At 40.1% G+C, this 132413-nt stretch overlaps 1 protein-coding gene across 3 annotated transcripts; it reads right to left on the bottom strand.

The window, feature by feature from the left end:
• Positions 1–29512: 29512 nt before the first annotated feature.
• Positions 29513–116527, bottom strand: Acvr1c (activin A receptor type 1C). 3 transcript variants are annotated; one of them, XM_075985170.1, is made up of 9 exons: positions 115676–115761; positions 81797–82027; positions 57340–57579; positions 50087–50317; positions 46499–46666; positions 44821–44977; positions 42377–42501; positions 40981–41111; positions 29513–36856 (listed from the first exon to the last, which is right to left on the bottom strand). In XM_075985170.1, exons 2-9 carry the CDS (start codon positions 81948–81950, stop codon positions 36731–36733), a joined length of 1332 nt encoding a protein of 443 aa, XP_075841285.1. In that variant the 5' UTR covers positions 81951–82027; positions 115676–115761; the 3' UTR covers positions 29513–36730. The 3 variants fall into 3 exon arrangements, with proteins under 3 accessions (XP_075841285.1, XP_075841286.1, XP_075841284.1); XM_075985171.1 differs by lacking the exon at positions 115676–115761 and adding an exon at positions 116255–116527 and having other exon boundaries at positions 33037–36856; XM_075985169.1 differs by lacking the exon at positions 115676–115761 and adding an exon at positions 116255–116449 and having other exon boundaries at positions 33037–36856; positions 57340–57501.
• Between the last annotated feature and the right edge of the window lie 15886 nt (positions 116528–132413).

Below are 132413 nucleotides of genomic sequence, written 5' to 3'. Positions count from 1 at the left end.
TAAATCTCATTACAACTATAGAAACTGAGAAATACAAATTCGGAATGCTTCCTCTCAAGAAGGCATAAACAGAGGTTTAGAATGGATAGTCTTTGTTTCTTTCAATGCCTGTAGGATTGCTATAGGAGACAAGAATTAAGGTCGTGGTTGCTATGCTGAGCTGTGGACATAAATAATCGACATTTCTGTTGAACCAGGTGAGCCTACACTATTGGTGAAAGCCCAGCCTTTGTCCTCGGGACTCTCCCTGCTGTTTTGTCATGAAATAGCAATCGAGGTATAGAAAATGACTGACACCATTTCTAAATCATCCTGAGACAATGAACTGCACAAAAAGTAAATGGCTATGTGGGATGAGTAGGACAAGGGGCTGGTGTTCCTTTTTAGATTACATGACCTTCTATTGAATAAAAAGTGATTCTCCCCGATGTCTTACACTGATCAATACAAGGCTAGGATTCTCTTGCATTAAGGGAGTCAACAGCACAGCTCAATTATCAGCAAACAAAGAGATTGCTGTGGGTCTCTGATAGAAACTTAGATGTATTTTAAAAGTCAAAAGACAGTGTAATACCATTGACAAGTGCTCTTTTCTTTCTGATAAGTACTTGCCTGACTAGATAACATACCAAGAAAGTAAAATATTGATCCGTCATTTAAGATCACACACGTACACACACACACACACACTCACACACACACATTGTTGACATAGAAACTACCATTCTTAAAGTGCAATTGAAGTTCAATTGACAACCAAAAAGGCATTGAAAACAAAAGCTGGTCAAGAATAGGAGAGAGGGAGCAGGGTGGTGGTGGCACACGCCTTTAATCCCAGCACTCGGGAGGCAGAGGCAGGAGGATCTCTGGGAGTTCGAGGCCAGGCTGGTCTACAAGAGCTAGTTCCGGGACAGGCACCAAAAGCTACAGAGAAACCCTGTCTCGAAAATCAAAAAAATAAAAAAATTAAAAAAAATTTTAAAAAAAGAGGAGAGAGGGGAACTCTTCCACAATGTTAGAGGGAATGTAAATTTGTAGAGCTATTGTGGAAAATGCTATGGAACTTCCTCAGAAAAGCCTGAAATAGAACTCTTGCATGACCCAGCAATCCCACTACTGGGTATATATCCAAAGAAAATAAGGAAATGAAATCAGCATGCCAAGGAGCCAAGAAACAGAATCAGCCACGGTTGCCACCAACAGATGAATGAATAAAGAAACTGCGGTGTGTACACACAATGAACTGTTATTCAACAGCCACAAAAAGAACAAAGCTCTGCCATTTGCAAAGACACCGATGAAACCAGGGGACATTATATTCAGGGAAATAAGCCAGAGATAGGTGATAAGTATAGTATATTCTTATTTATATAGTCAAATGAATCTGGAAAAAAAAGTATCAGTGGGTAATAAGGCCTGGAAATTAAAGTGAGCCTGGGAGAAGCAGGAGCTGAATGGGTGTGGGGTTCAGTTGTTTAAGGGGAGTAATTTCTCACGTTTGATAACAGAGCAGGAATACTGGTCGATCTCATCTGATTGCATCACTTAAAACACTTAATGGAAAGGATTTGGAATGTTACCAACCCAGAAAAATAATAAATGAATAGATAAATATGTCAGTCATTCCAATCAGATCATGACACATTGCAAAGATATATTATAATCCTACATTATGTCTCATAAATATATGCTCTGCATAAACATGTATTAGAATTGGTAAATGATAGCACTCAGAAAAAAAATATCATAAGACACCTTCTACTTATTGTTTAAGGAGGCCTCTTGTTGGTTCCCAGCTGCTCAGCCCCAAAATTATCACACAGAAAATGTATTATTTAAAACACTGCTTGGCCAATGACTCTAGCTTATTTCTGGCTAACTCATATCCTAAACTAACCCATCTCCATTAATCTGTGTATTGCCACGTGGCTGTGGATTACTGGGTAAAGTTCTGTCCAGCATCTGTCTCTGACGGGACTACATGGTTTCTCTCTGACTCTGCCCTTCTTTCTCCCAGCATTCAGTTTAGTTTCCCTACCTAGCTAAGTTCTGCCTTGCTTGTCCAAAACAGTTTCTTTATTCATTAATGGTAACCATCACAGCATACATAGGGGAATCCCACCTCAGCTTATTTCCTCCCTAATTCTCTTATCAACAGCCTATTGTATATTTATTTATAGAAGATACCTATCTGGGGACTCCATATTTCATGTGTTGAGTGTATCATTTCTCTGTCTTCAACAACTACTGTAAAAACTACGTTGAACTTGGACTCTCTAGAACACGCCAATATAGCACTTGCTGAGACTGGCAAGTTGGTCAGCTGTACGTACTTACCCTTCAGTTGGGCAGTCAGGTGCGGTTCTAAGAAAGCTTTTATTAAGCAGAACTGCCAATGAAGACAACAACATCAGCCAAACAAATCAAGTTACAAACAGATCTGTTGCTTTTTATCAAAGAATGACTGGATTAATCTCACCACCGCCAGTTGCTCACCACCCTAAGGTGACCAGCAGCTCTCGAGCTAGGCAACCTGCTGTCTATTCTTGTTATAGCGACAGCACTGAAGAAAACACACTGGTGGGGCTGGTGCTGGAAAATAAGGAACAGCTAAGTGCTCCATGGCACTGGGAGTGCCAACTGAAGCCACTTCTTTCTGGGTTTAAAGTCAAAAAGAGAGCAGAAAGAAAGCCCAAGGAGGACTGAGAAGGGGGAAAGGACAGTCTTGGAAGAGATTGGCTGCTATAAAAGATGATTCTTTGAGCTGATTTCCCCGATTTTAAATAAAAGTGAGAAGTAGAGATGTGTGTATGGACTGTATAGGACAACACGGTCAGCGGTGGCTGATCGATACCAAGTGCCGTGTTAGGATGAGTCATTTTAGTCTCTAAGACTTTTATTAGCATCTGAATCTGTTTTGCCCAAGCTGAATTTCAGGATATCACCAGTTCCACGTGTTGTTATCATGGAGCCCTCAGCTCCCTGTGTGAACTGTGCGGCGTAGGCGCAGGTGTGCTGCAATTAAGCACCACACTTGTTTTGAGCATACAAAAATGCTAAGGTGTTTGGGGGCTCCCCACGGCAGCCTTTTATCGCAGTTCCACCTCTTATTCCAGACAGGTTGAGCCCAAGAGAGCTTTAGCACCTCGGGGAATTAGTTCATCAACCCGGGCTCTCCTGGGGTTTTTCCTGCCATATCACAACACTATGTGACTACTTTAAAAACCATTAGAGATTCAGTTTTGATTGTTTACATATCTTTGGGAATGATGGCATAGGGTGTTTATCATGCAGGGCCGAATGCATTTGATGCACATAGATATTTGTCTTGACTACCTGGAAATCCTCTGAGAACGCAGACATCACATAAGGAAAGCATCCCCTGATTAATTAAAACCTCATCAGCATGCAAGCAAATATTTATTTTCAGATAAACCTAAATGCTTCCAGCCTTAATTAATTCTTTATAAGGCAAAGCAGACTCATTTTTCTAGCCAGATCCAGCAGAGGGCAGGATGCTCCCACCAAGGGCCAGCTGGCTGTAGCCTCTAGTCAGAACACTGTAACTCTCTAGCAGAGAGAGTTTTTTCCTGGTATCAGGGCAGCCCTCGCTTTCCTACAGGAATCTGAGTAAGTCTGTCATCAACAGGAAAACCATAGTTGTAGGCCATGGACTTGGGGATGGGAGGAAGTTTGCGTTAGAGCATGCTTACGTTGTGTTTGGAAATCTGAATTTTAAGAAACTTGGAAAGGTAGCCAGTTCCTGTTTTGTTAAAGAAGGTACTTAGAGACTCTGACTGAATGTTGTCTGGGGCTCAGTTGAGTTACAATAGTCACATATCCTGCCTAGATCCTACCACTCACGCTGGAATCACTCTCCCTCTGCCCTTGGAAACCTAAACAGCTTCCCACTCCATGGCTTCCTGTCTGCTGTCCCTGCACGACCACCTTGGATAGGACGTGAGCTCTATTAGCACAGCTCAGGTGTGAGGACATGTGTAGATCTCCTGCCCCATGTTTGTGATGGAAGGCACTAGGTAGAGGTTTTGTGCCTGGCCGTGAGTCTCACGAGGTAGTTACCATGTCGTCTAGGCTAGGAATATCCAAAACACAAGACAACAAAGATGCCAAGATGTGAACTAGAAGTAGGTACTGCAAAAGCTTCCTGGGTAGGGTGATGACTGGGGAGGACTAGGTAGGCAAATAGGATTTGCATCCTCCCAAGCCATCCCCTTCTACCTCCCCAGCCAGATGGAGCAAATGTATTTTCACCAGTACTATTTATGTATACTTTCTGGTAGTGAGAACTTCCTTTAATGAAAGAAAAAGACATGCAAAAAATAAGCATTCTAGCCGTTAAAAGTCACAATGTCAACAAGAAAATATTTAAATGTAAGTGGAAAACCTTGGCCTAAAATGTGTCTTTGAGAAAAATCAGAGAAACCAGCTCTCCCAAGGGTATTTTAAAATGGGGGGAGGGGGATCAGTGGTTAAAAGCACTGCCTGCTCTTCTAAAGGTCCTGAGTTCAATTTCCAGCAACCACATGACAGCTCCCAACCGTTTGGAATGGTTGGTGCCCTCTTGAGGAAGAAGCCTGGTCAGTCGTCCTTATCAACTTCGACTATGAAACCCAAAATGGACAAGTTCAATAGAAGTGCCATATTGCCATATACAGGTTGCACCATCCCACTCCACAAGGGTATAACACGGAGTAAACATCTATTCAGTTCTGCTAAGAATCTTTCTATTATTGTTGGGACTTTATTATTAACTATATTAAATGCTCATTCTTTCTTTAAATAAGCTGAAATGTTGGGGGTCAGACTTTTGTGTGCCCTCTTGACAATTGTCATACCCTAGCCTTTGTACCTAGCCACTTTGAGCAGGGAGAGAGTAATTGAGCATCCTCTCTGATCACTGCCCTTCAGACTGCTTTGAAGACTTCTTGAATGCCATGAGGAAGTCACCCCAACTATAATCACAGCTGCTGCCCTAACCACCCACCTCTGTGACAGAAGGTCTTAATGCAACCCAAACACTGCAGCCAGCACCAAGCCTCACCAATCTATTGACGGTATTTCTAGCTGCTGGTGTTCTAGAAGGCCCTGGTTGCTCCAGACTGTCATACTCCTCGACTAGGTCAGGAAGAGGAAGGGTTCTTCCTCTTAGAGGCTCAGCAGCATACTCGTGACTGTTAGAAGACTTCACGGCTATAGGGCTTACGATTGGTCCTGATGTAGGTATTATATTGGTGGAAGTGGATGCTCTACTATGATTGGTGAAATTGCAATCCACATACCAGCCTGCCTCTTCTAGTTGTGTGGACAACCTATTGCCCTTTCCTGGAGGTTATACATCTATGTACTATTCCCACTATTGTACCTTCAAGACCTAATAAAGGCTTCTGTCTGATGGTAGTTTGCCTATTTGTGGAACTTACAGGAAGGGCAGGCTGAATAGATTACAAAGGTCAGACTTGCGGCTTTATGCTTGGACAGTGGCAGCAAGGATAAGACAGAAGAGTGTCTCCATTCCCACTACAGACCATTGTGATCACAATTCCAAATGAGAGCAGAAACCGAAAAAGGAGCTGAGCCTGTGGAAGAAGAGGCTGTGACAAGGCAGAGATCACAGTCAAGGTGACAAGGACTGCAAGCTTTTGTCACTGGGAGAGTTCATAAAAGCTGTGAGGGCTTCAGAAGTCATGGGTCCTGAAACTCAGAAGCCATACATTGTGCCACTGGGCAGAACATCATGCCTCTGAAAAGACAAGGTCTCTTGATGGCCAGACCTGGGAAAGGAAGGACAACAAAACGGTAACAATATTGGGTTATAACTCAAAAAAGATAAATATATGGCTTTATACTGAAATTAACAAATGATTGGATCAATAAGTAGATGCACTGGAATTCTGGATCAATAAGCCTCTAGCTCTGAAAGTTCAGACCAATAAGCCTTTACCTCTCAAAGCTTAGAACCACAGGCATCTAGAACTCAGGGGAACCAAAGGTAAGAACACCACCACCCTGGCTATCTTTAAAATCCACCTGAATAAAGCAAAAGATCCCCTCAGTTAGTCGTACTTACCATCTCTACCATGTAGGACATCAAGCCTCAAGAGGAGAGAGTACAAGTCCAGAATACAGACTTGCAGGGAAGGAAGTGGACTTCGGGTCCTAGTTAGCATTTAAACCCTAAAGAATGGCATTAATAGATTGACATTATGTGCAGTTTAGAGGAGAGCGACACATTGAACAAAGAGATGAACAGAGCAGCCCAACAGCATAGTTGTTCAGAGCAAAGAAAAAGCATAATGCTGCTCCCACAGGTTTGGGCAGAGTTAGGTTAAGGTTCTTCCTCTCAAGCATGCTTACTGAATACTAGTGTCTACAAGGCAATGTACTGAGCACTTTCACGGTGTTGTAAACAAGATAGATGTGATCCTTACCTGTGTCCATAGGGTTTACATATGAGGAAAAACAGATATAAATTATGTCTTGACAAATGTCATGTCAAATAAATCGAGTACCAGGGAGAGGCACCTAAGTTCTGTGGTCAATAAAGCAGATTACTCACCAGCTCGTGTTCAATTAACAGCTCCATCTGTTGCTCCAAAACCAGAGTAAAGCCTTGCTCTTTAGGCCCTCACCTGTCCTCCACACTGCCTTCAATTATCTGGTCTCCACAGTCTGCTGAAATACTGGACAGTGCCTCAGGCACCCCTGGTCTTTAATGACCTTGACAATTTGGAAGAACATAGTAGGTTGTTGTGTTGAATACTTTTTGAGTTCATCCGGCAGTCTATCATGGTTAGATGACAGCGGCATACTTGTGGAAAGAACATCATGGAAATGAGACCACAGTTTCTTGGTAGGTCGCATCAGGAAATATAGAATGTCAGTGCGCACACTCTTCACAATGCTAGATGGAATCATACCGGTGTCTGTCGAGTTTCTCCACATACTACTTGCCCTGAGATTACACAACACCGTGTTTTGAATTGCATTATTGCACAGTAGTTTTTGCATCCATCAAGTCTTCCCTAAAACAGTTTTTCTCTGGCATCATCAAATGGCAATGCTGTATGTCTGTCACCCCTTCCACACTTAGGTTTGCAATTCTACTGTAACTCCAAAACTATACTGTCCTTTTGTCCACATTTTCTCATTTGTTTAGTTATCTGTCTGTGTCAGTAGGAACACACGCATATCTATCTCTATGAGTTATTGTTGTAGAATATTTTATTAAGATGTGCTAAATTGTTTATACTGTGGAACATTTGTTTAATGATTCAAAGATGTGTTGCATTCTTTTGTTGCATTTTTTTAACTCTGTGAAGCTGTGTTATTTGGCCTTGTCTAAAATGCCTGGTTGGTCTAATAAGAAGCTGAATGATAATTTTCAAGGCACGAGAAAAAATAGACAGGACTGGCAGACAGAGAGAATAAATGGAAGGAGAAAGGGGAGATTAAGAAGCAAGAAAAGAAGAAGAGGAGGATGTCAGAGGCCAGCCACCCAGCTACAGAGCCAGTTATGGAGTAAAAAGTAAAGAAAAATATATGAAATATAGAAAGATAAAAGACCAGAAGCAAAAGGTATATGGGATAATTTAAATTAAGAAAAGCTGTCTAGAAATAAGCCAGCCTAGGGCTAGACATTCATAAACAAGAAAGAGTAAGTCTCCATGCATATTTATTTGGGAACTGGGTGACAGGCCCCTCCAAGAGTAAAGAGTAAAAACAAGTTATAGTTCACTTTCTTAGTTTTCCTCATTTCCCTGGTTTGGCCATCAAGAGGTCCTTCTGGAACCTCTTGTCTTGAACTTCTAGTCTTTTCTATATGTCGACATCATTTTTAGGTACCTTTTCTAGGTTGATCTTGAGGGGTTTTGTGTGTGTGTGTGTGTGTGCGTGTGTGTGTGTGTGTGTGCGTGCATGTGCGTATAAACCATGCACTTCATCAGGCCTGGTTTCAAACATTTATGGGAAATTGGTAGATAGAGTCCAAATGGAGATAGAGTCCAAATGTTTCCATCTGCTCTGTCTTTCAAAATGACAGGCTAGGAAATACACGCACGAGTGCATACTCATGCTTCTATGCCTATTTTTCTATTGACTGGTGCACACAAGTGGATCTAGAACCAGTGTATACTGAATTACAGTGATGCTTCGATTCTAGTCCCTGGGACTCAGTGTAGTTTTCTGCATTCAGCCTTGGTTACTCTGCTCTCAGATAGTGAAAACCTGCCTTCACTATCTACAGTTTACTTGCTTGCACAGTCTTAGGGAACATATGAAGCAGGGTCAGGATTCTTAGCATACACCCTTGTGAAAAACGTATTTGCCCAAAAAAGTGTGCGCAATACAGTTCTTTGGTTTGGGTCTTAAATGGCATGTTAAAGGTAACCCTTGTGTCCAGCATGGAGGCTAATTAATACTGTTTTCACCTTTATCCATTGTTCTTCCAAAGTGCAAACCACTTCAGTAAAAAGTTACTCATCACAAAATTGGTATGCTGTCTTCCACTGATTTTTGTATTTCTTCTTTTCTTTCCCTTTTGGCCCATTTGCCATGGTTGAGGTTTTCATTTTTAGTGCAGCCAGATCATTGGATATTGTTTGTATTCTGTTTGGGTTTCTGCTGCATACTAGTTAATATTATTTTGTAAGAACTGAAACACTTGCAATTATAAATACACACAAGGCATCCGATAATTGTCCCTGCTCATCCTGGCTGCCCATTTTCAGTTCCCCATTCTTTCCCCCTTATTCCCTCCATCCTTGTTTGTAAGCAGTCATCAACTCACAATTTAATCACAGCCATAGTTCTTCTTTCACAGATAAACAAAAATGGGTATATTTCCTTATATCCCATTTCTTACCTAACAGTAACACATGTACCATACTATAGATAACTTTGTTTTTTTTTCACTTAAAGATATAATCTGGAGAAAGAGAGAGGCAGACAGAAAGAGAGAGGACAGATATGATAGATAAAGATAAAGATGATAAGATAATAGATAGATAGATAGATAGATAGATAGATAGATAGATAGATAGATAGATAGATAGACAGGCACATAGGCCTGGGGACCTGGATATAGCTCTCACCCATTTATTTGCTTACCTATTCTTGAGCTATTTGTTCTTGTTTTTGTCTTTGCTGCTGCTGCCACAGCCTGTGGACATCAGACTGCTACATCTTTGGCTCTGACCTTAACTTATACTAGCATCTCTCCAGGGGGTTTCTGAGTGTTTATCCTTTGCTGCTCTATTATCATTGAATCCTCTTTTTCTGAGTTGTCTAGCTTCATAGACAAAGCAGATCCTAATGTTTTTGTCGCATCAGTCTGTAGATGGTCATTATGGGACTATCCAGCCTCTGCATGTGTAAGCCAATCTAACAAAGTCCTTCATATATTTTCAGGTGTACACATGCACATATTATCTATGCATGGGTGTGTATGGATACATGTGTACAGATAAACTTAATCTGGGAAGTGTTGAACCTGGTTTCCTTATGCTGGTGATTTTTGAACGAAGTTTTCACTGAAGACAATCAGTTAAACTGAAGGAAGCAGGCTATTGGAGAACAGGATATTCCAGGGAAGGCACACCACAGAAAATGACCCTACAGAATGAGTGAGAAGACTCTGGGTTTGGAGTATTGTTGTGAGGGTAGGACTTGCTGTTAGAGGGGACTGAAAATGGTAGACCTGAGGTCAGATGAGCTGAATCCTCCTAAGGCTGTGGAAGGTTGGTAAACGGTGTCTTTGGAGGTGAGTGGGCTCAGGAGATGTGATGAAATTTACTGAGGGAGGTTCAGCAGCAGCAAAGAAGATTCTAGACTGACAAGAATAGATACTGTGAGACCAATTAGAAAACTAATGTTCTAAAGCAGGGAGAAATTAATTAAAAAAAAAACCTGTTGGCAATTAAAGGGGAACTATTGTTGAGGAGAGGAATAGATTGACAGGACTCAGTGACTCCTGACTCCTGGGGCCAAGGGAGATAAAAGCTTCAAGGATGGCTCCCACTAAGAGCAGGCTATAATATCTACTCCTCTTTGCAGGTACCTTAAAGCTTTCTCCAGAACTCCAGCCCCATTGTTCTGCGGATTTCAGAATCCAGCTCTGTCTCTCGTTTTCTTCATCAAGCCATAATTCCTGTTTATTTTTCTTGTTGTATATGTGCATACTTATGTGTGTGCATGTGTGAGTGAGAATGTGTGTGTGTGTATGGATGTGCATGCATACATATGCATATACCAGAGGTCAACTTTATGTATCACCTCCAAGTGGGAAAAAACGTCGATTTTTGAAACAAAGCCTTTCTCTCTCTCTGGTACCTGGTGCTTACCAGCTGGGCTAGGCTGACTGGCCAGATTGTCCCAGGAATGTGCACCTCACTCTTTCCATCACTCATTCATTTATGCCCCCAAAATGCTTAAACATGAATGAGCAGCCCGTTTATGGCAGTTCTCCAGTTGTTCCTATCCTGGGCAGTTCTAGATGCCTGTTCCATAGTCTTACTTTATGCCATCTATCCAGCGTTTTGGGGGGCCTTCTTCTTCACCTTATCCTGTGCACTTTTCTAAGCAGTGCTATCTTCAGGTATGTGCCCCCATTCACTTTCATAACATGGCCCACGTATCTCAAGTGCCCTTGCTGTATCCAGCAGTTTGCTTCCTTCTGTAGATGAAGATGGTGTTTAGTGTCATCGTTGTGCATCCTATCTCTTCGTGTGATGCCTAGAATGCTCCTGAGACACGCCATCTCAAACACATGCAGCCGCTGTTCTGAGGAGCGTTTCATTGTCCAGATTTGGGAATTTTAAAGATGGTAGCTCAAGACAAGAGTCTTATATACCTGTAATTTTGTTGTTTTTGTTATGTCTCTTGCTGCCCAAACCTTTTCCTAGTACCTAGATTGCAGCCCTCGCTATCCCTATCTCACTATTACCCCAGTGCTGCAATTGCAAGCAAAGCAAACACTCCTGGCTTTTTACGTGGGTGTTGGGAACCAAATACAGGTCATCATATTTTCATGGCATTCACGTTTACTACTGGACTGTCATCATATTTCTCTTTGGACCGTTGTTGACTTTGTAGTATAGGGGATTGAACACAGGGTTGCACATGCTAGGTCAACACTCCACCAGAGACGTACATCCTCAGCCCCTCCCATAAATTATTACTTATCATAATGCATCAGATAGATTATGTAGTTTATATAATATATTATATAGTAATGTGATGTATATATACATACACACACATGCAGGCAGATGTATTCTTCAGTCATCCTAGTTTTTCAGTTCCTTGAGTTTGTCTTCTTTGATCATTTTGTACATCACGTCTTCTTAGCATTTATTCCCCTGGATATGCCTTTGACATTTTGCTGTCATTAATTGAAAGCCCTCTGTAATCTAGCAGCAAAACACCTTTTCTAATGGCGACTCGAGCAATCCTTTGATTCTTCCAGGCCTGATGTTTGACTGAGTCAACCAAAATTGCACCATCTTTCATGCTATCATATTCTCATTTGCGGCCATGCAGCACAAATTATTTTCAGTAATTATATTCATTTCCTTTGCTATGTCCTCAACTCACTTAGGTCACTCTCAGTGTGGAGACTCTTTTAGCCAAGCCACCATTATTATAATTATAGCTAAAATGATACTTTGGTGAGTTAGATACAAAAAAGCAAAGTTCTAGGGAATGAGTCAGGGCTTGGATGCTTGTCTAGGAAGTACAAGGCTCTGAGTCTACTCTTGAACACTGAAAAAAATTAGTATATGCTAAAAGAAGAATTGAGTTCACTGGTTTTGTCCCCATAATTTCATTAAGAGTTGTTATCTTTGCTAGCTAAGTGTGATGGCGCACACCTTTAATACCAGCACTTGAGGAATCAACAGTGGGCAGTTCTATAGGAGTTTGTGGACAACCCGATCTACAAAGAAAATTCCAGGACCCTGTCTCCAGTAACAAGCAAAAAAAAAGAATTGTCTTTGGGAGGCTGAATAGATGGCTCAGTAGTTAGGACCTGTTGCTGTTGCAGACCCAGGTTCATTCTCATCGTCTGCACGCAGCTAACAATTCTAGAACTACAAGCAAGAAACAGAAAGGGTGAGCTCAAACTGGCAAGAGTCTTTAAACCCTCAAAGCCCACCCCCGGTGACTTATTTCCCCTAGAAGTCTATGCCTCCTAAGCCTTCCCATACAGTACCACTAACCAGAGACCAAGCATTCGAATGCCAGAATCTTTGAGGGGCATTCTCATTCAAACCACCTCACTGAGTGAAGATACAGGGAGAGGGTAACTGACTGGAAAGTGTAGAACACAGGCCTGGGTATTTAAGCCATGATCTGGTCTCAGATCTCACAGCCTGAAAGAATGAGGCCATGTGCCTCCCTCCAGCTCTGTTTAGGACAGAGTGTCAGGAAGCTGTCTGTGCCATGAATCAGCAGCCCTTAATTTATAGTCCCTTGCTCTTCCATGCTTTTTGTCACGTAGGCTATATTGGAGCAAGTCATGTGGTATATGAAATTTCCAGCTACCACCTCAAAAAGGTTATAAAAAGTTAAATTTCCCTTGTTCTCAGGTCTGGTCCAAAGACTCCTCGGGGAGGTCTGCTCAGGGAGGTTTGCTGAGGGCTGCTCTTTGAAGAGACTCCTCTGACTTCTCTGCTAACAGCATCCTGTCACAGCAGTTAGATAATCTCTGACATGATTGCCCTTATCCTGTTCTTAATGAATCTTCTCTCCAAGTTTCAAAGGAGAGCCTCCCCTTCCCCCTAAGGCTCTATTGCGTTTTGTTCCCCATACTTCTCTCTGCAATTCTTCTTTGCACCTCGAGGTCTAATCATGATCTCAATGCCTTTACTTCTAAAAAAAGAAAACCTGCTTATTCAGAGGTGTCACAAGTCAACTTTTTTTTTTCTATGCTGACCTCTGCTGCTAGCCTTTTGTCATATTTAATATAAGACAGGAAAGCGATTCAAAGCAGAGAATGCATCTCCTGGTAACCTCTTCTAAGGATCCTCAGCCTCTGGAACTATGAGAAGTAAATGCTCGTTGTTAGATCTGTACAGTCTAGGTTGCTTTACTACAACACTCTGGAACAAAATAGAAAGGTTTGTTAGCCTGTCTATGTTGGTGTGAGCTAAGTTATACTGGTAAAGTCCTCAGTGGTCAGTGTTGACATTGCTAGATTCTAGACTACAGATAACGGGCTACAATTTCAAGGACAATGGTGATACATTAATAATTACTTAACACTGGGACAACATATATGATGCAGAAATTTAGAAATTTAGATTAATTGGACCAAAACATTCTTGGGTGAGTGATTTGACACCAATTAATATATACTTTGGAAACCCTGGAGAATAAACTTTTATAATTGGAGAGTATTCCTGAGCATGCAAAAAAAAGGGAAGCTAGGAAAAGTATTCTGTGCCGCAGCTCAGAACGGGTCGTTAAAATTTGTAACTTTCCACAGTTCTCCAGAAATATCTGGTACACAACCAAACATGGGAAATTTAATAGTGAAATCGTGCTGACACCAGAAGGTGGCATAATAAAGACCTGACCTTTGGACAGAGATTGGAGGTGAAGGGGAAGGAGATGGAAGACAGAAAACATGGGAAGATGTTTACCATAAGATGGGACACTTGACTTAAAGGAAGGTCCTACTAATTATCTGCCTTCTATTTGAAGAAGCAGCTTCATTGCAGGTGGTGCCACACCCAAACACAAAGAGCTTCTCTGTGATGGCCCATGGCAGATCACGAGGTGGACACATTGCTCCCAAAAGGATGACATGAATCAGACAACTGTAGGTTGCCTACCAATCTAGCCAGAAAATTCGGGTGAAGGCTATTCAATATTGTTTTGCACAAAACATGTTTATAGTTTTATTAAATTGCAATGTATTTTACATTTTATTTCATATATTTTGGGAACAATATTAATGAATAAAAATGTGTGATACAACACAAGCTGTATCCACTCCTGTTCCCTTTCTTCCTCTCCCTGATAATTCTGAGCTGTGAAAATCGCCCATGCATGTTTCTCAACAAGTGCACCAAACGGCTTTCCCACAGACCTTCCAATTTTATGCTTCATTCTGTGCACTTTCTACTTCAAGATCTTTCCTGGACCAACACAGAGCAATGCTTTGTATGTGAGTGCGAAACCACCTGCTGTGACGTCACATTTTCCTATAGAAGTAAAATAATCCCCTACAGTGAACACACATTTTAAAAAATTTCGTAATGTGTACGTGTAAACATACATGTGTTTGTGTGTGTGTGTGTGTGTGTGTGTGTGTGTGTGTGTGTGTGTGTGTACGCAGGTGCCACTCCATGCTTGTGGAGGTCAGAAGAAAACTTTCGGGGGCCATTTCTTGCCCTCTGCCATGTAAATCCAGAGGGTTGAATGCAGGTAATCAGCCTACTGGCAAGCACCTTTAACCGCAAGGCCATCTCACAAGCTTAATGAAAACACATTTTTTAAAAAGATACAAATCATGTCTCTCTTGTTTTCAAGAGAGCCATCCACCCTGGCAAGATGTAAACCTTGTCCCATTCTAGTGGGTTCAGTTTCCTCAAGCTAAAGCTTAATGGACTTTCTAGTTCAATTCAGTGTCTTTCTGGTCATCCTATGCCCTAATAAAAGAGTAACTTGAGCAGTGGAAGAATCGTAAATCTCAATATACACTGTGATCTAAGCTCAGCTTTGCCTCTGATAGATCATATGACTGCCAGGCCTCTTCTGAAGACAGACATTACAAAGAAATCCCACACTAGCTCAGAACTGAGTACAATAACGGGTTATTTATTTAGGGGTAGACTCACAGATCACAGTCCTCTGCACGGATAGGGAAACAGGAAACAAATTCAGCAGCCAGAAGAGAGAGGGAGTGAGCACTTTACATTGGCATTTATAGATAAGAGGCCATGCCCAAGTGGGCTGGTAACTTAAAGGCTACTGGCTGAAGGAGTTCCTATAGCACCCATGGGGGAGAAATCATGTAGGCTCAGGGATCTCTTTGGGAAAAAAGAGGGAAATTGGATGGGATAATAGATTAGTGTGAGTTTACGATAATACTTATAATAATAGTGAGTAATAGAGTAAATACTTATGAGCTATTATTTATAGGCAATTTACATTTTGCTATAGATTCTTGACTATTGATACAAATTCAAATTATATTGAATATATTCCTATTTTTGAATACAATATTTGCACATTTAGGCAAAGTTATTTCGTCATATTGTATGCATGCAAGATATTTTAAGATATTTTGTATATTGTTACAATTTTAGGGCATATTTACAATATTGCCCTATACATTTCTACCTTTGATCAAGATACTTATACTTTTTTTACATTTTGAGGTCATTGTCCTCATTTGTTGCACAGTTGTTTGAAGATTATTTAATATTATAATATGAAGTCTCAGTCTTTAAACTATATAGGTATTAAGAATTATAGGTCAATTGTCATCCATGTTTGTCATATTCATAGAGACTGTATTCTGCATAAATAGTTAATCTTCAACTACCTCAAAGAGCTGTAGAATATGGTATTTAAGTAACTTAGGGTTCTGTTGATATGAGACATGATTGCTCCTGGCAGCACCAATCTATTTCTGAGAGAATATTGAACACTGAAGACACTCTGCTTGGAGCTTGTTTTCTTCTTGGCAAAACTGACCTTTGGGCAACGAACTGCCCATGCATCAACCACTGACAAAATGCATGATGTCTGAACAGGACAATCAGGATACAAGAAAAAAGATTATTGAATGTTGCCAAGACAGGGTAAGACAGTTTTGGAAAATTATCCTGCCTCTGAAAATGGTCTGTCAGTTACTGTAGGCCTTATTCAAAGTTGATTGCTCCAAAGTTGTAAATGATACTTTGGGTGATTACCAAGGTAGCCAGTTGTCTCTGTCATTTGTTGGAAGTTGCTTGATTACACTTCCTGCTTACTCAAGGAATATTATTTCCCTTCTCAAGTCTTTGATGGGGTTGAAGACTAGATAATCATAGTTACTGTTGTCTCATGACTTGGCCAAGAGAAGGGAAGAGTAGGAATGGTGTGGGCTTTTAAAATCTCAAAGCCCACCCCCAGTGACACAACTCCTCTAAAAATGCCATCCTTTCTAATCTTCCCCAAAATAATCCCACCAGCTAGGGATCATGCTTTCAAACACATGAGCCTATGGGGTCATTCTCATTCAAACCACCACACCTGGAATCTGATAAGTGTCTATATTAGTGGCTTTCCTAGCACTGTGATAAAACACTGTGAGGAAGGCAACATTCAGATGAAAGAGTTTCTTTAGGTTTACAGTTCTACAGCGATAAAATTTACAGTGGTGGAGTAGAGGCAAGTGGAACCTGAGGGCTCCTGTTTTGAACTGAAGGCACAAAGCAGAAAGAGTGAGCTCAAACTCTCAAAGTCTGCTTCTGGTCACATGCTTTTTCCAACAAGGACACACCCAGGAATCCTTCCCAAAACAGTTTTACTACCTAGGGAGCAAGTATTAAAGTGCCTGAAGCAGCAAGGGACATTTGCCCCTCAAGCCACCAAAGACATCTTAGGGACAATTCAGCTCTGCTCTACTGAAAGACTCTGAGCAGGCTTGTATACCACTCAGAGATGCAGGCAATGGATTCCAGTTCTTGTTTGAATTGCTAGCTGGTGCCCTCAAACAAAACATCTCCACCTGACCTCTTGAGCTTCCTCATACTACAGATCCTGAATTCCAGATGCAAGCATTCCAAGGATAGAGCAGAGGGTCTGCTTCTCTCTAAGATCTAGCCTCAAGAGCCACACAATCTCATTTTGGCAGGATGTTACTCTTTCAGTAATTGTGAAAGCTAATCCTGTTTTATGGAATGGGCAAGGGTTTGTAGTACAGACGAGTCAAGGCTCAAGCCCAGCATTCAACACAAAAGTACTATGGAATCAATTGTGAGGAACCAAAAATCTGACACGATCCCACTTTCAGGGCACAGTCCCCATCTTTCCACAAGTAAACACAAAATGCCTCTACACTGACCACCTCTTAACATCATCAAGGCTTATGGTCTAGCGCCTTAGTCTCCAAATCCTAAAGTCCTTAGAGCATGGTCCCCCGAGGTTTCCACCCCATTAATCTGAAGTTATGGGAAGCAAACTCCACACATGCCTGATGTGTAATGATGTGGTAGATGAGGGAGCATGAAGTGTGCTCATCTGAAAACGAGCCACCAGGTAAAAGAAAGCAGTCTCTGGTCCATAATCACTATATAATATAGCCACGTACATGTTGCCAGTTCCTTGATTATGGCTCAGACCAACTACCAAGGAATCATTCACAGCCCTTTACTCTCTGTTTGGATTCCATCACTCATTAATACATCCTTCCTGTGCCAAAAGATGTAGGTCATCCTTGTAGTTGAATCAGTCTCACACTCCGCTTCCCTCTTCCAGAGATACCGTCTCCATTCTTGTCAGTACCAGGTGGTACAACTCCTTTACACATTGGTGGATTCCTTATGAATCAATTTATAATCTATCCAATTAGATAAAAACCACATGCCTAAATCTTATTGAAATAAACTTCTTAAAAAAAAACCAAACAAAATATGGGCTCTCTTTAAAAACACTACTAAGGGTCACGGAAGCCTTATTATTGCACAGAAGGAATCTGGGAGAAACACCACAAAACTGTCACATGGGGTCTTTGTCTGTTTAAAATGACCTACGGCACACTAACTCGCAGCTCTATGAAGCCTTAACAAAAGGTATTTCTCTGCCGTTCATGTTTTCTTGACAGCACCCTGGATTTGATCTCTGCTCAGAAGCCATGTCTTAATTTAGCATCATTTGCCATCTGGTGAGGCTGGGAATGAGATACAGTTTTCCCTTCCAACCCAGCAAGTCCTGGAGACTTTATATATAACATTTCTTTCTTTAGCTCATCTCTCTTCCTTGCATTTTACTACAGGCAGTTAGAAACAGACGGTAGGCAAACCACTTTCAAGGCCCTTTCTGCAATACTCCTTAGCTGGGAAAATAGGTACACTTCCTATTTCCACCCCACTGCAGGAGATATTGTTGCTAAACTTTGTGCCAGTGTGTACGAGTGTTCCTTCCCTCCTCCTTCCTCACTCATTTCTATCAGCAGCAGCAGGCTTCTCGAGGTCCCTTAGATTGCCTCTAAAGTCTCTCTGCATTTCGTTGGGCTTTTGTTAACTAATTTTCTCTGTGCTTTTGTAAAGATGCTGCCCATTTTCTCGGTCCTCAATCCTAGATCTACTACCACATAGATGAATCTGGTTGGGGCTGCATTTCCCTCCTGGAAACAAAATGTGTTCCAGCTATCTACTGCTGCCCATAAAGGCACCTGAAACCAATGCCTTAAAGATTGGCATTGCTCTTCCTTCAAAATAGGCAATTTCAGGACTATTCTGTGAGAACTGCTTCAACTCGGCCTTAACAGAAGAAACTCAAAAACTAAGACTACATTCACATTTATTATTTACTCCATGATTTTTCAGATACCAGCTGATTGATTAGGTTTATAGATAATTTATTGGCTAGGGTTTACAATCCTCCAAAAGTTTGCTTTCTTAGACTCATGTCTAATGCTTGATTCTGGATGTTTTGGGAGAATGTTGTGTGGGACTATAGAATACCAACATTATAATATTTCCTTGTGTCCTGGGTTTCCTTACAATGTAGTAGCAGGGTCCTAAGAGCAATCCAGTGAGCCAGCAAGACACAATATCTCCCATGACTTACCCTCAGAAATCATTTGGGTCTCTTTTGCCTTGTGATTTTCAAGTGATTTGAAAGTTGTACAAATCCCTAAGTCCAAGTTCAGAGAAATGGATTCCATGGGTTACCAAGTGGCACAGATTTAGAGAACAATGAGATCAAAACTACTATTGACACCATTTGGGAAAATATATTTGATTGACAAAGGTAAACAAAAATAACTTACACATCAAAGTAGTTGCACAGTAGACATCTGCCCCCCCCTTTGCATTTTTTCTCCCCAAATATTTCTTTAATGTGAAATCTATATGTGGTCCTTAAAGACCGTTGGATTGACTGAAAATGCTAATGAGTGGGTATGCATATTTAATTTATTTTGTGATGTTAAGAGGACTCATTTGATTCCCTTTTCCCATAAAAAAATAAATAAAATAAAAAGCTCTAGCTTTTTATTGGCTAACTCTTTTTTGTCATTTTTAATTGATTTTTATTGAGCTCTACATTTTTCTCTACTCCCCTCCCAGCCTCTCTCCTCTCCGCTTCTCCTCCAAGGTCCCCATGCTCCCAATTTCTTGTCATTTTCTGCTTTCTACTTCCCATGTAGATTAGATCTATGTCAGTCTCTCTTAGTGTTCTCATAGTTGTCTAAGTTCTCTGGGATTGTGGTTTGCAGGCTGGTTTTTATTTCTATATGTTTAAAAACCACCTATGAGTGAGAACATGTGATAATTGTCTTTCTGAATCTGAGTTACCTCACTCAAAATAATGTTTTCTAGCTCTATCCATTTTCCTGCAAATTTTAAGATATCATTATTTTTTCTTCTGTGTAGTACTTCATTGTGTAGATTCATTTGATTCTTAAGATATCAGTAACTAGGGGGAAATAGTTATTACTAGTATCTATATCTTTGAGAACAAAAATTCTTAAAAATATGTCTTTCGAGAAAGCACCTAGTTTTTGTGATGCTGAAGATCAACTTTAAAGATGTTCGTATCAGAGAATTCAGCAGGAGGCTGAGTGATTGATATCATAAATGTTAACACTTAACCAATTGTTATATAAACACAGCCAATACCTATTGATTGTACATATACCAGCAAGCACATAGTCCCTGTACACTCCATCTTGCCTTTAGATGCATCAATGGAAACCGAAGTCAATTTGCAGTAGTTCAGAGGACATTGAACTATGCACCATAACAACACATTCTGATAGAACTGAAATCTGCTGGACAGTCAAACCGTCCCTAAAGCTGTCTTCCTCTGCTTTCTAGAAACAAACTGACGTGTCTGAGACTAGCCTCAAGGGACTTTGTATCAGGTTTTATATGGCTAATGATTCAGAGGTGGGTAAGCCATGGGAAGAAGGAAGCAACATATATTATACATATATATGTATATATATATTATATGGTATATAGATAATGAAATTCTATTCCTATTTAAACTGATCCTGACTACTATAACCCTTCTTCTACTATAAGGTTTCTAGAGCTAGAAAGACCAGGAAAGGAAGACTGTACCACATTAGAAAGAAAAGGAGTAGGAGTAACAGAGAGGATGTCAGATGTCACTTGGAAGGCATGCCAGGCACCTGCCACTCCAGCCCCCAGCCTTGTAGAGAGGGAAGGAGTGGCTGTCAGAAATAAGATAGACGTGTCGAACGTATATATAATTACCGACATTCTTTTCTAATAATAATCAATGGTTTTGTTCTGGAGGGCTATAACTGGAAATTTCATTGGGAATTAATGCTTAAAGAGCCAGGTAACATAGGCACAGCACAAAATATTAACCTTCCAGCAATGCCTACAACAATGCTGAACATGACAAGGATAATTTTGATGGTGCTTACACTGCTTTTATGAGGTCCATTCTCAAAAATGGCCATTCCTTGTCTCCTGCTATCTGTTTGTCCCAGCCCTTCAACATGAAGAAATGCTTTTGAATCCCTTGTGGTCCTTTCATTTAATTTTAATATTACCCCTATTTATTTTCTTTCTTTATAAGATAAACACACTTTAATGATTTGAATGTGTTCACATTGTACTTTAGTTACCTATATGAACTTTTGAAAATAGAATAGGGTGTAATAGCATTTAGGTGAACAAAATAAATACAACGTGCTAAGAACTGTTAAAGTCAAACTAGGGACTTCTGCTTCTACCCTAGTAGACTATCTGGCATTGTGATCTAAATGTATGTCACACATGTAAAATGTAACAGTGAAAGATATGTAAATATGAGTGTGTGTGTGCATGTGTGGTATTGTGATGTTTGTGTGAATGAGTGAGTGTGTGCGTGTGTGTGTGTGTAGATAGATACATGGATCTAAAACTTCTTCATGTACCAACAACAGTTGGCAGTACAGGGTTATAGTCCCTAAAATAAAGGCACCATGAAGCACTGTCAGCTTGCTAAAACAAGAGAAGAAGTATGTTGACCTTGGCTGTCTTGCTGAATTAAAAGGACAGATATTGAGAAGATGGAGACGCCTCTTATTTAAAGAACAAGGGAATGGCTCACAGAAAACAGCTCTTGAAGTCTGCACGCAGTCCCCTTCAGTCTTTTCCTAAATGCCGCACAGTACAAACTTAGGTTACTATTCACACAGTGGCAAATGACAATTACTGTGAAGGTATAGACATGTTAACTTTTGGAGTCTGCACTGCCCTGAGGAGGTGTTGTCCTGGCAGATAGAGCATCTTTTATGTTAATTGGTCATCCTGTTAAAATCAAGATGGCCACAGTTCTACAGCTCTACTAAGTTGGTCTGGAGTCATGGTTGCATGACACCTTCCCCAACAAGGCATGAAAAATAAGACTTGAAAGGAACAAACTATTCTCCCTGCCCCTTAAAATGCTTACAAATCATACTTTAATACTTTGGGAAGGCCATCAAGGAAAGCTGTGCACACAATGCTGCAGATTTTACATTGTCAGAATCAAGCATAATAATAATAATAGATATATAAAGAATCAATTTATCCATGGGAGAAGAAAGAAGAGTTATGAAGAACAGACACAGAGAAAGACCAAGACTGGATGATAGCACTATGGATATGTTCAAGCATAAAAATAAAAGAGAAAACAAGTGGACAGCATTAAAAAGCAAGAAACCAAATGGTGCTTCTATAAATATGTTTATTCCAGGATGTTCACATCTGGAAGACAATTTTGTTAAAAGGACATATTAGAATAGTGAACACACAAAGAAAGGTCAGCCACATGGATGAATGGGAAAGGGCTTTATGTAGCTACGTCTGACGGCTTGAGTTCAGTACCCAGATCCCATAATGTGGCGAGAATCAGCTCCTTAAAGTTACCCTCCCTGACACAGAGTAAAGCATGGTGGCACATGTTCATGCACATACACAATACCCCAACAAAATATAAATAAATGCTTTTTAAAAAATAAAACTCAAAATAAAGCAACAGTGAATGTGGCGACATAAACAGAAGAACTGGAACAGCGTGGCACATGGTAAGGAAGACCAGAAACAGTGAATAGAGATTCAGGAGCTTCTAGAACAATAGCAAAGTTGAGTGACTTACATGCATTTCAAAGGCCTCCAGAGAGACCAGATTGTCAAAGACCAGAAACTATAATGGCTCCAAGTCCAAATGCCTGGACGATAAAAGGAGCTTGAACAGCTGAAGTCTGTTCAAGCTTGGATGGTTTGCTGCTTTTCTTACTGGTGTGCCTTGACTCTGAGTGGTGGAAGTCACCTGGGGTTGGTTGCAGGGCCCACCAGTGGGACTGGGATCGAGCTGGGACTGGTGGGTGTGGGCTGCCGGAAGGGTGCTGGGGAACAGAATCCAGGGAGGGGAGCAGTTCTGTTGCACCAACCCAACTCATCCCCAATCCCACTGCTGGGCCCTGCAATGAACCCCAGGTGATTTCCACCACTCGGAGGCAAGGCATGCCAGTCAGAACAAGGGGAAATCATCCAAGCTTGAACAGCCTTCAGCTTCTCAGGTGCAAACCCCACCAATCAGAAAAACAGAGACCCTCTGCTGCAGCAAAGGCCAAGCTAACCGCCAGAAGACCAACTCCCAACTTGATTCCTACTAGATCAGAGGTTACATTAGCATCTAGAAATCCAGGCCATGAAGGCCAGGAAACCAAAGAGAAATATAACACTAATTCTAACTATTCCTAATAATAAAAACCCAGAATCAGATATAGGGGTTAATGCTGAAAGATCAGAGAAGCAGAAGAGCCAACCACTAAAGTGTTCTTACCTCAACCGATGCTCAGATTTAGGAGGCAATCCTATCTCTATGAAACCTCAGACTGCATCTGTCTCCATAAAACCTTAGACTGTGTGCTCAGACTGAATCCTCAGACTGCATCTATCTCTATGTAGCCTCAGACTGCATCTGAGCTCTTTTCTCCCCCTGCCTTATATTCCTCTCTCTACCCGGCTATATCACTCATGTCTCTACCTCCCTAGTGCTGGGTTTAAAGGTGTGTGATCCCAAGTGTTGGTATTACCTTTATGTGAGCTCTCTTTCTCTTTTAGACAGATTCAATCTCATGTAGCCCAGGGTGGACTTGAACTCACAGAGATCCGACTGCCTTTTCCTCCTGAGTGCTGGTATTAAAGATGTGTGCCACCACTGCCTGGTCTCTATGGCTAACTACCGGTTTAGCTCTGCACTCTGATCTTCAGGCAAGTTTTATTTATTAAATTACAAACAAAAAAAATTAGATTACTACACAGAAACCAAGAAACAAAACAAAATGAAAAAAACTCACATCCAACAAAAACAAACTTAGAAATCAGGGACTAGAACGAATCATTCCAAACCCAGATGCCTCAATGCCAGTGTAAAAATATAATCAACAATAGCCAGGGCAATATGGTAGAACCAGAGCCCAGCTATCTCGCCTCAGTAAGAATGTTCCAACACAGCCAACACACGAGAAAATGACCTTTATGAAGATGCTAGTGGTCCTTAAAGAAGAAAGTAAAAACTCTGTTAAAGAAATTGAGGAAAAGACAACCAAAAAAATTAGAGGAAATCAACAAACCCCTCAAAGAAGGACAAAAGGGCCAAGAAGAACACAAACAGGTGAAGGAAAAGACTAAAGACATGGAAATCGAGTTAGAAGCAATAAAGAAAACACAAACTGAGGAAATTTAGCAATGTAAAATCTGGGTAAGAAAACGAGAACTACAGATGCAAGCAAGCATCACCAACAGCGTACAAGAGGTGGAAGAGAGAATCTCAGGTGCTAAAGATACAATAGAAGACATAGATTCATCAGTCAAATAAAATGTTAAATCAAAAATACTTTTAACAGCCTCACTGTGGTGGTGCATGCCTTTAATCCCAGCACTCGGGAGGCAGAGACAGGAGGATTTCTGTGAGTTCAAGGCCAGCCTGCTGGTTTACAAGAGCTAGTCCCAGGGCAGGCAACAAAGCAACACAGAGAAATCCTGTCTCAAAAAACCAAAAAAAAAAAAAACTTAAAAAATTTTCCTAACCTTAAAAAGGCTGAGTCTGTAAAGGTACAGGAAGCTTACTGAACACCAAATAGATTGGATCAGAATATAAAATCCCCAAGTCATACAATAATCAAAACATTAAACATACAAGACAAAGAACAAATATTAAAAGCTACAAGGGTAAAAAGCTAAGTAACATATAAAGACAGAACTATATAAGACTTACACTAGACTTCTCAATGAAGATTCTAAAAGCCAGAAGGCCTGTATAGATGTCTTCCAGATTGTAAGAGACCATGATGCTGGCCCAGAATAATATACCTAGCAAAATTCTCAGTCACTATAGATAGAGAAAACAAGATATTTCATGAAGAAGTCAAATTTCAACAATATATTCTCAAATCCAACTCTACAGAAGGTACTAGAATGATAACTCCAACCCTAGCAAATTATCTACATCCAGGAAAACACAGAAAGTAAATAATCTAGTGAACATAGAGAAAGATTTCACACTAGTGAGCAAGAATTCCATGATGCCAGAGGGTGGGGCAAAGGGTTGACAGAGTGGGAGAGAAAATGCATCCGGCTCCCATAAAACCCTACTCCGCTAAAGTCCTACAGAAAAGGAAGGACATGATGTGTGCTTTGCTGAACATCACCTTCCTTCCTGGATATAAACTTTCAGTGTGTAAGTGCCCCCAGGCAGCAGGCTTCTCAGGGGATGTTTATGGTATCACCCATGTATTCTGGCAAAAATTGAGCTATGAAATGCGCATTTCACGAACTAGCTCATGAATTTTGTGAAAGCGAAGATCTAGGCTGCTGCATAAGGTTGAAATGAATTTTTGTGAGGCCTTGTTTCTGCTGTCTAGCAAACCTAGGCTGTATTTCCCTGTTCTAGTTCACTGTCTTATATGATTATGTCGCTCTGTGTTTCTCCATTTAAAATGAGGTAAACTCAGCAATTCCCTTTTTCTTAAACTGCTTCAGTAACCAGCACTTAGCCATATTAAAAGCTTTAGCTAGAAGACTATAAGAATAGTCTAATAGTCCCTAGCAGGTAACTACATTGGAGCCAATTCTCCTTTCAGGGATGTATAGCAAGGTCAAATGAAATGACCATGGAAGGACAGGCTGTGAGAGTGAGGGGAAAGGCAACTGACATTCAAAGGGCAACAGTGCATTGTGTGGAAAACATTTTGTGTAAATGTTAAATAGGGCCTGCATTTAACCACCTGCTTCTTGTTTAGAAGGGTTCAAATGAACAATTTCAAGCACAATTGAATTACACTCAAAAGAAAATCAAGTGTAATTTCCTAAGTTGCTGAAGCAAGGGTTCTTCTATGGAATAGCCATTAGTAGTTCTAAATTCGATTTGGTTATACTTGAAATTTAATGCACACAGTTCAGTGGCACCTGGAAATTTCTCCATGCAGAGAGAGAATGACAAGGTAGACCTTTTTCAGTGGAGGGGAGAGTGTGTGCTTTTAAAAATTGCCTGGGTCATATTTATTATGCTAAGTGAGTAGAGAAGAAATGTTTCAGTCCTTTTTCTCCTCCCCCCCCCCACAGTGATACTATGTTGCATTGCTTCAGAGACACAGCAGGCCATCTTGAAATCCTTGGCCTATATAACAACATCTACAACCATTTTCCAAGGAGGGAGATAGGGCACTGAGGAGTCTTCACATTACTTTGACAAGACTATTAAGTCAATGCTTCCATCTGCTTTTACTAAATGCTGGCTCCATGCAAGGAGTGTGCCTTCAAATCTTTAGAAGCTCCCTTAAGGACAGCATCTAGCAAGAAGAGCGGGTCCTTATACATTGCCTCCGTTCTTTCTGCAGGTTACTCAGGGCCATGAATGGCATTCCTGCCTGCCTGGGGATTTCTTACCAGAGAGTTTTTTCTCACATTGGACTCAGACATATATTTCCTGTCCTGGAAGCTTCAGCTTGTCAACTTCCTTGATCCTCCATCTGAATTGACACATAGGTCCTATGTCTTTGCTGACTTTTAATATTTGTGCCCACAGCAAGTATGTTTATGATTCTGTTTGTTTAGAATAGCTCTATTTCTCCCCTCTAAAGGGAGATTGTTTCTATGCTCCTGCCTTGTCTCCTTCTGAAATGCAGTCTTGTTTTCTTGTCATTAAATATTTATTACTACTTCAAGAATTTAGGAGTTATTTAATTTACTCTGAAAGTTTTTGAAAACCATTCTCTTTAAGCAAATGTTTGCTCAGTATCCCTTGTGGTGTTATATCATTTTCAGATTACATAATACACAGAGCAATATACACTTTCCTGGCTTGGCTTTCTAAATGGTATGTACTTAATTCATAAGTCAGAATGAAATATCGCTGACAAGGACTCTTAGGTCAGTGTGTATTTAGGATTAATATCTGATAAAGATTTATTGACTGAGAGATGAAAGAAAAATAATAATAAAATGTGTTAATTATGGAAGTGATCATAATTATAATGTTGTTAGATACAGTACTAACAACCAACCATGGGGGGTATGAAAAATCTCTCAGATGAAATCGTTATAACTTAAACAGACTTTAAGAAAGCTACCCAATGCAAGCTTTAATAATTTTCAGAATACTTACTGCCTCTAGAATTCAAGAAGCCTTATGGAAAATCTTACTTGCTGTCTAATTTTAGGGTTTCCCAATGTCTAGAAATATATCCTAATGGGAAAATGCATGTATCCAATTTCAAGTATATGCTCTAGATAAAGTATTTCATTAGCATGAGTTTCTACAAATGTTTGTTTAAAGCATAAGACGCTGAAATTGGAAAAATGATGGCCTGAGGAAGAAAAAGCCACCACTAGACACCAGAAACCAACTCACTTAAATTATTTCACATTTACTGAAGTCAATAACTTGCCTGTCTCTAAACCACAAGATACAGCTGGGGCTGAAACCAGTTCAGAATTGACTTAGCTTTTGTTAATCAATGCTATTTACCTAGCATGATGGACCATATCTGTTATCCCAGCACTTGGAGGGCTAAAGACTGCTGTCACTTTGGAGGCAACACAGCGAACTCAAGGCCAGCTAAGATATATAGTAAAACTATGTATCAAAAGCAATGTTTTTATTTCATTTTATTCTTATTTTTTGAGGAGAGTAAGTGAGTAAAAAGTATATTTACTGGTGAAATATTGGAGGCCAGACCTGACAGGGACTTTCCCTGAGGCCCTGATGTATAGAGAAGGAATTAGCTTGGCAAGGCTAGTAATGACCAGTGGTCAGGCCCTTGAGCGAGCTGCAGTTTGGGATCCCAGGAACTCATCTCCCCTCCCTGCATTGAAGGGCTGTGGCTATCAGTCTCAAGGCCACGAGGGAGGATCATTCTGTGGAGCACTAGAAATGTCCATTGTTCCCTCTGAGTGGAATTACTTGGACAGTTTCCTGCTGACTTTGTCCCACTGTGTGACAGGGTTCTGCTGACTCTGTTCCTTTCTCCCCCTGGGAGTTGTACATAGACGCTATACTTCTTAATATACTATAGACGTAAGACATAGCTGGTGCAGGACCTCCTGCCCACAGCTTTCCTATCTCCATTTTTCCTCATCTCCTAGTCCTCCCTCTCAGGAACACATCGCAGAAAACCCACATGCTGGACCAGGTCGGTGAAAGCATGTATCTACCAAGAAGATCCACAGCTATGGATTGACCACTCTAACTATTCAGAAGCTCATTGAACTGCACAGACTTTGTATCTTCCTCATTTTAGTAAGAGATCGTGTTTGGTTTGGTTGGCTTTTGTTTTTTAATAGGCAAGTTCTTTTTAATAGATAAGCAAATAAAAATAAAATTGTTCTAAAATAACAATTGCTTATGCAACTGTTTAGAACCAAGTTAATACAAGATCACTGATGTGCTTATTAATGAAGCTATTCCCCTCAAATGAAAATTAAAAAGAAGTAAAAGAACTTCAGAGCTTTTACCAAAAGTGAAATCAACATAGTATCCTGCCTCATTTGCTAAGTCCCCAAAGCATCAAAATTGTGATATTGTTCCCAAATAATCATCATTAGTTAAGGCAAAATGTTCTCCAAGTTATGGCAGACATTTGGAGATAGTGAGATCTCATTGGGCAAATAATTTACTGCATTTAAGGTTTTAAAACTGTATCTTTGACAGGTATGGTGGCACACACCTTTAATCCCAATGCTCAAAAACCAGAGGCAGGCAGATCTCCGATTTCAAGGAAAGCCTGGTCTACAAAGCAAGTTCCAAGTCAGCCAAGGCTTCACAGAAAAACCATGTCTTGAAAACACACACACAAGAAAGAAAGAAAAAAGAACACTTCAAATACCTGAATCCAGTACTTAGGGATTTAAAGCCTGTGACTCTCTATCCATCTGCAGGTTGGAAAACAAAGCCAACTCATGCTAAATGAACTAAAAAGCAATGGGGAGGAAGCTCACGGTAGATGGTGACAGAAGTACAGGAAAGGCCACGTCCTGCCAGACACCGGTGATGCAAACATATGGAGGGAAAGGACATTCCAGGCAACAACCTAGGACAGATGTATGTTTGAAAAGCCCAAGAAACAGCAAGAAGCCAGAGTCTAAGGATGAAAGCGGGGATACCAGAATGAAGACAGAATGTATTTTGTGCGTGGGAGAGGCCTGTGAGTGAGTGGAGTGGTTATGAGTTTTAACATTGATAGAAGCTCGTTTAGACTTGAGACCAGGTCAAGCTGGCAGCTCTTCAATAAATTACATTTAAAATGCAAAATGGGCCAGGGTGGTGGAGAGTGACTCGGCAGTAAAGAGCTCTGGCTGCTTTTCCAGAGGACCCGAGTTCAATTCCCAGCACCCACATGGCGACTTACAACCATCTGAAATGCCAGTTCCAGGGGATGCAACACCCTTCTCCGGCCTCTGTGAACACTGCGTGTGCTTTGTGCACCTATACACCTGTAGGCAACACACACACACACACACACACACACGCACACACACACACCAAATTAAAAACTGGGAAAAATTAATGCAAAATATTGAAAAGATAAAACCCTTAAGAACATATTGTCCTCAATATCATTCAGAAAAACAGCTTTAAATAAGTGTGTCTTCTGGCTTTGAAATTCTCAATAACTTGGTGGGAAAGAAGGAAAGAAAGGAGGAAGGAAGGGGGTAAGGGAGACATTCCAGCACCACCAGACCCTAGTACTCATCCCCGGTACCCTATCTGCACGCTGCATACAAATATAAACACAGTTGTGAAATCGAATATGAGCACATGGACACCAGCATATGACACATTTTCTTTTATTTAAAATAGAGTTCTTTATGCTTTACAGAAACAAGTGCAAGGAGTGCTTAATTTATTGTCTTTGCCACTTTACAAAACAATATGCTTTCCGAAAATGCATACATAAAAATATAACATTTAGGCAGAGAAGTATGTACACCTGGAGGCAGCAGGAAGTTATGCAATAATATTAAACAAGCTTTAAAATAAATACTTTTATGACTTGCTGTTGGCAAAGTTAAACGTTTTGGTATGGAGGCTATCGCTGAGCATGTACTAAGTTCTAAAATATGATTATTTCTAAACAATATAAGTATATATTACTATAAAATGCATATGTTCACAGATTCAAAATTCATGAAACATCTGAACATTTCTGGGAAGTTTCTGAATGACTCTGGAACTCTGCTCAACCTTCAACAAGGAAAACCCAGCTACACACTACAATTCCCATCTGCACATTTTGGATACAACTTATCACCCAGTTCTTATTTTAAAACCCAACTTATTTTTTTCACAGTCTCTATATACATTCATTTGAGCCTGTCTGTGGGAAGCAGCAGCTTTTTCCGTACTTAAGATTATCAGCTAGCTTACCAAGAAGGTCTTTACAACAGTGGCTCTGTTCACAGTAGTTCAAGAGTTCAAGGCATGTTTTTGCAATGTCAAAATGCAATGGTTTTGACATGTGTAATATGTTCTTAGGTATAAGAGGAGTCACACTACCCAAAGAAAAGTATAATTAGTATTAGTGCTTTGAAAATCAATCCAAAATCCTTTTAAAAAAATCTGAATTTAATTTTCTCTTTTTAGACCATTTTAAAACCTGAAACACCAGTCAAGTGTGGATGACCTTATCCAGCCTAGGGTCAGGAGAGTACATGACTTATGTCATTCTGGAGAGGAACTAGAGTCTAATATTCTATAGATACCCTCATCTGATAAAGAGAGCAGAAAACGGCTGGATCTTTAGAAATACTATTTCACCAACGAAAAACTGAGTGTATTGATAAATCTCTGTCTGTGCTTGACTTTCTTAGAGCCTGACACACAAGCCGCCCTTTACAGGAGAAGCAAATGAACAGTTTCAACCGTGGAATAAAAACTCAATGAATGGCTAGAAATCAAGGTCTCTGTGCCTTGCTGCAGATGATTTGGGGTAGGAGGGAAAAAAATCTCTCAACAGGATAAACATCCTGTCTCGTTCACTTGTGGGAACACTGAGTCAAAGTACTTATTCTTCTAAATTATGTGTTCAGTTTGCATATGTCAAGAACCATTTTTAAATTTAGCTCCCATTTCTGAATGATGGATAACCCAGGCACATCTAGCACATATATGTGTATGTGTGTGCATACATACATATGTATATGATATAGAAATGCTTCGTGTCCTTTTCTGTGAGTTACAGAATTGTGTCAGGGGGGAAGAGCCCATTGCAATGCTCACCTCAGTCCTCAGCTGACCTGGGCTATGCATTCCCTGTGGAGAATGTGGGATACTGGAAAGAGGTGAATCTCCTACACACTCAGGTGGACATGTTAATAGGCAGATTCCTAAAACCGGGGATAGAAGTGCTCCAGTGATAAGTGTTGGGTCCAGGAAGTCACTTCTTATGGTATAACATAGACCAACAAGGAGGAAATGTATTTCTGGCATTATTAAAATGAGGATGAGATGGAATTCATTTTCTCATAAATGTTATGTTCATTTACAACTAACTGGAGAAGAATTTTGGCAGTTATCAATATCAAAATTTAAAGCGGAGATTGTCACCCAATTCCAGTCTATTCTACATTCTAAAAAGCCTGGCACAAGGCTTAATCTAAAATCATGGCAGAAGCAGGGCTGGAGGGATGGCTTAGCAGTTAAGAACACTGATTTCAGAGAACCAAGGTTTGCTTCCCAGCATCCACATGGCAGCTCACAACTACCTGCAATTAAAAGTAGTTCCAGGGCATCTGACTCTTTCTTCTGGCCTCTCCAAGCCCTTAGGCATGCACATGGTACATAGACACACATCGATCCACCCATAACACACAAAAATAAATAAATAAAAATTCTAAAAGGATGGCAGAAGTACAACAATCCAGTGGCATTGATTGCCACTAGATAACTCAAGCACTCACCTTATGGGACATGTATTTCACAGTCTTTGTTCAAGTCGCTGCTCAAGCCGAATTCAGCATTAAACCAGAGCAGGCTTTCTTTACTCCTTAGCTAAAAGCTAGAATATAACTAGACAGTCTGACTAAAGTTTAAGAGAAAGTCATAGCAGCCATTAGCCAAGCCCTCTTCCCAGTGCCAGGAGAATAATCACCAGTGAACTGATGAGGCGAAACCTCTTACACATGGTGGGGAAATTCAAACCTTGTTAAGGAGTTCAGTGGGTAACAGTCTGGACAGTGCTCAAATACGCAAAAGGACAGAGCTATGGCGTGATTTGGGTTTAGGAAATCTGCCACTGGGTTGGAGAGGAAGCAATGTTGAAGACAAAGGTAATGAGAGAAAGAGAAGACTGATGACATTAAACACAGCCCTCAATTCATGTACCAAGTCATCTTTCTCTTACTCCAACAGAAGGGAGATGGCCAATATATGTAGGAAGGAAGCAGGGGGAAGAGTCTGGAAGCTTCTCTTATCGTTACTCACACTAAATATTTTCTTTTCTCACTTCCTCTTCCTTCTTTTTCTCTCTTCCTCTTTTCAGTGCTGGGGACTCAACTCAGGTCCCTGCACCTGCTAAGAGAGCCCCCTGCTGATGAGCCTCATCTCCAGCCTGCACCAAGAACCTCACCCTCGAATTCGTCCATGGCATTTTCAGTTTTATCAGCACTCCAGGGCTTGTCCACCTAGCTCGATGACTATTTTAAAACCCTTGTTTTTGCCCATTTTCACTTCTCCTACTGATCGGGGAGATTACTTGAGTGGAAATACGGAAAGAAGTAGCATTTGACCATCAGCACTGATGATATGTTACGATAATAAACTACCCAGCAGGCTAAGATGCATGCTGATTAGCTTTTTAATTTGTAAAAGTTGGCGAGGCTGCAGAAGTAGGCGTCACCGTTGCGTTTTATCACAATTAGCAGCCATCCTATGTCTGATCTTCTTCATCTACAAAATATTGGAATCAAGTTGCAAGGCTCAGAGTCGCTTTAGCTTTTACAATTCTTATTTTCATTTTGCACTGTGGCACATATGAAATAATTTAGATCATTAAGAGATTTTTTTTCCATCACAAATCTGAAATTCTACGATGGTTAAGTTAAATAATAGCTATGCTTAAAAATAATTAAGAAGTAGCTATAATTTTGGAAGATGGTGAAAGAACTTTAAACTTAAAAGTAGGTGAAAATAAGGAAACAAAGAAAAGTTAGAGGACAAAAAGAAAGCCAAGCACCTCAAAGTTTGCATTAGAATTCTTGGGGGAAAATATTGTGTACAGCGTAGAAATTCTGATTAACTTTAGATTTTTAGCGAATGTTTTACATTCTAGTTTGTTTTTTTTTTTGGTTTTGTTTTAAAAAAAAATCTGAAAAAAAACTAAAAGCCCTTAAAACTATGACCGTCTTCTCCAAGATAGTGAACAAAATCCAAGTGATTTTCACAAATAAAAAGAAAATAGCTTCATAAACTACAATGACATCATTGAAGGACACTAAACATCAACATTTCTAAGTAGCTGGTAAATGTTGGTTTTAAAGTCATATAAAGGAGATGAGTATTGAATGCCTCAGCTACCAATTTTGATACATTTACTCTTGTTCCTTAGCTGCTTGATAGGAAATCAAAGTTTCCACGTTTTAAATGAATTTATTTAGTCATCTAAAATTTTGTGTTTACTTTTAATCAATCAAAAACTATTCTCTCTCAAGTAATTTTAAGTTGTTCTCTTGATCCCTGTGTGACGGCAGATGCCTGCTTCCTGCCTTCAGGAAATGCATTAAGTGGTCCCCTGGGTCTTTTGCTTAGACTTCCAGATTGCCCTGAGTTTGCTCTGCCCCAATAAGTCACATGGTGGCAAAATTCCAGGACAGTAGACTTCTCTTTTGTTTAATCATTCTGCAATAGTTGAAGCATTCAAAATGATAAGATATTGTGGAACTTATGATCTAATGAATGTATTGTCGATATTTCATTTTAAAATAAAAGCGGATTTTAAATTCTTCAGACATTGCAATCAGGTTACTATTTTCATACAATTATGGAAATTTAAAATGCAAAGTTAATTGAAAGTATAAAGATGAAAAGCAAGTGCTATGCTTAAAATAGAGTACGACAGTCATGTTTCACTTAACTCTCAAGGCAGAACATAAATTAGGAATTCTAGATGTGACATGCCAAATATTTTAGACATGGAAGAATGCATACAACAGAATTGGTACTGATTACAAACTTAAACGCACGACTTATAAGGCAACAAATTCATGCTCAAATGTTGACAACAAATAATGCTTCTCATATTTCAAGAAGGGATGCTGTGTAGAAACCCCATCATTTCTGCACACAGTACTAAAATTCATAACAGCATTCCTAAGCTCTATGCTATACCCAGAGCCAAAATATCCATAAGGAGCAAAACAATGATGTCACTGTGCACCTAGCCTAAGAAGGTATTTTTACTCATAACAATATTTAAAAGAAACAAGTATCACATGACATTCTATTAAAAACACATAGTCTAAAATTGAACCGCATAGATATGTAGGTATGTACAGTAAATCTGACTTATTCTTTAAATGCTCCTCTATTTTTTAATAAGTGAGCAGTGTCTATGTATAATTGTGTGTTGAGAGGTAAGGAAAAACTGTAACTTCTACTGTTTTCCCTTACACTTTTGTTTCTCTCTCCTTTAAGATCATCACAATTCAACAGTAGAAGAACAAGCAAAATGTCTCAAAAACATACTAATGTGTGGATTTCTCCACAGTGAAATCTGAATCAATAAAATATAAGTTACATTTGTATACTCTCAAATAAATTATAAAACCTAAAGACAAAGAAGATGCTAAAAACACCCTCTCTTTAAAAACCTAGTAAATATATCCACAGAACAGTGGTAAATAGAACAGAATATATTAGGTTTATCTTGAAGATTTGAATACAATCGCCTAAGTAATTTCATTTCCTTCATGCAGAAACTGTGTGCAATAAGGGAATAAGCGCAAGCCAGATCACCCCTTTCACACAGTTCTTTTCAATACCCATTCACACAGGCACACCTTTTCGATACTGATAATATAATTAGACTGTAATATCTAAATAAAGATCTTTTCTAAATGTGTTGCAAATTGGAAGTGATTTTTCAGACCTATTCTCGAAAGCATTGTCACGCAGAACTCAAGACATCCCACTGCATATTTTATCTGTCAATTTACTTTCTCCCCTCATACTCATATGCCTTTTCCCACTCCCAAATTAGACTTTAAAATCCCTGAGGGCAGGACCTATCTATCTTTTTATTCCCTCTTGTACCCAATATTGTGGCAAGTGAGTTACGGGGTGCTCTGTGCCTATAAATGGAGGAATGTATGACTGGGAATGGAAATACAGGCAAGCTCCAAAGTCATCAAGGCATTTGTGTCTCTTATCTCAACTTAAACCAAATGAGATGGATCCGCTAGCATATTGGCACACCGAAATGTACACACCAAGTTGGATTTTTGTGGAAAACTTAGGTGTATCCTTTGGAACGTTACTCCCTGTGTTACACTTTGTAGAACATCTAATCGCTGGATAGTAAAACTTTGCCCTACCTATAATAAGAGGATTGCACTGTCCTTGGTCAAACGTTTGGCCTTGGAGACATCCAGGTCAGGTGTGTTTACTGCCAGAAGCATCAAAGAACGGTCTGGCTCCTGACGATGCTGTCAGAGAACACTTCCGTTCTGAGAACATCGAGGCCTGTTCTGAGGAATGGGCCTTGGGAACACCGAAAGGCATCATGCTAAATCCCTCCACTAAAGCAGGACAGCACATTTGAATGAAATATCCGGTGTTCCGTTAAATATTTCCAACCTCAAAAAAGGAGGCTGGGGCAGAGCCTGCAAAACTCTCCACACAGGGTTCCTCTTAAAAGGCCAGGAATGTCTTCTCATAGCCAGTGCAGTCCTCTCTGTACTGGTCAGTGGTTAAATTCTTCTGAAAGAATTCTCTTAATTTTTCTCAAAATCTTTCCTGGTTTACCTTTCTGTCATTTTTCTTCCTAAATACGCACCCTTAAGTTAACTATGTCTTAAGACATGCATCTCTAGACTATGTATGTTTATAATTGGTCAATCTTTGGCAATGTTCAGAAAATATTTTCTCGTTAATGAATGGGATAACGATGACATTTTATAAGGAAATGCTAGTAGATTGATTCTGAGATTCTAGCAAATCCATTATGTTCTTACAAAACACTCAGTACGCTCTCTACATGACTAAATTAAGACTATCATACCTGAAGATGTCCCCTCTTAGGAAGAAAAGGACTATGGGAAATCGAGGGAACATAGCGGGCCAGCTGACTTCACAGTGTTCATTATCACAGGGTTTGCTGTCATCTCTGGCATGAGCTCTGTGACTCTGAAACATTTCACAGTGTTCAAGACATTGGAGACTTCCTTTAGACATCAGAAGCAATGGCTCGGGTGGCTTTCTAACTCCTTAGGGGCTGTTGTAGAGGTGAAGACGGGAGTGGCAAGCAGGGAAAGAGAGAGCAAGTACGGAGAGCAAGACTTTGTTCTCATAACCTGCTGATGGCTTCCACCGTTCGGGCTTTAGATACCAAAATTCTGAGCAATAGTAACTTTTCAAGGGTCCAGATAATTTCTAAAGTTCTATTTCACTATAATGTGCCTTCGTTTACATTTTTAATATATTTTCATCTCATTTGTGCATGCTCTTGGTTGAAGTAAAACAAAAGTTTTATTTTTACTATTCTCTGTAGCTTATTTTATACTCATAACATCTTCCTCCTTAAATAACAAAATGAGTGTGTCACCTTTAAAAATAAAACCAATGGCAACATGAAGATTGGTGAAGTCGAGACCTGCCCAAGCTTAACTCTAGACTTGTCTTTTGATGCCGCCTTTGGGACACTTAAACACTGTCGTGAGTCATCATTGAGGTAGAACTGAAACACAACACGGCAAAAAAAGAAGCAAGAATGTTCACACAAAGCCTGAGACACAAACAGAAGCTGCAACCAGTGTCCTTTTGCCTGGACGTGCTGTCAAGCTTTGCAGTCTTCCTTGACACACAGCTGAGAAATGGTCTTCTTCACGCGTAGGGCTGTCAGGCGGGCCGCCCCATTGGCATACCAGCACTCCCGCATGATTCTCCCCATGACCCGGAGTGCCTTCGGGAGAGAAAGACCACAGGGTTAAAGGTGCACACAACAGAGGATAAACAACCTAGGTCAGCATCTGGAAAATCTTCTTAAAAGATTCAAACATGAACCTTGTAGATTAACCAAGTTGATCAAAATCGTTGATTCTGAGACATAATGATGGCTATTTTCAAACTCCTCTAAGAAAGGCAAGGATAGTTGAGCACCGTGTTGCAAGTCCGTGGTCCCAGTACTTGTAGGTGGAGACACAAGCAGTAGGAGTTCAAGGTCAAGCCAGCTACGTGAGCCTCAAACCAAACAGCTAAAACGTGGTATGAGCCATGGAGGAACATGGCAATGGTATGATTTCCCAGTTACAGTTCTTCAGATGTGCAAACGCATGAAAAAAATTCATCAAACTGAAAACTAAAATTTATACTTTAATTTTTCATAACTGCATGTTGCAAATGATGATCTGAGAATAAATATAAACAGTCAGTATGAAGAATAGTCAAAGCAAGAAGGCAGATACTGTGGTGATTTGAATAGAAATACCCCCATAGACTCATGCATTTGAATGCTTAGCCTATAGCAAATGGCACTATTAGGAGGTGTTGCTTTGTTGGAGTAGATGTGGCTTTGTTGGAAGAAGTGTGTCACTGTAAGGGCGGGTTTTGAGGCTTCATATATGCTCAAGCTACTCCTAGTGTGGAAGACAGTTCTCTTCCTGTTGCCTCAAGAGCTGAGCTCCTTCTCCAGCATTGTGTCTGCACTCTGCCATGTCCCACCATGATGATAGTGGACTAAACCTCTGAAACTGTAAGCTAGCTCCAATGATTTTCCTTTTTAAGAATTGCCCTGGTCATCATGTCTCTTTCCAACAACAGAAACCCTAATAAGGCAGTACGTAGAGGAGAAACCAGTGTAAAAGCATTAAACATGAGTGACCCAGGGATTCACTGGAGCTGGGAGAGCTCCCTTGGTGTATGCTCATCTTCTGTTCTAGAAAATCAGAGATGAAGACCCCATGCAAAAGGCAGGAAAGTCAGCCTAAAGCAAAGAGAAGGTTTAACGATGCTTTTCAAAGGACCCGAATGTGAACATGGACCTTAAACTGTCAAGATGGTTCAGCAGGTAAATGCACTTTCCACTGAGCCTGGCAACCCACGTTTGATCTTGAGACCCACATGGTGGAAAGAGAAAACAGATTCCTACAGGTTGTCCTTTGGCTTCCAGTGAGTACACACAAGTATCCTGGTACACACATGTATTCGAACTTACATATAAGAAGATAAATGTAATAAGAATAAATGATTGTGGATGAATCTTCCCACAATAGGAAATTTGTAAGGAAAAACCACTTACTTTGACTTTGGGTGAATAAAAAAAAAATCTACCCAAGTTTTTCAGTAAATCTGAACTCATAAGGGAATTCTACACTCAGAGAGTGGGAGGGGTACCGATAAGCAAGAATCAATCTAAACAAAACCCAGCAGAATCAGATCCATAAAACATCAGCTATTAAAAATTCACAGATAAGAAATCTGCATTAAAAGAGAAGTAAAACCTGAACAACCTGTGGGGGTAAAAACAGTACTTTCAGAACCAGTAAAAAGTTCTTGGTATGAAAATAAAGAATCCAATGGATAAGTTAGATGGCAGATTAGCCACATCAGAGGCAGAAGTGCAGAAGCAGAAAAAAAATCTAGAGGATCTACAGGCGCCAGTGTAGGAAATACCCAGGAAGCAAAATAGAATTAGAAAGGTTTAATAGCAGCCAATGAGATTTCCAAAAATAGAAAGGGAGACAGAAAGAGAGGAATTATCAGAAGATATATTATCACAGAATTTTCTAGAAGAGAGGAATGGCACAAAACCTTAGAATTAGAACAGTCTTTTTTTTTCCAAACAAGTTTAACTACAAAACTGGGTTTGGGGGCCCATGCTATGATGCCAGCAGTGGGAGGCTAAGGCAGGAAGTTTCCTACAAGTTTGGGCAACATAGTGAGAGCTTTCTTCATAAAACCTTAGGTACCTACAAACAAAAAGGCTGGCCATGGAGAAATTACAGAGTACTAAAGACAGAGAAGTTCTTAAAAGCAGTTAGAGGGACTAGAGAGAAGGTGCAGCTGTCCAGTGCACTTTTCTCTTGCACAGGACCTGAGCTTAATTCCGAGCACCTACATGGTAACTTACAGCCATCCACGGCTCCAGTTCCAAGAACCCAAAGCCCTCTTCTGATGTCCCTGGCCACCAGCCACGCACATGGTATGCATACAGACATACAGGCCAAATATTCATTTGCATAAAAATAAAACAAATTTAAAGTAAGTAGACAAGGCATTAAGAGGCAAATGTTTATCAAAATCAAAGTCCATCTTTATTTAATCTTTAAAAATGTGTGTAATAGTTGTCACACTAAATAGTGAAAAACAAGCTTTAAAGAGCAAAAAGTTGCCCCCCACCAATTCCAGGTAACCTTATACCAGAGATCCCAGAACCACAGTAGGAAAGAATGAGCAGACAGCTTGCCTGGCTAAGTGGATACCTTAAAAGAATTAATAGGTGTATACCTTCCAAAATTTTTGAAAATATATGTTTATATATTATGGTAGATAACTCTCTTTTTGGATTTTTAAGTGTGTGTGTGTCTGTCTGTCTGTCATAAAAAAGCATCAGATCTCCCTGAGCAGGCATTACAGACAATTGTGAGCCACTACATAGTTGCGGAGAACTGAATTCTGGTTCTATATGGAAACAGCAAGTGGTCTAACCACTGAGCAATCTTTCCAGTCCCTGCAATGGACAGTTCATCAATTGGATGATTTTTGCCATATATTTGTGCATTTCTTGAAAAAAATCTAAATAAAGTCAGGGAACAATAACAAATCATTAATATCAATATTAACCACTCAGCAAGGCAGAAAGTTCCTCAAAGATTTCAAAAATGTTCCACTTTTCAAATTGTATAGTCACAGGTTTTAATTTGATTATTTAAAACATTTTAAATATTTTAAGGTATTTTAAACTTTACCAAGTCATATACCTATGTAGTTAAAACCAGTAATAGCCAGGTCCGCTGATGCATGCCTTTAACGCATTCTTTCAGTTATGTTATACAAGACTCAAAGCCTGATCCTCAAATAAACAGAGTTGAAATAACTACACAATGATAAAAGAAGTAAAACTTGCCTTAAACAAAAGAGCTAAAATCATGGGGGAAGGAAACAGTTGGGGTAAAAAGGTGACTACATAAAACAATCCTATAACAAAATAAATAGTAATAGTGTCACATAAAATGGTCTTATTTATTACCCAAATAAAGCCATAAATACACAGTAGTGATTGGAAGGGGAAATTGAACCACATAATTGGGGGAGAAGGCTGCCTTTCCTCTCTTTGTCAGAGCTTATGGGAGGCAGGATAACCGCTGTGTATTGTGTGTCTGCCATGCTTGGTTTACAGTCCTGGATGGCTTGTGCTGACAAGACAGATAACAGCTGGATCTATGGTAAGGGCTCTTTTCTGATGAGGAAGGCTAAACTTCAGGCAGCTCGAGATTAGGCATAAATTATCGATTACGATATTAATGAGCCATTGATTTTGCCCGTGTCCTTCAATTCCTTGCCCCTAGCAGTGTGGTGGGACCATGTGACTGGAAACTGTGTATCCCTTGTGACACGCACTGAAAAGTCAGGGTGTGCACCCCTGTTTCCTCTCTCTCTGAAAAACACAGAGACCTGGAAACAGCACGGGGATGGCAGCAGCAAGAAGCCGTGCAAATGAATGACTACTGAGCCACCGGATGTCGCAGACTATGTCACTTAAGCCACAGAGGACTTCAGAGAATCGCTGTTGTCTTAGAAGCCATCAGGGCTTCAGAGGCTCATGTCAAGGATGCATACTACTTAAGGGGACAAAACCTCTAAAGACATTAAAAATAAAAAGGACATCCCTCCATACATGGAATGAACTATGTACCCTGAAAATCCTCACGGATATTAATCTGAAGAGTAAAACAGAAGGGAATCAGAAGAACTCAGCATGTGTTGATCTCCAGTGGATGAAGAGGAGGGCAGCGAGAAGGAAGAAGCTGGGGAGGGAAGAAGCAGAGGGAGGAGGAGGATGCAGGAGGGGGAACATAAGAGCCTTACTTCACAGCTTTGCCACTGGTTTGGGATATTTGGTCGGAACTTCTGGTCACAGACAACCTTCCTCATGTCTTCTATCGAAGGATCCGAAGGCACCATGTCATAATAAGGCAACTGGTACTCCTCCACCATTCCTGTAAGAAATTCGCAGGGTAAATTCTTCTACATACGCAATCAATAATGATGTGTATTTCAAACTAGTATGCTTAGTTCTGCCAGGCAGGCATGATATCCTAGAAAAGTGTAATCTCACCTCTGTTAAATTAATATATCACTATTAGACAGGATTCGGTTCAAATCACTCAGTTAAATACTTATGCAAAGTTACAACATTTTATAATATAAAAATAAATATAATAAAACGTAAAATTGATATGGTTATCATATGTAATACATAAAACCCTGAATAAATGTATATAATTTTATAGCCATACAAAATAAAGCAAATATGCCTTCAGTAAAAACAAAGTAACTTTTATTTTCATATATTATCATTTTGATATATATATATATATATATATATATATATATATATATATATATATGGTTCAAAAATAATCCTGATTGCCATGTTTATAGAATAGCATCATTGTACTGTAAATAAATATATTTATCTATCAAAGCAGTATTGGGGGGGGTTGGGTTTGAAATTTTTAGGTAGCTGGTTTAGCAGGTGAGGCACTGCTTCCAAGTCTGACACAGTAATGCAATCTCCAGATCCCACAGGGCAGAAGGAGAAAATCCAGTCTCACGAGCTTCATGACCTGCACATGAGCTCTGTGCCATAGCACACAGGAACACACACGTGCACACGCACACACACACTGCTAAACCAAGGCTCGTCCTAAGTGTGTTTCACAAGAGACTACTCAGTAAGCTGCTTTCTATGAGCATTTAACTTTTCTATTGATGCAGCAATGTCATTAGACTGCATTAGCAGGGGTTCCCATACCAACTTCTAAGCTGCAGGAGCAGTAGAGGGCAGGAGATGATGTCACTCACTTCCTTACTGCACTTTATCCGTCCCTGCATTGACATCACAGGAGAGAAAAGAGGAAAAGCCTGTGGACGGCTGGCCATCCTCCGCCTTGGCAAGCCACTTAGCTTTGGGACAAGAGTAGGGATACCAGCTGTTGCAAACTCCAATCAGATCATTTTATAGATTGATTCGAAATGATCATTACAGGCATCAGAATGAATAGCATTGTCGCCCATATCTAAACAAAAGCCAAAAGATAAACCCACCACTCTCCACAGGGTGCCCCACTTTTGCCCCTGCAAAGAAATCACTGAAAAGATTTCTCCTCACTATTCAGCAACTATTGGGAAAATACAGAAAATCACATCTTGTCTCTGTGTCAAGGAAAGGGGATCAAAAGAATATTTTCCAAAATCTTACCTCCAATCGAACACCTTCGAGCTATTTCCCAATAAACCAGCCCCACGGAATAGATGTCAGCTCGTTTGAAGGACTCAAAGATGCTCACGTTCATTGTATCATCAAGCATTTCAGGAGCCATATACCTTCAAAAATGTGCACACTGAGATTCGGTCCAGTAAACCACAATCTTAATGCATCACAATACAAACATAAATTAAGGTCGCTCACATCAATTTCAAAGGTACATCTCAGATACCAAAATAGGGGGAAATTAAAAAACACAGTGATTCATCATCACTTTAAAACATTTTAACTGAAACTAAAGGTCATACAACTTTATATTATAGCAGGATCACCAGTAAGTGGCCTAATACTTGGAAAGAATGAACTAGGAAGGTCAACGAGCAAAGCGCACCACAACAGAAACAGAGCTCAACATCCCAAGAATTTATCATTACAGAAAGTTCCTGCCTGACAAGGATGGGATTCACTCACCAGAGGGGGTTCAACCTCCAACACAAGGAAAGCTAGATGGTATTCCACATATAGCTTCTCAGAATGAAGAATTTTACTATATACCTTGCCAAGAATAGTATAGCCTTGTTTGAACAAATCTTAATGGTAGAAGTCCTGAAGTCACAAGACCTGACTGAGTCTAATGGACCCATACAGAGTTGGGCGTTTCCCCGGAATATATGCTCTTGAGTTCTTTTCAAAGTGTTCTCCCCCTCCCCCCGTCTGAAAGGAAACCAGCATCCAAGCCGTCCCTGAGAGCCCCCTATTCAGCAATGGTAAGGTGGGGTCCTGAGAAAAGAAGAGGGATCGGTTAAGACCACCCATTCTCAACATGCCTCCCTGGAACGTCTGTGACATCAGTAATGTCAACCAGCAGACAGTAGACAGCTTGCGGGCACTGTCCTGAAATCTCAGCTGGCTGGGAGGCCAGCGCTACCTCCTTAGAAATTTGCTAGTCTAGAGCACTTTAACAAGTTCAGGAAAATGCTTTGACTTTCGTGATTTCCAGGTCAAGAGCTCTAAAATTATGAAAAAGTAGCTTGAAGTGTGGAACCCAGGTAAAGGAGCTGGAAGAAGACTAGCTAAGGAGCCACCTGCTGGACAAAACAATGAACGCAGAAGTTTAACAACTGACAAGCCTGTGGCAGCCACAGCTGTGTGTGCTCTGCTGCCTTAGTGCTTCCTCCTAGCTTTGTTTAATTGTGTTCCTTGAAAATGGACACTGTGTTCAAATGCATATTATCTCAAAGTACATCATTCTGGGACACTAAAGGCAATTCCAGCTATAGGTAAGATATAAACTGATACACTGTATCTTTGCTTGTTAAGGGAATTGGCTGTCATACACTGATACATTGTATCTTTGCATGTTAAGGGAATAGACCGACACCCACTGATACATGGTATCTTTGCTTATTAAGGGAATAGGCTGGCACACACTGATACACTGTATCTTTGCATATTAAGGGAATAGACTGACACACACTGATACACTGTAACTTTGCATGTCACACACATGGTTTTATTATCCTAGTGTCCCTAACCCATCTCCTCCAATGCCCTGGTTTTGCATGTGGTCTTTAAAACCGGAGCCTGTACAGCAAGCCCTGACTTGTAGTTCCCTGGCCAGGCATAAAGGGGCTGGAGTTCCTGCGAGGATCAGTATCAGCTCAGGGCCCCCAAGACCGAGTTCTTAGCACAAAGGAGGTTTATTTGTCCGGGAGGTTAAAAGGGCAGGGAATAGTATTCAAAGACAGGAGATAGAGAACAAGGGAGAAGGAGAAGAGGACAAGGGAGAAGGGGCAGGCATAATTGTCCTGGGGGACAACAGATATAGTTAATAGAAAAAAAATATGGTTTCTAATGGTAAAGGAGAAAACCTCGTGTTAGGAGAAGGTGCTTAGTTTTAACTGGGTGTGTTGGGTGAGCAAAGGGGCTGATGACTGCTGGACTCCAGTACTTTGATAGCTGGATCTTGGTAGTCAGCTTCAGGAGGAGAAAGCAGCCAAATAAGGGAACAGACCTTGATGACAAGCTTTAGGGATGTAATCTGGGTTAGTAAGGCAGAGGGAAAGGGGGAGAAGTTCAAGGCCTGCCAGAGCCATTTGCCATGCTTGAGCTGGCTAGCGTCCATTCAGTTCCTATATACTACTGAGGTAGTTTCTCTTCTGCAGGAAAGACATCTGGAAAATTTGTCACATAAACATGGCATGCCAACGTCTTCTCCACCACTGCCCACTCTAGACTCTGCACTCAAATGGCTGCTTCGTCAGGACAAGGAGTCAACCCTCCAACTTTGGGGTCATTTTGGCTTCTCAGTGTCTTCGAAAAGACTTATTGCTTTTGCTAGGTCTCACGTTTTTCACATATGGACACGCATCATGGGCCGTCCCCATATTTGATCAATCATAGAAACTTTAGTGAGTGACCAACAAAAGTCATCTTACCTCTTGGTTCCCACTTTGGGATTCTGCGGTATGTCTATAGTGTTCATGATGGAGTCGTGCTTCACAGCCAGCCCTAAGTCAGCGATGGCACACGTGTCACATTTTTTCACCAAGATATTCTTTGACTTTATATCTCGGTGAGCAATGGCAGGCTTACCTAGAAAGTGTGAGAAGATTGTACGCATTTGTTCCCCTACTGAAGACAGAGTCTCTTGAAGCAAATCACTTAGAAGACTTAACTCGAATATCTTCTCCCCAGACACATTTTCGCTGACCGTACCCCAAACCCAGCAGTGCGACAGAGGCTTTGGAGAGACATTCAGTCTCCTAGCCAAACTCCAGGCTAAGCAAGGGCCATCTCTTGCTTTATACTCAAGAGGTGTACGGAGCACAAGGTGACAGTTGTGGACATTAATAATCAGGTTTTCAATAAATGAGTTTAGATTGCTACTACTTGTGATCCACAATATGGCAAATGTTTTTTTAATAAAACAAATCTCAAAATTTTACTACTCTAGACTAGCAATTCCCCAAACAAGAACAGAGGATTCATGAGGGTCCTTAAAACAACTATATACCTACCTGCCTGACTCATTCCACTGTTTCTCCACTGACTTGAACTAAACTATATAATGGACAAGTAGAATAAAGAGCATGTGCGAAATCAGCTAGTTATTAAAATTATTTTTAAAATTGTAGACCAAAACCACTATTTTCACTATATTGCATTATTTTAAAAGTTGTAAAACACTTGGAAGCTATTAGTCATGTTAATATTTAATTGGCTAATTACAGTTCTTGAAATAAACAATATTTTAATTTATCAATAAGGTTTTAGTATGAAATATATTAATAAATCTAACTGACATTTACTAAAACTTTGGGGAGCTCAATAATTTTTAATAATATAAAGGGAAGCTGGAGAGATGGCTCAGTGGTTAAGAGCACTGCTTGTTCTTCCAAAGGTCCTGAGTTCAATTCCTAGCAACCACATGGTGGCTCACAACCATCTGTAATAAGATTTTGTGCCCTCTTCTGGCCTGCAGGAATACATGCAGAATACTAAGAATACTGTATACATAATAAATAAATAAATAAATAAACAAATCCTTTAAAAAAAAAGGATATAAATGGGTCACAAATCTAGTGCCCTACTCAGACTAATCATTTTTGAGGGTCAGTTTCCTACAGGCTTAGTAAGTTGACAAAGCAAAGGATATTCTTTGGCTTTCAAGTATGATATTCAAATACTCTTTTTTATCTTTTCGAAACAGTTCCAGACTAGTATGGAACTCACATGTTACCCAGGACTGCCTCAAACTCATGAGCATCCTTCTGCCTCAGCTTCCCATACCCACCTTCGCATATTCTTTCATGGTTATGTTATTATTCCCAATCACATTTTAATTATCAAAAACAAGCACTTATATCATCTGCAGTACATGACTATGTAGCCTTTGCCACCAAAATAAGACCTCTACTGGCATGGGAGGAGCCACTGGGGATAGAAATAAATCATGAATAGCATGTGTGTGGTGCCAAGAATGAGAAAGTTGTTTGCTGCATGACAAGAACCTCACTTGCATGACGTACCTCCATTGTTCCTCTGTGTTTGATGATTGCGAAGCACTGAAATACAATCAATACAAAGACCAGCTTTCTGAAAGGAGATGCCTACCTTGGGTACCAACGATCTCCATATGTAGGTGAGCCAGACCACTGGCTATCGAAAGGGCCAGCTTGATCATTCCAGCCACGGTCACTATGTTTCTATTCAAATAGTCATATAAGGAGCCCTGTTCGTGATACTCTGATACAAGCCAAAGTTGAGTCCAAGTTCCATTATCTAATGAGAAAACATTGTTTACAGTGGTAAATGTTGAGAAAGCATGCGAGCACTTTTAACAACAATGGTCATCTGTGCCATTTATGAAGCAAAGTTAATTCTTCCAGCCAGGAAGCTGTGATTAGGGAAGTATCAAGTTCTCAATGAGTTAGCGAAGATGTAGGATATGGAAAAAGCTTCCATAGAAACAGAAATATGTGGAAAGTCGTTCTAACAAGGGAGCAACTCTTTGCCTGCTTGCTTTCATCAATAGTTGCTGGTACAGCTACCATCATGTATGGGAAACTTTGAAAGATGCATTGTGGGAGATACTTCTGAGAGGCACATCTGGCCTCTGCCTTATCCTTTACTCTTAAGCTTTTAAGAAAGACTAAATCAATAAAAAAGAAATATAACCGCTATTATAACCACCACTATTATTATTGCTGATAGTCTAACAATGTTCATGATTTTTTCCTTTAAATATAGGAAATCTGTACTTCAAACAGTTGTATAAAGATCTGCATGCTATGATACCATTGCTAGATATTCTCAGACAGCACCCCTATTTAAACAAAAACAAAAATCAACCTAGCATTTTTTAAAGACTTTTAACAGGTGAGAAATTAACCCGATGCTTCTCTATGCAGCAGAACTTCAACAGCTACATGTAGCTTTCTTTTTTTCTTTTTTCTTTTTTTTTCTTTTATTTTTTTATTTATTTATTGATGTGGGAGTGTCTGCTAGGCCCATTGGATAGGCCCACCCTTAGGTGGGTGGAGTAAACAGAACAGAATGCCGGGAGGAAGAGGAAGTGAGCTCAGATTCCACAGCTCTTCTCTCGGGAGCAGACGCAGGAGAGACGCCATGCTACCTGCTCCAGGGAAGACACACACCATGCCCCAGCTCCGACCCAGGATGGACTTAGGCTAGAATCTTCCCGGTAAGACCGGTGCTCACAGATTGTTAGAGATGGGTTGATTGGGATATCAGAATTAGCCAGTAAGGGCCAGAGCTAAAGGGCCAAAGCAGTGTTTAAAAGAATACAGTGTCCCTGTAATTATTTCGGGGCATAAGCTAGCCGGGCAGGCGGCTGGGGGGTTGAGGACGCAGCCCCGCCACCGCCCATATTACTACAATTTATTTATTTATTTATTTATTTATTTATTTATTTATTTATTTTTTGGTTTTTCAAGGCAGGGTTTCTCTGTAGTTTTTTGGAACCTGTCCTGAAACTAGCTCTTGTAGACCAGGCTGGCCTCGTACTCACAGAGATCTGCCTGCCTCTGCCTCCCAAGTGCTGGGATTAAAGGCGTGCACCACCACCGCCCGGCTACTTGTAGATTTCTAAACAAAGTGTCTCCAATGGTATAGACAGCCCTGGCCAGTTCTGAGACTCAGATGGTCTCTACCGTGAGCATTTTGCTTAGAGGTTTTCTTCCCCGGTGCTGCATGTTTAGGAACTGAATGGTATTGATCGATTTCATTTCCACAATCAGGCAGTAAGAAAGCTTCATGACATACAAAAGGCATTCTACTATAAAGTTCACTAAGAACCCACCATCCACCAACCTCACCCTCAGACTCTCCCTGCTAACACCCGCACCTAACTATGCTCTCCCACAACACGGTCTTTGTTAGTTAGGTGCTCCGCTACAATGTAGTGTAAACATTACATGAATAAGGAATGTGTGAAGATGAAAGTGATATTAGAGATCATCTGGTATCTAAACAAAGTGACTGATAAGGAAGGATATGATTGAGAGAAGTCAGGTAAACAGAAGGAAACAGGGGCTGGAGAGATGGCTCAGCCATTAAGAGCTCTGGATGCTCTTTCAGAAGACCCAGGTCCAATCCCCAGCACCCACAAGGCAGCTCACAACTGTCTGTAGCTGACACCATCACACAGACACACATGCAGGCAAAACACCAAAGCACATAAAATAAAATTGTATTAAAAAACAGAAGGAAACAAAGATGAAAGATCACCTCTTTGGGGCAGATTTGTCTGTTATCCAGTAAGCACTATGATTAAAGTAGTTCATCAATACTACTGTGCTGGTTAACCTTACAAGGAAATAACTCAGCAGGGGAGAAGCAGTGACTTGGAACGGTGACTCTACTTTCAAAACTCAGGACATAATGTATATGTCCTTAAGAACTTGGAAACAGAAATTGGAGAAATGGCTTAGCAGTTAAGAACACTGACTGCTCATCCAGAGAAACCAAGTTCAATTCCCAGCCTCCACTTGGTGCTCACAATAATCTGTAATTCCAGTTCCAGGGGATCTTCATCTGACTTTGCTGGGCACTACCCCAACAGATTAAATAATAATAATAATAAGTAGTAGTAGTAGTGGTGGTGGTGGTGGTGGTGGTGGTAGCATCTCAATTTTACTCTCCTTCCTTACAATTCTGGTCAAAATGTGCAATGAATGCTGAACCTCTCTTTCGACATCTAGTTATTCATAAATAAAATCATGATCATGCTTCTATTAGACAAAACTGTTTTTTTTAATTTTCCAGGCAATAGTAGATAAGTAAAATGTAAAATTTATAGATAATTTAGTTTAACCTTTTTTTGTTTGTTTGTTTGTTGATGAGATTGTAACTGTGGCTCCATCAAAGTTCTTCAAAGATACTGAGACTGATTGAAGGTCTAATTTCTAACCTGACTGGTTGTGTTTTCTCGCTCCTATTTTCAAAGCCGGAATTCTGTCGGAAGAAGCAAGCGAAGGAAAAAGTCCACTAACTACATCGCTTCCCTGCAGCACATGGACGACATTTTAAGAGTCCTGACTTTAAATGCCAGATAGATGATCTTTTTTGTTCCAGGACACGAAAATAATCAACAACAAATGAGTCACCTGTCAGTGTTAAACTTCAAATTCTGAGACATGCTCAAGTTAACAATGATAGAAAACTCCGCTAATAAATAAACTCTTGTCTCATTCACACAGTCTAGAGGGGACATGGCTGAGAACTGTTCTCTTGCGCACAAATGCTGGGATATAGATTCCATCCCATTTAATAATAGCAGGCACTCAAAATTCCGAAATTGTCCCACTGCCTGTATGCTCGATGTCCCCCAGCTCCCCTTCAGTCCGAAATGCCCCTAGATGTTTCCATAACCCAGGGTGACTCAAGACAGGAAAACAAGGTTAATGGATTTTCCAAGAACTGGCCCCAGAGGCAGATGGCTGATTCCTGCCTGGTATTAGTTATCTAATATCTTAAACACCAGCTTCACTGCATAATCACGACTCCACACTAGCTATTCGCTGCTGAGTTATGGGCATTTACTTGTGGGAAAGAAAAAAAGAATTTTCTTAATAAAGAAGCTAGAACATCATGCGTCTTCTTGAGACAAAGTGATGAGTCCCATCTGTCTTACAGGCAATCTCACGTATTTCGTGCCGACCACGGTGACAGTGACCTTACCTTTGTTGTCAGCGGCAATGAAGCCAAGGATGTTCTCGTGCCTCAACATCACCGTCTGATAAATTTCTGCCTCGCGAAACCAAGATCGTTCATCTCTGGAGGAGAATATTTTCACGGCCACGTCTTCCCCACACCATCTTCCGTGCCACACTTCCCCAAATCGGCCTTTTCCTACGATTTCTTGAAGGACAATCGTCCTTGCAATTGTTCTTTGAACCAAAAGAGGCAGACCTGGTCAAAGGAGAGGCAAACAGAGCCTTCAAAACAGCAGCCACAGCCACGATGCTGTTGCATGAAAAGCGAACACTTAAGCACGTTAGTAACTTTACCAAGATTGAAGAAATATGCACCATTCCAACAAGCTGCAAGGCCAAGGCATGACCTAGAAAATGTCCTAAATTATTCATTTCTCTTCTCTTATGCACAAACAATGCTTTCTGAACACAGCCTGATGCTGCAGATATCTGATTCCTAAGAACTGTGGCAAATCCCCTGGATTTCTCGTAAAGCCATTCTGATTCCTAAGGACTCAAAGGGAAACATGCATGGCTAACATGTAAAATAAAATGTAGAGCTCCTAGGTACCACTGTGAAAGGAAAAAAATTAATTCTTCGTGGATTTCCTGCAAAACAAAATTAAAATGTGCGTGTCGGGAATCAAATTCAATGACTGATAAGATAAGCGTGTTACACTAAGAATACGTTGTCTGTGAAATAGGAAAACATGCTCTGTGGATCTGTAGACTGTTCATAATTTTTTGTTGTGGTTGTTTTAAGACAGGGTCTTGCTATGCATCCCTGGCTGTCCTGGAACTCACTACAGAGACAAAGCTAGCTTCAAACTCACAGAGCCCTGCCTGCCTCTGCCTCTCAAGTGCTGGGACTAAAGATGCATACCACCAAGCCCAGACTGGTTGTACTCTTTAAAACAGTAACTATACTTCTAAAATTCTATCCTATAGAACTAAGTCAAAACGTTGAAAATCTATCTATCTACATAAAGATATTGAATACATTGTTGTTAGTAATAGTAAACAAAAATGAACCCTTTCAAGTAAGAAGGCAATTGTGAGATATGATGTAGATACACAAGCACAGATCAGTAAAGGCCTGGGTTCCGATTTCAGCTACAGCATCTAGTCAACATGGTCAGATTGTTTATCTTCTGTGAACTTTTGCATGCTCCTCTGCGAAACCGGACAGTGTGTGAGTTAATAAGCAGGTTAAGCTGCTAACACTGTACCTGGCCTAATGCATGATCAATAATGGTTACCCTCGATCTTACAGCAGCATCTACATGAATCATCCAAGACTGACCCTAATGGTGCTGCTAATAAATCTTATTCCAGTGACACTGGAGTCTACTCTGCGACAATGTCAAATGAAAACGGTATAGTAAATTTTATCTCTATGAGTTTGCAGCCTTTCAAACTGTGCATAGAAGAAAGACTGAACTGCATGGTGGAATCTCAGTGAGCTACAATATTTTTCCTTCTCATTTGCTGTATTTTCAGCGTAAGCTCCAGGAGACGGTTTTATTATTCCTGTAATTGTGTTGTTAGAAAGCAAATCGTTGAAGTGGCTACAAAATGAGTATATTCTAGAAAGTCGGTTTGGTTACTGTCACTGTTCTCAGGCAGCCAGAGAAAGCAATGCCCATGTGGCTCCTTGGGGGACACTGTCCTCTGATCCAAGAATGAGCCAGTGTTTACACAGATGTTCTCATCTCACGAGAACCACCCACGATGGTAAATAGGCACAGACTATAAATTCACTGGTACGAGCCTCAACAATTAGTCAGCAAGCCCCATGGTCCGAAAGTTCTTTTGGAACCATCTGGTTCAACCTCATCATTTATCGATGAGAAAATTGGAGCCTGACAAGTAATTAGATTTGAAGAGAGTCTGCTGCTGCGGGAGGCTGACCCAGAGTGCTTTGCATCCCATAGAAGGACAGACCTGTGTTCCTCTCTGTGAGAAGGAAGACATTCAGCAACAAATAGCCAGGGTTATTTTTGTAGGCTTCACTCAATGTTTTTGGCCCAAAGTGACACTAACAATTATTAAGTCAAATCTCAGCATATCTCCCTCCCCACATCATCACCGACCGACCGACAGAAAAAGAAAGAATCCAATAAGACAGTGTTTCTACACTGCAGTTGATACAACATCCAATTGGTGAACAAAGAACATCACATCCTGTAAGGGGACCAGCGGGGTGAGCTGGGTGAGACGCTGCTTTGGCTGCCTCAAAACCTGCCAAAGCGAATAATGAGATGAGCCTGAGTAGTTTTTGTTCTACATAGCTTCAGACTGCATTTGAACAGAAACTTTGCCTCTTGCCATGAGTTCATTTTAATCTTTTCACCAGGGATTATAGAAGCTGATGTCTGGCTTGTGTCACCATCTGTCAGAACGTTATACCGGAAGACAAAGAAGCTGGCTTCCTACTTCCGTAAAAGCCGCCTGAGACAAAGCCAAAGCCCACGCTCAAGCACAGTCCAATAAAACACCATTTATTTCCACTTTGTAGTCTCTCTAACTCTTTGAAATTTGTCCCTGACCTGGTCAGGGATAAGCTTCGTAATCAGGGTTTTTCAATATCTGACAAAGCTGCCTCAGATTCAAGGTCACCAACCAATTGAGAAAGGCAGAAAGGAAGCAGGCTGGTCCAGTGTCCTCCCCACCGGCAAGCTATTGTGGGGGAAGCGTTGCCGAAGGTAAACCTGTTCTCTGATGATTAAAGGCATGTGCTTTTAGCTAGAGGTCACCGCCAAGCAAGCTGGCTTTGAAGAGACAAAATGCCTAAAGTGTGTTCAAATTTGTGCTTAAGGAAATGTATTTATGAACAGAGTCTGGTGGTGCAGGTCTGTATTCTCAACTATTTGGGATGCTGCAGAAGGGCTAGCCTGGGAAAGTTCCTTGTCATCATCCCTCTTCACACACACACAAAGACACACACACACACACACACAGCCTAGGAATGTAGCTCAGAGTAAGAACACTTGCCCAGCATGTGATGTGTGAGACCTCGGTTCAATCCACACTGCAAAAACAAAAGGAAATTATCCGGGCTGGGGCAAGTTTTCTTCTTCCTTCCACAAGATGTCTTAGTATAATCTCAAAAAGAACAGTCCAGAAGCCGACAAATTCATATGCATGCTTGAAGATACATGTTTGAAGCCATTAAAACATCTAACAGGAATTTTTCTTTAGTTTTTATTGTTCAGTGAATAATACATATAAATATATAAATATAACCTGATTTGGTGTTTGTTTAATCATGGGGCCCCATGAGATTTTGGACTCCATGAGATTTATGCTTCCATGTCAGCATATTTACTGGTATTGTCCTTATTCGGATCCTACTCAGGCAGTCATATTGTTGAGGTATCATAGAGGCAGTTTCTCTGCCCTTTCTAGGAGACACAATCTCACAGAAGAGCTCCTGGTCCTCTGGCTCTTACAATCTTTCCATCCTGTCTTCTGTGATGTTCCCTGAGCCTCAAGTGTAGGAGTTGTTTTGTAGATGCATGCCTTGGGGTTGAGCACAATGGGATCAGTTGTTCTAGAAATTTGGGACAGTTGTGGCTCTTTATGGTCTTAATGGTCTTCATCTGCCTAAAACAATGCTTCCTTGATGAGGAATGAGAGCTATACTAATCTGGGTCTGTGCCAACTATCAAAATTTTGGCTTTAGTGTTATATATTTAAAAAATTTAACAGAATTTCTATATTTGTGTATGGGGAGAACTTCATAGGGTGTGTGTGGTCAAAAAACAACCTTATAGGTTGTTGGCTCTCTCCTTCTACCACATGGGTCCTTGGAAATGAACTCAGAGCTTCAGGATTGGTGGCAAGCACCTTTCCCCAGTGAGCCATCTTGCCAGCTCATCACTCCTTTCTTAAATTAGATATCTAGTCTCCTACATATTAATTTGTTTATTTTTACATGGAAGAAAAATCCTTGGTCAGATTCAGTACACTTAAAGAATAGAAAAATAAAGACCAAAGTTTCTGTATAGTCCGGTCCTGCAGACATTCAGTCCCAAAAAAACACACAGAGGTTTATATTATTTATAAACTGTTTGACCTATTGCTCAGGCTTATTACTAACTAGCTCTTATGACTTAAATTCACCCATAATTCTTATTTATGTTAGGTCATATGGCTTGGTACCTTTCTTAGGAAAGCATTCTCATCTCACTTCATCTGTTTCTGGATGATGACTGGGTCTCTTGTCTTCCCTCCTCCCAGAATTCTCCTAGTCTGGTTGCCCCACCTATACTTCCTGCCTGGCTACTGGCCAATCAATGTTTTATTAAACCAATATAAGTGACATTATCCCACAGCAAATTGTGGCTATATCTTCTGGCAATTAGATATTTGGTAATCACTGCCCACATTTCCCCAAAATGGATTATGGATGTTTGTCTTTGTTTAGTGTGTTGGTTACTCATATTATTATGAATAATAATCAGGGGAAAAAACTAAACAAAGGTGGATTCAGGGTTCCTGTTTTGAAAAGAAAAGAAAGGGAAATGTTGTGGGATAATGCTCTTATAAAGATCTGTCACTTATATTCATTTAATAAACATTGATTGGCCAGTAGCCAGGAAGGAAGTATAGGTGGGGCAACCAGACTAGGAAAACCCTGGGAAGAGGAAAGACAGAGAGACACAGTCATCATCCAAAAGCAGAGGAAGAGAGATGAGAATGCCTTACTGAGAAAAAATACCAAGCCACACAGCTAAACACAAGCAAGAATTATGATTGAATTTAAATCATAAGAGCTAGTTAGCAATAAACCTGAGCATTAGAATAATCAGCTTATAATTAATGTAAGCCTCTGTGTATTTATTTGGGACCGAATGGCTTCAGGACTGGGCTGGACAGAAACTTCTGCCTACAGGAAAATATATAAACACCATGACCAAAAGCACCATGGTTGAGGAAAGGGTTTGTTTGGTTTACACTCGCAGAGTACAAGTCATCATTGAAGGACGTGAGGGCAGAAACTCAAGGCAGGAACTGTGGAGAAACATGGCTTGCTGGGTAGCACCCTGGGCTATTCTCATGTAGCTTTTCTTGTACAGCCCAAGACAAGATGCCCAGAGATGATACCACCTACAGTGGGTTGTGCTTTCCTGTATCAATTAGCAATCATTTCTCCTATAAACTTGCTCACAAGCTAACCTGATCCAGGCAATTGTTCAGCTGAGGCTTCTCCTTTCAGAAGACGCTCGGTTGTGTCAAGTTGATAATAAAAAACTAATCAGAACACGACCTAACATCATCAAGTAAATAAAAATGTTTCTGTGGGTAATAAGTAGAAGGTTGTTCAATCCTTTGAAAATGATCAAGAAATGTATTTCTAGAAATTAAACATATATCAGAGTTCTTTGTACCCAGAATATTGGCAGTAAACAAAATTTTGGGGTATAGTAGGTCTCAACATATAATATCCAAAGAAATGGAGTTTAAATACTGAGGAATATTGTTTTTAAGATAAAAATGTAAGCCTTCTATACAATGACATAATTTGGATTCCAAATTTATATGTTTTGCAATTGCAGGATTTTTTTTCTCTCTTGGTTTTCTTTGAAGAAAAAAAAAAATCTTCCTTGATGTTACAGTGACAGCCTGGACCATTAGACTCTTCTAGTCAGCAAATGTCCCTTTCCAGTGCATTCACAGTGTCCCCTGTTACATATGGGTGCCCATATGAATGTGTTGGTGTTTCCCCACCTGCCCCTCTTAACTGTGTCTGCCTGGATGCTACTCATACCCACGTGTTACACAAAGCTCTGTGTTGCTTTTCTTTTATTTCACTATTTTCAAGGCAAAATTTTGCTACATAGCCCAGGTTGGACTCTCGTCTTGGGAGGCTCCTATGACAGCAGCCCTAATACAGAGAATATAGACAGAGACCAGCATCCATTCCTGGCTGGAACTGTGACTCTAATGATCCTTCTAAAGCCACGAGAGATGTAGGCACTTCTGAAGTGGCTGTCTGGGTGTGCTCTTGGTCATGTTTCTGTAAAGTCAAGGGCCAAGGCTTTCTAGAAATTCAGAATGGAAAAGAAGTCCTTGCAACTGCAGGGAAATTCCGCCCTGCCCCGACTCCCTGACTTCAACGTTTTGTGCTATGAAAGGGATTCTTTGATTCTGTGATGCAGTCTGGCCCCTGGAATTCTCCATCGGCTGTCTAAATTGATTAAAGGAGAAAACAGAGCACTCTGTGCTGCGATAGCAGTGAATGGATAACCTTGAGCCACAGGAGCCAGTTAGGAATGCCCTGAGTTTCCTTCATCATCTCTGGGCTTCCAGAGCACCATTGTGAGTTAATTCCAGGACAGCTCCTTGTTAGCTTTGAAAGCACACCCTGAGGGAATGCCTACAGATTCAGAAGGCCTTGGGTGACCACAAATATCCACAAGGAACACTGCTTTGTTATCTAACACATTTCCCCATATCTTGTGGACTTAAACCCAACACCCCAACTGCCCTGTTTCTATGACACAGCAGAAGAAAGCAGCAGTGATGGTTTTGACCATCATGGGAGGAGGTAGACGACAAGAGGAAAGGCAAAACAAATAAGCAAAGAATCAAATCCCAAGGCATAAAAAAGAAAAAAGCTTCACCAGACATCTGAGAGGACTCTATTGTAACAATTTTCTAATTTTTAAGTAGGAATTTTTTAAATTATTCGTATATCATAGCATGATATTTTGATCACGTTTGTCCTCCCCCAACTACTCCATGTTCGTTCTCTCTCTCTCTGTGTGTGTGTGTCTGTCTGTCTGTCTGTCTGTCTGTCTCTCTCTCTCTCTCTCAATCTCTCTCTGTGTCTGTATCTCTTTGTGTGTGTGTTTAGGGGGGGGGGGAGGTCTATATCCCTGTTTCTCTGTCTCTCTCTTTAAAAAGAAAAGAGGATGGTGGAATGGAATGCAGTGCTATGAAGAGATAAAGGAAAAATTAAAATAATATTAAATGGGAGGAGGAGCAGGGTAAAGGAGAGAATGTGAGAGGTACAACTAATCCTAAAGGCCCTTTGCAACACTATATGGAAGCCTGCTACTGTAGACAATTCGCATGTAATCCTTAAAGACATTTCTATTCATAAGCTTATTTATTATGTACCTAATTGATCTCTAGCTGATGAGTTCACATTGGACACTTTTATCAAAAAGAAAAAAAAAGGTGTTCGTTTATTTTTAAACAAGAGTTTGCTTGCTGAAAACAGACACGTACCAGAGCCTGAACCTGAGGCGGTGGCATCATAAATCAGGTCTTTGAGTGTTTTCCCCGGGTTTACCAGGCTGTACTCTGCCAGAGGCTCCTCAACGTTGTGTCTCTTGGTCTTTCTATATGTGCACTGGCGGTCCTGGCATGCCCATATTGTCAGCATGGCAGCTATGGACAGGAGGCAAACAGGCACAGTAATGACAATGGTCAGCTCCGTGGGGCCAAGTCTGGGAGCATTTGGCGATACTGCAGTTTAAAAAGAAAGAAATGGAAGAAAGAAAGAGAGAGAGAGAGAAAGTTATAAATCAATTCGTGTAAGATATTTTAGCATTTTTTAAAATTATTTTTTCTGTATAGGTATTGTTAGAATTTGTTGGCAAGGAATAATTTAGACTTTTGTAATAATTCTAAGACCACACATTATTTTATTTTGGGAAAGCGTCTCAAGTAGTCCCGGTTAGCCTGAAACTATGTAGCCAAAGATGACCCAGAGCTGTTGATCCTCCTGCTTCCACCTCACCAGTACTGGAAATATAGGCATGTATCACGGGCACAATGACGTATCTGTATTCAAAGATACAAATCTGTAGTACACACTAAGCCATTCATGACTTTGTATGTAAGTTGAAAAAAATAGTTTAAAAGCACTAACTTTAAAAAATATTTTGGAAATTTCAAGTACAATCACTAAAATTCCTCAGCTAGATTGTGCAACCGTAAAAGCAGAGATTTAAGTTCACTGGCAAAGACCAGAGTGCAAGCAAAAATAAAGGGAAAAGTGAGAGGTGACGGCACCTATGACAATGGCAGTGGGAGGCAGGGGTAGAGAAAAAGCATTGACTTGGAAGATTTAAAAAAAAAACACACACAAAATATTTGATGCTCTTAATTTTACTGTTTTCTCCTTGTTCTTCAGCAGTCCCGTCCTTACAGCAAATCTATCCATCTGTTCATTCATTCCCCAAATACTCATCAGGGATGTGAGGGCGATCTGCCTGCGACATCTGTCACCCCATTGATGGCCAGGGTTGATTCTGCTGATCTGGCTGGCTAGGCGGGTGTTCCCTTCTTCCTTCACCGCTCCATGTGTGTCCCTCAGGAAGTTGCGCGCTCCGTTGAAGAAGACGACCTTCCCCGAATGGAGGAGGACCAGTCTCCAGTCAAGGGTATCCAAGTAGCTGCGCTCCCCTGCTGGAACCTCCAAATACTCATCAGGTTCTTGGAATATGTTGCTATTATTCCAGGTGCCGGAAATAAAATGGCGAGTTAAAGAGCCCAATCCTCGCTCTCTGCGCTCATGAACTCTCGTAGATACAGACAACCGAACAGAGGGCTGCGGAGCGGGAGCGGGAGAGGGGATAAATGCTATGAGGTTGAATCAGCAGAGAGGACATCGTGATAGCACCATGTCACTGTAGACTGGGTGGCCCTAGAAGGCCTCTCTGCAGAAGTGTCATGGAGACAGGGAAACAAAGCAAGAATGAATGGCAAGCAGGGGTGCACCGTCCCAGAGGGGGGGTGGGGGGGGAGGAGTGCGAGGGACCCAGAGGTGGACACCTATTTGGTCAGTTTGGCAAAACATCCTAGACTTGTACAGAGAAAAGACAAGGAAGTGGGATCAAGGAATTAACGAGAAATCTTGTGTGGTCTATTGCAGGCTAAGGGAAGGAGTAGGGGTTTCATTTTCTTCGGAAGCTGTTGTGAGGTTTGCAGATAGGGTCAAACTTTTATTCCGAGTGGCCACTGTGTCAATAGACACTTGGAACAAGAAGAATGAAAACGGAGACCAGTCAGAAACCCAGGTCAACAAGCCTGGTAGAAGACAGTGGTCTCAGCTGACAACCCTACCAGAAAACACTTTCATGAAGCTGGGCCCAGAGCAACAAACATGCACTCCCAGACACAGAGGGACAAACTCAAGGCCAGTCTTGGTGACATAATTTAATCATCTCAAATTTAAAAAAAAATGAAAGTAAAGTTTTAAAGATTTGAAAAGAATTTCTTCCAGTCTCCACTCACTCTCTGGAACCTTCTTATGTTCCTGTTGGGGCTAATATCACCACATGGCCATCAGGTCATTTGCTCCTTCATCTATTATCTGACCTGATTGTCTCTGAGGAAAAGGAGGAAGCTGCCTGCGGTCTTCCTAGCTGAATCCCCAGTGCTTACAACAGTGCCTGACACATAGTCAATCCTCAGTAAGGAGGCCATAACCAGCTGTCAGGGCCCCTGAATATTTGACTAGTTTTATCCCTGGTAAGTAAAAGGCCTCTCTCTCAAAATCATCAGTGTGATCACTGAAACCAAATACTAGACAGACTTAATCAGGCCGGGGAAAATGGCTTAGCAGGTCAAGTACTCTCTGCACAAGTGTAAGGAACAGAGCTCCCATCCCCAGAATCCATGTAGAAACTGAGAGAGCATAGGGACCTGCCTCCCTGTAACCCCAGCATTAAGGGACAGAGGCAGGATCCTCCTCAGAGCAGACTGCCTAAGGAGACCAGCCAAATGACCAAGGTCTAGATGCAGTGAGAGACCCTGCCTTAATATATAAAATGGAGATCAACCAAATTAGACACCTGATACGAACCTCTGGACTTCAGACACACACACACACACACACACACACACACACACACACACACATTTGAACAAGCATCCACACAGATACAAATTAGGAAAAAACATATTCTTTATAGCTATCTTTTAAATAGAAAGTTCATCTTGCACTTCAGATTTTTCTTTTACATTTCCAAAAACAGTGACACACAGAAAGTTCATGAAGACAAACACTTCCTGTCATTAAGCAGTTAACTCCCCCGTGCCCCTTGAAACCTGTGTGCTGTTTGCTTCCTTTTGGCTCACTGAAGATTGCCTCTTGAATTTTATAGTCATGTCTTCTCTCCAGCAGTGCTGATCTTTAGTGTTTGTTTTGCTTTTTAAAACTTTTATTTATGTATGTTTGTGTGTATTCAGGTGCCTGTGGAGGTCAGAAAAGGGTGTTTGTAGGAACAGGTTATAGACTGACTGTGGGTGCTGGGATCTGAACCCAGATCCTCTATAAAAACAGTATATATTCTTAACCATTGAACATCCTCTCCATTTTTTGTTTTTAATAAGCCTTGGGATACATTGACAGATTGTTGCAACAGAATTTAGGAGATTTGAGTTCTCAAACATCAAGAAGATGGTCCTAAACTTCTGGCAAAAGAGCAGTTCTTCTTGGTTAAGGCTTGCCTCCCTCTCAAGCTGAACCTTGGGATAACTGCAGCCTACACGCACAGAGTAGGCTCCATCCTGCTTAGGAAAGGTCCAGCGACCATCCGCTGAGGGCATAGCACCTGTAATTAAGAGTCCAAACACACGGCTGACAATGGACTTTGGGAGTTATGCTCAAATGTCTTCATTTTTATTGTCATAACTGGAGATCTCAGTGCATTGATGATACTTGCATTTCCTTCATGAGATAGCAAAAAATACATGAGAAATCATTGAAAATAATTAGTTTTGAGAGAAAAGCTATCCGGCCCCTCTCCAGTGTCTTCCTAGGGGTTTCTATGCAGCTGACAGTCAGCTCTCAGAGGGGAAAGGGCTCTGAAGCACAGACCAGGCTCTCCTGCTTACACAGTAAGCTTTAACTGGCCACCACATACCTCCTGTGTTATTTCCAGACTCCTCTGGGATCACTAGTGGTCGCACAGGTAGATGGAGAGCTCGGCCTGTAGCATTCTTCAATGGGTGTTAAAAGTGTTCTCTGACAGCTTGGTTTCAGAAATCCTTACCCAAATCCTTGTGACTTTTGAAGTCTGCCATTGCTAAAGAACATTACCATCCCTTCTACAACATCATTCTATTTCTCTGTATCCTCATAAAGGACCCTAGGTGTCCTTAAAAGCTGCTGAGTGTATTCATCTTCTGAATTAGGTCTTTTTTTTTAATATCCGTTTTTACATGCTAACATCTCTTAACTTCAATTCCATCATTGGAGGCATTCATATAACAACATTTAACGTTGATATCTCCTATCAAAAGCCACCAACATAAACACTGGCCTTAAAAGGCTATTGCTTGTCTTCATTTTGGTAAAGCTCTACTAAGCAGAGCTCAGCTCATCACTATGGCAACTAATAGAGACAAAAGGTCAACAAACCTGAAATCAGGGTCACCTGCCATGGCGCCAGCAACCACTCTGAGGTATGTTTATTGTAGATGGCCAATGTTTCTCCCCCTTGTGAGCAGATCTACTGATACAAGTTAGTAAGGGGCAAAAAGAGATTGCTCAGCTGCAAACAAGCGAGCTGCACCATCCAGCAAGGACTCCTTAAACACTGAACAATTCGTAAAACCTTGCCTTGAGCCAAATGTTTTTTATAATCCTAATAGGAAAGAAATAAAGAAAAAGTGTGCCTACAGCCAATGAGTTGGGATAGAAAACAACTATAGTAACTAGGAAAGCATATTAATAAAAGATAGCCTTGATACAAATACCACTTTTGGAGCAAGTCCTGTATTCTTGAACGCAGGAGAACTTACTATTGACGATTTCTAGTAAGAGTGGGTTTTTTGGTGCCTGTGGGGGTACAATGACCACGAAAAGGGTAGCTGCAGCAGAGGCCATGCGACAGCTCACTGCTGAGGTCTGGCAAGTGCTGCATGGCTAATTCAAAGCATTTCCTTCCCAAGGCAATTAAAGAAAGAGAATGCAAAAGACAAAGGTACTAGCCCAGCTGTGTGAGAATCCTGCTCACGAACATCTATCTCCACAGAGATCTGGGAAGATAAATACGACTGTCCTTTATGTATTCCTGGGGACTCATTTAAAATTCACACTCAAGTCCCTTATATAAAATGGAATAGCACTTTTACATAACCCACACACCACTCCTCCACAGGCTTTAATTTGTCTCTAGATTACTTCCAAAAACTAATACAATGTAAATGCTATGTCATGGTCACATGGTGTAAGGAATCATGATAAAGGAACCGTCCATAGCGGGGTATATAAACACATTTTTTTTCCTAAATACTTGCAGTATGCAGTTGACTGACTCTGTGGAGGCAGAACTCGTAGATTTGGAGGGCTGGATGTCTTAATAAAGTGAAGAGAGGGGGAAATGGAAGGGAAAGCTGAGGGAAGAAGGGAGAGAGAAAAGGAGGGAGGGAAGGAAGGAAGGAAGGAAGGAAGGAAGGAAGGAAGGAAGGAAGGAAGGAAGGGAGGGAGGGAGGGAGGGAGGAAGGAAGGAAAGAAGGAAGGAAGAAATTTAACTTGTGAATTTTGCAACTTTTCCTCAATGTCTTGTTGGAGTTGGTGGTGATAGTCACCAGCACCCTGTGCAGAGAGTTCAGATTTGTCATCCTCACCCGAGACCATTCTCCAAGTCTACTACCTCGCCACCACTTCCCATTTCTTGCTTTGGGAAGAAAAAAAAAGGGAGGGTAACAGCAAGGACATGGTTCCATGCTATCTCATCCCCCATTAATCTCTTATTCGTTATCAAAGAGAGAAAAAGTTATTGATGTTCATTAGCTCAACATGGCCCCCAGTTTAATAAACTTACATTTTCTTGATATGTATTGGTTGGTTAGTGAATATTTGATGTAGTATTCCCCTCTGTATGCTGCGAATACTATTGGTTAATAAAGAAACTGTATTGAGCCAGTGATAGGGTAGAGTAGAGCTAGGTGGAGAAAACTAAACTGAATGCTGGAAGAAAGGAGGCAGAGTCAAGGAGAAGCCATGGTACCACTGTCAGAGACGGACATGGTGAAACCTTGCTGGTAGGCCACGAGCCTCATGGTAAAATATAAAATAATGGAGATTGGTTAATTCTAGATGTAAGAGCTAGCTAGCGGTACACTTAAGTAATTGGCCAAGCAGTGATTTAATTAATACGGTTTCTGTGTATTATTTTGGGAGTCTGGGAAGCCAGGAACACACTAGCAGCCTCTTACTACAAATACTGCTGCAAGAGATAGGGTGAAGTGGAATTCTTGTTAAGTTAGTATGTTAAATGTATTTAATCAAGTATTTAAAAAATCCATATTACTATTACATTGAAAACCTTCAGTCCAAATCTACATTTGGTTTATTACAAACTTATTTCTCTCCCACCTTGAAATGGAATTTGCCTGACTGAAATGAAGATATACAATGAAGCAATATAGAGAAATGCTTTGAGACTAGAGAGAGAATGGAGGTATGTACTAGCTAACCATCTCTTTTAATCTAATTCAGTAGACAAACAAGAGCAAACCAGAGAGCTTCCATGAAGGGCAATTTTTTACAAAACTTATCAAGGTTTGTGCTTCCTTGCCAAACAATATGTTAACAAGTAGTTACTGAAAATTAAAAGAGCCCCAAATACCCTTAAAGGAACCCTGGTTAATCAACCCTTATTAAAGGTCTCCTTTCATTATGTGTAGCTACATTTAGGCTGGAATGTGGAGTGGAAGGACCTGGGGGCCTAGTTCACAGTATGGGGCTCCTCCATGTGACCTCACTGGGACCGTGTACTCTTTGACTGCAGGCAGATAGATACCACATCCTCACTCTCCATCTCCTCCTTGTCATAGCCCACTACTTCTTCACAGCATGGCCGTGGCAAGATCCAGGAGGAATAAGCCAGGCGCAAGCTCAGTTAGCCAGATCCCTCCATAATGTTTCACTATGCACAGTAGCTTAATTCTGCGCACACTGCTAGTCGTGTGGAAAAAAGCAATGTGATCAAAAGGCCCTTTGTTTACTGAACCATGAATCTAGACATTCTACCAAGCCTGGCCAGGGACAAGAGGCTGTGGAATATTAGTTGAAGATGTGTTACATTGGTTTATGCTGTGGGATGTTTGTTTAATGATGCAAAGATGTGCTGCATTCTTTTATGCTGAATGAGTTTAACTCTGTGAAGCTGTTTTCTGTGCCTGCCTAAAACACCTGGTTGGCCTAATAAAGAGCTGAACGGCCAACAGCTAGGTAGGAGAAGGATAGGCAGGGCTGGCAGGCAGAAAGAATAGGAAAAATCTGGGGGGGGGGGAGAGAGAGAGAGAAAGAGAGAGAGAGAGAGAGAGAGAGAGAGAGAGAGAGAGAGAGAGAGAGAGAGAGAGAGATTTAGGAGTAAGAGAAGGAGGAGGACTCCAGGGGCCAGCCACCCAGCTACACAGCAAGCCACGGAGTAAGAGGAAAGAGAGGTGTATAGAATCGAGGAAGGCAAAAGCCCAGAGGCAAAAGTAGACAGAAAAAATTTAAGAAAAGCTGGCTAGAAGCAAGGCAAACTAAGGTTGGGCATTCACGGGTTAGATTAAGTCTCTATGTATTTGCTTGGGAACTGGGTGGCAGAGCAAAGAATTTTAAAAAAAAAGAAACTACAACAAGACTAACAGTAACTATTTCTGCCTTTGAGTTGGAATTGCGTGTTATTGACACACGTTTCATTGCTCAGTGCCCTTTATAGAAAAAGGCCTTTGTATTCACTGTTGTCATCTGGCCAAATTACGTGACTTTTTTTAGCAGGAAGGTGGCGTCACATGTACAAACACTTCCTGGAAAGCTCCACCTAGTTCCTCTGTCTTTTGAGGAGCGTGTAGAGAGGACCAAAAGACAGCAAACTTTTTACCATTAGCATTTGAATTTAAAAATACAAAGGTTTTTTATGTTTATTTTTTAAAAAGTAGGAGCATTGGGCTGAAGAATATAATTATTGATCTAACAGCAATGAAAAACAAAAGCAAACAACAAACCCTTCAAGAGTGTGAGGTTAACCTGGAATGTTGAAAGAGGGAAAGGGAGATGGCTCAGTTAACTCAAAGTACTTCTTGCTGTTCCAGAGAACCAGCCTGCATGAGGAGATGCAGGGGTGAAGCAGATGCACAGCTCACAACACCTAGGTCTCCAGCTCAGGGAATCCGATATCTTCTTCTGGCCGCTAGGGGTACTAACTCACATATGCCATATACTCATATAGATACACACATAACACACAGAAAGCTTTAATTATTAAAAATACGAAGCATTAGAAGAAAACCCAAGTGGGTTCCACAATCTCCTTTTCTTAATTTTAGGCAGCAAAGGGCAATGGTCTCTTATGTCTGCCATCAAGATACATATCTCAATGGTGCATGTTTATCAGAAAATTAGAGGCCAGTTATTTGAAATGAAGTCTAGGCTTTGTTCCACTAAAAGAAATCCTTTCTATGGGAAAAATGAAAGTTTCCCTCACTCACATCAGAAAGCCTTGCTCAGTGAAAAGTACTTAAGATGTTGATGATGTGAGAAAAGCCACACATCTTTGTCCCAAACTCTTTAGTGGTATAAGGTCTAATGTTTCCACAAAGCAGCTTACTTGCTTGTAAAAGATGGATAAGCACATTTGACCTCATCCAAGGTCCCATCACAGCCATCAAAATAGATCCGAGTGAGCCCTATGGGTGTTTACACGCACAGAGCCTTGCATAATATAAAATGCTCAATTTAAAAATGGCTATAAATTTTGTTCAATCTCCCATTACATCCTTATTTGAAGAGAATTTTCTAATTAAAACCAGTATACTTGTTTCTGGAGACTAGGGATGCTTCGTCTATTAAACTTTCAAATCACGAGTTTGATTTCTTTGAATGTTCAAGTTAATTGAACTTACAAAAAAAGGTGTAAAAATATAGCACCTTGGACTTTCTGGGGTGAGGTGGGGAATCCTGTCCGGGGCCTGTCAGGTGTGCACTGCCTCTGTCGGGAGAGCGGTGAATGGATTTGTTTCTGTGATGGAGGAGCAATCCCACAAGGGGCCAGGAGAGCGTTTCCGCATGCGCCTGTCACCTCATGCCGACTATAGCAATGAATTTGTGTCTCGAACCCAAAGCCAAAACCAAAAGACAATGATGGATGCTTTAAAAGAAATGAAGACCTTTTCTCTCCCCATCTCCCCTAACCCCCATCCCACCCCACCCCCAAGATCCCACTTTTCCCCCCGGCAATTTTGTCTACTTCCCTTATCCAAGAGGATAACTATATGTTTTTCCTTGGGTTCACCTTCTTACTTAGCTTCTTTAGATTCGCCTATTGTAGACTCCGTGGACCCTATTTATGGCTAGAAACCAATTATGAGTGAGTACATCCCATGTTCGTCTTTTTGGGCCTGGGATACCTCACTCAGGATAGTGTTTTCTATTTCCATCCATTTGCATGCAAACTTGGGGAAACAGGAGGATCGGGATAAAGGAAGGTTGGATAGGGGAGCACGGAACCACAATTCTTACTTAAGGGACCCACTTTAGGGTGGGCAGGAGACTTGACCCTAGAGGGGCTCCCAGGTGCCCAAGCTGAGGTCCCCAGTTAGTTCCCTGGGCAGCTGAGGATAGGGAACCTGAAATGACCCTACCCTAGAGCAATACTGACGAATATATGGCATATCATCCTAGAACTTGCATCTGGCGATGGATGGAGATAGAGACAGAGACCCACACTGGAGCACTGGACTGAGCTCCCAAGGTCCCAATGAGGAGCAGAAGGAGTGAGAACATGAGCAAAGATGTCGGGACCACGAGGAGTGCACCCACCCACTGAGACAGTGGAGATGATCTACTGGGAGCTCACCAAGGCCAGCTGGACTGTTACCAGAAAAAGCATGGGATAAAACTGGACTCTCGGAACATGGCGAACAATGAGGGCTGATGAGACGCCAAGGACAATGGCACGCGGTTTTGATCCTATGCAATGTGCTGGCTTGGTGGGAGCCTAGCCAGTCTGGATGTTCACCTTCCTAGATATGGATGGAGGGGGGAGGACCTAGGACGTACCACAGGGCAGGGAACCCTGACAGCTCTTTGGACTGAAAAGGGAGGGGGAGAGGAGTGGGGGGAAGGGGAGAGGGGTGGGAGGAGGGGGAGAAGAGTGAGAGGAGGGGGAGAAGAGTGGGAGGAGGGGGAGGGAAATGGGAGGCTGGTGGGAGGAGGTGGAAATTTGTTTTTTTTTTCTTTTCTTTATCCTCCTTTTATCAATAAAAAAATTAAAAAAAAAAAAAAAAAAAAAAAAAAAAAAAAAGAAATGAAGAAAACAAGACTTAATCTCCACAATGAATACACTCTTTATTGGAGTCATTCATTTTCAGAAATCATAGTATATTTTCAAATTATTGGTATTTGATAAATTTGATCCTTGGGGCAGTTTCTCTTTCTTCAGATGAAAGCCGTTCATTTGATGGAAAGTCTTATTTATTCATTTAATATAATGCCCTTATGAGTGGGCATTGCACACCTCACCCAACCGATACAAATAAATGGCTTTCCCTTTTTCTCTTCGCACAATTGAGAACAGAAGAAAAAAGAAGCATTGTGTAGAAGTTAGCAAAACCCGCCTTTTAATGTTGTGCCTGATTTTTTTTATTTAAAATGACTATATAAATTAGTGAAAAATATAATAGTTGTTTGAAAGTAAAGTGTTGCCATCTAGAAGGGGGAAATGGGAAATTACAGCTCCACTTGCCCTTCTCCTGCCCTGTACATTTTGGCAGCAGAATAGAAACAAAGATTGTGTAGCTTGAAGGTTGTTGTTGAATAGTCTATTTCCATATGAAGAGCTGTAATTAGTGTAAGCATGCACCAACCAGCAGTTCTGCTCATGATTAACCCTATAAATGACCGGCTCCTCTAACCAAAACTTCCTTGCTCTGTGCTATATAAATTTTCATGGATTTTGATACTGCTTGGTAGCTTAGCAGTTTCTCTAGGTGTGCCCCGATGTCATCAATGAGAGTCACCAGAAATTATTCCTGTTAGACACCAAAATGTAGGCTAGCCATAAAAGAACAGAGTACATGTGTTCCCATTGAAAAAAAGATTTTATTTAATAGTAAGGGGGAAAGGAAGATAAATAAAATTGCACTAAACTGAACAACTCAACTATATTAAACTAAAATATACTATACTAACCTGTTGATTTAGGTAGCTTACAAACAACATAAACTATTTCTCATAGTTCAGGTGGCTAGAAAGTCTTAAAGCCAAGGTGCTAGTCGATCCTGTGTTTGGTGACTGCCTGTGTTCTGGCTCATGCAGGCACCGTCTTTTGATTTCATATGGTCAAAGAAGCTACATTACATGTCTTTTATAAGGACATTGATCCACTCCTGAGGACTCCACAGAAGGTCCCATATCCTGATACCATCACCCTCAGATTAGGCTCTTAAAACAAGCATAATGGGAGTTATGGGACATGTCCTATGTGTCTGAGTTATGGGATATATCCTACATTTCTTATGTGTCTGAGACTTGAGGAGTCTAGGCAGGAGCTGCTTGGTCTTGGAAGTGTGGCAGGATATTTGGGTGGATCCTCTAGGGCCTTGAAGCATTCTTTAAAGGAATGTCTTAAGACTGATGACTCAAGTTCTTTACTATCACTGGACAATTTTCATTGGTAAGCTACGATTTTATAGAAAATTATCTGAGTGTTGCCAGGGTGTATTAATTAATATTAATTAATTGAGTAAAGTTATATTAATTGATTGATTATTCTGTGGTAATTTAATTGAAATCTCCCTCTGAGATTGTGGACCTATCTTGCTTTTCCTTATGCTTGGTACATGAGACAAAGAATGAGAAATAGGGAAAGAGAGACAGGGAGAGAGAAATCACGTTCTCAAGTGTATCCTTTTACACATGTGCATGTGTGCATGTGCAAAGCGCATACTCTTCCACAGAGCTACACCCTTTGACCAGACCATGTTTAACTCCAGCAACTGTTCTGCATTAAAGTTGATTCTGTCTGCCATTATCAAATGTAATTTATCACCTATGTTTAAAGTATATGGCTTTTCCATTAGACTAATTTTAATGTTTCTATAAGCATTTTTATAAATGTCTCTCTTTTTTTTTTTTGTTAGGAGGCAGAGAGATGGCTCAATTAAGTCACATGGAACATCTGATGTAGTGAGTTCCAACCCTGGAATTTATATGATGGAGGAAGAGACTCCCAAAAATGATCCTTGACCACCACATCCACATTGTAGTATACATTCCCCAACACACATACATATGCGCATACACATAAATAAATACATACACGTAAAAAATTTTATTAACTAAGTTGGGCCAGATAAAATGATTTATGGTGGAAAGAGAGAACTGATTCCTACAAGTTGTCCTCTCGCCTCTTGGCTCCAGAGTGTTGTGGTACAAGGATGGGCACACACACACACACACCACACACATGCACACACCCACACACATGCACACACCACACACATGCACACACCACACACATGCACACACCACACACATGCACACACCCACACACCACACACATGCATGCACACACACACATGCACACACCCACACACCACACACATGCACACACACATATACACACACATGCACACACACACATGCACACACACATCACACACATGCACACTCACACACACACCACACATGCACACACACACATGCACACACATGCACACACACACACATGCACACACACACATGCACACACACACATGCACACACATGCACACACACACCACACATGCACACACACACATGCACATGCACACACACACATGCACACACACACACGCACACACACGCACACACACACATGCACACACACATGCACACACACACCCACACACCACACACATGCACACACACACCACACATGCACACACACACATGCACACACATGCACACACACACATGCACACACACACCCACACACCACACACATGCACACACACACATGCACACACATGCACACACACATGCACACACACACCCACACACCACACACATGCACACACACACACACACACCACACACATGCACACACACACACACCACACACACACACACACCACACACATGCACACACACACACACCACACACATGCACACACACACATGCACACACACACACACACCACACATGCACACACACACACCACACACATGCACACACACACCACACACATGCACACCCACACACCACACACATGCACACACATGCACACACACCCACACACCACACACATGCACACCCACACCCACACACATGCACACATGCACACACACACACACCACACACATGCACACACACACACACCACACACATGCACACACACACACCACACACACACCCACACACCACACACATGCACACACACACACACCACACACATGCACACACACACACCACACACATGCACACACACACACACACACACCACACACATGCACACACACACACACAAATAAATAAAATCATTAAATAATTAAAATTTTTATTTGTTTGCTATTGTTTGCATTTTACTTTTTTAATTATTGTTTGTGTGTTTGATGGTGGAGGCTGGAGCATGCACGTGCCACCATGTCAGAGGCAATTTTTCTGAAATCAGCTCTCCTTTTATTTTTATGGGGGTTCTAGGAATACAAACTCAGGTCAGTAGACTTCGGGAGCAAGCACCCTCTCACACATCTTACCAGCCCCACAGATAAATATTTCCAAAGATTTAATTGAATTATATTTTCTCTAATGTGGTAATCTTTTATTGTAACTAGAATACTTACCTACATTTAATTGTTTGCTTTTGAAATACTGACTTCCTGTTTGTTTCCATTGTCATTGTCACCTGTTACATTCTTTCTTACCTTGACATCTGCCACGTTGTTTTTCATATTCTATTTTTCATTTTCACATATAAAAAATATTTCCTTTCTATTCTTTTACATGTGTGGGGAGGTGGCAGCAATCCTATGAAAACATATTTGAGCAATGCTTACTAGTAGCTTTATACTGTCTAGGTGTAACAAATTCTTCAGCAAACTAACTGCAAGCATTCTTCTCCTGACGTATATAGCATGCTTCCTTTATGCATAATGATGCATTTATATTATTCTTAAGAACCTACTGGCATTACTTCTTTTGATGATCAATAGCATCTCTAATCAATTACATACCTCTCATCTTTCTTTCCTACAAGTGTGTCAGAGCTGTCGTTTTGTTCTTTCTATACTGCAGTGAGTCCTCTGGAATGTCCTGGGTCAGGATTCTCTTATGACAAACTCATTCTACGTCCATTGCTGTCAAACTTTCTGATCCCTTAAGCCATGCTTCAAAGGTTATTTTTCTGAATATGTTGCTGGTCTTTTTCTCAGAATACTGGTGGCGTAATTCAAGTCCCTTTCTCTTTCCTCTTCACTATCAAGAGGCCAAAGTACATCTTGTCTACATCTTCTCTGAGTTTAGTTTATCTTTTCTTCTTTGCCAAACTTAAAGCTTTTCCTTTGAATTGGTGTCCAACAGTTAGTTATACGTTATGTCAGGTCTTTCTTCCCACTTGTCCTGGTGATACTTATTGAAGTGCTGAGACTTGTGGGCTCATGTCTTTCATCAGTTCTGAGCTGCTAGCTGTGTAGACATTTTGTTTTGTTTTTCTCTCTGCTCCTTTATACCATTTTTGTAAGACCTCAGGCTAATCCTTTTACTAGTTGTCTTTGTCACTTCTCTTTGAATTTTCCATCATGTATTCCTTGCACAATTCACAGAAAACATTTCTTTTTGGCCTGGAATTCAGGTTTATAATTTCTCTTCAGTTGCTACAGTTATTCCTTCAGGTTTTTTTATTTCACTTGTTTATTGTTATTCAGCTTTTTGTTCTGTTACTGCTCACATCTACTAGATCACTTATTCTCTATGAATATTTTCTGTGGAGTCCCAAAAATATGAACCTATTCCACCTTGTCTGAAGGTCAAAGAGTTTTAGCTTGCTTAAAACTGTTGACAACAACTGTGGCTACTCACCCTGACCTAGGGTGTGGTTACTTGGTGTTTTGGACATTAAGATAGCCCACTCAGGTAGGTCCACTTCATCCCGACCAAAGGTCAGAGAATTCAAGCATACTTGTACTCCTTCTTTTGAAATAGGAGGTTTGACCTAAGAAGTGGCTGCCTTCAGGATACCTGGTCTAGGGTAGGTTCACTGAATAAACAACAGAATGCTTTTCTTGTGAATTAATGGCTTGATATCTCAAAGTATTGAAGCAAGTAAATGTTCTAGTTGGCCTTTGTATCACGTTAAAGCAGTCTCTTGCCTTCTTCCCTCTTTTGGTATTGTGGTATAAAAGTGTATGGAAAAGTAAACACAGGTGAACTCAGAACGCAGAATTAAAGAATTCAGCATTCAATAGTCTCTGAGTTGCCCTCCCAATACTCTCCTATGTCTCAGTGATTCTTTCTCATCTCTGTATCTCCTAGCTAACATTTCTAATCCTCACACCCCTATGAACCCACCCAGCCAGGATGACAGCAGAAGTCATCCCAAAAAGGTGGCTCCTGACATATGTCATCCCAACATGGTGCAGCTTATGACAATTTTCAAATTTACCGTTGTTTGTTTTGGTTTTTGGTTTTTTGCTTGTTTTTGTATTTTGAGACAGCGTTTCTCTGTAGCTTTGTCTCCTGTCCCAGAACTTGCTCTGTAGACCAGGTTGACCTTGAACTCATAGGGATCCACCTGCCTCTGCCTATTGGAATTAAGACCTGTGCCACCACCATCCAGCTTACCTTTGTTTTCTTAACTGAACGAGAGCACTGAGTGTATAATTTCTTCCTGGTAATTCCTTACATGTGTGTTCCTTTATACTGGCTCCTATGCTTTTAAGATTTATTTAATTTTTAGTGTATACAAATATTTTTCTACAAGTAACAGAATACACCAGGCGGACGGTGATTGAGTGTGAAGTTTTATTAAATGGGAGTGTAGAGGTAGGAATAGAGAGAGAGAAGAAGAAGAAGAGGGGGGGGGAGGTGGGAGGAGAGAGACAGAGAACTGCCTCTAAAGAAGAATAGTGGGGAGAGAGAAAGGAAAGAGAGCAGTTTGCCTCAGCTGGAAGGGAGAGACTGGGAGTGGGCAGAGCTTGTCCCTTAAAGGGACATGGTACTGATAGGGAAGGCCAGCACAATCTTCACAAGCATGTATTGTGTCACTTGCTACCTAGTGCTCATGAGGCCCAAAAGAGGACTAAGATCATCTGAAACTGGAGTTATAGACAGTTTTGAGTCACTACATGGGTGCTGAGAACTGAACCCCAGTTCTCTGCGAGAGCAGAAGATATCTTAACTGCCGAACCATCCATCTCTGCAGCCCCCTGTTCCTGCTCGTTCTTTCTTCCGTTCCCCTGACTTGGTTATTCTGCACTAGGTATTGATCATGTGCTTCTCTGTCTCCTCCAGAACTGATATGAAAATGTCTTCGTCCTGAGCTCATGTATGTATATTCCTTTCCAGGGGCGCAGTTGGCATGACTGATGTTTTCTGAAATGTAAGGAAGCTTTTATCTGGACAGTTCTATGTCACTCTGGCATAGTAAGCAGGTCCTGAAGACTGCCACATAGCCAGCCCCTGCTTACAGGGTGTCAGGAATGTTAGTGTTTCTGTTTCCTGCCCTGTGTAAGACTAAGCTAAAGCTCTTGCCTGGGGTCAGACGGAGGTGAGAGTATACAATTGGTTTAGACTTACAATAAAGAAAGAGACTGGCTATTTCATTTGAACATACTCAGCTTCTATTGGCTTACTAAACTTGGCAAACTAAGCTTCTTGGCATTTATGCTCTTGAAACCAAACACTCTAATAACAAAGCACAGCATTCGCTTCATGAACAAAGGCAGATCCACGTGAGTCAGGAAAGAAGAGACACAACCATGAGAAGGGTGAGTGAGAACGTCCTCACTGGTTACAGTGCTCACGGGGCAGTGATGTCATTTAGTCCCTCTCCTCAGAAACCACGCACCCATATTACATCCCAGTTCTTGTCATTTTTGTCAGCACACTCTTTCATCACGAAGACATTATTATCTCATTTCCTGACGACTCTTAGTTGAAAACATCCCTGACTAATCTAATGGGTGGAAAATTGCCTGTGACCACATTAATGTGTGTCTCTTCAGCTATTAGTGGGGTTGAACACCATTTCAATACTTGATCACTCTGGAATTTCTCTGCCACTCTGCAGTAAAAAAATGCTAGTTCTTTCCCCTGCTCTTTACTTGGGTTTTCAATAGAACTGTTCTCTCTCCCTCCTTTTCCCTAGTCAGTCAGTCAGTCACACAAACACACACACACACACACACACTGTATCTTCTAAATATGTCATTTTTTTCTCAGTCATGTATGCTGCAAATAGTTGTACCCAATATTTAATTTATATTTTAGTTTTATTTATGTTCTTTTCTCATTCATTTTTATTTTAGTTTTCATGTACTCAATTATATTTGTCTTTTCCTTTTATAGATCTGAGTTTCCTATCTTATTTAGGAACAGTTTCCATACTATAAAGTCACACAATCTTTTTTTTTCTAAATTTGCCTCTGACATTTAGATTGTTCTATATGTCACAATTAGATATTTAATCAAGCTGTAATTTATTTTTGTGTATGGTGTGACTCTGTGATACAACCCTGTTTTCTTCCAGATGGAAAGATATTTATGCCAGTATCATTTCAAAAATAAGCTGCCCTAGAGTTGCCATTTTTGCCAAGTTCCTCTTTAGATGGCCACAGACACCCTTCCTGGTACAGTATACATGGAAATGCTAAATAAAAGAGAAGGGATTTTCTTTCTGTTCTATGATTAGAGTGGGGGAAAAAAATAAATGAATTGCTCACAGCCAAAATCACAGTAAAAACCCAGACCGTGCTTGGGTACTGTAGTATTTGCCAATGTAGCCTAGGTATTTGCCAGGTCGTTGGTGGCCAGGTGCTTAGAACACAGAGACAGGGACATAACATGGTCCTGAAACAATGAGAAGTCAGATGAGAGAGGCCCGTGTAAAGCTGGCAGCTAGCTGTGTATGACACTGCCTCTAAAACAAAACAAACGAAAGCATCCAACAGAGGAAGCCAGGGTGTACAGACTGCTGTCTCCACCATGGCTTTCCGTAGAGCAGAAAGAAAGGGAAGGGACGGAGGGGGAAAGAGAAGGAAGGGGAAGGGGAAGGAAAAGGAGAACTGGAAGAAAGGAAGGGGGAGGAGAAGGGAAAGGGGAGAAGGAAGGAAAGGGAAGGGGAAGAAAAGCAGGCTTAGAAGTCTCTATGTTTACTCAAAATATGGAATGCATTTGGGTGGACTGTATCCCCCAGATATTTGATAAAAATTAATGTCGGTCTTTGGGGAATCAAATTAGAGGTTTCCAGCACTTCTCCACATAAGGATCCCCAAAACAAACTCACATTAAAAAATCGATAACAAGGCCTTAAGCCAGGAAGGATGCGTCAACAAAACCGAAAATAACAGAAATCAACCCACAAAAGCTGAAGACGTTGAAATGGTTAAAGGTCACAAATTAGAAAAAAAAAATGGAGTGGCAAGGAGTTTATAAAATCCAATTTATACCAAAAGTGAAGGAGAATTCCTGGAAAATCAATGACATAAAGAAGTTTGGAAAGTTGCAGCTCCAGAGTCTAAAACCAGTTTACCTTGGACTGTCTTTCAAGCCAGTCTTTATCCAGCTCAGTATGGGACCTAATTACATCTGTAACCAGTAAAGAAAGATGAATTGAACATCCTGATAAACAGATAAAACAAACAAACAAAATCACAACCCTTTGGAAAGTTTTCCCCACCAAGCAAAGAACCAGAAATGCTACCACACAGCATCCAAAGCCTACAGCAGAGATGCTGAGATTTTTCCACTGTACGCTAACCCCCTACTTAAAATGTTTCTCCACACTGTATTTGAGAGGTTTCTTGATTTATGACTTTTCTTTGTTTAATTACTAAAAACAACTTTATGAAACTTTTTCCATTTTGGAAAATGAAATTTGGGATATCTTAAAGCTGTGTTTGTGAGCCATAGTCACTAAAATTTGGCTTCAGGACAAACTACTCCTTATTCACTTTGAGGTGAGAGCTGTGTTTTTGCAGTAACATTTGTTTATGGAAAATGTGAGAAACATTGGAGGGAATGGACTATGGGACTCACAGAAGCCACTGTTTGGACAAATATACTCTAGAGTATAAAAAATTTACTTATTTGTTTGTTCTATATAGATGTTGGTTCTATACAGATGTTGGCTCTATATAGATGTTTGCTTTTTACACATACTGGCTCTATACAAATATTGGCTCTATACAGATGCTTGCTCTGTGCACATGTTGGACCTATATAGATGTTTGCTCTTTACGGATATTGGCTCTATACAGATGTTGGTTATATACAGATGTTTCCCCCAGCACATCCTACCTAACATGCAAATCAGTATATTCCTTTTGAAAAAGAAAAATCCTTGAAGGGCTAGGAATACTACTTCTAAAAATGAAATATTCCAACAAAAATATCTTCACTTCTTATCTCAGAGGAAGTGGAGAATGCACAACAGTCAAATCTCAGTACTGTAAGAAAGACTAGGTCAAAGGACACAGGGCCAAAATGAGAAGCACACCTCCAGAGAAAGGCAGGTACTAAGAACAAGTAGGAAGAAGAGATTAGAGTGAACTAGAAAACATGTTTCTCTTGTTTCATTAATTTGCACAATATAAATGAAATTCAAACATGATACCACATTTGTTTTGTGGGACTAACATGTTTGCTGTTTGTAAAGATACAAATTTAAGTACTAGTCAAATAAATAACTATTCTTTGAAATGATTTTACTTTCCAGATTTTAAGGAGGGGGGCTTATAAGTATGTTCATATTGAACTTGGACAATTATCTATGTTTTTCAGTGATTACAACCATATCTGTTTTTTTTAACCATATCTGTTTTAATAACCTTAAGGGAAGAGAGAAAGCTTTCTAATGTTGTATTTCTACCAAAATATAAGCTTATTTCTATTAAGTAAAACTACTAACTCCTTAAAAGTATACCCATGTGTAAAATTAAACCAGAAGGTACATTTTAAGAGAAAATGATTCAATTTAAATATAATCTAAATTAAATTTCAGTCTCAGTAATGTGAATTAATTTGTCTTAAATCTAATCAATTTTAGGCCATTTAAAAGGAAAATGTGCGAAATTAAAATAGTAACTAACATTTTGAATAGTTTTTATACTAGTGAATTAAAATAATAAATGCCCTTGATCCATTTACAAATTCTACCCTTTAAATATCAGTTAAAATAGTGTTTCTTAAACTATGACTAAGCCTCAGCGGGATCCAACCAGTGCTTTTTTTTTTTACAAAGGAAATAGCAACGATTGAAGTACCTTACACATTTTAAAGATATGTTTTGTAAAATTCTTGTTCTGTGTCTATGTGAGGTAAAATAAATTATACAAAATGAGTTTCTTTCTGTGTCACAATAGGAACCCGAATGAAAGCCACTAAGCTGTTAGAAATCAGCCTCAAACATTTTTAAGCTAAATGCTTAAATGGGGAGGGAAGAAAGAGTTAGGGCCAGTCGTCATCCAGCTGTGCTTTACTAGGGTCACAGCTGGGAGCAGATGGGGTGGAGGAAGCACAAGCTTTATTCACAGTAGAAATTTTTTCACAAAGAAACCAACCAAGAGACCAGCTACTACACAATCTAAGAACAGCGGAGGGCCACCCGAAGCAGGCAGAGACTTGGTCCTTCATCAAATCCACAAATGGCCCCGAGACTGATGGATGAAAGGCAGAGAATATGGGGGCAAGGGTTCTTTTAGAATCCTAAAAGGAAGTTCCATATCTACATAACCGTTTCCATTTAACTCCTCACTTTACACAATTTTGGCCGTGAACACAACGTTCACTGTCAAGTACCATAGAAATATCTCACTACTTTTCAGGGTGCCTGTCTATAGTCCATTATGTACATGATCACATTTGAAACTGACAGGTCCATTGTAGACAGAGCAGGGTCACTGACCCCCCCTTTCTGATGACATTAAAATGGTGTGCTGTGGGACAATGGTCTGGACCCTGTCAACTGTATTTTAATAAAATGCTGATTAGCCAGGCAGGAAGTAGAGGCAGGGCAACAAGAATTCTGGGAAGAGGAAACAGTCAGTCTGCAGTCATCACCCAGACACAGAGGAATCCAGACACAGAACAAGCAAGATGTGACTGCCTTGCTGAAAACAGGTATCAAACTGTGTGGCTAACACAGAACAGAATTATGACATAATGGTTAATAAGCTATAAGAGTTAATAAGAAGCCTGAGCTACTAGACCAACCAGTTTATAATTAATGTGGATCTCTGTGTGATTTCTTGGGACTTAACAACTGCAGGAACTGGGCAGGACAGAAACCTCAGTCAACAGTGGTGTAATTGTTGTCATGGTCTGTGCTTAGGTAAGTTTCAAACCTTTCTCCAAGTAGCTACTGTTCCACGTATAGTTAAGAACCATTCTTAGCCCTGCTCAAGAAAAACTCCACACAAGGAGACCACGTACCCTACATGTAGCACTTTTCAATTTAGTGCCCACTTACCATACCATGTCACTAAATGATATAAATTCTTAGTTTTAATAAAGATTTTTTTAATTCAATGACATACATAGCATTTCTTGTAGATATATTAGTTAATGGCTACAAAACACATATTTCCCTTTCTAAGGATAATGATTAGAATCTAGTTAATGCAATCATTGTCACAAGATAATCTTAACAAAGCCATAAAATGTTTGAAAAATGAATATCCACTTAGGATTAAAAACAAATTTCGCCAACTTAAAAATAAAAGAAAACTCTTCCCATTAATACTAGGCACCTGCTACCTATAGTTAACATAATAATTACTAGTGAAAGGACTGATGGTCAGGGATGGTGGACATAGTTCTATAAATCCTTGCACTTAGAAAACTGGAGACAAGAAGATAGCCATGAATTTGAGAGCAGCCTGGGCTACATAATGAGTACCAAGCAAGCTCTGTCTCAAAACAAAAACAAAAACAAAAAAATAAAAGAAATAAAAAGCAATAAGGGACCAAGCACTTTCCCTGGGACAGCAAGAGTCTTTGCTTCCACTGTCTCCAGTCACCAGCACATAAGAGGTCCGCAGGTGTGCAAAACACAACAAGAAGAAACAAAATGAGCCCAATCAGAACAAAAACTTTTAAGATGATTATGTTCACAAATAATGGAAAAGCCCAAAGAACATTTCAAAATAAATAAATATACTGGAACTAATACATTATCTTCATGTGAGCTCAATTTAAAAAAATCAGCTTTTTCACGTAGGAGAAATGAACATTTACAAACTGAGATACTGAAAATGCCATTCACAACCACACTAAGAAGGTTAGTAAACTCAATGAAATATGTATGCCTAGGCTGTGTTCCCGGATAAATACAAACATGACCAAGAGTAACAAGAGGATGAAATGAATGGAAAAGCATACTATGTTCATGAATCAATATTATTACCATGACTATTATCTCCAGATTATTCTATATATTCAACTCAGTTAATCAAAATCTCAGTGTGTGTTTTGGAGAAGTAAGCTGACTAAATTTAAACAAAGATGAAAATTACTTATATTACTTAGATAAGATTTTTTTTAAAAAAAATGAGCTAGAAGGGTCACACCTCCTAATATCAATATTTATTAAACCCCTGTAGTAATCGAGACAGTTCAATACTTGCTTAAGGCATAGGGAAACTACATAGCACAAAGCATCTATAAATATATCCTTTTAAATAGATATACAGATATACACATAGAGCTGCCTTATTTTCAAATAAAGTATCAAAATAACTCTACATGGAAATACCAGGGCTCTTTAATTTTTAAAGATTTCTTTATATTTATTTTATGTGCAGAGATGTTTTGCTACATGTATATCTGTATATACCAGGTACTTTCAGTGCCCACCGATGTCAGAATCAGGTAGAAGATCCCTTCAAACTGGAGTTATAGAGGGTTATAGGCTACTACATGGATGCTGGGAACCAAACCTCTATCTTTGGGAAGAGCAGCCAATGCTTTTAACCAGCAAGCCATCTCCCCAGCCGCAAGGCCAGAGCTTTTAACAACTGATGTTGAACATTGAAACAACTTCTTACCCACATGGAAAACAACTAAAATAAATTTAAATTTATACCTTTATCTCACCATTGTGTGCTGTGCCATTTTTCACAAATTGAAATTAAACATAACCCTAAACGTTTAAACTGAAAAGGCAGTGGCGGTGGATGCCTTTCATCCCAGCACTGTGAGTTCCAAGGCCAGTCTGGTTTACAAATTGAGTTTCAGGACAGTCAGGGATACACAGAGAAACCCTGTCTCAAAAAGCTAAAGCAGGACAACTGACACCTAAGTGGTAAAGACATAGTAGAATGAAATAAGACATCTTGAAGAAAAACAAAAAAGCGAAAGTGTTTAGAATTTTTGATCAAGGTAAGCGAGTTGTACACAGTAACAAAATTAATTGTGAGTTTTCAGTACAGACCTACAACTGCTTTTTTGAAGTTCAATATTGTGTTTACCACTTTAATCGCCACCCAAAAATTCTCTAAATCCTTTTGAGTACCGCTGTGGTACCTAGTTCATTCTTCAGAAAACACCGTTCTAAGTATTACTTCACACGCTTCAGCCTGACAAGCTACAGCCCATTTCATGCCCTAGAGCCGTCTGCAATGTTGGTTTATATCGCACAGCCTCCCTCTATCCTAGTCACAGCCTTCCTGGACTTGGTGAGGACCTGTAATGCCATGGACGTGTCCTTCCCTGGTTTACCCGAGAGCCAGAGGCATCCTAAAGTAAGGCTTTATATTTATTGTTGGTTTTCATCAGTGGCAAGATACAAAAGGTGCAGGGGATGAAGAGGGTCGTCCCATTGGCTGCTCCAGTGGCTTTTTATAAGTCCATGCTCTGTCAGTTAGCATGATTCCAGGAAAGGACTTGAACAACAACATCTCTTTCAGGACAAGACACTGTTTATACAGCTGTGCAATCAGAGGGTCTTGGTAGGGTAGAATAGATTCTTCCCAGATTGATTTTATGCTCTGCTTGTGCCCTCAAACTCAGCCAGAAACCAGTCTTTCGTTTTCTTAAAAATCAGTGTTATTGGAGGCACGACTTTAACATGATACAGTATATATGCTTCAATTTGATGAAGCTGGATGCACATATGACCGTTTCCATCATTCCAAAGGATTCTCTTGTCCCTTCCCTTCTCCTAGGGTAGGCTGATGATCTATTTCTATTACTGAAAATTAGATATCCCTTCTTTTCTTTGCTTTCTTTAATAAAAAGTATTCATGAAAATTTACATTTTACTAGAGGTCCATTAGTTATGCCAAACATTGTAATGCCTGTGGTCAAATTTCCCCAAGATTGTGACACTATTGTCAATGTTTTGACAGGGATGCACAATTTAAGAATTCAAACATCAACCACAGCTAGACCCTAGAGAGTTTCACCAGCCAAAAACAAGAAGAAGAGTAAAATACACATGTTTATCTCAGGAAATATTAGATGGTTTGGTTTCTGCCCTGCTTATCATCTTCCAAGAGTGAAGCATTATTAGGAATGGGTGTGGCTATGCCACCCCTTACCTGTCGGAAGGTGAAGTGTGATATTGTTGCAGAAGTCCGTGAAGCAGCATTCGGTCTTGGTCACGTTGTTGGAACTGTGGCAGAAGACTTGAGCATTTAACTCTGGGAGGGACACGCAGGACTTAATCACCTGCTCTTTCCCATTGGTTAGCATGACAGAGGCCCAACATGCTCCTTCCGTTTGGCAGGTAAAGTTTGAAGAGTCACACAAAAGACACACACACTTCAGTCCTGGAAAAAGTAAGGCAAGAAGCTTTAAAATGCAGAAGATGACATGCAGTTACTTTGTGCTACTTGAGAACAGAAGTTCAATCTTAACTTAAAGAGAGGTTTTAAATGTGATGAAGTCGCCCTCTCCGTCCTGTGCTTTATTAACAGGCTAGTCAGTCAGTTATCCTCTGTATGGTTATTGTGATTTATACAGAATGTATACAGCGGTTCCTATAGTTACTATGGTTTCCTAGCCCACACTCTAAATCGTTCTCAAGCTCAATCAGTTTACTCCTAAATCAATAGTGCCGATGAAATGCTAGGAAACTGTAGCTCAGCAACAAGGAGCTGGCTGGCACAGCTTGTAGAACAATGATGCGACACAAGGCAACTGCAACCCAGTGAGGCAGCATGCTGTGAGGGCAACTGCAACTGAATGAGCCAGCATGCAATAAGGGCAACTGCAACCCAGGGAGCCAGCATGCTGTGAGGGCAACTGCAACTGAATGAGCCAGCATGCAATAAGGGCAATTGCAACCCAACAAGCCAGCATGCTGTGAGGGCAACTGCAACCCAACGATCCAGCATGCTATGTTCATTTGCATTTCTCCCAACTCGTAAATGCTTTTTGCTGAACAGAAAACAAACCATAGAAACACGTAGGTCCAAAATTATTGGTGTTTCTATTCTCTGGACCTTAAGGTTGATATTGCTCTGGTAGGCACCTGGAAGGCATTGATGAACCATTCTACTTCCCCTTGTGCTAAGGGATATATCTTAGAGTGATAGAATGACTTCAATGTGAATGCAGACTTTAACCGTCAGACACTTTTCAGTGGGCACCTCCATTCCACAAAAGAAAGCACATTGATAGTAGAGTTTATTATAATAATGACAACAAAACTTTCGAAGCTTAGACGTTGATAAATTAATCTGCTTATTAGCATGCCATTTTAACATCCCTCTTACCATACACACAAACACACTCATACCCTCTCTAACATGTCCAAATGATATAGTCTGCCTTGGTATGAAATGACAGAATAGAGTTCAGAGGTCGTAATTTATTCAGATTTTTATTCAATATATCATTTCTAAGTACTACAACTTTAAATATTTCTATCATGATTTTAATGAATGTTTGGTTAAAGCATAACTACCCCCAATTACCTTACTATCCAAAATTTGCCATATAATCAGTTAATAAAATTCGTCTTTAAATTCCTAATGACTAAAACTAGACCCAATTTGACACTAACAAAATATTCAATTTATAAATGAGTAATCATGAATAAATACTCTTTTTATCAATAGTAATGAGCTGTAGTAGAATCACATATTCTAGGGTGGCTGAGATTCCAGACAGCCAAGTGTACAAAACCGAGTGATTAAGAAACTTGATAAGGAGTCTGGAAAGATGAAAGACGTAGCTACGAAAGGCTAAGGCTCACAACCAAGGAGACTAAAACATGTGTTAAGGTGGTGCACACCTTTCATCCCCGCACTCAGGAGGCAGATGCAGATGGATCTCAGCATGTTCCAGGCCAGCCAGGGCTACATAGTGAGACGGCTCTGTCAAAAACATCAACAAAACAAAAGCATATAAAGTCAGTTTCCTTAAATAAAAGAGAGATTATACAAAACAAAACAAAAAAAAACCAGCCTTTTAATCAGGTGTCACTGAATGGAATTGTAGCATTTCCCAACCGTCCAAGTGTCTTCAACACCTGATTCACAGTGTTGTCATTTGGACATCACTTAGTCCCACTGGGCCTCAATTGAAAGGTGATAACTCCAATGATAACATACTGCCTCATCATGTTGCTATGGAGAGTAAATTAATCATAGAAATCTTTTGTGTTCATTTCTGACACAAAGGAAGTATGACGCAAGCATTAGTAACCACCTCTCCTAACACTCAAGAGAGTCAAACTAGTTTTCTTCATCACACGGAGACCATCCACAGACCTCCATAATCCCTGCAAGAACAGTTGCCCAAAGCAGGACCCAACAGCCATTTTAAAGGCCCTGACAAGGAAATGTATCTTGCTCTGCTCTGCCAGTGGGACTGAGTGTCCTTGCGCTTTTCAAGGTCTGAGCTAAGCTTTTCTCTCATCCCACTAGTTTTTAGCAACTGGGAATAGAATATAAATCTAATATAACAGAAAAAAATTGTAATGAAGGAATAACAATTGGGGTTGATCTGTAATGTTTCGATAAGCTTTAATGCATGTCTTAACTTTTACCACAGTCAGTAGAAACAGAAAAGAACGGTCTCTGGCCTGGCTTTGTCCCTCACTTGATGGCTGACTTTGGGGAGCCACGGAGTCCTCGACAAATGAACCAAAGTAAGAGCACTAAGCCCAGAAATCTTGACATGTAGAGCACTACCTGCATTTGATACGATAACTCAAAATTAACAGTTCATGAAAATCTGAAGTTACAAAGCATGGGAAACACTTACCACTCTGTGCCTGGTCCGTGCCCTCTTCTGTAAGTTGGAAGCCTAGCCATTTGACGCACTATCTCAGACTTTGTCCCTCTAGTATCAGAGTCTTAGATTCTCTGGGCTGAAGAGTTGTCTCAGCAGCTAAGAGCACTTGGTTCTCTTGCACAGAACCTGGATTTGCTTCCCACTACTCACGATTATCTGTAGCTCCAGTCCCAATGTATCAATTGCTCTTTCCTGGCCTTCTCAAGCCCTGCATGCACAGGGTGCCCAGATATACCTCCAAGAAAAAGAACTGTACATATAAAATAAAAATAAATAGATCTTGTTTTAAGATCTTAAGTTTTTGTTTCCAGAAGGAGCTAAGCCAGGAAGTTAATGGAACCAGCTAAGGGATATATGGCCCCACAGAGTGAAAACAGTCATTAGCCACTCAACCTTTAAGCACACACTGATGTCATGTGCTTTTATCATGGTGTTCAATTCCCAGGGCAGCTTGGTTGTCAATTATCTGCATTTTGAAGATATGAAATGAGGCACAAAATATATCAAGTAATTGACTGAATATACCAGTCTCTGGACTACACAAGTGATCTTGTTTTTATCCCATCAAAGCTGCCATAGTGTTAAGAATTATTTTGGAAACCACAGTAGTTTCTAGAGGCTAAATAAAATTCAATGCTAATATAAGAGAAATAAGTTAGTCATTTATCACTGATATCTGAAATTTTGATCTACATTATTTCAATGAAATTTAAGGCAGGGTGGATATTTTTTAGGCAAATTCTCTCTACTAGTTTACTGACAGCACAGGTGGTCAAATAAAACTCAGTACCATGTGCTTTACACTAGAACAAAAATCTGCCTCCTCAGTTTATCTAAATTTTACAGCATGTAAGCCTCTGAGGACATCCCACCCACGTCCCCTATATCTCTCTTCAATGCACTGACTGGATCTTCACAAGAAAACAGTTACATAGTATTTCTTATCATGGGATGGTTGGCACTTTAAACTAATTTCTTAACAAGCTATTGAATTCCCATAAAAGACATAAACCAGGATAATCTAAACTTAGTAAGACATAGAAAACGCCCCCTCTTCCTTAAACCTTGCAGGATAGAAAACACAGACAAAATTGAGTATTTACAAAAGGCGATGAGCTCAAACACCTATTCCATGTCCCTGCTTACGGCAGGTCAATTAGCAGACAACTACACCGAAAAGGAGCATACAGCAAACTAAATGAGACCTAAAATGTAAAACTAACACATGCCATAGTCTATCTCTCATCCTTCCCTTCTCCCCAGTCCACTATATGGCTACATTTGTATAATTAGAGGATATTTACACCAGCCATCCTCAACACAGATCCTTAAGCTGCCAATTAAAATGGAAGTTGCCATTACTGATTTGATTTATGCTTTTCTATTTTGTGTTTTTAAAACCTGATGTTAATTGGGTCAGTTCTTTAGAACACTCCACAGCAAGATAAATCTGGTTGTTAGCAGATAGCAGTCCCTCCTTGTGCCTCTTTATCTTATACTTACTCTTCAGTCATATGGTACAAGGCAGCAAATGAGGTTGAAGAAAGGGGCAATTACCCATAATAAGGAGGTCTATTAGATCTTTCCCCAACACCAAGACTGCACTTTGCTCCTGTCTCTTCCCACCCCTTTAATTATCTCCCTTTTTTCTCTCTTTGCCAATTAGTCTATAAAAGCCAAGACATCTGTTACCCCAAAGACATCTGCTACCCACATCTACCAAAGGATGTGCACATTTCTAATCAAACAGAAAGTACATTTTTTACCCATAGTTACACATGATGCCTAGCACACCCTGTTGACTGAAGTGTAAAAACTACCAGGATACAGAGTGTGTGTGTGTGTGTGTATCCTTAGGTCCTATGACATTAAAAAGACAAATATTTTTGACAAATAATTTGGAATACTGCTTTCAATATATTGGCTTCACTTTACCTGTTTCCTATATCTTGAGGCCTTGTGCTTAACTATACACTGACCAAGTTGAACATCTGACTCCATACTCCGTCCTCCTCCCAGATATTAGTTTGTTTTGTTCACTAACTCTGTTTTTAGACCAGACTATCAGGAAAGCATTTTAGGAGTGACCTGTTGACTGTGTAATCTTTTTAAAGAGAACAATCTGAGCTCATCCAAAAGCTGGAAGTGGAAAGACATTACAACCAATGGCACTAGAGAATCCAAAGAGATTCCAGAGTCTCAACAAACGGCGCTAGTGAAACCAGGATATGTTTTACATTGGAGAAGAGGTTTAGCTTTTGTTCCCCAAAAAAGAAAAGCTTTGGTTACTATCAAAATTGATAAAGATTAAATTCAAACAGAAGAGACCTCTTGATTAGAAAAGGTGATATTTCATCAAAGAGCATTGGCCATTCTATCTAAACTACCTTATAAGACTAATAAATGCCTTTCATTTGACCAGATATAACTTGCCCAAAAGATAAACTCCTCAAAATTAGGGTTGGGGCAGGGTTTTGTTTTTGTCTTTCCAGGATAATGATGGCATCCAGTTAAGGAATATAAAGACCACTGGACAAATGAGACATATGAAGAAAAATGATGAATCACCCAGAGAAGATGTCCAAGGAAAAGAGTAAATTGGCCTAATGCTATAGCATACTTCCAACAGGATAAAATTTCATAAATCATCCCTAATGTTTGTTTCTGTTGTTCTCTACAGACACATAAGACAAATCACCATTTTGTAGTCTCAATTCAATTAAAGATTAAAGGTGGCTTTGGAGCTGGAGTGTGGCTCACTCAATCTCTAAAACCATCTGTGCTTGTTTAAAATAATCAATCCAAAATTTCTGTCTCATATCAGAAGAGTTAGTTACCTGGTACAGGACGGAAGAAAAACCAAAATTAACAGCCTATTTTACTGTTGCTAATCTCATAATCCTTTGGTTTCATTTTGACTTATTAATTTTTTTCTTAAGGTATAAATACCTCAAAATTTATAAGATTATTATATATACTTAAACTTTTTGTAATGATATTAATGGTCATATAGAATACTAAATAATTCTAGAAATAAACTTCATCTTTCTTCCTGTATGTGATTTTGGGCTTGAGTCTGAAGCATGTAACTAGGAATTAAGTTTGTGTGCCCTGGATGTACATAACAAATTGTGGTCCTTTAACCATTTCAAGATCTACTGCATATGACAATCAAAATGTTTATGTTTCTGCAGTGAACTGTAGACATTCATAAAGAATAAAGACCTTTGAAGTCTTCAAAAGATGATGGGGCACCACAAAGATTATTTCACCTAGATTGCAGTAATGCCATTAAGTTGAATACCCAAAAATCAACTTTGGATTACAAACTGCTCAGAACAACTTCAAAATAGTTAGCTAAGAAGTTCTAGCCTCATAGACTGCTCCATGCAGGACTTCAAGTAAGCTATGTATGCTCCTTTCATACCAAGAACGGACAACAGCTAACTCTCCCAAGACTTGATTATTATCTTAATTTTTTCAGTGTTCCTTAAAGATCTCATTGTTCCCAGACAGCAGGGAGTAATTTTATGAACTTGATACCCATGTTTCTAAGAGGTGGGGTGAGTGGTTTTGGTTGTTCTGTGGATTACAGATGTTTATGATCTTTTAGGGTTATTGTTTGCAAGTTGTTATTGGTCATAGTGAGGAAGGTTACTAAATAAGGGAGATTACATTCAGGAATTTTTCATTATGAAAAGAAAAGGGAGAGTATAGTAATGATAGGATAAAAGGGTTGTCTATTTAATATACTTTTAAACTAAAAAAAGAAACTATTAGTTTTAAATATTTTACATTGGTATGGATTTTTGAGGTTATTTTCATAATATTGTATATGTGTTTCTACTCTTGTTTAAGTTATCATGCCTATGTAGCTCATTTAGCAAAGTAGTATAAATTTCTAGTCCTTCAAGTTTACAAAGTATTTAGGATAATAAATTCTTTTAATTTAAGAATGCAAGTTAGTAGTTAGTCACCTATAACAATCAAACTTATAGTCGTGCTAGGTATGTTTCCAAGCACAAACAGGTATATTTTAGACAGACAGGTGGTCTTCAAACACTTTAGAGATATACAGAATATGGCATTTAAAATGTTGTAATAACATAAGGCTTTCCTTGACAGCGAGACGCATTTGCTCCTGACAGCACCAATTAACTTCAGAGATGATGATGAGCATTGAAGAACTTTCACGTGGAGTTTGCCTTCCCTATGGCAGAAGCTAGCTATATGGGCAAAGAAACTATCCTTTCCTCAATTACTGACAGTATACAGTCCAAACTGGACCAGCATAATGCAAAACAAAAAGTGACTGCCAGACTTTGCCAAGGCAAGGTAGGTCAATGCTTCAAAGTTTCTTGCTTCTATAAAAGTCTGTCAAAGCCCTTCCCCCTCCTTCTAATTCTTCTTCAAGCTTCAGCCCAGATGTCTCCACCTCAGTGAAATGGCCACAGAATCACCCCAATTAAGAATCTGCTCCTCATCTCTTTTGGCTCTTTCCAGAAATCTGTAATTAGTTCATTTGTTGTATTTATCCCAATATAATGAAAATGTCACAAAGTAGAAAACCTTCTCTGTTTCCATCCAAGCACAACCCCAGCACCTACAGCAGGGTCTCTAGGTATGATACTAGTACAAGGCAGGTGGATTCGACTATCAACTGTAGAGAAGTGCAAACTACAGGAGAATTCAAAGCTTAAAGATATGCGACTTCTAGCTATTTTTGTGGTATGTTTTCTTCCAGTCTTACACAGGACCTGTTCATATGAATCCATAAACATAATTTAGGTGCTGCTTTTACACTCATTCCTCCAGGATAATATTATGAACACCATGCCGTCTTGGTTATAACCATTTAATGGAATGCACAGGGCTGTCCTCCGTGAAAATACACAGTAGACAACATTTTCTTATTTTCAGGCATTTTGATAGTTTTCATTGTTTGCAAATAAATAACATTGCACGAAGCCTTCCCTAGGCAAGCGTCCCAGACTGGAATTACAACATCAGACATTCTCGGTAGCTATTGGGAAAGGACTTTTCAAAGCTGTTGCAGTGCAGATTTCCACCGGTGTTGTATGATGGCACCACAGGACACATGTCAGCGTCTGGCGTCTCTGCAACCGAGACGACACTTCCTAGTTGAAGTTTCTTTTAATCTTTGTTTCCTATCTAAAGGAGCTAAACCCTTTTTGTTTTTTAAATATTTCATTTGGTTGTCCTCTTGGGTGAGATTTTGGTCTGCCGTGGTCATCTCCTGTGTGAGTCTTAATTTCTCTTCTAACTTGCAAGAGCTTTTTGTAAACATGGGAACCCTTTTTCCCATTCCCACTTCTATACTTCTTGTTTTCTCTTAGCCATTGTCTTCATCTTGTTGTTTGGTTGGTCGTCTCTTGCTGTGCAGGGGGTGGAAGCCACATCATCATGAATCGTAGGCAAATGCGATGAGTTTGTGTTTTAATGATATTTTCTTCTCGTGAAAAAGAAGTAATGCAGATATTATTGAAGTGAAAGTAAATTACCCATAGTCCACATGTTTCCAAAACGACTACCATTATTGGCTTTCCCAAATCGGTATAGAGTTCGTATCTGAATACGTGTAATGGTTTCTTTAAAATTTTAATATTACAAATATAAACTCATGTTGTATTTGGAACTTCTTCCTTGTCTTAAAGTTTGGAAAATCGTCCATCTAGATGTGTTCTAAATATTCAGTATTTTCTTCCCAATTTACTAATGGTCAGGGACAGTTAAATGTTACATGTATATGGAATTTGCACATGTATTGAACATATTGCTGGTGCAGATTTCTCTTTACCAGATTCTGAGTGAACTGCTTTAAACCGTTAAGTATTAAACTGCTTTTAATATTATCATTCTCCATAGGCCAAGCCCTGGATTAAGGAAGAGAATTGGGGAGGTAGGAGGTTAACGGCTTGCCCTAAAGGACTTTTGCCCAGTAGGTGTAGGGGTTAGCGTGTTACACCAAGCATGCTTGAATACAGGATGTTGGGACACTAGGGTGAGGCTTTGCTTCACCCGACTAGGGCTGGGGGCAGAGACTCCCAATCGAGAGACCTGGAGAAGATTCCTTGCAGCCAGGCCTGCCACTGTCAGACAGTTAGGAAAACCACAGCAGCCGGGGAAACCGCGGCAGCCCTCGCCCACCAGACGGGCCTGGAGTGTCTCGCCTGCCCCCTCCCTGTCAGCGGCTTCTCTCACTCCCACTCTCCAGCTGGAAGAGACTCCCTGCCCGCCGCCCACCCCCTCGCCACCTCCGGTGTCCCAGCCCCCGCGGGGGGGGCCCCAGGCGTGTGCCACCACCGGGAATGTTCAGTCCCTTCCCCTGGTCTGCAAGAGGGGTTCTGAGCCTCCTGAGCCCTCTTCTCCTCTCCGCCTCCTCTCGGGGTCGCCTTCCCTGCAAGGCACAGGAGAACACTCCTTAGCCAGATCCTGGAGGCTGTGCTTTGTCACCTACTGCAGAGCCCAGCCCGAAGGGATGCAGTCCAGGGTTGGGATGGATTGGGGGCATCTGGATACCACCTAGTGGCTGTAGAGACAGTACGCAGGCCACGGGGCCGCTTTTCACTAAGTGATTTCTACTTAGATTACTTTTTATCCTTTGCTTTAAGTTTGTTTTGTGCTACTGAGACAGGAAGCCTAGGCAAGGGTGCTGTCACTGAGCTTCCTTAATAGGAGCAATAAAATCTGCACCCACCCCTAGCTTTCCCTTGGCTGAAGCTCTAGAACTGCAGTATGAGCCCCGCATGCTTTTTCGAAGACACATCTCCCCTCCTCTCTTATGCCCCCACCAGGTAAGGCGGGACACTTATCTCAGTACTAAGGATGGTCTCTTCCAAGATCAAGGAATATCTCTGAAATCTTTTCAAATGCCAAAAATTAAATTTTAGAATATTAGATTTATTTCAATTGTCTCTTTCTAATACAAGTTGATGATAGATGCTTCTGTGAGGAATGGGCCACAGATCCTGTTGGTTTCCGTTCGTTTGTTTGTTTGTTTGGCTTTTCGTGACAAGGTTTCTCTGTGTAGCTTTGGAGCCTGTCCTGGCACTAACTCTTGCAGACCAGGCTGGCCTTGAACTCACGGAGATTCACCTGCCTCTGCCTCCTGAGTGCTGAGATTAGAGGCATGTGCCACCACCACCCAGTTCAGATCCTGTTTTTGATAAGCCTACACATTTATGTTCACTTTACCAGGACCTGGAGGATGGGGTACATTATTAAAAATGATTAAAGACTAGTAATGCTGCAATCATATCTGCTTTAATTGATGATAAATTACTGATATGAAATTTTAATATTGCCTCCATGGAAAATAGTCGGCAACCAAGTCAACTCTGGCAGAAGGCAATTTTGAGCAATACCGAGTGATGTCGCATGGGAAAGTGTAAAGAAAGTAGCATCTCAGGAGTCCCGAGCTAGTCCAGGCAGTTCAAAGCCAACTTAGGAAATCTAAGGTTCTAACCCTAGTTATAATCACGTGGTCTTTGAGGATTATATCTCAACCAATCACTCCGAGAAAGCATTAATGTTCTCCAGACCTAAGATTCTGTGACCGTAAGAGATGGCTGCTTCAGTGGCCACCATATATATAACAAGAGCTGCGTGTGTGAGGGAGGATAGACCCAGAGAATTAAGGAGTTTCCACCTGGGAACCACAGGTAGGAAGAAATGTGTTTCAGAAAGTTTACCCTAATGAGCCTGAAGCCTTCATCAGAATTCATCATGTGGAGGTCTCTAAAGTTGTGGGCTTCTCCACCTGATGCTTTCTCTCTCTCCACTGAAGTAGAGAACCAAAGAACCAAAGGGAAGAGGGTGGGGAGAGTGTGGTACCGGAATGCGAACAGGGCTGTGTGGTATACGCAGTGGGTTTGAGGAAGCTGGCATCAGATACTGTCAATGACAACGACCGCCAGAGACTAGTGAATCCCTGCCTTGCTTCAAAGAAGCGGTTAAAACTGTAAAGAGGAGGCGAGTCATCAGTTGGCGATTAATAGTTAAACTCCAGGGAGGGGGGAGTAAAAGTCCTCAAAAGTTCTCGGGGACTCACTGATTAAAAAATTTTCCATCACAATCCACATGTACACCTCTATAATGATCAGATATGGTGAAGAATAGATGATTCTAGAAATAAAAAGGAACGATCTCAAGTAAGAAGTTGATTGAGCTAAAAATAGGAACAAGGGAGGAGTTGAAAGGGGAAGAAGAGGGCAAGTGATTAGTAAGGAAAAGTGTGTGTGTGTGTGTGTGTGTGTGTGCGCGCGCGCGCGTGCGAGCGCTGATCCTGAGTCTCTTTCCAATGTTAACCCAACATTCAAAGATCTACCCAGGATAGTCACAAGAATGTGCACAATTCAAGAGAAAAGGGGAGTGGCACCTGGCCCTATCTCCAAAGAAGACGGGTAGGAGTGGGAGCTGATGAGTGGGAGGTGAGCTTCATAAATCCATAATTTAAAAAAATACTTCTAAAAATGTAATCCTCAGACTTCTAGGGATGATCGCAGTCACTTTAGAAGATGAGGTTTACATGACTTCTTCTATCTATCAAAGTACCGTTCAGTGTCATAATTGCCCTTGCCTAGAGATGCATCAATAAGTGAGAACAGAGAAAATGGAACTCTGCAAATTCTGAAGCTTTGTCTTAGCCAAAGAAAATGGAAAGGCTAAGGCAGCTTGGCCTGCATTACTCAGCTCCTTTGGTATAAATTCATGTAAAACAAAAACAATCAGAATGGAAAAACTTTAACAAAGAATCAAACAAAACCTTTTCTCTTCCTGCTGTATTGAGTTCAATTTGGTCAGAAATTGACCAGGTTTATGATTTAAAAGATCATATGCTTTGAAAAACTCTCTACCTGTAATTGAAATCCTTAACCAGCCCTGTGGCCTGAGAGGGTATCGCTTCTCTCTAAATAGGTCTTCACACTGCTTCATAAAGGGGTTTTTTATCTCACAGGGCTGTCCAAAGATTCAAAGATACAGACAACACTTTTAATGTGTCTCAGATAATTAGAACTACATGTCTAGCTCCAGCTACTGCAGATTATGGATTCCCAGCTCTGTATTCAAGGCCTAAGCCTCATGCCTTAAAATACAACTTGCAGCATTCTGGCAGGTCTTTCTAGTTTTGACAAACTCTTGGCTTTAGTACCTCTCTGCCATAAACACACTAAAAGCAGTTGTTCCAAAGCAGCATCCATGCCACAAAACAATAACACCTGAGTATAATCAAAGGGTAGAAATATCTGGAACACTAACTCTCTTACTGCTTTACTAAAATTTTTCCTGCTCAATTAATTGGTTTTATTTTTTGTTTTTTTAGGTTTGCAAACATTTTACACAGAAAAATAACAAAGGATATCAACAACAAAAAGAAAACTGTCAATAATATGAAAAGGATTCATCCCACTAATATTCAAGAAAGAAAATAAATATAAAGATGTAATCTTAATGTCAAATTGAAAATTATTTTATAAATTGTAGTAAAAATAAATTGGTGGAACTTCTGGCTCAGGGATATTTGCAAAAGGGGAGTCAGAAAAATGGCAAAAGACCAAGTTACAAGGCGGTTGCTGTGAAATTGTGGTTCCTAGCAATGTCAGAGCAGGTATACACAGGAAGTCTCACCAACATGGCTGCCAAAACAAGAATGGAATAATGACAATGACAACAATAGACAAGCTAACATGGAACAGGGAAGGCTCAAGAGACTCCAACGAGACAGGAAACAAGGAATGCTGAGAGCAGGAAAAACAGTTTTCCCCAGGGAAGAGCACACCAACTAGTTTTCCAATACCAAATCATGAGCCCTAAAAACACACCTACATACCTACAAGTAACATTTTACATATTAAGATGTTTGTATTTATTTATTTGTATATTGTGTGTGTGTGTGTGTGTGTGTACATGTGTGTATATAACAGCAACTAAATAAAAAGAGGCTGTGAATTTGAAGGAGACCGAGGTGAATGGTACATGGTCTGGAGAGAAGAAAGGGAAGCGGGGTTGATATGATTATATTATAACCTTAAAATACATAAAGTTTTTAATGTGAACAGTGTGATGAATAAAATTTAATCTTCATTTCAAGCTCAGATAAGAAAACTGCAGTCCTAAACTTTTGGGTAATTTTGAGATTGTATTTAGATCTCTTCTTTTAGACAAAATATTCACAAAGTTTATCCAGAACTTCTTGTTATTTATGAGACTAGAACACGGAAATGGGTGAAATATTCCCAAGTCAAAATATTTGAAAAGATTTTGAAGTGTAACTATTTCAATATACCCCACTCCTTGGTAGTATTTAATTATCAAGGAATTTACTGACTATAAATATTTTAAAACTAGAATCATGAAATATAGGCACTGAAACAGAGACTGAGAAAATTCATCAAAATAGGGGTGCTTGGTGAGGTATGAAGCTGAAGGTAGCCTTTATCAACACATTCGTCTAATCTTCCACGTTGGACACATATCGATACAATAGTCAGAAGTGGATATTATTTTGTTAAAGTCAACCCTTGATCTGCCAAAGTATTTATTCACATGGAGTAGCTAAAGATGTCATGGGGATGTCTTCCCTCGGCTGTTGTGAAAGTCCTTTAAAATAGCAGTGGTGGCAGTCTGGGTGAACACCCACAGGCCCTGCTGCCATGGTGCACTACCCCACAATGACTGCAGCTCTGTTTTCAAGTCCCAAAACTGCAATTTGTACTCCAAAATTAGACAAGCATATGGAATCCAGGGCTGTCCATGAAATATCCAGATAGATAATTATCCCCAACTCCTCCCTTTGTCTATGGAAACTTCTCTGCTAATGCAGGCACAGATCAACAGCCAACATAACCTGAGAGTTCATCCTTTTATCGCTTTAATCGTCCTGGGGAGGGTGTGGACAGACCTGGTCACTTTCCTGACTACAGAAGATAATCAAGAAAATGCTGACTGCCTACTGTATGCATGGTAATATACTGAACAGGAGGATCAGTAGCCTGACTCAGCAGAATGGGGTCTGTTAAATGTATTCACGGGATTGTAGGTACAAGCAAAATTCTCCTTAAGTAAGCCTAATGGTTTAGCTAACGGACCAAGGGAACCCATATGCTCACAAGTGTTCCCTGGTAAGTGACAAATGACCTCTCTGTTAAACCAAATGCTTTAATTTTTAGAACACGTGAGCAACAGTACAATTACAAGGAGCTATGCCTGTGTAGGATAAGGTCCTTTCATTGCAATGTCCTTTCCCAAGGGAACACGCTACTCTATGCTGACAAATTAAATGTAATGTAATATATCCAAATTTGATTTCATTTTTTCCTACTTCACATCATTTTACAGAGTGAAGATGATACATGCAAAAAGTAATATATACAGAAATCATTTACTTACAAAGGAACTTACATGACAAAATTAAATCAATTATTTATAATTTTTAAAATATTTCACTTATTTAATTAATGTCATAAATGCATATAGCAAAAATAATTATATAGGAAGAATTAAAATGAAAATTACATCTCTCCGGGTCTCTTTCCCAGAGGCATCATTTGGACCAATCGGCTGTTGTTCTTTCGGATATTAGCTCAGGACTTTGACAGTAAGAACATAGTGTTGCTTCTGCTTAAGCAATTTGAAGCATCCTCCACAAGCTCCAGACATGTATACATTCTAAGCTTACCTGCACCCTTCATTTGGGAAGGAATTCGGGTATAACGAGATGGAAATCACATTTGGAACATTCTTGTTCACATGGTTTGATAAAGGCATTTCAGCCATCTCTGCCCCCAGAGCCCCTCATCCTTTTACTATAAAGCAATACTTCCTAGCCAGCTTCTGGTGAGCAGGGAAGTGTTCTGGTCCTGTGTGTCTGCCTTCTCCACAATGCCCAGGAAAGGGAGCCTTCTGAGACTGTTTTCCCTTTGCCTAATGTATTCCATATCTTCGAAAGCCTTGCTTGTTTTGTGAACTGATGCACAAGTCTGTTTATTCACTCAGTCATTAATGGATATCTGATTTTCTCCCAGTTTTCATGGATTAAGAATAAATTTACAAACATATGAACATAAAGATCTTCAGGTTTTATTTCTCTCTGCCAAATACAAGACAGTGGACTTGGTATAGAAAGTGAGTGTTCATATAAATTTCCAAAATGCTTCCCAAAATAGTTACAACTCTTTACATTCAAATTAGTAATATATAAAAATTCCAGCTATTTATATCTTTTGAATAGTTCTTATTAGACTACACACCTTTGAATTGTGAGCATTCTTTGTAGATACTGAATACAAGTGCTTTACCAAGTAACTACACTTTGATGTTGGGTGATATCTAAGTTATAATTTTTTAATGGATGGCACTTTTAGAACTCTCACTAAGAAATATTGCCTATGCTAAGAACGTAAGACTGCAATGTTTTCTTTTAGTGTGTGGCTGTTGTGTAGATTTGATTGTTAGGTCCATGATGCATTGTGACACTTCAGACATGAAGTTAGGCTTTGAGGATTTGGTTTGGTTTATTAATGACCAGACAGTGCAGAATCATTTGGGTTTTTAAATCCTTTTTTCATTGAATTATCTTCCTTAGAAACATTTTATTGCATATCCAGGGAATGTGTGTATGTGTGTATGTGTGTGTGTGTGTGTATGTGTGTGTTATTTATGAATATTTACAGCAGGGTGTATGAAGTCAGAGGATCACTTGCCAGAATCTTCTCTCTCCTTTCATTATGTGGGTCCCAAGAATCAAATCAGGTCATATAGACTTAACCTAAGTGCTTCTATGCACTGAGGCATCCAAGCTGGTCCTCCATTAAATTGTCTGTCTACTCTTATCATAAAGCAGTTGACACATATGTAAGATTCTACCTCTCCTCTAGTCAATCACACATTCTTAAATACTTGACTTTGCTGCTGCTTGTTGTTCCAGTGCTGGGAACATACCCAGGGCCACACATAAGCAAGTGACCATTACTAAGCAGTATCCTTAGTCAGTCATTATTGTCGATTTTGAAGCCTTTGAACTTGGGTATCATAAATATTTATACTTTGTCCTTTCCTTAAAATTTAGATATCCAAAAAATCAAAACAGTTGTTAAATAAGCCTCCCATTATGTTAATACAACATATAACTTTGTTTATTTAACTCTTTAACTTCTCTCAACACTGCTTAGTCAGTGAGCATTTTCATCTGGGTTTTAGATATTTATGGATCTCACAGAGCTTTCTTCCATAGTCTGCTGAAATGGTGATTTACAGTGTTATGTTTTTAAATGTAGCATCAGACATGTCATTCCCAGGGTAAACCTCACTTGATTATAACTTTTGCTCTATTATTATATTGTCATTAACCTTGATAGTATCTTTTTAAGATCATGCATTTTTATGAGAAATATTTGTCTGACATTTTCTTTTGTTGTGGCTGCTGAGTTGTACTGACTGGTTTTGTGTGTCAACTTGATACAAGCTAGAGTCATCAGAGAGGAAGGAACCTCAGCTGAAGAAATGCTTCCATGAGATTCACTTGTAAGACATTATAATTAGTGATCTATGAGGAGGGGGGCAGCCTATTGTGGATAGTGTCACCTTGGGCCGCTGTTCTTGGGTTCCATAAGAGAACAGGCTGAGCAAGTCATGGGGAGAAACCCAGTAAGCAGCTTCCCTCCATGGTATCTGCATCAGCTCCTATCTCCAGGTTCCAGACCTGTTTGAGTTCCTGTTCTGACTTCCTCCAGTGATGAACTATGATCTGGAAGGGTAAGTCAAATAAACCCTTTTCTCCCCAATTTGCTCTTTAGTAGTGACGTTTTGTCGCAGCAATAGAAACCCTGACTAAGACACAAGTAATGTTGGGTCTATGAATAGAAAGTTCTCTCACCACTTCTCCATTGAAAGCATTTATAGAGAACAAACATCTTCCTAAAATTTGGGGAGTCAGAGTCCTTGAGAGGAGGTTTTGAGCATCATGGGTGTGTACATATCCCCTTTCTACTTATCAGTGTTTTCTCCTACTTTTGAAGCTCCACACATTTAAAAGAATTACATATTCTTGGCAAAGATACCCCTTCATTATTAGGGAATTAGCCCTGTAACATCCCAATTAATGAAGTGTATAGTCAGCATTTGTTACTAATATAGCTACTTAGCTTTCTTACTACTACTGTTCAAATGAAATGAGGTTTTCACACTTTTAATCTATTTGTTCTTTCTATTAATGGTGTACCTTTTATATTCAAAGTATATTTTCATAGAAAATAAACAACTGTTTTATTTTATACACTTTGCTGCTCTTGGTTTTTTAAATTGTTTTATTTAAACCATTTATACTTAGTGGTTGTTGATATAACTGAATTAAGAGCTAATATATTGCTAATTATTTCTGTGTTATATCTGGTTTTAGTGTCTTTTAGTTTATTTCTGACTACATAACTTGACTATCAGCTAATAAGGAGTGCAAAAATAAGAAAAGTTTGCTGGTATTTAAAGTCTATTAGTCTGATGGTTGTAGATTGGGTACTTGACCTTAAAAAGATCCTAAAATTAGAATTAAGTATAATTATTATATCAGGAATTTATGAGTCAGAATATATTCTCAACCAGCTGTTTGCCAAGACATCTTTAGTTGCCTCATGTGACCTCAAGCATTTGATTACTTTTATATTTTTGGTTTTATTTACTTGCATTACTGATTTTTTATTTATATTTCCTTTAAAATATTTTAAATTGTTCCGTGTAAACATCTTAAATCACAGTATCCGATACTTAGTATATCTTCAAATAATATTACATTTCACATGTGGTTTAGGGAATTTGAATTTGTAAACTGCTACTTCCCCCTCTCCCTGTGTTATAGGGCTATCATAATTCTCCTATGCACATGCTATGAGGTCCCAGAAACTTGTTGCTCTTTTTGCATTAAAGACTCAAAGACCTTTCTGAACATTTATACTTAAGGATAAATGTATTTCATATTATTATTAACTTTTACCATCCCTGTAAACCTTTATTTGTTGGTACATAACCAATATCTGTCTGATATATTTATTTTATCTTTAAAATATTTAAAAATGTCTTACAGAGCAGGCCTGTGGACAATAAATTCAGTTTTATTTATTTGATTTTTTTAATTTTTTTTCTCAATTTTAGAAGATAGCATCCTGGGTTTAGGCAATGCTGAGTTTTGCTTAGCTGGGTGTTTCAGTCATGCTGACACTTTGAACATCCTAGGTCTTTGTGTTTCCCCAGTCAAGTCCATCTGAGTCGCTTCACACATTGAAAGCTCCGCCTCTGGGTGCATATGAATTTAAGATTGTCATATCTTCTTGGTAAATGTCACCTTTTGTTATTGTGGACTTTGCCCTAGAATCAGCCCAATCTCTGTCATGTACATTGTTTACTAATAATATAACCTACTTAAGTGAGGAGCAATTTACTTTGTCTCATCCTTTCAGAGGTTTTTGTTCATTATTTAGGTCTGTTGCAAAGCAAGAGCATGGCAGAAGGGCAGGGCCCTTCCTGGAACCCAGGAAGAAAGAATGAACAAATCCAGGAGAAATATAACCATTTCAATTGCACTGTCCCAATGATCAACTTCATCCACTCATAATCTCCCTTCAGTTTCAACAGATCACGATAATCCATTCAATTATGAACCCATCAAGGCTTTAATCTATTCACTAGGTCAGGATCTTCACCATTCAATCACCTTCCAATAGCACCACCAGCTGGGAACAGTTTTCGGGGTATGCGTCAGATCTCAGCCTCAACAGGTTGAAAGGTTTTTGCTTGCTATAATTATATGTGATTTATTTTCTTCTTTTAATAGTATCTAATTATGGTGCAGAATAAATTTTCTACATGTGTTATACATCTATTTTATTCAGATTTTTCTGAAGCCCACCAATTAAAATATGAGGTATCTAATAATGTAGGGTAAGGGAGAAGAGATACTTGTCATTCTGTTTGGTTTTCTGGGTTTCTGTGATTAGTAATTTGAAGTCTTTCATTACATCTGCAAAATTATTAACTGATATTTTTTCTATCCTATTTACACAAGTATGACCTTTAGTACTGCCTGGTACCTTGAGTGTCCTGTTTTGCTTCTTGGTTGGTACCTTTTCTTCTTTATGCCCTGATACTTTTTGTTTTAGTATAATAACATTAAAATAGTATAATTGTATTAATTTAGGGTAATTTCTATCTTCAAATTTATGATACTTTCTCTTGCTGTGTCAAATCTGCTGATGAGCCCATCAATGATATTCTTTATCTCCTGTTCTTCATATCTAATATTTATTTCTACTGAATTACCACATCAGCTCATTCATTTTTCCATCATAGACTTTCATCACAGTTATCTTAAATATCTATATGCTATTTCCAACATCAGCATTATATATAAACCTGTTTCACAAAACTATTTTAGTTTATGTAAATATACTGTTTATAAATTTAACTATGTAAGGTCTTTGCAATTAAAGTGGCATATGTAAGGGTAAAGAGGGATATATGATGTAAAAAACGGAAGTGTGAGCATGAAAAATAAGTATAAAAGATCACCACATTGACTGAAAATGAACATTAGGTTAAGTAGTAATCAATTTATAGCAATAATTTAAAAAATAACTAAAAGGTAGAGTTAGAAATCAGTAAAGTAAATAACAATGAAATACCAAAAATGTATCACTTTTATAAAAAAGAACAACAAAGAATGACAAATAGAAAAATAGAATGCTAATACTATATCATTAGTATGCTAAGTAAGAAAGGGTTAACTACTCTAATCAAAGTCGGATAGTGTCATATGCCAAGTGATTAAAACCAAGAACCAAGTATATGCTGAAGGACACTACAGTTCCATCTCACAGAGTTCACAGCTGAGATAAAAATATAGGTAAGCTGTAAGTAAAAAGGTAGTAAAACAATATGCACAAGCATTAAACATCATAACATTATCATGGTTGTTTGTAGACACCAAGTGAATATTATTGAGAGACTCTATTACTGAGCTACCTCAAAAGGAGTTAGCTTATAATAGTAAAATAATCAGTTCATCAGAAAGGCATCAATTATAAATGCATATATATATATATATACATATATATATCCAACTAAAAGAATTTTAAAATACATGAAGTAAAATTTGACAAAATTGAAATGGGCAGGATAGACGATTGAGTGAGTAAGGGCATCTGTGCTGTCCAGTCTGGAAACCTGAGTTCTAACAGGAGTCATACAGTACAAGGAGAGAAGCAACTCCTGCAAGTGGCCCTCTGATGTCACACACAATTCAGGGTGCGCACACACATACACACACACACACACACACACACACACGCGCGCGCGCGCGCATCATCATTATCATCACAATAATAATAATAATAATAATACCACAAGTTTTCACACACACGCGTGTGCATCATCATTATCATCACAATAATAATAATAATACCACAACTTCCCTGTAGAAGTTCTCTGCTCCACCAGAGACCACACTGACAGCCAGGACCCCAGGTAACCTCCCGCCCATGGACTGCCAACACTTCCTCAGTGCCCACCCAGCTTAACCCTAAGCACTCCTTCTCTCCTTGTCACCATATCCTGGCCCACAACTCCAGCTGGAACCAGAAATCACACTGGCTCCCAGAATTCCAGCCCCCAACTGAGGCAGAAACCCCCTGTTATACCCTGGCTAGACCAGAGGACAACCTTGCCATCAGAAATCCAGTCCCCAACTCAGTGAGAACCTCTAATCAATCACAAGCCACTCCACACAGAAGACCAAAGAACAAAAATCAAAAACAAAACACCCAAACACAAAGACAAACTCAGAAGTTGGCACCTAGACCTACAACCACCTCAAACCCAGGTGCCTAGAAGGCAATAGAACACACTTAACAACGGGCACGGCAGTATGTCACCACCAGAGCCCAGCTATCCTACTACAAGCCCTGAATATTTTGGTGCATCTGAGGGACAAGGAAATGACTGTAAAATTAACTTTATAAAGATGATAGAGGCCCTTAAACAGGAAATTAATAAATCCCTTGGAGAAATCAAGAAGACACAAAGAATTGGAAGAAATTAAGAAATCCCTTCAAGATAGTCAAGAAAAAAACAAAATGTTGAAGGAAACAAATAAAACTATTCAAGATCTGAAAAAGGAAATAGAAGCAATAAAGAAAACACAAACTGAGGAAATTATGGAAATGAAAAAAATTAGTAAGCTAACAGGAACTACAGACACAAGCATCACCAACAGAATACAAGAGATAGAAGAATCTTAGTTGTTGAAGATATGATAGAAGAATAGCTTCATAGGTCAAAGAAAATGTTAAATCTAAAAATTTCCTGATACAAACCATCCAGGTAATTGGGGACACACATACACACACACAAAAAAAAAAAAATCCCTAAGAATAATAGAAATAAAAGAAGGAGAAGAATTCCAGCACAAAGACCCAAAAAGTCTTCCCACCAAAATAGGTTCAGGACCAGATGGTTTTACCACAGGATTCTACCAGACTTCCAAAGAAGAGCTAATGCCAATTTCTTCAAATTATTCCACAAAATAGAAACAGAAGGAACATTGCCAAATTTATTTTTATGAGGCCGCAGTCACCCTGAGACCGAACCCATACAAGGACTCACCAAAGAAAGAGGACTCAACAAACCAATTTCCCCCATGAACATAGATGCAAACATAATCAATAAAACACTCATAAACAAAATTCAAGGACACATCAAAAAGATCATCCAGTGTGATCAAGTAGGCATCATCCCAGAGATGCAAGGGTGGTTCAACATATGAAAATCAGGCAATGTAATCCACCATATAAACAAATTGAAAAAAAAACACATTATCATCTCATTAGGTACCTTTAGTGAAATGGCTGAACACAAGATTAAATAATGATGATGATGATGATGATGATGATGATGATGATGATGATGATAATAATGAGTGACCTTCCTATATACAAATGACAAAAGGGCTGAGGAAGAAATCAGAGGAGGAACATCCTTAACAATAGCTGTAAATAATGTAAAATATCTTGATGTAACTCTAACCAAACAAGTGAAAGACTTGTTTGATAAAAACTTCAAGTCTTTCAAGAAAGAAATTGAGGAAGGTACCAGAAAATGGAAAGATCTCTCATGCTCACAAACCAGTAGGATTAACCTAGTAAAAATGTCCATCTTACTAAAAGCAATCTACAGATTCAGTGTAATCCCCAACAAAATGCCAACACAATTCTTTACAGACTTTGAAAGGACAATACTCAACTTCACATGGAAAAACAAAAACTCACGATAACTAAAACAATCTTTTAAAATAAAAGAACTTCTGGAGGTGTGACCATCCCTGGTTTCAAGCTACTATAGAGCTATAGTAACAAAAGCTGTGTAGTATTAGCATAGAACAGACCTTTTGATCAATGGAATCAAATTGAAGACCCAGATGTAAACCCACACACCTATGGGCACCTGATTTTTTATGAAGAAACCAAAAATACACATTGGCCAATATAGAATCCTCAACATATGGTGCTGCTCTAACTGGATGTTACATGTAGAAGAATGCAAACAGATCCATATCTATCACACTTATAAAGCTCAAGTCTAAGTGGATCAAAGACGTCAATATAAAATCACATACACTGAACCTGATAGAAGAGAAAGTAGGTAATAGCTTTGAGTACATTGATACAGGAGACAAGATCCTGAACAGAACACCAATAGTGCAGCCACTAAGATCAACGGTTAATAAATGGGACCTCATGAAACTGAAAAGCTTCTATAAGACAAAGGACACCGTCAATAGAACAAAATGGCAGCCTACAGAATGGGAAAAGATCTTCACCAACTCCATATCTGACAGAAGGCTAATATCCAAAATACATAAAGAATTCAAGAAATTAGGCATCAACAAACCAAATAACCCAACTAAAAAAATGGGGCACAGATTAAACAATTATCAACAGACGACTCTTACATGGCTGAGAAACACTTAAAGGAATGTTTGATATTTTTAGCCATTACGGAAATGAAAATCAAAACTACTTTGAGGTTCCATCTTACATTGTCAGAATGGCTGAGATTAAATTTAAAAAAAAAACAGAAATGACAGCTCATGCTGGAAAGGATGTGAAGCAAAGGGAAGACTCCTTCACTGCTGGTGGGATTGCAAACTTGTACAGTCACTGTGGAAATCAATATGATGGTTTCTCAGAAAACTGGGAATCAATCTATCTCAAGATCCAGCTATACCACACTTGGGCATATACCCAAAGTAGGTTCTATCCTACCGCAAGAACACTTGCTCAAGTATGTTCATAGTAGCATTATTCTTAATGGCCAGAAACCAGAAACAATGTAGATGTTTCTCAAGTGAAGAATGGATAAAGAGAATGTGTTACATTTACACAATGGAGTATTACTCAACTGTTAAAAACAATGGCATCATGAAATTTGTAGGCAGTGGTTGGAACTAAAAAAAAAAATCATCCTGAGTGAAGTAAACCCAGACCAAGGAACACCAACGGGGTATGTACTCAGTTATAAGTGAATTTTAGCGCTTAAGTAAAGGATAATCATTCTATAATCAACAGACCAAAGAAGCTAAGTAACAGGTAATGGGATGCACAGATTTTCCTGGGAATGTGAAAAAGAACAGATTTTTGTGGATGGACTCAGTGTGGGTAGGAATGGGAGCGAGAGGAATGAAGCAGGGATGGGGTGTGGAGAGAGTACTGGGAGAGACTAATGAGACTGGGAAGGCTTAGGGGAGCAATGTGGAGATCAACTGCTGTGGAAACTTCCTGGAATCTGTGAGGGAAACCCTAGCAGAGACTCCTAGTAATGGGGGATACAGAGTCTGAACCGGCTATCTTCTGTTACCAGGCAAGTCTTCCGGTGGTGGGACTGGAACAGCAACCCAGCCACAAAAACTTCAACCTACAATTTGTCTGCCTACAAAATGACCTGGGGAAATGATGGTGCAGAATGTGTAGGAGGAGTCAACCAATGACTGGTCCAACTTGAGACCCGTGCCATGAGAGACAGCCCACACCCGACACTGCCTCGATGGCTAACAACCAGACAACCAGAGCTGGTACAGCCCAGAGACCCAGGAGAGAACCAAACAAGACTGACAAAAAAATTAATGGGTGATTCCTAATGATAGACTCATAGATCAGTGCCTAGCCCAATTTTCATCAGAGAGACATCATCCATTAACTGATGGGAGCTGATGCAGAGACCCACAGCCAAACCCTAGAAAGAGTCAGGGAACCCTGCAGAATAGGTGGGAGGATTGTCGGAGCCAGAGGAATCAAGGGCACTAAAAGACCATGACCCAAGAACCAACAGAGCAGGGCTCATAGGGGCTCAGAGAGAATGAATAGACAATCAGGGAGCCTGCATAGGTCTGACCTAGGTCCTCTGCATATATGATATGGTTGTGTAGCTTGGTGTTCTTGTGGGACTCCTAAGAGGGGGAGTTGGGGGTATCTCTGATTCTTGTTGGAGCTTGGAACCCTTTTCCTCCTACTGGGGTACCTCATCTATGCCACCTTGATATGAGGGTTTGTGCCTAGTCTGGTAATGTGTTATGCCATATCTGGTTGATATCCATGGGAGACCTGCTTTCTTTTTAAGCGAAACGAAGGAGGAGTGGATCTAGGAGAGAAGGGAGGTAGAGTGAAGTGGGAGGAGAGGAGGGGGTGGAAGCTTTGGTTAGAACAGTATATATGAGTGAATAATAAAAAAAATCAAAACAACAGCAACAGCAAAAAACTAAATAATATATGAATAAATGAAAAATAATAATAGTAATGTTTAAGAAAGTACTAAAGGAAAAATTAGAAAATAACTCAACATAAAAGGAAAGTTTTAACACCGTTCTGTCAGTAAAAATGTCCACAGTTTGAACAAAACTACCAACAAACTAACCTAATTCACAGCTACAAAACAGAATTTAAAAAACCAAAACTTATCTACATTAAAAAGTAAAATAGAAGATGTCTTTGGGAGTGAGACATTGAGGAGTTACTGGAGAAGGAAAAGAGGCAGTCAGTCCACCATAGTGAAGTTAATCATTAATATCACTTAAAGATTAGGTGACCACGTTTCTCAAAACGAATGCACAAGAATATCATATCATATTTAAATATTTAATCAAAGGAGAAAAATTTGAACAAATATTGACCTCTGTGTAATATGCATGCTGAAGTATTTAGAAGGAAACATGCTGCTTCTATAAGTTACTTTGAAACACATGAAAACTATTAGTATTAACAGAAAGAAGTATGGACAAATGGGTTGGAATGTGGTAAAATAAATACATAAATAAAACAACCAGTATTAAAAATAGAGTTAGAGAGTAGATGACCAGTAACCATAAAGCTATTTAATCTTGATATTTTAAGATTAAAATGTTAGGTAATAAATTGGAGGATGATGTGAAAGTAAAATAAAAATAAAAGCAAACTGCAATTCATTTCCATCAGATTGTGGTACCAAACAATGGGGAAAGAAATTGATAAAACTAAAGCAAAATCATCCAATTGATTGACAAACAATCATAAATATGTGAAAGAAAAGGACCGCTCACTTATTAATTTATTTAACCACAATGAAAGGATTAAAGCTGCAATAGCCAAATGTCCTCGATGATTTATAAGATATTTCAAAGGAGGATGGGCAGCATTAACAGCACGCACAAAGACACAGAGATGAAGTACACAATGAAATTCTTAAACTATCATTATTTAAAGGTGGATGTAAGAATTTTGAGGCAACAACCAAAACAAAGGGATGTAGGTTATAAACTAATAATGGAAATAATATATAATACCTGTACTTGGTCCAAGATACCACTTGAAGACAAGGGGGAAAAGGAAATTAACAGTTAAAAGAAAAGGGGCAACTTTAAACCCAACCATACTGATAAAGAGATTTGATGTATATAGTCTATACATTCTGGTTAAAAGGCAAGAATGCAAGTGTTGGTGGGGAAGACTCACCTATGTGCTTGCTACAGAAAAAAGACAATTTAAATACAAAGTCATATGTAAGCTAATAAGAAAATGCAATAATCTGTAAAATGTAGATACTTTTCTTGGTCCTAGAAAGTTATAATAGCTATCTCAATAGATTTTCTTTAAAAATAGATCTAAAAATATTGACTAACAAAAAATCGTAGAAGGACTGCATTGACAGGAGAGCCTTCAAAGAAAACAATATTATTACCAGTGATTAACAGCAATGTGTTATTTAAAAAAATATATCACCATAGGTAAAGCAGATTTCCCAATGTGTATCAAAAAGACAATATGGGCTGGAGAGATGGCTCAGTGGTTAAGAGCATTGATTGCTTTTCCAGACGCTCTGAGTTCAATTGCCAGCACCCACTTGGTGACTTCCAACCATTTGTAATGCCAGTACCAAGGGATCTGATGCTCTCTTCTGGCCTCCGTGGACACCAGACACACATGATGTGCTACATGGACACAAATGCAGGCAAAACACCCATATGCATAAAACTATAAAAAGACATTTTGGAAAGAAGACATAATAATCATATATATATATAAATGTATATATATATATGCATGCATCCAATAACAAAATTTGAAATCCAGAAAACAAAATCTGGAAAAAATAGGAATAGAAATAGACAAATTTACAGGTAAATTAGAGAATTCAATCAACACTCCTTCGGTAGCTGAGATAGCATGAGACAAGATGCACAAGATTTGCCTAACACTGTCAAGCAGCCTGAACTAACAGATATTCATAGAACATCAACCCATGAAGCCTCTCCTGCATATCCTCTAGGTCAGATACATGCCAAGTTACAAACCAAGTATGAATTCTAATAATTGAAATCACACAAGTTGTACATTTTTTAAACCAACATTGGAGTTAAATTAGAATGTAAATAAAAGTTCTTAAAACACTTGTAAATTAAACAACATACATCTATATCCCATATGGGCCCCACAAAATTACCAAGAAAATATTTTGAACGTAATCAAAATGGAAGCATGACAGATTACACTACATGTATGAACTGAAGTGACTGCAGAGCAAAAAACTTAAAACTTTAAATACTTATGTTAGAAAAGAACAAAGGTCATAGCTGAATGATTGAAGAAAGCATCTGTAAACTACAACCCTACAGTCTGGGCCATTTATAAATAAAGTTTTATTGATATGTAGCAACACCTATTCATATATGTATTTCATTACTACAAAGTATGAATTAGAGACTTACAACAGAAACTTTAGGAAACCCATTCAGAGAGAGAAATATGTACTACTAGATCCACCAGGGAAAATTTGCCAACACTTAATCTAAGGTACCACTTCAAGAAACTAAGATGGCCGGGTGGTGGTGGTGGCACACACCTTTAATCCCAGCACTCAGGGGGCAGAGGCAGGTGGATCTCTGTGAGTTTGAGGCCAGCTTGGTTTATAGAGCGAGCTCCAGGACAGGTTTCAAAGCTATACAGAGAAACCCTGTCTCAAAAAAAAAAAAATGAAAGATAGGAAGGAAGGAAGGAAGGAAGGAAGGAAGGAAGGAAGGAAGGAAGGAAGGAAGGAAGGAGCTCTAAGATAAATATATCAAACCCAAAGTAAGTAAGTAGCAGAAGGAAATAATAGACAAACTTGGGAGAAAGTGAAAAACAAACCAATAAGTATATATTCGAAATAAATCAATAAACTTCTAGGTAAAAAGAGATGGAGTTCAAATTCCTCAGGTTAGAAATACAAATGGAAGCACCTTGACAATGTGTGACAGATGATGAGTTATTGTAAAAAAAAAAAAAAAACAAAACTCTACACTGGTGACAAAACCCCAAACATCTTGAGCTTCTTTCATAAGCTCTCAACTCTTTTAAAGCGCTCCAATTGTTTTACTGCAGTCAATTTTCTTCACCCTGATTAAAAAGCAATGTCTTATAGTTAAATATAGCTAGACACTAGTCCTAGGAAAGATTTTTCAAAAATAATTTTATTCAAGTACACACGTATTAGGAATCTTCTAATTCTACCACCGTTCTCTCGGGCTTCCAGGATTAGTGCATTGTCTGTTTCCTGGAAATCCATACTGCAGACTGTAAGGGGAGTGAGTCTGAGTGAGAACAGTGTCTTACTATAACTCCGAGAGCAGGCAAATGTTCAGAGTCGAATTTTTACTCTTGAAGAGCGATAATGGGGGTGGTAGAAAAGAAAAAAAATACACATCTAGCAGAGAAGGCCAGGAAAGTGTCATCAGATAGAACTGTGAGCTGTGATGAGTTAATACTTTTTAATATATTCTGGCTCTGTTTTAAAACAGCCTGTTTCTTAAAAACCATTCTAATCTGGATTAGCACTCTCAATTACCATCTCTTGGATAAGCATGCATGTAGGAAACATTTTGCAGTAGAATTACCATTTTCCAGGTCCTGATGGACTAGATTTTTGTCTTGTCCTATTTTTGACCACACCAAAAAAAAAAATCTTTATTTAAATCAATCATGAAGTTGTTCAAAACTTTTAGACATCACACAGAGATGTGGCACCTGTCTCTGTCCTTGTAACTTACCATGAGATTAAGGTGACAAAACAGACGGGGCTGGGCGCGTGTCACTTTCAAATTTTGAGCATTCTAATGGTATTTTCTATGTGAAAAGTTTAATGAAAAAGTAAGATTGCTCTAATTTGGGATGTATAAGTCACTGCAGATTTAAATTGTTTTAAAAAATAATAAGCAAGCTCTTGAGTCATCCAGAATGATTCACCCATGAATTCTTGAGAGGATTAATTTAAAACAGCTCCAAAGAGACAATATCTTGGCATGCCTACTCTTGGAAAGACAGAAGAGAATAATAGAGAAGGTGAGCGATTTTAGAGGGGGAAGGTGAAGAAGGAGACCAAGTGGAGCCTCTCTAGCCAATCAGAGCAGGGAAGTGAGGGGCAAGATAGGAAGAAGCCTTGTGGGCTTGTTCACATTCCCTGCCTGTTCACATTCCTGTGCAGCTCCCTCTTCCGTTCCCTTCTTACTGGACCTCTAAGGGAGAGTAGCCTCTTGTGGTGCTCACATTCTAGGGACCAGGCAGCCCTTGGATTTTGTAACTCAACTCTCAAAATCAAGAAAGGTACAGAACTCAAGAGGCATGGCTTTGTCTTCCAGCTCTTTACCAAAACGAGCAGAAAAAAAGTAAGCCTGCTTCAGCATAGAAGATACTCCGCCATCTCGATTCCTTATATCACATCATTGCTACATGGATCTCTCGCGGGTTTCCATGGGAGCCACACTAATATGTGGGGTGTTGAGGAGCCCTTGATCTGCCTCTTCTGTGGTACCTGTTTGCCAAACAATTGATTTGCCCATCAAAGATGCAGTGTGGGGATCTGGGACTCTGGATTATCAATGCTCCCACATGACTCCTTCACTGTTTTATTGACTATTGGGTTACTAAGAGTTTAGGAAAGCAGTGTATATTGGAGTCTTGCCACGCACTTGGGGGTCAAGGCACCAGGTAACAGAAAGTTATTTTCCTTTGCTCTGCCACACCCAGCCCCTTTCTAGGTCTCCACACTTAACCAAGAGAAGGCTGTGAGCCAAGATGATATTCAGGTATCTTTAGGTAATGAAAGTATCCCTTGTATCTTGCTTGTAAACAAATCACACTATCTTAAATTTAGGATAAACCCTCAATTCTTGACAACTTACAGAGAAAAAAATCTTAAGTCAAAGCAACAGAAAGATCCAGGAGAAACCTCCAAGACGCAGCCCTAAAGTGGGGCATGCCTTGCGCTTTGTGCTCAGAAATTTTGCTTTGCTGTTTTAGCTTATTGTTAATACTTGAACGTTCACTTTGTTATTTGTTCCAATAAGCTGTTTCCATATGTGAGATCATATCTAGAACAATTCATGTGAACAAGTATCCACGTCTGAAGACGACGCCCATCAGCGGGTGACATCAGTTGTAGGTGGAGCCTAGGCTAGAGCAGATGCTGAACGGCCTCTGGCTCTTCTATATTTATGTTCTGCCTTTTTTCTCAAAGACGTGCAATCATTCTCTTAAGTCATGCCCCGAAACAACAAATTATGTTCTACAGAGCACGTCCTACAGGGCTTAAGAGCCTCCCTAGTCATGATCTTGTCTGGTACCCGAGCCCCTCAGTTTCTGATGTGCAACAAACGACTCATTTGCGATAAGTGATGTGAATACCACTGAGAAAAATGATTCGGGTCAGTGTTTACTCACTGGAAGATTTTCCCTAAAAGAAAATAAAACAGACAAACAACAAGGATTATTCAGAAGGAATAATCAAATAATCAAATGGGCATCTATAAATAGCAGTCATTTTCAAAAGGCTGCAAATTTGGGTAAAACCCACTATCTTGATATAACAGTCACTTTCAGGGACCCCAGGAAATTATGTTTGTCTCCGTTGCATAGGTTTTTATGTTGAGATATTCAAAAATCACATTGGAATAGGTTAGAACTGCCTCTAGGCCACACGGAAGCAGGGGAAGTCCCTGTTCAAAGAGTTCACAGTGACCTATCCTGAGACCTGGGACAGAGGCAGAACCAGAACAAAGGTACTAAGACAGGGCCTGACACGGAAATAGGCCCTTACTGTTCTTTCAATAAAAAAAATAAATAAATAAAAAATCAGGGATACATGCAGCAAGAATTGGTATTATGACAGGGCTTCCACGTTGGGCCTCCAGCTAAAGTCAGAGAGCTCCCAGAGAGCTTGAATTTACACCAAAACTAATTTGTTTGTGTATGTGTGTGTGTGTATGTTTTGATTTGTGTTTGGTTGCGGGGGGGGGGGGTTATTTGGTTGGTTGGTTTGGGTTTGGGTTTTTTGTGGGTTTTTGTTGTTGTTGTTATAGTTGTTATAGTTGTTATAGTGGTTGTTGAGACAGTTTCTCTGTATAACATTCCTGGCTGTCCTAGAACTCACTTTGTAGACCAGACTGGCCTAGAACTCACAGAGATCTGCCTGGGAGTGCTGGGATAAAAGGCATGTGCCACCTCCACCTGGCTAATTTTCAATATATATATGGCCAGTGTTGTATCAGTGACACATGAAGACTAAAAATTTATTCATTATTTACCTGAAATCCAATTTAACCAGGTCTGTGTTTTGTTTACTACGTTTGAGAGCCCGGCACATCTTTCAAAATAATCTGCAAATAACCTTGGCTCGGGTTTCTTTTTTTCCATCAGTCCAGACATGTCCTCTGAATTCCAGACCCCTAAAATCAATTTCTTACTTAAGATGTCCGCTTTAGTGTCTAATGGGCATTTAAAACTCAACTGAATTAATCAACTCCTCTAATCCACAGTCTAGCTCCTGCGATCTGCCCGCAGCCTCCTCCTCTTCCTAGACTGGACCCCTCCTTCCCCCCTCCCCCCCCCCCCGCGCACAATCTGTCCCTCAATGTCCATTGCTTGAGTCAAATCATGTCCTCCTTAGCTCACTAAGCTCTGCCACTTTCAATTCTTTGTATTTCTGCATAACTTAAATGAGTTGGAGGAGCTCACAACTCTGCGTCTCTGTAAGCCTGGGGCAAGACAAAAGCCTTAGGCAGTTCAGATAGTGATGAAATAAGCCCCAAGGGTACCCACACAGTTTCTCCTAGGCTAGAGATATCTCTTCTTTGGAACCAGAAAGGCTCTTGCCACATTTGTGCCCATCAACCAATAAATGACTGTGCCTAAGGAGGGCAAAGGTGGCAACAGCGTTTGCGTTTCTAAGCTCAGCCCCAGGTTTTCACTTTCTCTTGCAGAAGTGCCTCTGAGTTTTCTGAACTGCTAACTGTTGCTTGGGTGAAAACATGCCACTACCTGATACCCTCAGCCCCATGCCTGTTATCAAGTAGCTCTGTACTTCTAGAGTGATGTTATGGGATGTTCTGGCCTCTCAATAAATCTTTATTGACCAAAGGACAAAGAAATGGCATAACATCAGAAGAGAATTACACAAGGTGTAACCCTACAGGATTCTAGGACATTACCTGCCTATTCTTTGCTTGGTATGAGCAAGGAGTGTTGTAAACATTCATCAACAAGGTATCTGAAAGCCACGTGACCAGAGAAGCCCCTTTTTTCAGCAATCTACTACAGAGCAGCGAGTACACTAACTGTTATGACTCTGGGATTCTCAAAGAGAAAGGATGATCTCTTCTGTGACCCCAGGCCACCTCAAAGGTGATGGAGATGCTGAAGAGGATCAACCAAAGCAGAAAGGGTCAGCCACTTTCCCAAGCTTTCAGATACTCGTGGCTCTAGACCTGGCATGCAGCAGAGCCAGCTTGGAGGTTGGTGCTTTCTGACACACTATTTCACAATGTCATCATGCCAAGAACAACTTCCCATATCACGTGCCAAAAATGTCAAGTACACATTTGCAAATGGCCAGTAGGATTTACAACATAACTTACAAAAAGAGACTAGAAGCCATTTGAGAAATACAATTTAATTTGGGGAGAAATCTACCTGGAATTCCGTTATCAAAACACCAAAGAGAGCCAGGAGCCACAGCTCAGTGGCTAACAGCACAGGCTGCTCTTGCAGAGGACTCAGGCTCGCTCCCACCCACACGGTGGCCTGCAACCATCTATTACTGCAGTTCCAGCGGATCCAACACCCTCTTCTGGCCTCCTTAGGCACCAGGCAAACATGTGGTAATACACACACATACACATGCACACACAAATAAACATGTGCAGGCATACGTTCATACACATAAAATAAAAGCAAGTAAATCTAAAAAAGACATCAAAGAACTGTATAAAACCTGGAAAAAATAATGCTTTTTCCCATTATTAATAGACAACAATATGCATTGCTTACATGAGACACAAAAAGTCTTCAAGTTTCCTAAAGAAATCTGAAAATAATTGCATTGGATAGAAAAGTTGGTTACAAAAGTTCAACTTTAACAATTTCACCACTATTTTGATACATTAGTTCCACGTTATGAATTTTTCTGGTATCTCAGTTTTTTAAGGAAACAAATTTAAATGGAATATGTATTTCATTTTATATACACTTAAATAAATATATAGCATTCTGGTGTCAAAAGTTCCCATGCCTTGTCAAGAACATAATAGAATATATATTATTAAGTTGGTGTGCCTTAGTTTCTCAAACTTTCTAAAAATTCTATTATGGCAATAAAACATATCTTTCAAGCATACATAAAAAAGTATAATTGGTTCTGTGTTCAAAAAACATCTTCTCAAATAAAAGGGATAACGTGGTTAACTTAGAGAGATGTATTCACAGGTAGCCAATCAAAACTGTGATGCTTCAAAGACTGTCTTTAGGGTTTTGTAGCTTGGGGTGGTAAATTCTGCTCAGTTGTCAAGCACATTTAATGTCTCCAGTTAACAGAGAGCTGGTCCATTTTCTACAAGGGCTCTCCCACCGTCAGCTCTGTTCTCATAGATGAGTTTTCCAAACTCTAACTTTCCCGCATTGTCTTTCTGGCTGAATTAGAGTAACTGCTTTCTTAAAGATGGGTGGGGGATGTTTTCATCCTTCAGTTTTATCACTTAATTCCTTCCAATTATCGCTTTTTAACTTGAATATTGTACTTGGTAATTCTCTCAGGCCATCTGAAATCTGTACGAGACAGCAATCACACTATTCAAAACAGTCTCTTGCACATGTCACCACGAGGAAAACTACCCACCCTGAGTATAGCTATTAATGTCAAACAGATTGTCATCTAAAAAAAAAAAGAAGCATCAAAATCAGCTTCGGACAAAGTACCGCTCTATGGAAAAACACCAGTTCTTTATGTGCAAATGCTTCCAATGTCTGATTGACATTTTTAAAAACTGAGTTAGGGGCGAATCTGTCCCTGTTCTCTGTAATCCAGGGCAACGTACGGATAGTTTCAGACCTAAAGATTTCTAGTCAGAGCAGACTATGATTTTATTTTTTATTTTATTTTTATTTTATTTTTTTACCAAAGATGCATTTGCCCCAGTTTCTAGTAAACACTGTAAAAGAAACGCTTGGATTCTAGCTCGGGTCGAGGGCTCTGTTTAGCCTATCGCAGCACAGACCTGTTATAAACGCTGGGACTCTTGCCATAACCCTTTCCCCCTTCCGGAACTGAGTAAAAACCATTACCTCGAAAGCAACATGCGTTGCAAGCCACGCAGCCTTAAGCCCCCTTTTCTGCCTCCCAAGACTGGCACCAACGGCCTTCGGAATATATTTCTCCTCCTAAAACTCAGAGTAAGTTGCCACCTCCTCCCCAACCACGCTCCCATCCTTGCGCGTCTCTCCGGGGCTCCACTTGGAGCCACCCCCAGAGCGCACCTGCACTCCTCCAAGTCGCTGCAGTGTGAAGTAGTGCCGCCCAGCTCCCAGCCAAGCACGAACCTACAAATGCTCCCCTACTCCCTCCGCTGCAAACTGCCCTCAAATTAATCATCCACCTCAACCCCTCTCCCCAAACCCCACGCCCCTGTCTCTTTTTGTCCTCCTGATGATTCGGTCCCCCAAACACCTGTACACCCACCCTTTCAACTGCCAGACATCAGGTGCCCACGCTGCGCCCTGACTTGCGCCCCCTCAGCCCGACTGCCTTTACCCCGTGGCTTACAGGACGGCCACCCGGCTCCAAGTACCTTCTGTCACCGTGCTCACCCGCAGACGGCCCCCATTACCACCCCCACCAGCACCAAGAAGAGACACCCACAGTACCTGCCGCGAGCTCGGCGGCCAGGGCCACCAGCAAGAGGGCCAGGCTCAGTGCGGAGCGGCGCGCTGGGGTCATGGCCACCAGGCGGCCCGGACCGGGCTGCAGGGCCCCAGAGCGCAGCGGGGCGACTGGGCGGCGCGGGCCGCTTTGAAGTTCCCGGGGCGCGGGAGGGGAGCGCAGCCGCGACACCCTTTGGAAGTGCGCGGTTGGCTCTAGTGGCAGCGGGCGCTCCCCTCCGCCGCCTCCCCCATCCCACGCCCCCCGAGGCTGGCGGCGCGCCGCTCCTGCCACTGGCCCCGCGGGTTGCCTCAAGGGACAGGGCCCGCCCCTGCCGCGCCTCCGCGGGCACCGCTGCCAGCCACCCGCCCGAGGGCGGGGCAGGAGACCGAGGGCGGAGGGGTGGCGGGGAGGTGACACCTCTCGTGGGCGAAGCGGAGCGGGCCGCACCAGGTCCCCGGGATTAGCTTCTCCTTGTGGGGGTGGGAGTGGGGGGGATAGGACAGCAAAGCCCGCCTGAGACTTTAGAGACACGTAGGACGGTAGCAGCTGCTTTCTCTACATTCTCCTACAGAAGATCCACCTTCTAGATCGTTCCACATTCGTTTATTCGTCCGGTGTCCCTAAATGTAACTAGCCTGCGCCCTGGGAATACCCTCGGCTGTTCCCACAGGATTCCACCTTCTCATCTGTGAGAGCGCACCCTCTCTGTGGATCCCTGTGAATGACCTCCCGCACCATTGCCTTCGGAACTACAGCTCTGCTTTACCAAACAAACTCTGTACATTCATGTCTTCATCTGAAGGCTTCCTGTGCCCTACAAATGACGACACAAAGCTGAGCCAACTGTGCCAAGCTGATATGGGCATCTATAATAAGTAATGGAAGTAAAGGGCCAGACTTGTAGAAGGAGCTGTCTCTGCAGTTAAAGCTTTAGCACCTGGGGGAGGGAGGTGGTTAAACACAGCAGGAGGAGGAGGAAAAAAATTGCTCAAATCATCGAAAGTCGGTTGAGTATTGTTTAACACAACACACACACACACACACACACACACACACACACACACACACACACCGCACAGGCCCCCTCCTGCAAGGGCTTGCTGACAAAAGGGCTGTGCTTTCCATCTAGACCAAGATTCCCAATTAAATAGAAAGAAACAAAGTTAAACCTGGTTTTACCCGTGCAGCCTGAACATAAACGTAAGCGGGGTTATTTTCATCTGATTAACACACAAAACCAAGACTACAACTCGGGTGCTATCACTGAGGTTAGAAGGCTCCTTGAGTGGTTGAGTCATGTAAATTCATTGCATTAGAGTAAGAGATACTTCTTCACCTATCTTGGCACTAAAGAACAAGCATTCTTTCTGAAGCCTTGAAAAACCCTGGGATAAGAGGACTTCACTGGTAAAGGATGATGGCATTGTTGGAGGCGGGATGCGTGGTGGACTTTGAAGCACGAGAGTGGAAGTTCTGGGGGACTTTTGTACCACCGCGGAGGAGGACTCAAACATCCATCCTCACTTCATCCTGGATCCAAACAACAACAAACAACAAATGAAGATGTGGTACACATCTCAACCGTTCCAGACACCCGCAGCAGACACCTTTGCAAATAAACAAGACACTGCCAGCACACAATATATTTTGGCTTTGTCTTGGCCCACAGCTGGCTTCTGAGTTGGCCCTTGCGCAGAACTGAGCTCTCTCCGGGTCTGTTTTAGAACAGACCAGAGCAGAAAAGACAGCCCGAGAGTGTCGCGGAAGCCCAGACACAGAACGGATGCCAGCTGCTTATTCCCAAACATTTCACACAGAAAGCCTCTATGCAAGTTGTCCTCTGCAAGTTGGAATGCTCTTGTTTTCTAAGAAAGCAAAGTTTTGATGCCAAGAAGCCTGATGTTGAATAACTTTAACACTCCCAGCCATCTCAGTGGTTTCCTCTCAGCCTGCTGGTGCACCGTCAATATGGTCTCCACAAACAGCAGGTGGGTATTGAGTGTCTGCAGAGTGTCCAGAGCAAATCGACATGTTCTGTCAGTACAAAATGCACGGCGTGTTGCAAAGACTTGGCGCAAAGGTGATAATGCAAGATACGTTATAAATAAATAAGCTTGTGTTGTTTTTCGAGTCAAAACTATAATTTTTGGGGCAAGTGGAATAAACTTATGTGGCCGTGGTTTCATATAATTATAAGAGAAACAAAAAAAAATTGTTTCCAAATGACATCAACCCATCAGAAAACTGTAGCACAGCATTAAACATATACGTTTTAAAAGTTTTGTTATATATATTTATATACTGGGGATGGGACTCTGAGTGTTGTGTGTGTGTGTGTGTGAGAGAGAGAGAGAGAGAGAGAGAGAGAGAGAGAGAGAGAGAGAGAGAGAGAGAGAGAATGCCTAGGAAGGTCAGAGGACAACTTGAAGGTGCCTATTTTCTCCCTCCAAGTGGGTCCTGGGAATTTAACTCAGGCCTTCTACCAGGCTTGGCAGTGTAAATGCTGAGCTATCTCACCAGCCCCAAGACTCCTACTTTTGACCAGGTACTAGTGAGAAAAATAAAACCCATTGTACTTCGAGTCACATGCAATTGTGCACGGTACCTAATACTTGATAACAATAAGGTGATTGTGCTTGGTTTTCATATTTACTATATCATACTTACATTTTCAAAGTGCACTCTTTCCATTTAAATATATTTATAGCCCTAGGTAACTTAGCTGCCTCTGACAGACTCTGTAAGAGGGATCCAGAGAAGGCAGTGTTAGCACTGAAGATGGCAGCTTGGTGAATGACCATGAAGACCATCCCCAGGGATTGACTATGTATACTGAAGGAAGCAGTTAACAAGATAAGAATCTGCATCTTGGTTTTAATGGCAACATAAAGATGAAAAAGTAAAAGTGGGCCAATGTGATGTTTCTGCAGGTAAAGGCTCTTGCTGCCAAATCTGACGATCTGAATTTGATCTCCAAGGTCCACATGGTGGAAGGAGAGAACCAACTTTTGACATTTGTCCTCTGACCTTCACTTACTCCCTTGTCCTCCATGGATGGATAGATGATAGATGGAGAGATAGATAGATAGATAGATAGATAGATAGATAGATAGATAGATAGATAGATAGATAGGAATGAATGGATGGATGGATAAATGAATAAATGGAGAGATAGATAGATAGATAGATAGATGATAGATGTAACAAAATATTTTAAGAAAAATAAAATTTTAAATAGATTAAAGCTTATGTAATAGAGATATAAAGAAAGACTATAACAGTTATGTTTTAACCTAACCAACATTACAAACAAGTCAAGAAGTTTCCAAAAAATTAAGGTTATTCCTAAGCTGAGCTAAACTTATTATTGAAGGAAGAATGATATTTTTAATTTTTTTACAAGTAAGGCCATACACAGTGAGATTTGATGCCTTCGTGTTCACTCGCTGCTCACTTGCAAGCAGCTTGGAGCAACCCACAGTCCTTCGCCCGGAACACATTTTCTTCCAGGTGAGTGCCCCATGCATTTTTATCACACTGTGTTTCATGGTGGCTTTCCTATATTTGGGTATAGTTAGACACAAAAGCACTTAGCATTCTGACACGGTTTTCTAGAGAGTCAGTTCAGAAACATGCTGGGCAATCTGCAGCATAGGAGCAAAGGTTATACCATATAATATAGGTGTGTAGGAGGCCACACTACCTAAGTTCAGTTAAATACACTCTCTCTATGATGGTTCCACAACAAAGAAATTGCCCAATGACTCATTTCTCAGAATTTACTCCCTCATAAGGCGATCCATTACTATATATCATAAAAATTGCTCTCACTTATCCCTTTTTGCTTTTTAACCTGTGCTACGTTTTGCATAAGCGTTGCCCTGGGTTCAATGAGAGATTGGGTCTTAAAAAATACAAGGTGATGAACAAGAAATGAAGGCATTCAGTGTTGACCTCTGGCTTCCGCACCTGCACACTTACAAATGCACACACGAGAATGTGTGCACATAACACACACATACATGCACAAGGCTTCTCTTGAGAATTTGACTATCTCAGGTTTTGATGTATTTGATTTTACAGTAGCTCTGTGCATCGGTGCATGTACGTGTGTGTGCATATGTGTATGTCTGCGTGTGTCTGTACCTTATATGTGATTTTGAAGAGTCCAGATGTCATTTTCCATCACTTTACACCTTCTTCTCTTGCTAGAATGTGTCTTTTTAAGTTTGCCCTCTCACCCCCACCCCACCCCCATTAGAATGGCTAGCCAGCAAACTCAGAAATCTTCCTCCCTTTTCTGTTGTGGAATATTACTTTAACTAGGCAAAAATGTGTTAAATTTGTTTACGCTGTAGACTATTACTTTAACTATGTAAAGGTGTGTTACATTCGTTTATGCTGCGTTTGTTTAATGATGCAAAGACGAGTTGCTTTGCCTGCCTAAGGCACCTGATTGATCTAATAAAAAGTTGAACAGCCAATAGGTAGGCAGCAGAGGGGTAGGAAGGGTTGGCAGACAGAGAGAGAGCAAGTAGAAAGAGGAGAAATCTAGATTTAATAGAGAACAAGTAAAAAAGAGAGGAAGATGCCCAGGGCCAGCAGGCCAGCCAGCCAGGCAGTCACCAGCCACAGAATGCGACATGCAGAATGAAAGCAAGGCAAAATGTAGACGAAGGAAAACAGGTTAAATTGAGTTCTAAGAGCTAGTGGGACAAGCATAAGCTAAGACCAACCACTCATAACTAATAGTAAGTCTCCGTGTCTTTATTTGGGAGCTAGTTGGTGGCTCAAAAGAAAGCCAGCTACACTCTTCCTCTACTCAATGCTGAAGTTACAGGCATGTGCAGCCATGACCTGTTTTTTTTTAGTTAGGTACTGGAGACACGAGCTCAAGCACTCATGATTACAAAACTAAGTATCGCTACCCACCGAGAAAACTCCTCAGCCCTTAAAATGACTTGATACGGTGTGCTTACCAGATGTTTCATATTACATGGGAGACTCACGATCTCTCTCTTTTGGATAGTATTGATTTAAAGAATTCTCATGACATGGTGAAATTGCTTACCTTGTCTTCAAAACATAATATATTGAAAACTGAAGCTAAAAGAATAGGAAATATCCTTCCAGTCAACATATAGTTAGACAATTTAGAATTTTGTGTGCAAACTTTTATGACACAATCTATGGTTAATGTGTCAAGAATTTAAGTTCTTGGGCTGGAGGCATGGCCTCAAAAGTTAAGAACTTAACTCAAAAGTTAAGAACACATAGTGATCTTTTAGAGGACCTAAGTTTGATTCCGAGAACCAACACTGAACAGCTTACAACCACCTGTAACTCCAGCCCCAAGGGATTTGACACTCTTTTTTGGACACTGTAGGCCCCTGTACTCACATATGCATACCCCCTCACATATTCACATATTTCCTTAAGTTTTAAGGCTTAATTTTAAGAGTATTCTAAACTAGGACTCCAAAGACTGTATTTCCTATCTTTTATGAGTATCCAATGTCAATACCATGGAAACTCTGAAGTAAAGAATTAGCCACTGTAAATGTATTGAATCTCTGAAGCTGACAAATTATAAATTTGGCAATGACAAATGCTTTTAATATGCTAGAGTCTTTTATATTATCTTCATAGAAATTGAGAGATGATCTTGTGATATTTCCCAACATATATGTAGAGTGCACATGCACACACACACACACACACACACACACACACATGCACACATGCATGCACCTTTATGAAAAAAATCATCTTCTAAAATTAACTTTTTTGCTTTGTTTTTTGAGACAGGGACTCACTGTTTAGCTAAGGTCAGTCTTGAGTTGATTCTCCTGCCTCCATATCCTAGATACTGGAATCATAGGCATATGCCACTACACCCAGCTTAAATGCTATTAATAATCAAATCAAATCATCTTCATAGCATATGAACTGCTCCTGAAATTTAATACAAACAATAGAAATACATAATTTATATGATAAGCATGTCTTTTATGTTTTTGTACATAATAGAAAATATTTCACACGCAAGACTTTTAAATTCCACTAGAGAGAAATTTGCATGCAAATATGTTTCTCAAGATTTAGCATCTCCTCTCCTTTGATCATCTCGTTGTACATAGCCATTGCCATAGCAACTCACTACTATAACTCCCAAATTCTCATAACCAAAAGAAAACAAATAATTAAGGGGTTCGTAACCCCTCACTCAACAGACTTTGAGTAAATCTTATGTAAGCAAAAGAAGCAAGCATCAGGATGGTAAAGCACAGAAATACAACACAGTTCATTCTTAATGAGTAAGCCAGACAAAGGGGTGCAATGCCTGAATGTGAAGTCTGTTTACTTGGATATTGTTTAGGAGCTCTTATCATACACACTTATTATTATCCACTCCAGAAACTCTGAGGCTGTGTGTCTTTATTTTTCATTTCTCATTGCACCATTATCTTATCATGAAGTGAGGAGATGAGGAGCAAGCAGATTGCTGTAACCTACAAGGCCCTGTCAAGGCCTAATCTTTTGTTTTACTGTAATGCTCCTTCATGAAAGCCCTAAGAGCCTGACAGAAATGGAAGGCCTGGTCATCTCCCTTTATCTTATATTTTAATCTCATAAATCTCTGAACTGAGTAAACCTAGATTTACCCCTATAGTTTTTTTTTAATTATTCATTTATATTCTACAAAAAATTTTCAACATCCACCTTCAAAGAGTGTACCACACAAGACAGGTTGGATTTCATAAAAAGAAAAATATCCATAAAACCTTCTGTGGTCACAGGTAATAAAGAGATATGAAACCATCTCTTAGCTCCGCTACTGCTTGAAGCTTTAGGTCTATCTTCAACACTTTTATCATCTATAGCCTACACTCCTTCACTGATTTCTGTACCCTCATATGACATCGGCTGTACTCTTTTTTCCAATCAGCCAGACCATTTGAACTTCTACAGACCACATCTGTGTACTGTGTTCACTAGGTACACTCAGTACGGACCCTGCAAGCAGCAGGTTCTCAGGAAGCAAACCACCAGCACTTAGATCATTTTCTCAGAGAGGATCTGTGAAGACACCCTACATGAGCCAGGTCACCAAGAGGTAAGAGAGTTAGATGACTCAGTACAAACCTACCACTTCTGAGAAATGAGCTCAGAAAGAACAAAGTTATTAAAATTCCAGGCAAAAACATTAGGATTCTGATTATCCTGACTCAAGAAGTGCCAGTCACCAGTCACTCGTGGCTACTGAGTACTTGACCTGTGATATCTGATTGATATGTATGTACTATGTAGGTTAAATACATACCAGACTTCACAGACCTAACACAGAAGAAACTTTTAGGAATTTATTTAGAATTTTACATTAATTGCATGCTGAAGTGATGGTATTTTGTACACTAGGTTAAATTAAATATTTAAATTAATTTCATCTATTTTAATGCAGCTAGCTAGAAATTCAGATTGCATTTATGAGTCTCCTTTTATTTCCAGGGGAAAATGTTACTCTTTTAAATCTCTCTTGGACACCGATATCACTTTTCCTATAGCTGATACATGCAAGCAGCCAGACTTTCTCTGGACACATCGCTCCAACTTTGCGTGTCTTTGACTCCTTGCCCTCCTCCACCCTGACACGTCTGTAGTCAACAATCAAGTTGCAGTTAACGTTTCTCTTGTGTTGCCATTGTCATCCCTGCTGTTGTTCCCACTTCCTAATCTCTGAGTAATTTCATACCTGAGTTGTCATAATTAGCTATTAAATCATGTCTGTCACTTCGCATTATCCCCATCTTAATGTATCCTCAGGGCTACAACCAAAACGCTCTGGGTAGGATTATGTCCCCCCTGCCCTGGAATCCTCAGTCACCGTCATTGTCTATAGACTCAAGACTAACTTCTCTCGTGCACCAACTCCCAGTTTTCTGGGATCATGATCCCTATATGATCTCCATAAGGGCACTAAAACTCTTGTGCTTAACTGGATTATGTCTCTTAGCACATACTATACTGAAAATTCAAGTAGAAAAATTCCTCAAACACAACCATATTGGAAAAAGCATCCTGCTAGCCTTCAGATCAAGAGCATTCCGCATCACAGAAACTCTGATAACACCCAGCTTGCACCTGTGGGTGACTGAAAGCAACAAAGGCAAAGTGACTTATGAGTTACTTACAGAAGTCATTTCCACTTGGGGACACTGGAAAGTTCTAGAGCTCCCTCAGGGGTTCCTTGGCCATTCTTTGGGGACTGCTACTCCAGCAGTCCCTGGGTAAATTCATGTACTCCCCTCCTTGTAGGTCTTGTGTTTTCCAGAATTCAAATCAGTCTCTTCTGCTACCTGCAAACTCCAAATCTATGTGTCTTACTAAGATCTCTACCTAAATAGGGCTGATGCAACCCAAGCCATGATGGGTAAGCACACTGCTGTCCCCTCCTGCAGTCAGATCTTTCTCCTTGATCTTTGACCTCAGTAGTTGTTACCACGCAACTCTGACTACGGCTTTTATCTCGTCCCTCAACTTCATCCTTCACATATAATTAACAGCCCTTAATAGTAGCTTAATAAGTATTTGTTAATAGTAAAAATAGCAATCTACAGATTCAATGCAATGCCCAGCAAAATTCTTCACAGACCTCGAAAAAACCCAGAAAAGCCAAAAACAGTTCCATACAATAAAAGAACTTCTGGAAGCATCACAATTCCTGACTTTAAGAATCCCAACAAAGCTACAGTACTGAAAACAGTCTGGTATTGGTGTAAGAACAGACAGGAGGACCAATAGAACCAAATTGAAGACCCGGATATTAATTCACACACCTTCTAACACCTGATTTTTGACAAAGAAGCAAAAAATATCAAATGGAAAAAAGAAAACATATTTAACAAATGGTGCTGGCAACACTGGATAGCAACATGTAGAAGAATGAAAATAGACCCATACCTATCTCCATGCACAAGCTCAAGTCCAAATGGATCAAAGACCTCAACATAAAGGCAGCCACACTGAACTTCATAGAAGAGAAAGTGGGAAATACACTTGAACGCACTGACACAGGAAACCACTTCCTAAATATAACCCCAGCAGCACAGACATTAAGAGAAACAATTAATAAATGGGACCTCCTGAAACTGAAAAGCAAAGGACATGGTCAACAAGACAAAACGACAGGCTACAGAATGGGAAAAGATCTTCACTAACCCCATATCAGACAGAGGTCTGATCTCCAAAATATAAAAAAAAAAACCTCAAGAAATTGGTCATCAAATGAACAAATAATTGAATAAAAAATTGAGTACAGACCTAAACAAAGAACTCTCAACAGAGAAATCTAAAATGGCTGAAAGACATTTAAGGAAATGACCGACATCCTTAGTCATGAGAGAAATGCTAATCAAAACAACTCTGAGATTCCATCTTACACCTGTAAGAATGGCCAAGATCAAAAACACTGATGACAATTTATGCTGGAGAGGTTGTGAGGTTAAGGGAACACTTCTGCATTGCTGGTGGGAATGTAAGCTGGTACAGCCCCTTTGGATGTCAGTGTGGCGATTTCTCAAAAAATTAGGAAACAACTTTCCTTAAGATCCAGTACTACCACTTTTGGGTATTTATCTAAAGGATGCTCAGTCGTGCCACAAGGACATGTGCTCAATTATGTTCATAGCAGCATTGTTTGTCATAGCCAGAACCTGCAAGCAACCTAAATGTCCCTCAACCAAAAAATGGATAGGAGAATGTGGTATATTTACACAATGGAGTACTTCACAGCAGAAAAAAGTAACGACATCTTGAAATTTTCAGGCAAATGGATGGAGCTAGAAAACATTATTTTGAGTGAGGTAACCCAGACACAGAAAGACAATTATCACATGTACTCACTCATAGGTGGTTTTTAAACCTGGGGGAGAATTGAAGGGGGAGGGGAGAGGCAGGAAGAGGAGCAGAGAAAAATGTAGAGCTCAATAAAAATCAACAGAAAAATAAGTATTTGTTAAATGAATTAGTACATGACATTTAGGTTTGTCAACTACATTACATAACACCTTCTTTTCCTAGTATATGTCTACCTTTCCCTCTGATCCACACATGAGTTCAGTATTGTTGAACCAAGAACTTACTTCAAATCACCGGCGTTTTGTAACTAAAGAGAAACCCCTTTCTCCCCAGAGTGCCAAACCTAAAGCACTGTATAAAGAAGTACAGTGAGTGTGAGAGAATGGTGAAGCTGAGATGCAGCAAACTCGCGCTCATGATATCAGAGCATCCTCTGGCTCATACCCAAGGTATTCTAGTAAAATAAACTGTTGTCGCATCAGTCAAGATTCGTATTTGTGTTCAGATGAAGCAGAATTTTATAAGTAAAAGCGGAAACTCAATTTATTAAATTATTATTTATCTGATTTGCTCACATCTCCACAATGGCCAAGAGTCAGACACAGGAGCAAAAACAATGCCACATTCTTCCGTATAATTGCCCCTGCAGGGGCTGGAGACATGGCTCAGTGGTTAAGAGTACTTACTGCTCTTCCAGAGTACACAGGTTCAGTAGCCAACACCCACCTGTCAGCTCGCATCCTGTAACTCCAGTTCCAAGGATTCAGATGTGCTGTTCTGATCTCTGTGAGCCCCAAGTACACACATGGTACACACACATACATGCAGACAAGCGAATGCACCCATAAAATAGAAATAAATGTATCTTAAAAAATTAATGTCTTTGAGAACACTATTGCCCTGGTCTTTTATTGGTGTAAATAACATACCTTCTACTATCAAGGCCTTGAGTCTGGATGGACATTTGTGCTAGGGCCTTTGCAATGACTGCTTATGACTTTGCTCACCCTCACTACGATCCAAGGGAAGATGGAGACTGAGCATCTGGCTTTTACAGAGCTCTTCAGAAAGGAATAGGCAGGAAATTTTCTCAAAATAGAAAGAATGTTCAAAGGGGTTAAGCCAAACTGGTAGGCTGGGACCCATAACCCCAGGAGTCAAGTCTCGTTTCTCCAGAATTAAAAAAGTTGTTGAATACTGTCAAGTCACAGGCAGAAACTGAGGGCTCAGATCTCTTATAACCCTTACTTAACCATAATTCTCCCACATTTTGTATTCAATGATAAAAATGAGAAAATGTACCTTGTTTTTTAATGGAATGCTTTTAGACTATTAAGCAATTATAATTAGTTATACTAAAATTATCACAAATGGGGATAATAATATTTTGCCATACACAAAAACTTTGATAATTAGCTAAGATTAGGGAAGTCTTAGTTTATTAATTTTTTTCTCATAGCATAGAAAGTAATGGGTTTCATTATGATATTTTCATACAAGTGTCTGGCTTACTTTGTTCATATTCACGTTCTCTTAAGGGAGGTCTTTTTAAACTGAAAAAACAGACATCGAACAAATACATAGAACTGTCTTAATAATTGTATGATCAAAGAGTGTACTACTAAGTGTAATTAAACATCACAAATATTTGGGTATGCTGTTATAAATGAAGACCCTGGAGCTTTTCTTTTCTGCTAAGGTGACATCTTGGTCCATTTTCTAGAACGATAACTTCATAACACAGTTAGAGTCCAGCCCTGCTTCCCGCCTCTGTGACAAAATGCCCTTACTCAAGCAACCCAGTAGAAGGAAGATGTCTTTGGCTCACAAGTCCAGATTCTAGTTCATAACAGGAAGTCAGGACCATAGGAACTTGAAGCAGCTAGCCACCACAAATCCTCAGTCAGGACAGAAGGTGGTAGGTCACGCAACCAGTTATTGATCCATCCACTTTCTCCACACTTTCCAGAATGCCCTGCCTAAGGAACAGTGCCATTCACAGTGGGCAAGCCTTCCCAGCTCAAGTCACAAACAAATACCTTCACAGGCCATTAACATTTGAGCACACACACATACACATAAAATTTTAAAAATAAGGAAGTAAGTAAATACTTTTACATGCTATTAAATTTGACATTGGGGAGTAAGTTTGCTACACCTAACTAACATCTGTGGGACACATTTTAACGATAGCAGTCAGTAACTTCATGTGCAAATACAACTTGCCATGAGCGGACTATTCTTAAATCACATAATTGTGTCTATCCTCTTCTATATTACTGCCACCTGTAAGCGGGGGAGTTTTGCAGAGTCATGGTGTTCTATATAATTTAACATCCTCTGCCAAGAAAGCACATGTATCATAAAATAATGTTCAACAACAATTGCTTTTGGGCTTCTCCAAGAAAGCTAATTTTCCCTTGCGCTCAGAAATACTGCTTCAAACTCAGAATTTCAGAAAACAGCCGTCTCATTAGGGAAAATTTGAAGGCTGTAGAAAACCATGAACTCCCTCTCAAAAATTCTTAAAAACTACCTATAAGAAGACAGAATTTGCTTTAACCAGGTCAAAGGCCTTCTGAGCTTTCAGAAGACAGAACATTATTTAACAGGGTAGAGGTCAAGGGCAATGCTTCTTAGGCATCAGATTTCCTACCTTGACATGGGTTCAGAGAGCAGGGACAAAAGGGGACACGAGGGGAAGGGAATGCTCGCCTCCAATTCCAGAGAGCAAGCATGGAACACAACTGTTCTAAAATTCCCGGTAATTGCACCCACACAATGGTTGGGCATTTAAAATGCTGTCAGCTAAAGCTCACAAATAATAAAAAGAGACTCAACCAAAAAGGAACATACATCCAGGCAATCCAGTTCATAAAATGCAATTTATTGGTGCTTTATCTTGTGTTCCTCTAGAAGCACTTTTATGTTCCCCAGCTCCAAGCTCATTTTTCTGTGGACCTCATGGCAGTAAAAGTGGTCACTTTACTCAGAGGGAAGAACTGATATCCAAGAACAGAAGGTACTTCGCTTTGTCTTCCCCAAATCCACCTCCTAAATAGTCACTGTGTCCCACTAATCATCCTTACGCACTACAGTCGACTCTGGGGACAGCAAACTCTCTGGTGAGACCCCCTCACTCTGCAACCAGCCACGCAAGGATGGCTCTAACATTTCTCAGAAGAGCCATGTCAGGAAGCAAGGAGAAAACAGCACCAAAGGAGGCCTGGGTCTATGCTCAGTCTCTACACACAGACATCTCCAGTTCCATCCATGGTATTGACTATGGTGGATGATATCAAGTCTGCGGTCAAAAACACCAAAAATGAATATCTCCTGGTAAGGATAGCCATCCCATGATCCTGCTACAGCTGCCCCTAAAGCTCAAAAAATAAATTCAAGGCCAAAGAAATGTACAATCAGTTGTCATCTGTTTCTCCAAGGCTTCAGAATGTATCCTACCACAGAAATTTCTGGCCGGATCCTACAACCTTAAGAAAAAGATAATGGGGAGGGGGAGAGTTCTTCAAAGGCTTTCAAATCCCTCAGATACCCATGGCATGGAAGTAGCCAGGAAATTTACCACTATTTGCTCTCTCAGTTTGAGTAAGGCTACTTCACAAATCCCCAATGGCTTTCCTGTAAGTCTAAGTCACTTTTATTTTATATTTGAAACTGTCCCTAGGGCCTTGCGCTGAATTGGTATACATTATTTCGCTGAACTACGCCAAGTCAAGGACTCCTTAGTTAACAAATTTGAATAATGATAAATTCTTCCCACAGTGATAGGGCAATCATACCTCCTTGTTCTTCACGGCCCCTCAGCCTCTGTTGCAAGAGAGAACAGTTGTTTGAATCAACTATCAAATCACCGCCATATCATCATGCCATAACTGTTCACTGTGGTCAAGTTGCTCCTTGATTCTCTTCCTTGCCCATTAATTCCCACAGGGTAATTGAAGTAATCATATTGTAATTAGTTTGAAATGAAGGAGTTAAGGGCCTAGCACATGTTCATTGTCTTCTTTCCTACTTTGTACTAATATTTGCACCTAGAATTAATTTTCTCAACATTAAATAGAATTCCTAACTTAAATTTTTTTTCTTTTTCAAGACAGGGTTTATCTATGTTCTGGCTATCTTGGAACTAGCTCTGCAGACCACGCTGGCCCCAAACTCACAAAGATCCACCTGCCTCTGCCTCCCGAGTGCTGGGATTAAAAGCTTTTAATTACTTGGACACAACACCTGGCCAAGTAAAATTTTTTTGATAATTTTAATGATTTCCCCAAGGTAAAATTTAATTACTCTTTAAAGTAGGACTTTCTAACCAATTCAGGTGTTTGAACCACACCTATTATTTATTATTATTTATAATTATTAATTCAATACTTAGTAGGTATAAAGCACTTGTAGTAGAAAATAAATATATAGTATGAAAAAGAAAGATGCCACAGGGCAGTGGTGGTCCATGCATTTATTCCCAGCACTCGGGAGGCAGAGGCAGGTGGATCTCTGTGAGTTTGGGCCAACCTGGTCTATAGAGTAAGTTCCACGACAACCAGGTCTATGCAGAGAAATCCTACGTCAGAGAAAGAAAGAAAGAAAGAAAGAAAGAAAGAAAGAAAGAAAGAAAGAAAGAAAGAAAGAAAGAAAGAAAGAAAGAAAGACAGACAGGAAGGAAGGAAGGAAGGAAGGAAGGAAGGAAGGAAGGAAGGAAGGAAGGAAGGGCAGTGGTGGTCCATGCATCTATTCCCAGCACTTGGGAGGCAGAGGCAGGTGACTCTCTGTGAGTTTGGGCCAACCTGGTCTATAGAGTAAGTTCCACGACAACCAGGTCTATGCAGAGAAATCCTACGTCAGAGAAAGAAAGAAAAAAAGAAAGAAAGAAAGAAAGAAAGAAAGAAAGAAAGAAAGAAAGGAAGGAAGGAAGAAAGAAAGGAGGGAGGGAGGGAAGAGGAAGGAAGATGGATGTTTTTTATTGCTTATGGATTTTATGTTTATGAAAAGAGAAAAAAAATTTTAAGAGAAAAATTTTTATTCAAGCAGTTATGTGATTACTTTTGATTTAATCATAGTAATTTAACGAAGTTATTTTATTTAATTAAATCATAATAAATACTAGAAAGAATAAATCCAATATATATATAAACCATAATGGAGTTAATATTTCCACATTGACAAAGAGGGTTTTTTTTAGCATAGTGAATGTTGAAAAGGGTTCCAATCTGAAATTAATTGGCTCTCTGTGTATGTGAAGAGCTCAGTGATAAAGACAGTTGAGTTCAGAGGAACCAGAGTGACTTTAACGGGACAGAATATAGAAAGCACTGGAGATGAATCCCAAGAAATACTAAGTTTGGGCAGGTTAGGTTTGGGATACAGTTCATTGATAAACCAGAGCCTTAAAAAGTAGAGGCCCTAAATCTAATCTCTATCACATCAATCAATCAATAAATAGATAGATAGATGGAGGGATAACTCAGTCAATAAGGTACTTTCTTGCAAGCACAAGGATAGGAGTTCAAACTTATAACCTGCTTAAAATAAAAAAAAACAGGTGAGGTAATATGTGACTGCAATTCCACCAATGGGGAGAAAAAGATGGGTAAATTTCCAAAGCTAGGTTCACCTACTTGGCAAGTTCTAGTCATTTATTAAAGTCAAACTTGTAGCCATGTTAATTAGGTTTTCTAGATATTCAGAGACACATTTCAGTTAGATAGATAATCCTCAACACTTCAAAGACTGATGGAATATGGCATTTAAAATATTTTAAGAACTTAGATTTTTCTTGACAATGAGATACATCTGCTCCTGGCAGCACCAATTACTTCAGAGAGGTTGATAGGCATGGAAGAAACTCCTTATGGAGTTTCTGTCATTGTGGAAAGATTAACCATTTGGGCAAGAAAATGCTCTCGCTTGAACTACTCGACAGTATATTGTATAAACTGGACTTGCAGGACCCACAGGAAAGGAACCAGTGAACTTTGTTAGACTGAAAAATGTGGGCTGGTCCTTCAGGGTTCCTGCTTCACAGAAGAAACTGCCAGACATTCTGAAAGACACAAAAGAAAGTGACTGACAAACTGCCAATATAGACGAAACAGCCTTTCAAATTTCCTGCTTCAGAGAAAAGTCTGCCAGCTACTATGGGCCTATAGGAGGAAGATGGATGCCCCAATGTTACAGAAGAATGTTGGGTTACTCTCCAGTTAGCAAGATGTCTCTGTCAATTCTAGAGTTTTGAAAGTTGTTTACAAGGTACTTCATGTTTATTTAGATAATATTATATCCTTC

Source organism: Microtus pennsylvanicus, chromosome 9 (genome assembly GCF_037038515.1).
Source record: "Microtus pennsylvanicus isolate mMicPen1 chromosome 9, mMicPen1.hap1, whole genome shotgun sequence".
NCBI lineage: Eukaryota > Metazoa > Chordata > Mammalia > Rodentia > Cricetidae > Microtus > Microtus pennsylvanicus.
Note: the sequence above shows the minus strand (reverse complement) of the source record. Positions and strands in the feature narration are given on the sequence as shown.

What these genes read in the sequence shown, in the direction of transcription:
- Acvr1c (XM_075985171.1), bottom strand. Translation starts at nt 116,327, where the DNA reads ATGACCCCAGCGCGCCGCTCCGCACTGAGCCTGGCCCTCTTGCTGGTG. An exon ending in GGAGATCGTTGGTACCCAAG is followed by an intron (nt 44,978 to 46,498) that starts GTAGGCATCTCC and finishes CACACTTTCTAG; the next exon opens with GTAAGCCTGCCATTGCTCAC. An exon ending in CCCAAAGTGGGAACCAAGAG is followed by an intron (nt 42,502 to 44,820) that starts GTAAGATGACTT and finishes ACATTTTTGAAG; the next exon opens with GTATATGGCTCCTGAAATGC.